Source organism: Balaenoptera ricei, chromosome 6 (assembly GCF_028023285.1).
Source record: "Balaenoptera ricei isolate mBalRic1 chromosome 6, mBalRic1.hap2, whole genome shotgun sequence".
In the NCBI taxonomy this organism is placed as follows: domain Eukaryota; kingdom Metazoa; phylum Chordata; class Mammalia; order Artiodactyla; family Balaenopteridae; genus Balaenoptera; species Balaenoptera ricei.
Window position 1 is genome coordinate 75,248,059 of NC_082644.1, and position 138,459 is coordinate 75,386,517.

A 138,459-nucleotide genomic window follows, 5' to 3' on the forward strand; every position below is an offset into this window, starting at 1 on the left:
AGAATAAAGCTTTCCTTTGCTTCTGAACTGAACTTGGTCTTGTTCTATTGGCTCAAAAGACACCAGGCAGAAGGACCCTTGTTGAGGGCCGACTCAGGAAGGTCGGTAACAAAATTTGGTGACTACAAAGGGGTGGACCTTCTGCCTGCACCCACCCACAGGGCTCCAGGTTCACTCTGGCTCCAGGGGGAGGACACCAGAAGGTTAGGGAGGTTTGAAGGTTAGGTGAGAATGATTGACTCTCCCCTTTGAGTACACTCTGATGGGGTAGAACGGCAGCAGCTTTGAGCCAAATCCAAAGCAATTCTGCCCAGCAACGTGAAATCCCTGTGTGGTGCACACACAGCATAGCCCCAGAGTAATCTGGACTGCGCCCTCTTGAAGGAATTACTGTGACATCGTTGGGGATCGAAGACTGAATCTCACACATGTCTACCCACTGCCTCTGGCTGGCCTTCCTGCAGTACAGGATACCCGAGGATGGTGGCGTACTGTGGACAAGAGAGAGCCAGTACTGTCCTCTTGACCCCTGTACAAGGCAGTAACAGCTGCACCAGGGCTTTTTGCCTTCCTCCCCGACCAACAGTAGCATTCTCCATAGTCACTTTCGGTTTAGTAAAGGAAAGTGGCCAGCCCCGTGGGCCAAGAGGCGAGACCAGGAAAAAGCCCAAGTAATAAGGACCTCCTTGACAAAATGGAATAAGGATACTAATCCAAGTTCAGGAAAAGACACTGGGGAAGCCCAAGTGCAGAAGGATCCCAAGGTAGGTACGCAACTGGTGACTTGACCTCTTCCAGTCAGCGCTAGTTTCTCTGAAGTGTTATGGGGACACGTGAGCCACTCACAAGACCAGGAACCTGATTAGCAGGAAGATGTGTGAGCTGTTGGCAAGACCAGGAGACACCCACTGCCTGATCTTTCCTCCTTCCTCTGCTTGTGCGGTGAAGCTTGGGTGAGTCTTCACTGACGGAGCTTCCACGGGCTCTCCACAGCAAACTGGTGAGTATCGCGTGGGAATCCCTCATGCTTTAGCGCTCACCCACCAAGAAATCCAAACACTTCTCCTTTTTGTCCAAAAGGAGGAAAGAGAAGATCCCCACCTCACACAACTGTGCCTCTCCCTAATGGACCAAGTTGGTCAGGAGCTAACGTGGCTAAGCTGCTCTGGCCTGGAGGTGGTCCTGTCTGACCTCGTGTGGGATGGTCTGACTGAGGAGAGACTGTCTCAAGCATGGCTGTTACAAATTCAAGGGGACCCCCCCCCCCCAGTTATATCAGAGCCCACGCCATTTGGACACCTCCTATTTTGGTCTTTTGAGGAATCCATTAACATTTTAGTGCTGGTTCCAAATTTCCTAAATGGGAAACCTTACTTGGGTCAAATCTTGTGCATTTGCGTGCCAATGAATCACTCCAATCACCCCCCTCAGTAGTTTGAAACAAATCCAAAACAGAACATCTAAGGTATGGGAAATCAAACATTCACCATACTGAAGGAGCCCATTAGGGTACATTCTGCAGAACTGGAAGTTTTTCAGGTATCACCTCCAACCCTAAAACATTTAATCTTCCTATGTAATACAGCCTAGCTCCAATACCAGCTGGGACATTGGGAAAGTTGGCCAGTTAATGGGTCTCTAAGTTAAAACACCATTTTACAATTGGGCCTGCTATGCCAGAGACAAAAGAAATGGGATGAAATTCCCTCTGTTCAGTTTTTTGTGGCGTTATATCAGAACAAAGGCCTTCAAAACGGTTGTGGTAATCCAAGGACCCTCCAGAAAAGTACTCCCTTTGAAGCAGGTCCCTGGATAAAGGAGGGCTCATCCAGGTACATGTTCCATTTGCACTTCTGATCTATATAACTGGAAAAATCATGGTAAGGGTTTGAGGGAAGATCCAAAGGGGTTCCTGAATTAGGGGAATCTTTCAGACCCATGACCCCACCTGGGCTGACATCCAGAGCCTCCTCAATGTACACTTAACAGGGGAGGAAAAGTCAAAAGCCTGGGAGAAAGCAGACAAATAGAACAGAACCAATGCAGGTCATGCTATTTTCGGAACAAGGAATCAAGTGGTCCCAGATTTAAAACCCAACTGGGATCACCAGGACCATGGGTAAGGGGTGGGAAGACAGAGGCTGACCAATTTTAAAAATATCATCCTAAAGGGAATCCAGGCAGCAGGAAAGAAACCTGCCAATTGGCATAAGATAAAGGAAATCTATCAGAAGCCAACAGAAAACTGTTCAGCATTCCTACAGCCTCAGGGAATGCCTCCAAATCTATATTAGCCCTGACCCTGAGTCACTGGAAGGGAATGCCGTCCTGAGTTCATTTTCAATTCCTAAAGTGCTCCCGACATTAGGCATAAACTCAGAAACTGGAAATAAAACCAGATACCCCTACCTATCTCTTGCCTGGTCAAGGTTGTCTACTGGTGTTTTATAACCGAGATATAGAGGAAAAGTCAGAGGATAAAACGGACCAGAGGTAAACCTACCTACTAGCTGTTGCCTTCCAATGTCAAGCAGTTGGCAAAGGGATCTGTACTAACTGCCCACAGAGACTCGCTGCATTCTCACAGAAAGTCAGAGAAACCTACCCCAGGAAAGGGAAGAAGCCATTTGCAGCCTCGCCCCTCCTAAAACTGCAAGACAGTTTAGGGGTTTTCCTGGGGATGGCTGGGTTTTGCCACTTCTGGATGCCTAACTATGGTCTAATAGGTAGGCCTCTATATGAAAAGTTGAAAGGATGATGATCCTTTTGAATGGAATTCAGAATGCGAAGGGGCCTTTCAAGAATTGAAAAAGCAATTACTTCAGGTCCCTGCCCTGGACCCCCCCAGATCTAGCTAAACCCTTTGATCTTTACATTCAGGAGAGAAGGGGAATTGCCCTTGGGATATTAGCTCAAAAGCTGAGACCACTTACTGGGGTGATTGCTTATTTCTCTAAACAATTAGATCAAACTGCTAAGGGGTTGGCTTCTTGCCTGCAGGCAGTAGCAGCTACTGCAGCCCTGCTAAAAGAGGCTGAACAGACAACATTTGGTCAGCCAATCACTCTATGGACTCCACACCAGGTTCAGGCTTTAGTAAGTTCTAACAGATATCAGAATAACTATCCCCTGGAAAGTCGATTCAAGTTTAGGCTATGCTTTTAGACAACCCAGTGGCTGCCATAAAAACCTGCCATATGCTAAATCCTACCACCATGCTACCCACAGAAATGCGGTCCCTAGAGCATGACTGTATAGAAACCAAAGACATGATCTATTCCAGTCGCCCTGACCTAGGAAGTGAGCCTCTCCCAAATGCTGAAGAGGAATGGTTCACAGATGGGAGAGGGGAAAAGGCTAGTGGGATACATAGTGACGTCTCAGACTCAAGTCACTGAAGCAAGAAGCCTACCCCCAGGGACTTCTTCCCCAAAGATGAAACTGATAGCCCTTACCCAAGCCTTGGAGGTCAGGGAAGATCTTAAATGTTTGCACAGATTCCTGGTATGCATATGCCCTCCTACACACACACCCGGCTATTTGGGAGGAGAGAGGTATGCTGACTGCGGAGAATAAACAGGTGAAACATGGCTTAAACATATTGAAGCTCTTCGAAACAGTACAGCTTCCAAAAAAGGTGGCAGTGATTCATTGTAGGGGTCACCAAAAGGGGGATGCAGAGGAAATAAAGGGAAACAACAAGGTGGACACAACTGCCAGAAGGACGCAGCCTTAGAACAAATAACTTGGATACTACTCCTCATAGCCTGAAGGCAGATCCATCTAATTATTCTCCAATATACACAAAGGAAGACTTAGACAAAGCCCCAAAATGTGGCTTCAATAGAGATCTAGGAGGCCATGGGTGGCTAGTTGATGAACAATACTTTCCCCAAACTGCAGCTTGTTAAGCCCATCAGGGAGGCTCATTAAGGAACTCACTACAGGAGAGAAGCCCTATATAATTGATTAGTTGAGGTCATGGTAACTCCTGGCATGAAAAGTGTAATCAGTTGGGTAGTTGAGACATGCCCCATCTGCACAATGAACAACCCCAAAACCAGACCCCTCAGAGGCCCCCAGAGAAGGCCCATTTAGACCAGAGAGATATATCCTGGAGAAGACTGTTAGGTTGATTTCACTGTCCTACCGAAATTACTGGGCAATTTCAGATATCTCTTGGTACTAGTAGACACATTTTCTGGGTGGATAGAAGCATTCCCAGCTAGAACTGAAATAGCAGCTGAAGTAGCTAAGGCATTACTAAAAGAAATAATCCCCAGGTTTGAGCTCCCAGGATCCATACAAAGCGATAATGGTCCAGCATTTGTGTCTCAAGTGATAAAGGGGATAACGAGTACCCTGGGCATAAAATGACCTTGCTCTCAGCCTGGAGACCCCAACCGTCCATTGGGGAAAATGGAGAGATCCAATCAGACCTTGAAACGGGCCTTAGCCAAGCTATGTCAGGAAACTTGGATTAAGTTGTTTCTGATTGCCCTTTTCTGCAAGCGGTTAGCCCTAAGGGACAAGTTAAAGTTAAGTGCATTTGAACTCGTGTAAGGTAGACCCATTCCCCAAGCCTGAGAAAAGGGACACCTTAACCCACTTAAAATGGAACAACTCAAGTATGCCCTCCAGGCAGGAGAAACGTTGAAAGCTCTCACGGAATATGGTGACCAGGTGCTGCCTCCACCCACGACCTGGCTCTATTACCCCTTCTGGCCAGGAGACTGAGTGAACCTAAAAACATGGAAAACTGGCAGCCCGAAAGACCAGCTCATCCCTAAATGGGATGAAGTAACCCAGGAAGTAGTAACAGAAGACGGACCTGAGCCCCTCAGTGCCCTTCAAGAATGAGGAGCAACACAGAGGAGGGATTTGTCTCTGGCAAAGCCCATTAGCACTTCCAGGGGAATAAAAGTAGAATCTGGATAATAAAGTCTAACCTTTTTTTCTTTTCCTTTGTGCTCAGTCTACTTGCACTTGCTCACAGGGTGCTGCATGCAGAGGCCTCACGTTTAGCACTTCCGACCAGAGCTCCTAGCGCAAAACGCCTGCGCCCAACACCTCAGCTCGGCAGACTGTGCGCAGAAGTGCTGCGCACGACACTGCAATTCAAGATGGCGGCGGCAGACCGGGAGTCAAGCCGATGCAGCCTCCGGCAATGCGATCTGGAGCTTGAGCAGCACAGCTGTGCCTGCCCCGGGAGAACTCGGCCCCCTCCCCTCCCGACTGAGGAGATCCCTATAAAGGAGCCCCGCCCACAGCCTGTCCGGAGAGCGTGTGCTCTAGAGTGAGAACTACCTCTCCATTCTTTGATCAGAGAATAACGCTCTCCTTTGCTTCTAGAACTGAATTCGGTCTCGAAGGACACGAGGAAGGAGGACCCTTGCTGGGGACTGACTCAGGAGGGTCGGTAACACCAGCACCCTCTGATTCCAGAAGGACAGCCAAGCCTTTGTGCCATTGATGGGATCCAACTACATGGATCTTTGTTTTTAAAGAATTCATTAAGGAGATTAAAAGTGGGAGAAAATGAAGGAAGTGTACTTCAAAGGTAGAAGAGGAAAATAATCTTATTTTAGACGATGGATATATTCCTAAAAACTGGGAGAAGAATTGCAGGTTTGTAAGGTTCAGAAGACTAAGTTTATGGGTTGTTTATGGGAAGGACTGCTGGGTTGTCCATAGGGACTAGGCTCTAAGAACCTTGGCCTAAGGGCTCCAGCAAAGTTTCTGATAATTGGGCACCAGCAGAGTGAGCCTCTAGAACCACCACTAGCTCTTTTTTTAAATTATTTATTTATTTACTTTTGGCTGTGCCGCGTGGCATGTGGGATCTTAGTTCCCTGATCAGGGATCGAACCTGTGCCCCCTGCAGTGGAAGTGTGGAGTCTTAACCACTGGATCACCAGGGAAGTCCCAAGAACCACCACTAGCTTTGCATGGCCCGAGAAATGACTTCTGAAGCAAGCATAGACAGAAGCTGCTAATTTAGCTTCGGAGAGAGGAGTAAGGTCTGAAGATTGGCTGTTACTTGACTTTGGTGATTGGGCCTTAGACTGGGTTTAATTTGGTTGTCATGGACAAATGAAATCTGTTATGTACAAATACATATAATTCATAATATCCAAATATCATCAGCTGTTGGAGGATGTCATCAAGAAGGTGTGACTGCCAGTTTGACCTGATTGGTCGACTTTGACAATTGGAGGCTCCTTACCCCCTTCCATGTCCTTGGAACGTGTACTCTGACTGCCTTCCCCGTCCTAGAAGCTGCCCAAGGACACAGCCTTACAAAAATGATGTGGTATTGAGACCATCAGGACTGGGTCCATGACTGAATCCAGTTAAAGTCTCTATAGAAATTTTCAAGATTTGGAGGGCAGGTGCAGAGATCTACTCATCTTTCAGTGGCCCAAGACAGGCCTGGTAAATAAGTTCCCTTGCTTATTGAACCTGCCGCCTTCCAATCAAGAGTGGTCGGCCTCTTTCTTCAGTCTCTTCCTGCCCTCTGCATATGGGGGGTGATTTCAGATTTTACCCAGGAAGCTCTGGAGGGGGTTCATGAGCCAACATCAGCAAAGAGATTCCAGGATTATACCTGTGTAGCAGAATGGAGAAAAATGATGATCTTAAATGCTGGTATCATAATTCTTTTTAGGGAGTATCTTAGTTCAGGTCTTCCAAGAAGCAGATGAAATTACATGTGCAATAGATTTACTGGGGAGAAGGACATGAAGTATAAGGGGGAGATGGGCAGAGTAGGCAAGGAGAGCCTTCAGATTGTGATGAAGATCTGATACCTGTGAGAGGAGACCAGAAGGAATAATTTGTAGGATGAACCTCCTACTGCAGCACAGTTCTGAGAAAGTCTTGGCCAGGTCAACGGGGGCATCCCTTAGCAAATTTCATGGGACTCCATGGAGAAGTCCCATGTCAGGCAAGAATGGCTCACTCTAATAGCCTCACTGTGCACTCACTGGCTGGGGGCATCTTAGGGGAAGCATAACCTTAGTGTGTATAGGGTGTCTGTGTGTGTGTGTGTGTGTGTGTAAATCAAGGAAAAAAGCTGACTTCCATCTCTGGATCAACAAGATACGAAACAGAGGTGCTGTGCATGGCAAAGAAAGACAATCTATAACTGAGTCAATTCTGTAGAAAAAGGAGTTCAGAGCCAGGGTGGTCACTAGAGAGTGTAATCTCCCAGAATTCACAGAAACCTTGAGGAGTGCATTGGAAATTCCACAGATTGTGCAGTGAGAGCACTGGATGAATATTGTCTAGCTCTGCCAGGGTCAAGGAACATTGACTGCAAAGGTAAGGTCCTCATGCTTAGCCACTGCCATAAGAAGTATGAGATGTGAAAGACTGGTAAGATTAAAGAAGAGAAGCCAGGACTTCCCTGGTGGCCCAGTGGTTAAGAATCCGCCCGCCAATGCAGGGGACACGGGTTTGAGCCCTGGTCTGGAAAGATCCCACATGCGGCAGAGCAACTAAGCCTGTGCGCCACAACTACTGAGCCTGTGCTCTAGAGCCCGTGAGCCACAACTACTGAGCCCGCGCACCACAACTACTGAAGCCTGTGCACCTAGGGCCTGTGCTCCGCATGCACCTAGAGCCTGTGCTCTGCATGCAACAAGAGAAGCCCACGCACTGCAACAAAGAGTAGCCCCCACAGGCCGCAACTAGAGAAAGCCCGCGCGCAGCAACGAAGACCCAGTGCAGCCAAAAATGAATAAATAAAATAAATTTATAAAAAAAAATAATAAAGTACTATACATTATTTTTCCCATTCTGCCAACAAGTTCTTTGTTTTAAATCTAGCTGGTCTGTTAGCACTATCCCACAACCAAACACCTGACACAGACCTGGATTGCCTTCTTTTCTCACTTATTCCAATTTCAGCTGGTGTTTTGAAGTTTTCCTGAATTAAAAATTACAGCAATAATAATCTTTGTATGAATATCTATCTACCTACCTATCTCTCTCTCTCTCTCCATCTATCTATCCTTTCATGTGTATTATCTTATTGGATTGTTGAGAAGACCCAGTAAAGAAAGCTGGTCAGCTGTTATGTTGCAACCACTTACAGATGAGGACATTGAGGTTTAGAGGATTGCACAAAGTCACACAGCTAGTAAAATCATTTTAATCTGGATATTTCTTGCTCCAAAATCCTCCTCCTTTCCATCGTACAACTTTTCTACGGTTCCTTCCATGCAGGTGATTTCCAAGATTCAGTGACTCTAGGAGCTACAAGTATATTTTGAGAAATGGCAGTATCTTTTTAGGAATACCCCAGAAGTAGACTCTGAGACAAAAAATTGAGTGCAAGTAGTTTATTTTGGGGGATGAAGGAGACCCTGGAGGGGAATGAGGAAGTGAGACAGGGGGGAAAATGTAGCCAATAAAGTCTATGAAATCATGCCAGCTAGGACTGTGGTGACTGGAGTTTAATCCCTTAATCCCTCTGTGGAAATTCTGGGAGCCTGTGTAGGACACACAGCTCAGAGTTATCCCACCTGGGAGGCGAGGCAACTGGAGTGTGCCCAAGCTCTGGTTAGTCTTTGGTTGAGGGCTGCTTCTAGCCAATTGGATAGCAATGTTGGCTCAGGTAACAAGAGAAAGCCCTCGAGGAAATAAATACAAGTGCTGGTAGTTGGCAATTGAGCCTGTGTGCACTGAAGTGGTAGGGTGAGGTCATATGGGTGAGGCATCAACAGCTTCTTATTGGAAGCATCAATGGAGTATTTTATACACAGTCATACTCACTTTTCTCTAATCATCATCATCATTATCATCATCATCAGAATGGAATATAGCACAATAAATTTAAAAGCCCTTTCACATATTATCAAATACTTCTTTGATGTAAGCAGCACTGTGCAGATGGAAAATCTAGGTATAAAAAGTAACTTTGTCAATTGTATTGAACACCTTAGGATGAATACATTTTATCTCCTTCATGAGAATTTCTCATAAATTAAAAATTGCTTCTTTTCTTATACCGAGTTGATTATTCCAAGTTCCAGTTTTCCTTATTTTGTGAATTTGCACAGTGTTTTTTGATGGGACAGGCATGGAAGTAGGAAAATTCAGGAGGTATGGGGGATGGAGAACATTTTTGGACCCCCAGTCTAAAAACCTCTGAGAAATAAGCTAGAACAGCATATTAGAACCTCATTTAAAACAGACAAATAAACCAAAAAAAGATATCAATTGTAGTTGGAAAAGACAAGCCATGTATACATAGAGTTTAAATCAAATAAAATTTGTTCATTTATGCTATGTCACATTATGTAATAGAAGAAATATTTGCTTCATTAAATAGTTTAAATCAAAGTGTTCCTCCTTCCCCCTTCTCCAAGTTCTGGTGAGATGAGCTTATTTCAAAGAAGTCACCACTGAGAAGTATTGGGAGAACTCTAGGACAGCCGAAAGAAGATTTTGTATTTATTAGCTTGTGTTTCAGTGTAGCTAAGTGAACAGTAGCTCTGCCTGGACAACGTTTTTAATGGGATTGTCCCTTCTGTGTTGAACTGCTGTTTCAAAAAATTCTTGCATCCAAATCCACTTGTTCTTGGATAATGCAAAGGAGTGACCCTGCTGCCAACACATTATAATGAGAAAGCAAAGGACACAGATTATAAGAACTTGCAGGGACTTCCCTGGTAGCGCAGTGGTTAAGAACCCGCCTGCCAATGCAGGGGGACACGGGTTCAAGCCCTGGGTCCGGGAAGATCCCACATGCCACGGAGCAACTAAGCCCGTGCGCCACAACTACTGAGCCTGTGCTCTAGAGCCCACGAGCCACAACTACTGAGCCCGCGTTCTGCAACTACTGAAGCCTGTGCACCTAAAGCCCATGCTCCACAACAAGAGAAGCCACCGCAATGAGAAGCCCGCACACCGCAACGAAAAGTAGCCCCCGCTCGCAGCAACTAGAGAAAGCCCCCGTGCAGCAACGAAGACCCAACACAGCCAAAAATAAATAAATAAATAAATTAATTAATTAAAAAAAAAAAAAAGAACTTGCAGAGTTTCTTGTAAGTCATATTTTTGTTTCCTTATAAAGGGAAATATAATATTATGTTTAGAAATTAGAGGGTTTATATTTCAATCCTCCATAAAAGAGATTAAATCTTATTGTTTATTAACGTGCTAGCAATTTATTAAATCTTTAAAGTTAAACATCAAACCACTAACAAATTAAATTTGAATAATTTTTATATCAGTGGAGAAGCACTGTGATTAAAAAGATGTATTCAGGATTTTTTTTTTAAAGTGAGCACTAAGAATTTACCATTACGGAGTAAATCTTTTCCAAAATCGTGAGATTTCTATTTCAGCTGACCCAGTGTTATTTGTCTTGCCTCCAGCCTTTCTAGTTTAACACTCAAAACTAAGAACACAAAGGCAGCATGTTTGGGGACAATAGGACACTTTGGAGCCAAAGTGTCACAAGAGCAGGGAAGGATTGGAGGGGACAAAAGGTGCATTTGCTCTCATTTGCTATGGTTCATCCAGCTGTTGCTGCCTTCCTGGTAGGACCATTATTTTAAGGCGCAACAGACAGTAATTTTGGTTGCTTTAGATTCTGTCAGTCATATAAATATGACCAAAGTAAGACATGAGCCAGCTTTTATCACATAGTTGCACGGACTCAGATTGCTCGCTGCAAATTCATTAGTAAATTGGCATATTATCAAGAATAAAAACTCCCTAAAAATTATCTAAAAGTAGTTCATGGCCTGACCCTCTTCACTTCTAGATAGAGATCCACTTTTAGAACATAACCTCTTATATTTTTATATTCCTTTAGAGCACTAAAAATATTCCCATTTAGGATTATCATTTAATCTTCATAGTAAACCTCCAAGGTCAACAGAGTGAATACTATTAATATCCCCTTTAACTGATGCTGAAACTGTGGCTCCAAGAGATTCATTAGTAATGTCTGAGTTTTCAAAACCTACCTACCCTCTCTTCTCTCCTCATACTGTTAATTTTGCTATTTTCTTCTCTAATATAACAATTTAAAGAAAAGGAAAATATGAAGTCACAGCTCTGAATTATGAGGCTATTCTATAAAACTTTCAAATGAAGAAAAGGAAAAGTCTTACCTCCTCGGAACATTTTCTTCCCTTATATTAATTTAGGTGTCAGGGAGCTTTTAGTTACCAAGGAAAAGGTAAAGATATATAAAGAGGGGAAGATACATTCTCTGCCTTTCAGAGATTTTCAATCTAACAGATAAGAAGGTAGCAGATAGCTTCTTGGAAGGCAGATCTGTCTCTCTGGGAATCTTCTTTTTTTTAAAACAATGCTCTGCATAACACCCCGTTTAGAGAACTACCTAGAACTGGTAGGACCAAAAGGGATAGTACAGTGTCCAATAGCTCTTCTGTCTTACTCTAAGCGTTCTTGGAGGGGGGCTTCGAGTAGATGACTTCTGGGAAACATTGGAAAGGATCTGAAACAATGGTGTAGCCACAACAGCTACTGTTAGCTTTCCTTACGAGTCCTTTTACATTCTTTTAATCATTACTTTTGCTTATTTTTCTTAGGCTCTGAAGCACAAAAATACAGAGACAAAATGTGACCAGAATAAGGGCTTAATGAGTGCTAAAGAGGCAAGACGAATTCCTAATCACACTCCCCCCCATTTTAGCCTGTTTCCAGCATCTCGAAACCAGTTCTACACTATTTACTCATATTCAAATTAACTTTTTTTTTTTTTAATTCAAGACCCATTTATTCTCTAGTTCTGCCCACATGGAGACACCCTCCTTGAAAAGGCGTTGAATCCTTCCATTCACTTTAACACCTTGTGCTGAAGACACGTGTTCCGAGGTTTCAACTATGGGATACACATTCTTAAAGTACTAATTCTTAAACCTCATCTAGATTTCTCCCCTTGGATGGGGGGAGATGACCCAAACACAGACAAGAACGGCTCAGGACTGTGGGCTCTGCTCGCCCAGAAGACTTTGCAGCTCCCCTGACCACCTGGCTGGAGCCAGGATTAGGGCCCTGAGACGAGGGGCACCTGCTGGGCTGCCACCTGCTGGGCTACTGCCACTGCCACCGGCCCCCTAACTCCTGTCCTCTTCACTAGGCTGGCTGTCACCTCTAGTTTCCCTGGAGTTTGGGGATTCCAGACCATCTCTGCTCACACTTCTGCCTGCCGCCTCAGCACTGCTCATCCACACCAAGGGAGAGAAGCACACAGAACTGCTTTCAACACACCAACGTTCCACACACAAGTTATTTCATAAGCCCGCAGCTTCTTTTTCAGCAGAGGAGATTCCCAAGGCCACGACTTCCCCCGGCTCCCCACTGCCCTTGCCAGCAGACAAGGTGTGTGGCCGCCGTGCTGAGTCGGGCACATGCCCCTGGCTCCACTCCGGCGCACTCTCCTGGAGGACTGAGGACGGTGCCCTGGGCTCATCTGTCCTGAAGCCAGTCTTAGAGTGACAAGAGCCACACCTGCAGGTCTATTCTACTGACCAGCCGCACAGGACCGAGCTGGGCCCACAGACCTTGGTCTGGACTGTGTCGGCTGGTCATTCTTGCCGAGGTTCACAGGCCAACAGCCAGTGTCCTTCCTTCCCTGCTCATCGCTGCACCAGCGGCTCACTCCTACCTGCTGCCGTCACACGCCTGGCAACCTCGTGTTCGGGGCCAGCCAAGAACTGAGACCCCAGCAGGCCCCCAGTTCCCAGCAGGCAAACTCCCCATTAAACTACCGCTGCCTAGCGGTGTTCTTGAGGCTTCAGAGCCGGGAAAGTGCGGAGAGCAGAGCAGGCCGCAGCGCCCCAATCCCCGACCCGCGATGCTCCGCAGAGGTGCCGGATCCTTGCCGCACCACCACCACCAACACAAGCGGCCTCTGCCCCCGCCTGTCCCGCGGACCCGGGGGCACCTCCGGCAACCGCGACCCAGGACGGAGGCGCGGGGCGCGGGGCTCGGCCGGCGGCGGGCGCTGGGGCGGGCGGGGACCCGGGCAACAGCCCCGAAGCCGCGCGGACCCGCCAGGCCCTCCTGCGTCCCCGCCGCCCGGAAAAGCTCAAATCAACTATTAACCGAGTCTTTTTCTTTCTTTTTTTCAACGTTGTTCTTTAAGTATCTCATGAATTGCAAAATATTTCTTAATTGGCAAGGTGTTTGGATTCTACTTATACTTACCCTGCCTTGCTCTGATTAACCATTCCTTTGTTTTCTGGCTATAAAAACTGATCTATAGCACATGTTTGGGCTCACTCTCCCAGACTACTAGGAAGTCAGCCCGCAGTTCTGGCAGCGACCTTTCCCTCTAATAAATTCTATCTTCTTTACATTCTGCCTTGTGTCTGGAAATTCTTTTCCAACTCGCGTTAGGACCACGACAGTTCTATTCCATATTCGTTGATGTTTGCCATAGCTCAACCTTTTGTCTTCATGATTCTAAAGAGCACTTTCAAATCCATCATTCCAGTCAATGATGGCTATTAATTAGTGCTAAACTCAGGGCTGGTTGATGCATGCTACCACTTCATAGGTTCTCTTCAGTTTCTCAGATTGGTAATAAGTAATTTAGAAGCTACTGTTTCAACATTGGCAAAAGTTGGAAATGTTATGTTGCTCTGTTTCTTGAAAATTCATGAGTTTAAAAAAAAAGAAACATAGAAGATAACAGCAGTAACATTCACCAGAGAACAAGCTCCTAGCAGCCAGCCCTAGAAATCTAGATCTTCTGGATAGAATCTGATCCTCTGGGTAGCCAGAAACTAATTCTTACCTCAGGGTGGGGGTAGCTTTGGTCTTGGCTGTCTGGCTGTAGCTCATAGCAGAGTCTTTCAGGGCCTTAAGCGGGGCCATGTTGCTCTTAATTTAGACATAATTTAATAAGTTCAGTTTTCTGATATCCTAGATCATCTGAATAGAAACACAGAAACAGCAAGTTAGAGCAGAAAAAACAAGCTCACAGTAGCATGTAGTGACAGTTAAGACTGTGAAAGGACAACAGAGGAAATTGGAAAGCAAACATAAAAATCTAAAAAGTAAAGCAGCCTGGGGCTTGTTAACATAAGAGCAGATGACTAATTCTGTAATCTTGGCAGCCCTTGAACTGAGAGTACCAGGAGAGGAAAGAAAGAAAAGAAATTTTTTGAAAAATGGCAAAAAACTTCCCAAATTTATTGAAGAACAATAACCTACACATCCAGGAAACTCTACAAGCTCCAAGTATAAATGCAAAGAGATCACAAATAGACACATCATAATACAAAACGCTAAAAGGCAAAGACAAGGAGAAAATCTTGAAAAAACCTAGAGAAAAACATTGCATCACTTACAAGGAAACAGCTCACTTCTGGCTTATTAAGAAAATCATAAGGAAGAGAAAATACATGTACAATACTGTAATGTCTTTATTGATACCACAGGTTTATATTGTCAGTTTACAAGATGAATCATCTCTCTGTCAATACCTATATCAGTATTGTCTTATATGACACAAAACACTGTAGATGTTATATGTATTACTAACACTAAATATCAAAAGTGAAAAGATAATGTGAAAAAGAAATTCGTATTTATTTACAGGTATAACGATTCATGCATTGATAACAAAGAAGCAGCAATATGTTTGCTTTATGGTAGCCCAGTGTAATCGCTACAATTGCTTCAAGGTAGACTAGCCTATACACAAATGAATGAACTGTTATAAAAATTGTTATGGTATACAGTATTATGGTCCTATTCATAATACAGTATTGGAAACAGTTACATTAAAAAAAACCCACTTACCTGTGATGATAAGCTGATATGTATTTTCTCCAAATATGAGAGAGAGAAGCATACTGTACAGTAGTGTAATTCTTTGAAAGCAAAGTCATAAAACAGTAAGAAAACTAACACATTATTAATTTTTTGTTAAATATTACTCACCTTATGCCTATGTAAGGATAGGCTATCCACTTCAATACAAGTCTTGCACATGATGTTCTATATGATGGATACTTAGGCAATGATAATGATGACACAAAAATGTCTCATACAGTTCTTGTCATACAATTATTAGACTTTCACATGAAGACACTCATACACATACACAACAGATAAGTTTATTAACTATATGGCATAATGATTATTTACTATTCACTAAGAGGAAGTGAATCACCATAAAGGTCTTCATCTGCATCATCTTCATTTTGGGTAGGCTGAAGAGGGAGGAAGAGGAGAGGTTTGTCTTGTTTTTTCAGGGGTGGCAGAGGCAAAAGAGGTGGAGGAGGTGTGAGGGGAGACAGGAAAGGGAGGCGCACTTGGTGTAACTTTATGCAAATACATTGTAATTTCTTTCTGATTTTTGCTTTTTCATTTCTTTAAAAATGTTTCCATATGGTACCAATCCTTCCTCCACCATTTGCTTTAGTTTCAGTGCCCATAACATAGAAGGTCCATGTCATAAAGAGGTCAAAAGCAGTCATGAATAATCAGAAACCTTCTGCCAGCTGTCTAGTGTCAGTTTATTTTCTGGCACTGCTTCTTCTACATTTTCATCCTCATTGTCTGGTACTGGTTCGGAAGCACTCAGCCCCATCAAATTGTCTTCTGTTAATTCGCCGGGTGTGGTGTCTATTAGCTCTTGAATTTTTCTAATATCCGTATCTTGAAATTCTTCACCCCCACTTTTTTGCCATATTCAGTCTCTTTCATGATTTCCTTGACTGGTTCTGTTGTAAATTCTGTGAAGTTATGCACAACATCCGAACACAGTTTTCTCCAGCAGGAACTTATTGTTTTGGGCTTGATGACTTTCACAGCTTTTTCTATAATGATGGCATCTTTAATGGTGTAATCTTTCCAGACTTTCATGATGCTCTATCAGGGTTCTCTTCCATGTGATGACAGTCCTTTTCCATAGAGTACCATGTGTAATAAGCATTAAAAGTCCTTACGACTCTCTGATCTAAAGGCTGAATAAGACGTTGTGTTTGGGGGCAAGTAGACCACTTTGACACCTTCAAGCGTTGAACTCATTGGGTTCTGGATGGCCAAGGGCATTGTCCAATATCAAAAGAATTTTAAAAGGCAGTTCCTTACTGGCAAGGTACTTCCTGAATTCAGGGACAAAGCATCAATAAAACCAGTCCAGAAAAACAGTTCTCACTGTTCAGGCTTTCTTGTAGTGCAATCAAAGGACTGGCAGCTGGTATCTATATTTTCCCTTCAGGGCTTGGGGGTTAGCAGCTTTATAGACAAGGGCAGTCTGGAACATAAACCCAACTGCATTTGCACAAAACAGAAACCTATCCCTTCTTGTCTTAAATCTGGTGCTCATTTTTCTTCCTTACTAATAAATGTCCTTTGTGGCATTTTTTCTTTCTCCTCAATGATATTGATATTCTTTTTCCTCAATGATTTTCTTAATGGCATCTGGGAACTTATTTGCTGCCTCTTGGTTGGGAGGAGCTGCTTCTCCTGTTATCTTGACATTTTTTTTTTTAAATTTATTTATTAATTGATTGATTTTTGGGTGTGTTGGGTCTTCGTTTCTGTGCGAGGGCTTTCTCCAGTTGTGGCGAGCGGGGGCCACTCTTCATCGCGGTGCGCGGGCCTCTCACTATCGCGGCCTCTCTTGTTGCGGAGCACGGGCTCCAGACGCGCAGGCTCAGTAGTTGTGGCTCACGGGCCTAGTTGCTCCGCGGCATGTGGGATCTTCCCGGACCAGGGCTCGAACCCGTGTCCCCTGCATCAGCAGGCAGATTCTCAACCACTGCACCACCAGGGAAGCCCTATCTTGACATTTTTAAAGCCAAACTTCTTTCTAAAAATTATCAAACTATCCTTTGCTGGCATTAAATTCTTCAGCTTTAGATTCTTCATCTTCCTTTTGCTTTGAGTTGTCATATAATAACTACTTTTTCCTCAAATCATATTAGAGTCTATAGGTATGCCTTTCTTATAATAATCCTGCATCCACATAAAAGCTGCACTTTTCAACACGAGATAAAAAGGTATTTTGCAAAAAGTGGGAGGTTTTCATGCCTGCTGGTATAGCAGCAGCATGTTTCACTAATTTCCTTTTCTGCTTTTACAATGGTCCTTAAGTTGGATTCATTTATCTTGAAATGGCAGTCAACTGTGGCTGCAGACCTCAATCTACGGTCAATGGTACATACCAAGCAACTCAGCTTTTTCTTGTAATGTCATGACTTTTCTCTGCTTCCTGGGAGCACTTCCAGCTTCACTAGTGGCACTTCATATATGTCCCATAGTGCTAGTCAAGGTTTACAGTATTGCACCAAACATAATGAAAACTATGTAAGAACCACAAGAGATCACTTTTTACTGCTCTATGCAATTTACTGGAGGAGAGATGAACTGCTCACATGGCATCTTAAGCAGATACTCAAAACACTTGAGCTCACTACCATAGCAACGGTGGGTGGCTACAAAGTTAATACGGTAGTACAGTGTGTACTACAGTTAATTTTATGAGATTACTGTATCTTTACTTATATTTACATTTCACTCAACAAGAATGGCACCATGTATGATCTGTGTTTGTGTGTGTAAGTTTTGATAAATTTTTTATAATAGATTTGTATTTTATGATAGTAAAAGATAAAAGACTAGTATCTGGGACTTCCCTGGTGGCGCAGTGGTTAAGAATCCGCCAATGCAGGGGACCTGGGTTCAATCCCTGTTCTGGGAAGATCCCACATGCCACGGAGGAACTAAGCCCTGTGCCACAACTACTGAGCCTGCGCTCTAGAGCCCATGAGCCACAACTACTGAGCCCACGCGCTGCGACTACTGAAGCCCGCGCGCCTAGAGCCCTTGTTCCGCAACAAGAGAAGCCACCGCAATGAGAAGCCTGCACACCGCAACGAAGAGTAGCCGCCGCTCGCCGCAACTAGAGAAAGCCCGCGCGCAGCAACGAAGACCCAACTCAGCAATAAATAAATAAAATAAATTTATAAAGACTAGTATCTACATATATTTTATGCATTTATGACATACATCTTTCTTAATTTTTTCATTATTTCTAAGCTATGTGGCTGTGAGTTTTTTCAAATTGTCACAAATCTCCAAAAAATTTTCCAATATATTTATTGAAAAAAATCTGCATATAAGTGGCTCTACATTAACAGAAGTAATGTGTAGACATTACTTAGAAAATACTTTAGTTAGACTTGGTACTCAGAGTAAGTTTCAGATATTATACAATTTATTGCACTCCCTGACCACCCCCCCGCCCTGCCCCCGCAAAATAAAAAAAAAAAAAAACCCTCAACATCACATCACCCATCACCCAAATATAAGGAATCCTCTTCTGCTTTTATTTGCTGCTCTGACAGCCAGGCTAAAAACATATTTGAGAGTTACTTCTTGTTGGTCTATGCTGGGATCCTATGATTTCTTAAATCGAGCCAGTTTCTCTCAGTGAAAATAAAAACCAGTTTTTGTCTTTTTTTTTTAATCATAAAAGTTAACATAGCAAGATAAAAAGTTACCTTTCTAAGAAAAGGAAAAAACTCACCCACAATCCTATTCCCTCAACACAATAATTTTTCATTGTATTTATTCTCTTCTGGTTTTATTCCAGAGGAATTTACATTTTATTTTATGGAGGTATAACCATTTATATATATATTTTTTCAGTTGATATTACACTGGATACTTCAGCAAGTTTAATTATCATTTTTGGTAGCATCACATATATTCAGGGATATATAAGCTATTTTCTCATGTCTTGCTCCCATCTGCCCGTTCTATTTTCTATTGGTGGACTTAGAAGGCTCAAGATTTTCAGATTAAAACCAGCTAGGAAAAAATAGCAAAATGTCAAACTTTGGTGAAGTAATATAGCCTCTTACTTTACCAAAGCTTTAAAACTGAACTTATACAATTTGAAATTAAGTGTTTAAATATAAATACAAGTTTCATCTGAATAAGATTTTTTTCCATCTAATATTTATAATGTAAAATGCTAATTAGAAGTTAAAAGTTTTGATTTAGTCTATGAATCCACCATACTCTGCAGGTAATCTGAAAAAAAGCACTACATTTAAAATTTTTGATTCAGATGCCCCTATATTCATAAACCTACCTGCTACCTTTATTACCTCAACTAATATACTGCATTAAGCAGTAATTTTGGAAAAAGAAAGTTCAACTCTGAATTAAGTAGTGCAATAGTTGAAATTTGCATTTTTATCAGCACGTACAAAATATCACAAATTATTTTAAAACAGCTTTTCTCCCAATTTTTCTAATATAAATGTTATTTCTTAAAGCATACTATTAAAAATTTTTTCTAGGAGTGTTATAGTTGTATTATGCAAGTTTAGTACGTGGCCTACAGGAGGAAATAAAGAGGGAGAAAAATAATTTCAAGTCCATCTGGCTTCTAATGTGATAACCAGTTTAACAGACTTTAGCTTACTGATATTTATAAAGATTCTATGCTTTACTTCCTGTTCTCCCCCCATCCCACCCTGCCCAAACTCTGTCAAGTGGGTCATTTCCAGGATAGAGGTATTTGCTTCCTTCCTTAGCATTACTCAACCAATTCAGTCAGAGGCATAACCATTTATAGATGCAGTAGAGATCTCTCCATTCTGCAAATTATAACTCAATTCCAGCTATCATATGCATAATTCCTTTTTTAGTTATTGGACATTTGGGATATACATTATTGTCAGAATGCAACATGCTGGCATGGTATTTGAACATACTGCCTGTTTTAAACCAAAACAACACACTTAAAGCCCATCCATCACCAATTAGTAACAACCGCTTTGATGCTTTTTTCAATGTAACTGCTTATTCTTGGCATGCTATAATTTGTAGTAAATGTGCTGCTGAAGTAAACATTTGTTTATTCATGTGACTATAGTTATCATCTTCACTAGGTTTTAACACACCAAATAGCTGTTACTGAGCCTTGTAAAATGGATTAGTGTTAAATACTTTAAATATAGAAATAATTAATTTGAGAAATGTTAAAGATACAACCTACCAATTTACTATTCAATGAATAACTAGCTGATATGGAGAAATCTAGGAACCATTTAAAAAATACTTATGATTAATGTTGGAGAGCAAATAAGTTTATGCTGTATTATAGCTCAAAAGGATCATTGGCATATTAGTCCAGATAAATTTGGTTACGAGAAGATAATGAGACATAGTACAACTCTTGACAATTAGATTGTAGACCTTGGCAAAGTAACTTCTCGTTTGGGCTTCCTCACTTGTAAAATGAAGGGATTAGGCTTTATTATGTCTAAAGTTTTTAAGATTTAAGAGTTTATCTGGCTTCCCATAATACCTGTTCTTGAAGTTAAGTTTTTGCCACATAGAATGTCTGCTTGCACCAAGAACATCCTATTTACATGACAATTGATCTCAGTTTACAATTAAAAATTCATTTACATTTATCAAGCCTTCTTAAAGTGAGCAAAACCTATATATTTATAGAAATCACCAAGAAAAAAACTACTGTGGAACATATTCTTAGCTGGAATATAGAACTGGTGATTTTTAGTAAGTTAGAAGTCTGGGCAAAGTGTGAAGATGATAAATCAATTTATTTAAGTTCTTATTCTGCTTTTTGTACTTGTAAGATATTATAGGAGTTATGTATACTGCTGACCCTTATCCCAGGATTAACATTACTATTCAAATTGCACAATGATGGTATGCACAAAAGCCACATATTGAAATATGTTATTGGGGCTACTCTAGTCAAGGAAGGTTAAAAATTGATATGAGTCATTACATGTGAGTGGGGCTGAGAAATTTTCACATTACATTAAAAATGTAAGGGATTAATCAGTTCCATCTTTTCTAGTAGGAAGTTGTGGCCCAAAGAAGTGACTTGCCAAGGTCACAGATCTAATTACTGTCAGTTGAGAAGAGTGCCCAGATCTGATTGCCAATTCTACATCATACTGTCCTTCTCCTAGATGCCACAGAGCAGGCAATCCTTTGATTAGGTAGAACCCTAAATGGAATATAAAATCTTAAAGGCACTTTAAAGACGGTTCATGTAGTTCAATTTCTCATTTAAATCTGAAATTTCTTCTGTAGCACTGTCAGATGTCATTCAGCTTCTGCTCCAGTAGTTAACATACTCACTTATCCTTCAGAGGTGATCCCTTTCCTTGATGGACAAAGAGCCATAAATTCTCTCTTACACTGAGCTCTAATCTGCCATTTTGCAACTTTCACTTAGTTCCACTGAGTCAAAAAGGATAAATTGTACATACCTGTCAAATATGTGAAGACAGCTATCATTCCTCAGTCATATAATCCTTCAGTTATTCTTGGGGTTTCAGTTTATGGGATTCTTCCCAACTTGGTAAAAACACCCCAGGATTTGCTCTAATTTAATATCCTTTCACTGCATCCTGAAATTAGTATTGCAGATGTGGTTTGACCAGCACTTTGTATACGAGATTTATTTCCCCATGATCAATTTTTCATCACCATCATCTTTTCAGGTTGTAAACAATTGGCTCAAATGTTATTTCCAGCAAGTTAAAATCTTTTTTTTCTTAAATTATGTTTTTGCTCCAGTTTTTTTTTAAAAAATTAATTTATTTTTGGCTGTGTTGGGTCTTCATTGCTGCACGCAGGTTTTCTCTAGTTGCAGCAAGCTGGGGCTACTCTTCCTTGTGGTGGGCGGGCTTCTCATTGCGGTGGCTTCTCTTGTTGCAGAGAACGGGCTCTAGGGTGCACGGGCTTCAGTAGTTGTGGCACACAGGCTCAGTAGTTGTGGCTCACAGGCTCAGTAGTTGTGGCTCACGGGCTTAGTTGCTCCACGGCATGTGGGATCTTCCCGGACCAGGGATTGAACCCGTGTCCCCTGCATTGCAGGTGGATTCTTAACCACTGCACCACCAGGGAAGTCCCCAGATATTTTTCGTCTATAAGCTCTTGACAAGTGTAGTTTCCTATTTTTTTCAATGCTTTCCTACTATTTCTAGAATAATGATAAGATACCATGTGTGATTGTGCCCCTAACTAGCTTGCCAGCCGCCAGCCTCATCCCTCTGCCATCATTTCCCCTTGACCTCTGACCGGTGTTCTTAATTTCAAACGCACCATCCTTCCTCTAGGCTTCCACATACTGTTCCCCTTGGGCCACCCAGGCCCAATCTTTTCTTAGTCATCCTTCAAAGCTCAGTTCAAATACCACTTCTTTGTGGGACTCTTCCTTGCCCTTCTTCCCATGTTCCCTCAAGAGTACCTTTTACCTATTATAATACCCTACAAAGCTCCTTCAGCCTTATACAAACAGTAATAATACTTGTGCAATAAGGTGTCTGTCTCCTCAGTTATACTGTGAAGGCTGTGAGGACAAGGTTGATGTCTATCTTTATCCGGCATAGGGTTTTGAATGATTTAAACATTCAATAAGTATCTGTTGAATGAATGAGTGAATACTGAATTAGTGTGATCAATATTTTGATTTTCCCAGGTGATCAAAGAAAACAGTTAAACTCTGGGGTATATGTTGTACAAAGAAGGAAACGTACAGGCTTTAAGACAATCTTGAGAAGGAAAAACCTCTCTAAAAGAAAGAAGGAATAATACAATTTAGAAAACTATAGATCCATGTACTATAAAGATGAATGGTAATTTTTTTTTTTAGTCCTTGTAGTAAGTAGGGAGTGAGGAGCATGGAAGGAAAACAAGCACAGCTGAGTGGCATATTTTTGTTTTACTGTTAATTTGACACATCTGAACCAAAGCATTCACAATACTTGATATACTTTGAAGAGAATCATACACTATAGTCTTAGACATAACCACAGAACAAGCAGAACAATTAAAACTACATAAGGCCTTAAAATATATCCACAGTGTGTATTATTTCAATATTCATTCATTTACAAATTAGACTACATACCATTAATTTTATTTTTATTTTTCTTTCATTGTTTTATTCAAGCAGGATTCATTCAAGGAAAGGCAACTTAGTTTTTGTGTGAGCTTTATTTTTTTCACTACGTTCGTTAATATAAAAGTTATGAATTAAATGTTTTCTTATCTCCTGCGTCCAGGAGTAAATCCATGAAATTCTCAGATAGTAATCCAAAACAACAGGTCCTATTCTTAAAAATAGTCAAAGGGAAGAGGGATCAAATAGCCAGTCTGTTTGTGGTCTTAAAGAACATCTAATGGACTTTCAGGTTTTCTAGTAGTGACAGTATCGCATTTCTACGAGATTAGTCAAAATTTAAAACATTGCGTACAAAATTATTCTTGAAGCTCTAAATGCCTTTTAAATTACTAAAATGAAAAATTTAAGTAGTTGCCTCACAGTACCAAACTTATAAATCAAAACTAGTTAAAATTCAGTGCTATTGTGACTTCTCATTTACAAGGTAACTAGTGGGTAAATTAACAAATGGCATAAAAATTAAGACTTACATCATTTTTTTCAAGGAGAACATGTATGATAACCAGGGAATACAGAAAATTCAATGTATTTTACAATAAAATAACCTTTAAATCTCTATCCCTGTACAACAGGGTTTAGGTCATCTTTAGTGAACTTGCATGTTTTCATACAGTTTATTCTGAGTACTTGAATTGTTTTAGATATACGCTTTTTATTGAAAGAATATTACATTTGTATACCAGGATAAGATTTAGTACATTGATATGTTTTAAAAATATTTATAAATTTGTTTCTGATATGCAAAAGCATTTGGCAATACTTTCATAGCATTTGATCTTACAGAATTAAAATTCATACAGTACTCATCTTGATGTTTAAAAAAAAAAAAATTCACAGAAAAAATATAAATTACACAGCCTGACTGCATGATACTGTTATTTCCAGTTTCTAGTTTGGTAATTAAAACCTTCATTAAGTCTGTTAACAAATCATTACCTGTACATTTATGAAGGCAACTGACATGATTTGCAAACAAAACCTTCAGGTTTTATGTTATTTACCAAAGAGTGCAGTTCAGCAAGAATGAAAACCCAGTATGCAAATTTTCAGAATATTTTACAAATTTACCAGTTCCTGTGACACAAACTGTTTCAATCTTTCAAGATACTGTCCATAAAGTTCCACATCATTGTGACCTGCCCCTTCAACCCACAGAGGCTCCACAGGTCTTTGGCAACGCTCAAACAATGCGAGGCCATGTGAAAAGTCAATGACTTCATCTTCAGTCCCATGAATTATTAATACTGGAGAGGTAATCTTAGAGATTTTGTCAATGCTGTAGGGAAAGAGAAGGAGGAAAGAAGTCAACAAATTAAGTTTGAAAAGGAAACAAAACAAATTTTCTTGTGTTATATTAGATAATTTAAACATCAGAACCATCTTTCAATCAATTCAGAAGGGATGGATACCTCTTGGATTTCAAATAAGATTCAAAAGTCATCTTTACATTACTCCCTACCTTAAGATTATCTGAGGATGTTAACTTCATGCACTTCTGTTTTGAGGGAATCCCTCAATAATTATAGTCATCCTACTTCGCCTTTGTACAATGTTGATATTTTAGCACAGAAACTTAGGTTGCAAGGAGAGGAAGAAACCAAGGACCATTTCAGCTATGTGCTAACTTCATACCTCTCTGCGTTCACATTTTTTTCTCCCTCCCTCCCAATATCCTACTAAAATGACAGCAAAATGTTTTTTTTGTTTTGGGTATTTACTACAAAAATAGGAAGAATATAATAAAACATAACATTTTGGAGCTGGAAAGCAGATGAATATGTGAGATAACAGATTAAAAGTATAGGAGAAAACACAATTTTTAAGAGAATAGAAGGGTAAAGTGAAGAAACAATCCAATTTATATCATGGAATACCCCAGAAGGCTAGGAACTGACATGCAGATAAAGGCGGGTGATTCAAATCTACAGAATTTGTTCAAAGTCTGTTTAAGAAATAGTGTCCTGCACCCCCGCCCCCCCGCCACCCCAGTTCTTTTCTTTCCCCTTCCTTTTGCAGCTGGGTATCTGCCCTCTACCTAAAACTGGAGGGTTTGTGAACTAGGGGATTGCCGGACACAGTTTAAGGCAGAGGTACCAAATAGCAAGTAAACATATACATGTTGGCTGCTACGAACCCATTTTCCCTACTGGGCTCTCAGAATGCTGGCAGCCAAGCCTCCACCTTTTAAGAGATAGCTGTAGGAAGAGTCTTCTTTGGAGACTATATATCTGCCTTAAGAGGAAAGATAAATACTGACATTGGGGGTGGGATCCCCACCTAACTGGCTTGGCCAGATCACTGGATAGTGAAACTCACAGTCAACAAGTCTTAATTCCCCACACTTCAGGTCAGCTCTTTAGTTCCTTACTCTTCCATGTGAGCACACAAGTAAGAATTATCGGACATCAGAGGAGAGCACTTTACATATAAGACAAGGATCAAAATAAACAGTAAAAAAGGGCAACTTGGAAGAGACAAACAATACAAAGAAGAACCCTTACAAAGAACAATTCTTTAAAAATTTTCTGAGAGAGAGAGAGGCACAAGGCATTATAACTATAAAATGAGGACAGAATCTTGAAAAAGAAGAAAATCATCAATGAAATAATTCAAGGCAGCATTTGGTAAGGAAAAAATGCTTGGGTATATTATTTGCTATCAACTCTTCAATAGTAGAGGAATTAAATAAAAAAGGAAACATTTGATCTTTTTCAAACAGTTTACTGTTAGTGCTGCACTCTCTGTTGGTGCAGCTGAAATGAAAGAGGGAGCTAAACAGAGATGTAACTTGGCAATAGTTTACCCCAAATGTCTCCCTATCATTCCTACCATTCAGCTACAAAGTATAATGCACATACCTTCCAATCTACCATTTTCTAAAACAAAAACAAACCCCCAATAAATGTAAAAACCAAAAACCTCCCACAGTCTGCTCTGGTGATAATATCATATGCTCCCATACGCTTCCCTACCAAAGTAACCCCTTACTGGCTAATGAAGAAAAAATTTGTTTTGAAATGACCCTTGCTGTTCTTATAAAGAATCAAGTGGTGACTTGGCCTGTGGCCTATCTATCATTCACAAAGAATCTTTGTATTGCTGCCAATTTGGGAAAGGAAATAAGACTGAAATTTGCCAGCCTGTCACTTCTTGCCTTCTTCCTTTCTTTGAGAAAAATAGGCCATCAATTTTTTTGTTAACAATGAAGAAGAACTAGTGGGAACTACCATCCTGTGTTGAGACGCATGAGGAAAAGTAGCCCTTCTTTTAAATTTGTCTAACACTTATGTTTGCAGACTCTGTGGGGCAATAATTATTCTGGCTCATTTAAGACTCAACATTTTCGCAATTCACTTCTTTTATAAATCAGATATCACTAATTAGACATCGTTCATTCATTTTTTACAGAAGATTTAAAAAAAATTTTTATTTATTTTTGGCTGCGTTGGGTCTTCGTTGCTGAGCGCGGGCTTCTCATTGCGGTGGCTTCTCTTGTGAAGCACAGGCTCTAGGTACATGGGCTTCAGTAGCTGTGGCACGCGGGCTCAGCAGTTGTGGCTCGCAGGCTCTAGAGCACAGGGTCAGTAGTTGTGGCACACAGGCTTAGTTGCTGTGCGGCATGTGGGACCTTCCCAGACCAGGGCTCGAACCCGTGTCCCCTGCACTGGCAGGCGGATTCTTAACCACTGTGCCACCAGGGAAGCCCCCGTTCATTCATATTTATGCACATGTGTCTCATTTTCCCTCTACTTGTTCCTCTCCTCCAGTATTATGCACCTCACTGGATGGTACTATCGTCCATTAGCAGCTCAAGTCAGAAACCTGGCAATTATATTCAAATTCTTTTGTTTAGCATCCTGTATACAGTCTGACATTTAGTTCTATCAATTTTTTCTCAAATTCACTCTTATCTCCAATACTAGTGCCACCATCTGGGGTATAAGGCTTAGCACTTTTCACTTGGGTTACTATTGCTCAAACACTTCAGCCTTCTGACAGATGTCCTGCCACCACCTTCTTCACAAATTAATTTTTCCACAATTTCTATAATATATGTAAAATAGGAGCTCATGGCTGAGTGAACTGTATCATGAATACCTTAAGTGATGGAAAAAAATTCCCTCAAAAGTTTCTTCGAATTAAACTAATTGAATATTAATACTTACTTTGGGAATGCATCAAAACAGTAGGTCTTCTTGGTATCAGGAAAAGCGACTCGCATTCCTGAGGTCAAAGGAGAATGAAGAATAACAGCAGCACTCTCATACCGAGCAGCGAGATCCACAGATGGTACTGTCCCTATACTTTGGCCATATATAATCACATTTTCAGGGCGAATGCCATATCTACAAAGTTCACAAGTTTAAAAAAAAAAAAGAGTTGGAGAATCAGACTGGTATGAAGTGTTCAATCACTAATAAGGACTTAATCTTAAAAAAGAAGGACAGAATGAGACAATGTCAATAAATTTATATTTAAAATTTAAGTTTCTTAGTCATCACTAACATTTAATACCAAAATAAAATCTATATTCAGTTATATCATCTGTTTCAAGTCTACCTTTTGGAAAAATAATGGCTGAGGTCTCTTAATCTTAAGGAATGAATTTATTAAATCATTTATGGAATTCAATGTAGCATATTATTGACTATATTTGGAACATATGTCACTAATATTTTAATGGACTGATGTTTCATGGAGATTTAGTGTTTATTTTCCATTCAATGTAAAAAAGGTTCTTTATTTCTCTAGGCATTAAAAGTGGTTCATTTTATTTTCTGAAGTTGGTCATAGTGATGAAAATGCAACATACGGTTACAGTATGGAATGATGAATAAAATATATGTATTATTTTAGCCAAGAGCAAATTACTTACTTTTCTTGAGATTTGCATTTATTTACCCACAGAAATGGACTAATGATTGGAAAGATCAATAGATGAATGAGAATTCCAAAAGCCACATGGGTCAGTGATTTATGAATACTTCCTTTAAAAATGATTCAGATTTAAATATATGAACTCACTAACTCAATTATATTGGGTATATACTATGTTCCAGGCATTGTTACTTGTCTACAGTATAACTGTCCTAACTACAAACTGCAAGTGTAAGTGAGGTACTACAGGAGCTAATGAGTGTGGGATTAAGGGCTAGAGTGACATCAAATATGCCTTTCCACTTCAGCAGTCTGACAGCAGTCATTTCTGGATGCTAAGGGCCATTTGCACAACAGCTTTCAGTCTTCTGAAAATGTGATAAAGCTTTCCAAGTATCTGAACATTCACCAGGAAAGAGCAAGACAAACCCTATGTGCTCCCTATGGCTCTTCCCAGGGGCACAGGAGTATTTGGACTATCCAGGTGGTGACATACCTCTCCATAGTTTCTTCAAATCAGTCCTACAGAAGAATTTGGACCATGTCCCAAAGATTGGGCTCCATCTACTCCAGACTGACTCTAAATGTAACTAAACTCAGAAAAGCTTTTTTTGGACTTCCTTGGTGATGCACTGTTTAAGAATACGCCTGCCAACGCAGGGGACACAGGTTTGATCCCTGGTCTGGGAAGATCCCACATGCCGCGGAGCAGCTAAGCCCATGTGCCACAACTACTGAGCCTGCACTCTAGACCCCGTGAGCCACAACTACTGAGCCCGAGTGCCACAACTACTGAAGCCCGTGCGCCTAGAACCCATGCTCCGCAACGAGAAGCCACCACAATGAGAAGCCCGCGCACCACAACTAAGAGTAGCCCCCGCTCGCCGCAACTAGAGAAAGCCCGCGCGCAGCAATGAAGACCCAACGCAGCCAAAATAAATAAATAAATAAATAAATAAATAAATTCTCTACACAGAATCTTAAAAAAAAAAAAAGTAAAGCTTTTTTCTTTGCAACAGACCTAGCTTCATAGGAATGAAGAAATTAGGAAAATGAACATTTGCAGCATCGCATCAGCATAATGCTTGGGGCTGCCTGGATGCTGTGTAGCTGAACGGCAGAACTGTTGGTGGCAATGATGGGTTTTAGGCTAAAGCGAGCAATGGCAAGGCTCCAGAGTAGCAGAAGCAGCCCCCAATTTACCATCAGAGGACTCCAAAGCAGTAACGGAGTTTCAGAACAGTTCACGTTAGAAAGGACTTCAGAGGCCATCTAATCTAGGTGGGCTGCTCACTGAGCAGATGTTCAAAGTCAGAGTAAGTTAATGACAGAGCTATAATTAGAACCCAGGTATCCTGACTCCAGGTCCAGTGCCTTTTCTACTACAGCACACAGATAATGAGCTCAAATACTGTGGAGGAAAGGCTGTATAGTGAATATTCATACTTTATTTTCTGTTGATCCATCAGAAGTTCAGAAACATGGTTACTATAGAAAATCAATTATCCTTAAAGGGAGGTTATTCAAATAATAATTATTTAAGTTCATTATTTTTTTCCCTTCCTGGTTACTTAAGCCCTTTTTTACTTTAATTAAGTAAATGAAAGGCATGAATTCTAATTACACACATTTTATTAGGTGATAGAATTCAAGAACTGCAAAGAATCTTGGAGATCATTTAACTCAACCTCTTCATTAAACAGACTAAGAAACAGAGGCTCAGAAAAATTAAATAAATTTCCCAAGACTTCCTAACCTTACGAACTCTTCCAACCATATTTAGAGTTCAACATAAGAGAAATTTTAAGTCTGAAATTCTATGCTAAACTAGTATGTGGGACTAGGTAGCAATTTATCTGTTCTACTCCTATTCTTCATTCATACTGGTCAAGTGTATAAAAAGATTAATTAATCAAGACTAGAAATCACTTTAGAAAGTTTCCTGTAAATTGATATCCGATAAGATTTAAAAAATAATAATAAAGCTGACCACTTACAAGAGGGGATTCTTTTACATAAACATAGAAAGAACACTTAACTGGATACTAACATGTTTTGCTTGAATAAATTTATACTTTTGTGATACTTGGAAGCACTAATAATGAAGGTTATCTGCTTTTAGCACCTTTAAAAACTATACTAATTCACTGAAGTTGAATTATAGTACGTGAAATATATTGCAATAAATCTGTTATTAAAAAATTATCATATTTTCCTGACAGGTATTATATATACTATATTCAACTGGCTGAATCTGAAAGGGGGAACTCAGTTTTGTTTGCAGGCCTGAGGGGACTGACATGAGTATAACCAAAGCATATTTTGACTGTGGTCATTTAAGGTAGTTTTTAAGTTTATAAATTTTTACCACTCTGTGCCTGCCTCCCTCCCACCCCTAAACTCCATAATTACTACTTACCATCTATTTTTTTCTTACTTGTCAGAAATATGTTTTCATACCATTTCAATTGATTTAAGAATCCCTTTTATACAGAACTCTGCTATGAGACCATAGTTTTACTATACATCTTGGAGGGGTAAATGTTTCTAAAGATATTTTCTAAAAAAGGTTATATCTACTAATGAAATTGAGAAAGTTCTTCCCAACTAACTGAAACCATTAATATTTAAACATTAAATTAGGAATGGTAATTTTCTTTATGTACTCTAGCTTCAGTCTAAAATACTCTGGACGGATTTCCCTGGTGGTGCAGTGGTTAAGAATCCGCCTGCCAATGCAGGGGACACGGGTTCGAGCCCTCGTCTGGGAAGATCCCACATGCTGCGGAGCAACTAAGCCCATGCGCCACAACTACCGAGCCTGCGCTCTAGAGCCGGAGAGCCACAACTACTGAAGCCCGCGTGCCTAGAGCCTGTGCTCCACCACAAGAGAAGCCACCGCGGTGAGAAGCCTGCTCATCGTAACTAGAGAAAGCCCGCGCGCAGCAACGAAGACCCAACGCAGCCAAAAAAAAAAAAAACCAAACCAAAAAAAAAAACACCTCTGGAAGTCAGGCAGCTTATTAATGTACAATGAGGAATAATTTGTACTAAGGTATCTTTCTGTTTAGTGTACATTAACTGTCTGATGAGAAAATACACCGAAGTATACAAAACTGCAATAATTTTCAAGAAAAATTTATAAGTATCTTCGTGACTAGAAAAGATTGTTATTTCTATTTACTAATTATTAATTATTAATTATATAAAATGATGCAAACCCTGCCTTAGGATTTTAACAATCTAGCCTCTTACTCTGTTAATGACAGATCAAGTGAATGATTAGCTAAATCACTGTTTTCTTCATTCCCTTGAAATGTTGCAACTTTGAATAAACATTTTTATACCACAATCCAATAAGTTTCTAAAACCAAACATTTTTCACTGGCTTACATTTTTAGGAAAATCACACACACACACACACACACACACACAAGCTGTCAAACTCTTTTATGCTATTATACAAAATTTAAAATTACAATCTAAAAGTGTAACTCTTCATAGGTTTATACTGGTAAATATAATCTTTATTTAGTACTTCAAGATGTGTTACAAGAACAGATTTTATTCTATTCTTATACAAGACAATTTTATCAGCCATCACAAATGTGGAAAACAATTCCCAATCACCATTTACCTTGTCCTAAGAGCAAGCCAAGCAGCTTCTATGTCTGCATAGAGGTTCTTCTCTGTTGGTTTCCCAGAACTTGCACCATATCCAGAATAATCATATGAGAATATATTACAATTAATCCGTGATCCCAGTCCTATGTAAAAGCTGCTCATCTGACCAAGATCAACAGCATTTCCGTGTGAAAAGAGTAAAGTGTATTTGGCATTGGGTGAGCAACGCACAAACATGCAGGCAATTCTGTTGCCTTTACTGGTTCTAGTCATGAAACACTCAATAGCATCTTTTTCTCTAGAAGAATATTGCCAGTCTGCTCGTTCTGAGAGGTGTAACGTCCAGCGGCTTCCACTTTCATCACACATCAGCGTGTAAGTTGGATCAGGTGGCAAAAATGCTAATTTTGAAGCAATTTTCCCTGGACAAGGTGGACAGCAGAAGAGGCAACACAGCTCACTAAATGAAAGATTATTCATCTTCTGAAAAAGAAAAGAATAGTCAATGTTTTAATCACTGAATGTCCATTCTGCATTTGCATACAATAAAAGTTAAAACAAAGACAACAGTAAATTCTACTAGTGGACAGTGTCTACTACTATTATATGAAGTATGCTTTCCCAAATAGATTTTTGGCATCTTTCTAGAAACACTTTAAATCGTGAGGTGAGGCAAATATTCCTGACCAGGAAACAGACTCAAATACTATATGACATGTTGCAAATAGTAGTTTATATTTTATAATACTTAACCAAAATATGAAAAATGATAGTCTTACCAGAGAGGTATAAAATTGTTATTTCTCCACAAATAACAACATAGTAGGTATGAAATATCCTTAGTTAGCTTGTAATTTCTGTGTAACTCAGTGAAAATTCTCAGAATCTCGTGAGAAGCTAGGGATTTAACATAATATAGTAAATATACAATAATAGCACTGATGAAGCACTTACTATTTGTCAGGCATTGTGCTAAGGGTTCTATGCATATTAGCATGTTTAATCCTCTAAGCAACCCTATATGGTAGTCTGAGAAAAGAAACCTGCACAAGGTGAGGCAGTGAGGGAGCCAGGATTTGACACCAGGCTCCGTCATTGTCCTACATCACTGGGCTACACTGCTTCAAGGGCTCAGAACACTATTTGTCTCAGAAGCTTATGATTTTAGTCATATTTGTCTCAGAAGCCTATTATGTTAGCCATAGTGCCAATGGCCTAAATAACCTGTAAAACATTAAAATGTATATATGAATATATGTATGTATGCAATTATTGCCCAAATTAAGAAGGCATTATTATGGAAAAAAGATCTGCTCAAGGAAAATTTCCTAAATTTCCTAAATTTAGATGGAAATGAGCATAAGGTTTGAAGTCAGAGAGAGTTGTGGTAGCACTTACTAGCCGTGTGCCCTTGGGCAAATTATTTACCTCTTTGACCCTCACTGTCTTCATAAGTAAATGAGGCCAATGCCTACAATGGACAGAGTGGTTGTGAAGAACAAATATAATGATATCGTTAAGGCATTTAACATAGTAATGGCCGTAGAGCTGACACACTCAGAAATGGTCTACTTTCTCCTATGCCTTTTTCATCAATATTTTAAAAGTATCCACAGCTCATATTAACTCAGAAACAAAATAAAGTGCTACTTGTTTGCCCTACCAGCATTTCCTAATTATCCTTTCTTAAATTCCTCTCTCTTTTTAGCAGTAGACCATTGCTTAGTTCCAGGAAGAAGGCATTCAAAACAAACACCTTCCAGAGGTTTGGTGGCACCTAATTTTCTCCAAAAAATCTAAATAAAAGGATAGGAAAAAAAAAAAGTACTTCACCATACCAAAAAATGAGAAACTATCGCCTCAGAAGAGTGACTGAAGTGTTAAGTACATATGGAAAGACAGGAATGCCTTTTTCATTAATTACTGATTCAAAACCTAGTTTATACTGCTTAATACAAATGTGTTAATTTCCAGTGTGAACTAATTAGGTAGAAAGAAGAAGCAGAAACAGCACAGAGAGAGAAGAAGAGTAGGAGTGACATGAAAGGCTTCAAAGATGAGTAAGGGAAAGGCAGAAAAATGTCTCTTGGCTAATGGGAAGCACCTTTACTTGTTATTCTATTTTTATTCCCTTTCAGCCTTCAAAGTGAATATAGCCTGAATAAGTTAATGTCTTACTCTGGTTGGAACAAGAGTCATATAGAACAGAAATGACAACTAGGTGTCATCCTTAGTGCTAACTCTAATTGGCTCCATGACATGTTGTACTGAGGAGGATTCTGAGAGCATGCCCAGGGCTTAGCAGGCAAAGAATGTGTGATAAATTAGCAAAGTCTACTACAGAATTTGGCTACAAATCTATTATCCGGGTCAGGAGGATAAAGGATCTGGTGAAGATGGCAGAGAAGGGAGTTCAAAGGGTCAGTTCCAAAGAAGGAGATGATCCCCAAAACAAAAACAAACAAACAAAAAAACCTAAAAACAAAGAAGGAGATAACCTGGAAAAAGAAGATGAGGTAGAAGGTACAATATATCAGTGCTATCCGTTTAATAATCTGCCTATGGTCATTTCTTACCCCCAATTACCTTACATGCCCATCAACTGCTGACCCTCAAGAGCATATTAAAAGCTTGATTAAGTAAACTGTATATAGCTCTACTATGTTCCTATAATTTACCACTTGAACATGAAGACTTTTATATACTATAATAAAGTAATTTTGAAATAAACTGGCTGACCGAACATATATAATGCTGCAGAGACGATTCTGAAGATGAACACCAAAGGAAAAAATTAGACGAGAAAAAGCTGCAATGCCAGAGTCAAGTCAAATGAAAGACAACCTGACCTTCTTAATGGTGGCAGAAGAAATTATTCCTACCTCCACTGCCTCAAACCCAGACAACTGGTATCCACTTAATAACATAAACTTGGAAATTATCGCTTTCCTAATGATAGGTCTGATATAGGGCAGCAACATAGACTTGCTTAAAAAAGTTATTCTCTCCTTTTCTATAAATGTGAAATTTTTCACAATAGAAAATATAAATAAAACAAATAAACCTAAGTTTTAGTATGATCAGAGCTGAGCAAATTACTGAGAGAGAATATCTTATTCTTGATAAATCACTGAAATATCTTGTTAAATTTAGATAATTTAAATCCAATTTTTTTCATATAACTCACCTGAATATAAACATATTATTTACTAGTTATTTCTTGACAACAAAACCTTGAAGACACAAGGCAGTGAGTAATCACAGGTGGAAAACAACAGAGTTATGAGAGTACACAAAAGTCATACAACAAATTGAATAATTTGTAGCTGAATTTTTGGACCAGACAAAACAAGGATTTAAAATAAGTTATAATAAACCTATTTAAAAAGAGAGAGAGAGAGAAGGAAGGAGTGAGAAAGAGAGAAAACTTAAAGATGAAGCAGAAAAAAGTGTCAGAAAGAAAAATTCAACTGGAATCCCTGGTATAAAAAAATCAGTATCTGAAATAAAGTATTAAACTGATGGGTTGGGTACAAGTATTGATAACAGTTGAAGAACACATTAGTGAGCTGGAAAATCAGGTTGAAGAATTCCCAGGTATGGAATCTTTCAGGGGGATGAAGAGATGGAAAATATAAAAGAAAATTTAAGGAGGATTTCAGTAGAAATACCAATATCAATACTATAGAAGTCCCCTCCAAAAAAAGAGAGGAGAAAATAAAGACAATCTAATAATTTTTCAGAATTAAAGAGAGAAAATTCAGATTGAAATAGCTCAGAATGCCAAATAGGTATTTAAGAAAACTTTCACAGCTAGACAAATTACAGTAAATATCAAAACTGCCAGAAACAAAAATCTGAAGGTTTCCAAAAGGGAAGAACAGATTACTTACAAAGGAACAAGAATCAGATGAACATCTAACTTTTGAATAGCAACACTAGAAACCAGAAGACACTGAAGCGATAGGTTTAAAGTAAGGAAAACGCTTTCAAGCTAGAATTTCACACAGATAAAATACCAATTTAATATGAGGATAAAATAAGGATATCTGCAGGCACACAAAAACTCAGAAGGTTTACTAAGTCAAGACCCTCTTTGAAAAACTCCAGCAAGGAGGAAAAGAAATGCAAGAGAAGTCTGAGATATCTGAGATATGACAAATAAAGAATAGTTAATATAATGTCTTTTTTGGTAAGTAAGCAATGGAGAAAAAAAAAAAAAGCAGCAAAGTATATCCCTAATAACCCAGAATCAAAACTTGGGAGAATACCAATGTGGAGGGGATTGGAATAAGAGTTAGGGAGTGTTTAAGAAGTAAAAATGTGCCGGGGCACTGGTCACTTGAATTGTTTGGAATATTAATATTGATAAGCTTAAGACACAGAAGAAAAGCATGAATATGACTCTTATTTATTTATTTTGGCTGCACCATGCGGCACACGAGGTCTTAGTTCCCCAACCAGGGATTGTACCCATGCCCCCTGCAGTGGAAGCATGGAGTCCTAATCATTGGGTCACCAGGGAATTCCCATGACTCTTAATAAGTCAGACATAACCACCATAAAAATGGTACTTTGATACACCTGAAGAGTAGTTATAGTTTTCATTACAAATGTCTAGCCTTGGGTATTTATCAACATGTTAAAACTCAAGAAGGAGTGTAAGCACAAAGAAATAAGAAATAAGAAATTAATGGTAGATATCAACAAAATAGAGAACAAAATGCAACAGAAAAAGAGGTCATTCTGGACCTCTAGTGCCATGCAGAGTATCTGACACATAATGAGGTTTCTAATTATTTTTTAGATGAATGAGTTAGTAAATTAAGATTAACTCAACCCTCTGCACCTCAGAAGCCCCCACAAAAGAAGGAAAAAAGTTTACAAATCACATGTTAAGAAAGAAATCCAATATATTTTGTGACAATTACTTAGGTTTCTTGTATGGGGGCAGAATAGAAGCAATCAAATAAAAATCTATGAACCTGAATGAGGGAGGGTTCAGGCAGGAAAAGCATTGCTACTTACTGAAATCATTCAGTGTGTTATAAAGCACAGAACAGAACACTCTTCCAGGGAGAAGGAAATCTTGCCCCTTTGGAAATCAATTCACAAAATGAAAGGTCAGCTCAATGTTAAACAGATGGCCCATTGTGAAAAATAAGGTTTTCCTTTTGGCGGGGGACTCAAAGTTACTTCACTTATATAGCAGGAGGAAGTTCCTAAAATTGCATGAAATAATAATTTAAGAACTTGCTTCTCCTGGTAACTTTTTCCTGCTCAATGACAAAGGAAAAAAGATGAACACCTGAGTCCTTTCTCAGCAAAACAGGAAGACTACTGTTAAAGAATGTCCTTAAATAAAATGACACACTATAATCTCCTTCCTCTCTTTTTTTAAAAAAAATAAATTTATTTATTTTTGGCTGAGTTGGGTCTTCGTTGCTGCACGTGGGCTTTCTCTAGTTGCGGTGAGCGGGGGGCTACTCTTCGTTGCGGTGCACAGGCTTCTCATTGCGATGGTTTCTCTTTTGCGGAGCACAGGCCCCAGGCGCATGGGCTTCAGTAGTTGCGGCATGCAGGCTCAGTAGCTGTGGCTCACGGGCTCTAGAGCGCAGGCTCAGTAGTTGTGGCACACAGGTTTAGTTGCCCTGCAGCATGTGGGATCTTCCCGGACCAGGGATCGTACCCGTGTCCCCTGTATTGGCAGGTGGATTCTCAACCACTGGACCACCAGGGAAGCCCCTCCTTCCTCTCTTCTGACAGAAGAAATTATTGAAACGACTTCTGTCAATTCCTGATGTAATAACATTCACTGAAAAAAATCTCCCTTTCATCTCTTTTGTAATAGTTTCTTGGTAATGCAGATTGACTCATATTACTACCATCTACAAAGGACAATTGATTCTTTTAGGGTTCAAGATTTTGTCGTAATGAACAGAACTAGTACTCAACAGTCTTTTAAAAAAGGTTTTAGAGAAAACATTTTAAAAGTATCAATACTTATAACTTTTCTTCATTTTGTGTGGTATTTTGACAATTTCACTCTAAATAGTATCTAAGCTGATTTAAAGTCTTATCCAATTTAGAGTGTAGTCAGTAGATGATAAACTGCTTAAATTTTGATATACTAGATTTCATGTTAAGAACTACGTTCTAAAGTCCAAGATGAATTTCTTTGAATTTGGCTTCATGCATGGAAATCTGGGGAATATTACATATTCTGTTTTGTAGAATGTCAGAATTTGTTACCTAGAGAATCTGCGATTACTACTTTCAGTTAGTTATACGTCTATCTATTTAGCAATCAGGCTTCAAGAAGTCCCAGTGATTCAGAATAACAGCAACACTTCCCAGAGATTAATTTTTTAAGATAAACAAATCTCTGAGCATTCAAAGACAAAAAATAACTAAAAAAGGGAAGACTGCACAAAATGTAAAGACTGGTCTGTTTGCTACTGTAAAAACAACCCATTTTTGATGCTTATCTTTGGTTATAAAAATTAAAGCCTGATGTTTTTTAAACTGACAGAAGAAACCAGAAAAAATAAAAATAAAAATAGATTTATAGCAAAGCCTGCCTAACACCAGAAATGGATAAATGAGGTAGATGTTTGATTATTAAGAGCAAGAGGTAGCAAAGATCAGAATGAAGTTCGAAGCGATGGCACAGAAGATACTCAACTATGAAAAAGCAGGAAAAAAAAAAATTCAGATTTTAGGTTAGTTCTGTACAAGGGGGCCATGAGCCCAACACATCCCAGTTGACTAATCCAAAGGAAATCACCATAATACTACTATACAAAGGGGGTCAATCACATACAGCTCAGTAGCCTAGGGGTGTATCTAAATCAAATTAAGCTCACTTCAGTATCCTTGGAGGGCACCAAGGGAGTTAGGTACTGCCACCCTAAGATCCAGCATGTAATCTGTAGTAGCATTTACCAAAGTACAGCAACAAGTGAAACCACGTGTGTTACTGTTTTTAGAGAGCTATATATATTACAGAGTTTAATGTATACAGAGAAGTTGAATAATCACCATTAAAGAAGTTTGGCACCAGCCTTATTTTTCACTCAAGACAGAGTATCCAAAGTACTTATAATGATCAAAATTTCTGCTAAATGTTACTTAGATACTAGGTGTTTAGTACATGTTGTTTTAACACATTTTCTTATTTGTATATGTCTTATGTAGAAATACAGCTTATGTAGCCCTTATCTCTTTGGGGTAGGTTGTATTTATTTCTTTTAGATCATTATAAGAATCAGCAGCAGAAGTACTCCACTGTCTGTGAGATCAAAGGACTTGATTGGGTGATTTTGCTAGGAAAACTTGGAAGACAGAACGCATGGGTTGTGTACATGGGAATGGAAACTTAAAAACTTAGGAAAAGTTTTTTTAAAAAGCACTGTATTTTTTGTATTTCAAATTGGAAGGAGAAATTTGGCAAAACTATTTTCTTTTAAAGAGTTATGTCAGTTACTTTTAAAGACAGAGTTATAATTTTTAAATACTAATAAGATTCTAGAGATACTTAGTAACTGGGCCAATGTATCACTTGAAAACACCTATGAAACGTGGTTTTTGTTGGTAAATTGAACAGATGCCTTAATAATTGCGAGTTTTAAAAAATTTAGAGGAGTTTCTCAAATAGGCAAAACATAATGGGTATGTCAAAATAAGTTTCCTTTCCCGCTGGTGAGAAAAGTTGGGGTTAGACATGTAAAGAAAGTTGAGGTCTACCAGAGGTACCAAAATAGTCCCAATCCTAGTGTTAGTATGAATTTATTTATTTATTTTTTCTTCAGTGAAAGAAAGTTAAACAGTAAGAATCAGAAGTGAGGAAACTGGATTTATGACAAGATTATAGAAGATGGAAATTAAGGCTGAAGAGCCTATAAGCTACGCCAAGCAAACTAATTTGGCTCAGCACTCCTACATAGGTCAATGTAGCCACTTCTACAGTACTTATGTTTTCCCTTAGTTTCTTAATTCTTACTGCACTAATACAGGAGGCACTAACCACATACGGCTACTTAAAGTAATTAAAATTAAATATTCAGTTCCTCAGCCACACTAGCCATATGTTGACTAGTGGCTACCAAATTGCACAGTGCAGAAGGAGCATTTCCATCACTGCAGAAAGTCCTATCGGGCAGTGCTGAACTAAAAGCTTTTAAACCCAGGCAATGCAGAACCAAAACTTACATGCTTCGTATCCATACTAGCTTTAAATGTTGGAGCTCCTTCCTCTCCAGTCTTTCCATCATAGTACATATAAGCTATTTTTATAGGTCCTGTTGAACAATGTAACCACCCAGAACTAAATGAGATTACCTATACAATACTGTTTTAGAAGATTACTATCTTGATAAAAATATTACATCAAACCCAACCTTAATGTAAAAGCCATTTTATTTAAAACGAGGAATGCAAATCAATTAGACTATCCATACATTTTAATGCATGGTTTTAATGTGTCAAAGGAATTCAATATTCTTGAAAGGTTCCTTGTATGCTGGAGTTGCAAGTAAACCATAAGAAACTATACGAACATTTGTGATTATGAGTTAACTAATTTCTGAACACAGCCCATACAGTATTCTAAACACTTAAAATCCTGATAATCCACTTAAGCCATGCCTGAACAAAGTGAATCAAGTTTTCCTGATTAAGTAGGACAGGTTGTCGACTTTTGCATATGCTAATGTCACAGATTCCCATAAAACTCTTGGTGACTGGACAGTGCAATTTCAAAGCCACACCTATACACGTTACTAAGCATAAGCTAAAACATGAACAGGCACACATTTCCCTACCCATAGTCATCAGTTTTGGGCACTTCTAATGAAAAACTTTCCAAAACATGCTTATCCTCAAAGTTCACAGAAAAGCTGTCAACGTACATTGGTGAAGATATTCCACAAATATACATTATTTTCTCCACATTTATAATAAGTAAAATCTGTTTCTGGGACATTTTCCAGGTGAAAACACACTACACACCTTAAAATACCCATCTACAGCACAATATAATTAAAGTAGTCATAAGTTATAGAAAATTTAAGGACTATTGATGATTATAAATGATGAACACAATCTTCTTCAAAAAGAGGGCTTATATTACTGGTATCCCAATTCGAATTCCTAAGAGTTATAAAAGAGATTATAAAACCATTTACCATCAACAATGAACAAGTACCCAATCAGCCATTCCTTATCAAGTAGTAAATAAAATAAGCTGTTCCAATAAAGTAAGAAACCACCTAGCAACGGCGAAGTTTCTGTTCTCAGGCAACTGAATTGCAGTAAAATATCCTGGACCCAGAGTCAAAAGACAGAAATGTAAATGGTGATAACACTAATACTATATTCAAATAATTATTAAACAGGCTGCATAATTAAAATTACTAAAATACTAAAAAGAAACATTGTAATTATAAAAGTATTACAAGACATGGTTTAAAAAAAGTCAAAACACAAGAGGTTAAAAAATAAAAAGTAAGTCTTTCTGCCAGGCTAAAATAAGTATTGGTTAAAAGTCAATTTAAGAATTCAGTTCCCTAGATACTCTTCCCAACTCAGAAGACCAGAGGTTTACATTGGAAGAATCTTCTCTGAGGAATCAGACTAATCTGAAAGAAAGATCGAACGATACTTATATGGCAGAGGTTACATGGGGAAGTTGTGGGAATGAGAAGGATGTGTGTTACACTAGGGGGCCTTCTGTAAGTGGGACGTCAACACGTAAGAAGTAGCAATATAATACTGTTATCTAGCAGACGTTGAGAATGGACTTGAGGACACAGTGGGGAAGGGGAGGCTAGGACTAGTGAGAGAGTAGCACTTATCATAATACATACGCTACCAAATGTAAAATGGATGGCTGATGGGAAGCTGCTGCATAGCACGGGGAGATCAGCTCGGTGCTTTGTGACCACCTAGAGGGGTGGGATAGGGAGGGTGGGAGGGAGACACAAGAGGGAGGAGATATGGGGATATGTGTGTGCATATAGCTGATTAACTTTGTTGTACGGCAGAAACTAACACAACATTGGGAAGCAATTATACTCCAATAAAGATGTATAAAAAAATACTGTTATCTAGAGATATGGAGATAAATATAAAAAGAATCCTTCAAAAGAAAGTTAATACTCCCTGGGAAAGGATATATCAAGGAGACAGACAGGGCCCTGGCTTGCTAATTTTCACAACAAACTTTGTAGAACCATTTGGCTCCTTAACCATATGCTTGTATGAATTTAATAAAAATAAAGATTTAAAACAAAAGTCTCTTCCCTAATCCCACCCCAAACTCAAACCAAACCAGGTTCAATCCCAGAAATTATGACATTCGGTCATTTGCTTTTTTTTTTTTTTTTTAATTATTTTTTATTTTTTAATGCTATTCTTGTCTGCTTACATTCTTTTTATTTATGTATGTATGTATGTATGGTATGGCTGTGTTGGGTCTTCGTTTCTGTGCGAGGGCTTTCTCTAGTTGTGGCAAGCGGGGGCCACTCTTCATCGCGGTGTGCGGGCCTCTCACTATCGCGGCCTCTCGTTGCCGAGCACATCGCGGTGTGCGGGCCTCTCACTATCGCGGCCTCTCGTTGCCGAGCACAGGCTCCAGACGCGCAGGCTCAGTAATTGTGGCTCACGGGCCGAGTTGCTCCGCGGCATATGGGATCTTCCCAGACCAGGGCTCGAACCCGCGTCCCCTGCATTGGCAGGCAGATTCTCAACCACTGCGCCACCAGGGAAGCCCCGGTCATTTGCTTTTAGATCTGATGTTTAATACCACACTCATGTATTTATCCTTCACTATCATAATGTTTCATTATTATGAAAGATTAGAGAATTTACCCTACTTTTTCCCTTCTTTGCTCATTCTGATGTTATTTTTAAGTTTTTATAGGTTATTTTTATAACTTTCAACATTATACTAGAATCTCCATTTCTTGTTCCATCAACTTTAGGAAGTTTCCACTGGCTTCCTATGTAATCAAATACCATTATAATTGGCTATACAATTACCTTCACATTAAGTTTTATATCATTTGCAGTTTGTTTTATAATTATAAAATTTATGTTTTATCTATAGGTTGATTTTTTAAAATTGGGTAACAATAAAAAGTATTTACAATGTTATCCACTGCCATCCAAGTAGTGGGATATTTTATGTCACTAAATTCCAAGTGTGAAGGTGTTTATAACTCTGATAACTGCTCAAAAATAAGGCACATTTCAGTTTGTTTCATATTTGGACTTTCTGAAGAGCCTTTAATTTTCCTAGAGCTGCTGCCTTTTTTTAATTTTCAGAAAATTCATAAGCTTTTATCACATTTAACATATTCCAACTTCTTATTCTTCGAATTTGCGCAACAGAATCTGTGTTGTTTCTGAAGATGTTCTTAGTCCCCAGTGAGTTGTTTTAAACTGAAACAATTAAGTTCTGGAACAGTTCACAGCCCAGCTCTGTCTAGCTAGGATTTCTTTTCATCATCCTTCTGTTGTTTCATAATCTCATGTTTTAATTGTTCTGTGGGATTATTTTTTTGTTTGGTTTTCCTAGAATACATCTCCAAGCATTTGCCCTCCCTCCCTCACAAAGGCCTGGGGGAAATAAAGCACATTTTAATGTACACTTTAAAAAAGTTCTTACTTCGGGACTTCCCCAGTGGCGTAGTGGTTAAGATTCCACATGCCTCAGCGCAACTACTGAGCCTACCCTCTGGAGCCCGTGAGCCACAACTACTGAGGCCCGCGCGCCTAGAGCCCGTGCTCCGCAATGAGGGAAGCCACCGCAGTGAGAAGCCCGCGCACCTCCATGAAGAGTAGCCCCCGCTCGCCTCAACTAGAGAAAGCCCGTGAGCAGCAACCAAGACCCAACGCAGCCAAAAATATTTATTTAAAAGCAAAGTTCTTACTTAGATTTCACAAATGGCAAACTAGGAATGCTTTAGAATTACAAGTTTTAAAAAAAATTTCCACCCCAGTTTAAATCATTGGCCCACATCTTCTAGCATCCAATGTTGATTCCTAATACCAATCTGATTTTTGTTTTTTAAAGTAATTCCCATCTCTCTTCCACAAAAAAAAAACACTATGAAATTTTCCTTTATCCTGAGCTCTGAAATTTTATGAGACTATATCTAAATGTGTGTTTTCATTCATTCTGTTGTGTATTTAACAAGTCATTTTGATCTAAAGCCCCAAGACTTTCTTTAGCTCAAAGAATTTTTCTTGTTTTTTAATTCCCTCTCCACCTCTTTCTCTTTCTACCAGGAATTCCTATTTAGGAATCCTAGGACTATTATACTTACAAACTTTTCTTTCCTTTTCCCTTGTCTTTCAGCTCTATTTCCTAGGTAATTTCTTCTAGTTTATCTCACAGATCGCTACTTTGGTATTCTAGAGTATAAAATCAATTTTAACGTTAAAACTTTTTGGTTGGGCTTCCCTGGTGGCGCAGTGGTTAAGAATCTGCCTGTCAATGCAGGGGACACAGGTTCAAGCTCTGGTCCAGGAAGATCCCACATGCCGCGGAGCAACTAAGCCCGTGTGCCACAACTACTGAGCCTGCACTCTAGAGCCCACGAGCCACAACTACTGAGCCCACGAGCCACATCTACTGAAGCCCGCCCACCTGGAGCCTGTGCTCCACAACAAGAGAAGCCACCGCAATGAGAAGCCTGCGCACCACAGCGAAGAGTAGCTGCCGCTCGCTGCAACTAGAGAAAGCCCGCGCACAGCAACGAAGACCCAACACAGCCAAAAAAACAAACAAAAACAAAAAACCCTAAACTTTTTGGTTTATGGGTGCAATATCCTCTGAAATCTCTCTTAGAATACTAAGTGAGCCAAATTTGTTTTTGTTCTGTCCATCTGTGTTTTTCAGATGTTTGTTCCTTCTGTTTGTTCATCTTTGATTTTCATGCTGTTAGATTGCTTCTTCACTGACTGCTTATATTTATGAACAAAGAATTAAATTGAGTATCCTTTATATTTGTGTAAGCATGCTGACCCAGCAGACTTCTAGTCTGAATAGGACTTACTGGCTGCAGTCTTAGAACTCCTATAACTATGAAAATAAAGAGGATTTCTGGGGATAGGGTACTTTACTTGAGTCAGTCTCAAGTCTATCAATCTCTCCCATATACATCCATCCACCTCTGCCTATGGAAGAAAAAAGTGTGTTCTATTTACCGTTTTCAATGGGAACAGAAGATACCTTACAAATATTCAAGAACATGGTACAGCTTTAACTATTTGGTCCAGTAATGCAATTAGGGATTCTACCCAGTAAATTATTCAAATGAGTACAGTATAGTCCAGAAACTAAAAAGTTGGTGACTTTAGGGAAGTCAATCCCTTTATATCTAATTCTCCTTTTAAATAAAATGAGAAGTTTGAACTAGATATTAAGATTTGTTCTAGTTCTAAAACTTTACGATTAAGCTTCATTTACAGTCAAAAGCTTCAATTCACTCAATCTTCCATAGCATGTAAAAGAGTGAAGAAATACATAATTTGAAAAACTTCAGAGATTTTCAGTTTCCCCCACCACTAAAAAAGTACCTAAACAAGCCTGTTAATTTATATTTTGCAAATTATAGTTAATGAGTTGTAATTTGGGGGAGGGGGATAGGCTAGTGACAATGTGGGGAGGGGGAGTGCAGGTATTCCTGAGGGGGGTGAGAGATTCCTATTTCACACAATTGCTTTTCAAAATGAGTGATTTCTGTATCTCCTGGCCACTCTGGGCGAAACAATGTGCATTTTAAAATTGTGGTAAAATATACATAACATAAAATTGATCATTTTAAGCATTTTAAATTGTACAATTCTGTGGCATTAGGTACATTTATACTGTTAGGCAATCACCACTACCAGTCTTCTTCAAAACTTTTTCATCCTCCCCAACTGGAACTTTGTACTATTAAGCAATGATTCCCTTATTCCCTCCTTCCCCCAGCCCCTCCCAATCACCATCCTACTTTTTGTCTCTATGAATTTGACTACTCTAGTGGAATCATATAGCATTTGTCCTTTTGTGACTGGCTTATTTCACTTAGCACGTCTTCAAGGTTCATCATGTTGCAGTATGTGTCAGACTTTCCTTCCTTTTAAAGGCTGAATAATAGTCCATTTTATGTACATATCACATTTAGTTTATCCATTAATCAATCTGCTGGACACTTTTGGCTACTGTGAATAATGCTGCTATGAACATCGGTGAACAAACATCTGTTCAAGTCCTTGCTTTCATTTCTTTTGGGGGAGAAACAATGTTTCAAAAAGTACAAAAATATTTTTAGTTTCATTCTAATGTAGCTTTATTTTGTTTGAATTATTTCTCACTTCCCATCTATCAGAAACAAAATAAAGAAATGCTGTATCTAGCAAGCTGTATATTTAAAGAAAATAAAACAAAACTAGGTTAACAATTCAAAGTTAATTTTTAAAATATGGGTTAAATATACCTTAAATTTTAATATGTTAAATATGAAAATTATACAGTCAAGTATTCAAAATATTTTATATTCCTAAAATAAAACTTATTTCAACTTTTCAAGAAATTTAAATTTAAGTATATACTCTGCAAACTCCTAAACTTCAAAATTTTTAGACATTTTATATCTGCACTACTCAGTGAATTATCACTAAAAAATTAAATTCCAGTCTGTACAGATTATTAAAAGGTATCTTCTAAAAGCATGGAAATGTATATGAGGGGCCCATGAAGCCCTGTTCCAAAAGGAGCCAGACTTCTTGGGCTTAAAAATGTTTTTTCTTTATTGTACAATTAATCAGCTGAACCACTTTGTAAATTACCAACTATTTACTAACCACAAGGACATTTCTGTCCTTATTGTTTTGAACCGTATCTCACACATACCCTTCATTGCATATACTCAACATTCAAGTATACCTACTTCTAGCAATGGCTGCCACACAGAAGTCACTCAAAAGCCAATGATAGCTGAGCTAGTTTGTAAAACAAATCAAACATTAGTATCACTTTTGACATTCAGAAATCTAAATCTGCAGGTATGATATTTTGCTAGGTTACAAAAGCAAAGGTAGTGTTTATTTATCAAAATACTTAATACAGCTAGATCTTGTAAAAAAAAAAAAAAAACAACTTCGTAAGTAATCCTTATAACAACCCTATGAAAGAGATGCCATTATCCTCCCCACCAGCCCAATTTACAGATGAGAAAATCGAGAAGTTTAGTTTCCCCCAGATCACTGTAGTGAAGCCAGGACTGATACTTAGCAGTTTGACCCAGAGTCCATGTTTTTAATTACTGAGTTAAGATTAGTATTGGGAATGAAATGTTTCACTATGGTGTGGACGTGGAGAGAGTATAACGAGTCCAGTGGAGAAAGAAGAACAAGGATGAAAGACCTTCCCATTTCATACACAAGAACATACCAAAGCCAAACCAAATAAAATTTAAAAATCTAAGACTACATGAAAAAAAAAAAAGTTTGTTTGGGGGTTCAGAATGTGAGACTATGTACCTGGGGCAAGAGGAAGGAAGTTGTCTTTGACACCAGTTGGCAAAAGAGTAAGTAAAACCTGGACTGGCATTTATAAATTCACAGCTTTGATGTTCTTTTCTGAAGATTATGAAGTCACTGTTTAAAACAGGCAAATTTTACTTGTTACATGGAAGAAAGTGATACATTTCAGTGGCCTTCAAGTGTACAAGGATTTTAGGAAGTCTTTGGATATATGCTTTAATATTGTCAAATTTCTATTTCTTAAAATGTATCCAAAATGGACTGCCAAACTGCTCTCAAAGGTGGTATCAGTTTCCAGTAACGAGGATACAACCACCCCCATGGGGTTTCCAAAAGCTGAGGGAAAACCCTCCAGGCTAGGAGAATAATACATGTAAAAGTATGACAGTTGAGAAAGAACTAAGGCAAAGGTACATGGTAGAAAGGAAGAAAAAACATCAGGGGAAGAGGAAGATTAGATAAATGAGAAATTTAAAAATAAATCTGTTTAACAACGTATAGAAAACCATTGTAATTCTTTACACATGGAATAAAGAATGATGCAGTCATTTAGGAAACTGCATGTAAGCCTGCACTGACTTGGAATTACATTAGAATCTGATAGTACTGATGATTTTAGAGCACAGTAACTTAGTAACTTGTATACTACTGAAGAATTTTATTTATTTAAATCTTAAGCTTTCAAAAACAAACCTCAAACAGGCATACTCTTCAACCTGCTACATGGAGGTACATCAAACACACATTATTTAGAAAGCAGAAGATTTAACAAATGGCTATATGGTGCAAAATGTATAAACCACATCCTTTAATTAAGTATCAGTACATGACTACATTTAAAGGTAATTGTTTCTCCAAATTAGTAACACGAAAAACTTTCTCCCACACAAAATAAACTAAAGGTAATCTTGATTTACTGGATATTGTAGTTAATAAAAATTTTGTCTTAAATGTTCCTTTTAATGAGGCAAGTAGCAAACAAAGTAAATCCTGCAGACATTTTTTTGTTTGTTTTCTTTTAGAGACAATTTCTAGAATAGGTCTGAAAAGTATTTTAGTAAAAGCTGATACAGAACAATGATGTTTCTGATGCTGTATGCCCAGTAATGCAACTGGAGAAAAGTGGGATGGTGGGAAAGGGAACAGAAGCTTGCAAAAACAGTTGAGGCAAATCCTTGATACTTGATTTGAGAAGAATCTGAGAGCTAGTTTTAGATACATGTCTTGTGTATCTCTGGTGTAAATACTTGTTTGGGAGGAGGAAGAAAGCAAGCAATAAAGATGGGTAGTCCACTCATCCTTTCAAATGTCATCGACTGGGTTACTAAATATCATCTTAGGCATGAAATATTAAACTCATCTAATGATTTTTGGTATTGCATACAATTTTTACCTTTTGAAGAAGTCTTGTTTCACATTATATGTACCTCATTTTTATAAAGTAAAGGAATGGTAGAAACAGCACCAGCTGAGGAGTTAGGGAACTCATGTTCTAGTTACAACTCTATTTAAATGAGCTCTTATGCTCCCAACTACCTCAATTTTAATGTGAGAAGATTCAACTATTACATCCAGAGCTTTTCCAGCAAGAATATTTTATTATGCTAAATCCTAATTCTCCTTTGTAATCTGCCTGGATTTTGGGGGCATTGTATCTTATGTTCACAATGTTGCTCTTTATACAACTGGATATAATTCCCTTCCTCTCCTTGACCCTATAGAAAGAGAAATTTGATTGTTTATTCTATTAAAAATGCCAAGAACATAAAAACAGCCTCTAAAATATAACATTTTTAAAGAGAACAAAAATTGTGAAACCTGTGGGAACATTATTGAAATTAAGTTAAAACAGTATCAAACAGCAGGTAGTTTTCAATGACCTCGACCTCAATATTGTAAAGTCTAAATAAATACTAAATAGAGTTCAATTTGGAAAAACAATTTCTTTCATCCTTTATTGCAGATGAGAACACATGCAATTCCTTTGATTTACTGAGGTTACCTTTCCCACTCTTTTATAGTAATTCCTAGCTTTTACAAATGAAAGGACTGACCAGGGTTATGTAGAATAACACAGCAGAAGGAACAACTTAGAACGTGTGAGTAAACAAACAAATGGAAAATATTTGAGAGTAAATGTGAATTTCTTCCATTCATATGTTCTCCTAACCTACAATTTCTTTTCTATATAGCCTACAAGGTAATCTGCTCAAGAACTCCTTGATAGCTTCCCGCTGTACCTGTAATAAAATCTAACTTCTCCACAGGTCCTTAAAGGCCTTGTGTGATCTGGCCTTTGCTTACCCCTCCAAACTTATCTTGATACTTTCACCTCTATGATTGCAGACTCCCTCACTCACCCTCTTTCAGTTCCTTGAAAGCTGTTCCCAAGTCAGGATTTGCACACTTGCCTCATTTGCTCCCTCTGACCTCTCAATATTCCAGTCTCAAATGCCACTTTTCCCAGACATCTTATAAGCCTCAAATCTAAATTATTATTCTTCCTCATAGCACCCAGTTCTTTTCCTTTACAGCTGAATATTGTGATCCCTGCCATGTGTGCTTAATTGATTAATGCCTACTGTCTTTACTATGAGGTTAGTGACCATGTGTTTTCTTCAGCAGTATACAGGCAGCACCTGATCAATAATAATTTACTAATGAAATGAAAGAGATAAAGAGTAAAGAAAATAAGAACCTGCAGTTATACCTAAAGACCTGACAGAACATAAACTGAGATAGATAATGCTAAATATAATTAAAATAGGTTTTGTTTTGTTATTTTGAACCAGGCTTCACAATACCAATGTATGTAATTTATGGCTTGAATCTTTTCGGAAACCATAATAATTAACAAATTATGCTCCTATTTACATTGCACTCTATGCATTTAAAAAAACACCTTCTGATATACTTAAAATCCTTAAGAGAGGCAGTTAAATAAGCAGACCAGTAAGTTAAGGATAATTACCACATGGACATTTTACTAATGTGCTAATTGGGGATGTTTTATCTGGCTAATACCCATTAACTGCAATAGCAAATCCATTTTCCTGATTATAAAGCTATAATACTATATTTTTCTATATTAAGTTATATCATGAGTATCTTCTGACAAGGCTAGAAAATCCTTTTTTAAAAGTTATTAGAACGGTGGCAAAAAAAAAAAGTTGAAATGCTTCCAAGTTGATTAATTTGGGAGCCATTTTAGCGAGCCTAGTACTCATGAGTTACTTTGAAGAGTTAATTTAAATTGTGTATTGGCAAAAACTGAACATTCTCTGCTACTGACAGTTTCTTTTGGGATGAAATGTGTGCTAGTGGGAAGAATTTATATTCTTAAAGCATTCACTTTTAAATGATTTGGGCACTTAAAATAACTGAGTGATCTGCTCCTGCAGCCCTCAGGTGGAGCATATTGTCCCTAAGTGATAAGGTATCAGTCAGTGCCCCACTGTAAGCCCCTGAAGAGTGATTTCCCCCCCCCCCCCGTATTACTAGTACTACTTTCCAGTGCCATCACAGGCAGAGGCAGAACTTCAAACTTAAAGAGAAGAACATGGAACTAAGTCAGTTCTTCACTTTGATAGGAACTCTAAAAAAATAAGATACACATGTGTTGATTAAAGATGTACTGTTATAGTTGGTTAGGCAATATTTACACTTCTATAAGCAAATAAGTTTATGCATCCAGGATAATATTCCCAAAGTGGGACAAGGTAGGGTAGTAAGCAATGGTACAAAATATCTGTTAGAGCAATTTGATTTTCTATTTCTGAAAGTATTTAGATTTACAGTGGCTTTCAGCAATTTAAAAAATAAGCCATAATACACAAAACCCAGAAGTATCTAACAAATTTACAAAAGGAAACAGTTTGTGAACTAATGCTTTGAATTTCTAGGAGTTGCTTTCGTTTATCATTTTATTAATTTCTTACAAGTTTGGTAATGAGAACCCTTAGAAATCAATTTGCAGCAAAACAAAATATGAAAGAAGTTTCTAATATGGGGGAAATACAGTATTTAGTTTTTTTGAACACAATAAAATATTCAGCTATAACAACTGAAGTTTGTTATAAAATGGTAACAATGTACTATATTTTTGTATATATAAGTTTCATTTCATGAATCTTTGTTGGCATGGGTGGTTTGAGGGCTAGTACTAGACTATAATCAAGTTTTTACCATTCTTCAGCAAAACGAGAAAAGGAGAAAAGTAGTGAGTTAATAAATTTAAAGGTTTGCCCTCTATTTGGAGATCATATCCGTTCAACAGTTTTCTAACATTAAAATATCTTTTTTTGTGAAAAATGAAACTCTTGTAAGAAACTAAAAAATGGTAATAGGTACTAAGTTTTTATTTTTGAAGTGATTATACTGAGCAAAACTTAAATTGGTAGCCTCTCATTATCCTTCCCCCTTTTTGGAAATGTGATTGGTCCCCTTAAAAATAAAAAATTTTAGAACTACTGGGCTTTGAAGCTAGATATAAATGCGATCAAATCACAGCTCAGTTACCTTCTAAGTTGTGCGGCTTTAGACAAATCACAGTACTTCTCTCAGCCTCAATCTTATTTGTAAACTGTGCAGAGTTACTGGGAACATGAAATGAGACATCTAAATTCCTGCCATACTAGATGCAGAAAAGATGTTCTTTTCTAACTGGAAAATGCAGGCATGTATTTGATAATCCCTTTCCGGACCCTCAAAATCAATCAAATCCTGACTGCGAAGTGTCACTCCCTCAGGACCGACTCCTCCACACATACTCTGGAGGGTTCCAATGCCTCTAGCATCTTCAGAGACCCTGCCTAATCAGTTATCCTCTCTGATGTTTCCTGTATCTTCAGCCTCTCCTGCTCTTCTGATTCATCTCTGCTGTTTATAAACATATTCAAGAGTCTCCTCTTTAAAAAAAAAAAAAAAGTGTATGTATCTAGATTCTACTACCTTCTCTGAGTATCCTTCAGAATCAAACTTTACTTCTCATTTTCCACTGTTCCCCATAAGGGCCAAAATGAATTGTGATCTAACATCTATCATGAAGTTGTTGATCCATTTAGGATTACTAGTAACCTCATAATTTCAAGTGCATTGGGTTATTTCTTAGTCTTCCTTTTACACAATCACTTATGGAATTAAACACCATTGTCCTCTCCTCTCCTTCTTGAAACTAACTTCCAATCTAGGTTTTTCTGGTGATCTTTTCAAAGGTTATATTATTATTATTATTTACAAATTGCCTTCTTTTATCATCCTCTTATCTTTTGTTTAACTCGCCCAAACCTATGCTTTAACTACAACTTTGGTCTTTTATCTTCCTGTCTTTTGTTCTCAGCCATACCCCTGGCTTTAACTACCATTTATACACTAATGGTGTCTAAATCTAAAAAACTAAACCTAAATCTCTAGCACAGACCTCTCCCTTAAGCTATAGACCCTGAATATCTAAATCTGTATTTCCTTCCCTCCTCCCCCCTCTCCCTCTCTTCAGACCTCTCATTCTATCAAGGCCTAACTCCTAGGTACCTCTCCATCCCCTCAGCCACATCTTAGCTCAACCACTTTTCAATTTAGTATTAAAAAGCCACTCAGTAATATCTATCTCATACCCCTCTAATGTACACTCTACACTGTTGCCAAGTGATTTCATTTTTTTGTTTAAAATTTTTCAATAGGTCTTACATCTCTCTTGGATAAATCTAAACTCTTTAGCATGTCATACCTGATTCCCCCACCCTCTTCCCTTCCTGGTATCTATCGTTATTTCCGAGTACTTCCCTTTCCATTCATTCTACTGAACATTTAGATAATCTCTTAGGTGCAACATTTTTTTGTGTGTGCGTACGCATGTATTAGGTCATGAAAGCAAAACTTCTTATGGATTTTAACAAATGAAAAATTGACAGCAACTACCCTAGGGAATTCTATCAGAATGTCTTCCATGCATAATTTTTAAAGGTCTTCCTCACTCCCATTAACTTAACCGCCCTAAATCTTCAATAATAAAAGTGACAGTGAGGTCTGTTAAAAAGCTGTGAATGAAAATGTAAGCTTGCCAAACCAAGTTACCGAATGGCATTATTTTCTTGCCAATAGCTGATGTGTGGAGAATAATTTTTACTTTTTAGGGGTGGAGATGGCAAAGCTAAAGAGTGAAAAATTACCAGTACACCAAGCAGGATACTAATCAGAAACAAAAAATCTAAGCTACAGTCTGCTGATGGAATTTTGGGGGGAAGTTTATTACAGGAATTATTTCAACTTTTTTTTTTTTTTTTAACTTTATAGCTACTTTATTTATTTATTTATTTATTATTTTTGGCTGTGTTGGGTCTTCGGTTCTTGCGAGGGCTTTCTCTAGTTGCGGCAAGCGGGGGCCACTCTTCATCGCGGTGCGGGGACCGCCCTTCATCGCGGTGCGCGGGCCTTTCACTATCGCGGCCCCTCCTGTTGCGGGGCACAGGCTCCAGACGCGCAGGCTCAGTAGTTGTGGCTCACGGGCCCAGCTGCTCCGTGGCATGTGGAATCTTCCCAGACCAGGGCTCGAACCCGTGTCCCCTGCATTAGCAGGCAGATTCTCAACCACTGCGCCACCAGGGAAGCCCTCAACTGCTTTTAATTTTCAAAACACATTTAAGAATAATGTAAATTCAGAAGCCAAACAAATTTGTTGCACTAGATAAACTGATAATGTCTTCTACTTTTGTTCCTGGAGGCATTTTCTTTTATTTCAGGTTTGTTGGGACTGGAATGGAGACTTGCCTACACCAAGTTAATGAGGTTATTTCAACTGCCTCTTTCTTCTTCATCCTGATCTACATCAAGCATATATTCTCTTAATCCTATTCTTTCACTGTGGCTACATTCTAAAAATAAATCTTAGTTAAATATGTCAAGACAGACATAATGAAAAGAATTTCTTTAGCAGTATGTATTTTTAAGGGTAAAGACCCCTAACTCTATTGCTATAAAAATACAGAGTGCTACCTGAAACTACTTGGCGGGGGGCTGGGGCAGGGAGGGAAGGAGGTAGGTGCTTTTACTTGTTATCTCCTTTAATCTTAATAATACTTTTCTCAGGTTATCATTCCTTTACATATGAAGAAATCAAGGCTTCAGGTTAAGTCAATCAACTTGTCCGAGTTCACACAACTTATTAAATGGGAGGGCCAGGAACACAGTTTTAACTTGACTATATTCTGTCCACTCTTCCAAGATTGTCCACATGGTTAATGCCCTCACTGCACACTGTGCTCATTCTCCCCTTCTCAAAGGGGAGACCTATTTAATAGGTCAAAACTTCCTCGTTCGATTTCCTCCCTACCATTCTCTACCTTTTCGTTAGAAGTTATTTATTGCTTTCTTACATATTAGATACTTATTGTGCATATTGTGTATGGTCCTCTGCTAGGTGGTAAGCTCTAGAAAGTTAGGGATCTTTGCTTGTTTTGTTTACAGATGCACCCCTCAAACCTAGAAGAGTGACTGATAGTAGACACCGGCCCATTCTTCCTTTCCCACTTTTCATCTTTAACTGTACAAGGACTTGTTTAACCATTTTCACTTTTAATTCCTGGGAAAACAAAACAGGACCTACATCTGAGCCAAATTAACATTAAAATATTTGAATTTAGTCTGAAATTCTGTTAAAAAATTAGGATAAGTATCATTTAAAAAGTTCTAGCCAGAATAAAAAGTGATTAAAAAAAAAAAAAAGTGATGACAAGACATATAAAACAAACTGTAAAATGCGGAGATGCAAATGATGAAAGATTAGTACCTAAGAGTACCTGCTCACTTTCTGTGATGTTTTAGAGGCCAAATGTGAGACACAGATAAAAAAAAAAATCAGAGTACTCTAAAAGCAGTGGTTCCCAAAACCTTTTATTAAAAAAGTCAAATTGGGACTTCCCTGGCAGGCCAGTGATTAAGACTTCGCCTTTCAATGCAGGGCGTGTGTGTTCGATCCAAATTTTAAAAAAAATTTGGAATGACAAGAGTTACCAAATTTTAATTTTGCCAAAAAGGGATGTTACAAACTAAATATAATATACTATCACTATAATTTCATAAGCACACATTAACATAAAAATAATTTCAGTATAAAGGGTAGTCATTTTTACTGAGTAAATTTAGATTCACAAACACCTCATTTATAAAAAATAGCTCCATGTGTATTTAAGATTTACATGTGAAAAGTAAAACTTTTAAAACAAACTATAACAGAATCTTTATAATCTCAAGATAGAGAAGACTTCCTTTAAAGAGAAAAAGCATAATCATAAAAGAATTTGACATTAAAATTAAGAACGTCTAGTCACTAAAAGATACCATACTTAAAGTGAAAAGGCATGCAAATGACTAGAAAATATGTGTAAAGCCTACCAAGCATTGTTATCCAGAATACATAAAAAGCATTTACAAATCAATAAAATAAACCCATAGAAAAACAGAATAGGCAATTCATAGAAGAAGGAACATGAATAGCCAAAAAATAAATGAAGGTGTTCTCAACAGCATGACTAACTGGGGAAGATACAAAAGAAACCTACAATGAAGTAACATTTCATACTCCTCATAATGTCAAAACTTAAGTCTATAAAGTATTTGGAAGGTGAGAAAACAGACCCTTTAATCCATTACTGATACAAACACTCTGGAGAGAAAACTGGTAGTTATCAAATGAAGTTGAAGAAACAGCTCCTAACCTGTGTTCTAGCAATCTACTACTAGATTTATATCCCAAGGCAATCTTTCTCAATAATGGCTTTTTAGTTGTTGTAACGAATGGGGGGTACTACTGTATAGATGCCAGGGACACGAGGCACACTTGGTGTGTAAAGATAATGCTGTGCCACATCCCATGACTTCTGAACATTCTGTTGGACACTCATTCAAGGCAACAGAAGGAAAAAATAAGGTCAGATATTAATAAATTGGATTTGACACAAAGTATATTTGTATTGTTTTAATATAGGTGAAGATTTTCAAGAATGCAACCCTTGTGTAAAGAGAGAAGACTATACTTTTATTTTTGTTCCAACTTTACTGAAATTAGTTATTTCAGAAACTCCCTTATCAACATCAGGGCCTCTATTGGTATTTGAATGGCCAATTCAACACACCTGTTTAATCTGCTTTAGCAGCTGTCCTATTCATGGTGATCCTATCCATGCAAAGTATCTGACTACTACTATTTCTTCTAGCAGTGCTTCTTAGACTTTAAGGTGCACTCAACTCACCTGGGAATCTTGTTAATATTTAGCACCTGAATCACTACGGTAGGGCCTGAGGTTCTGATTTCTAACAAGCTCCCAGAATTCTAATGTTACTGGTCTACTATCACACTAGGTAGCAAGATTACAGTGTGGTTGAGCCTGAGCATTGACACAGTGCAATACATTACTTTGTTATAAATTACTTCTTTATTTTAGTCAGGGCATTACTTTATTTAAAATATGAATGTAAGTTTATTATTATGAATTTCATTTTAGGACAGTATCGGGGAAGTTGTAAAATATTTCCATAAAAATGGGATATAGGTTCAAGAACCACTACCCTAGAGGAAGCCTTGCAAATGCACCTAAGTAAACATATACCGGAATATTCCCTACACACTGTTTAATAAGCAAACAATTGGAAATAACTAAAATGAGCAATAGAAACCTGATACAGTCACATAATGAAACACACACCATATGACAGTAAAAATAAACTAGAGCTACCTGAATAAACATAGATAAATCCTGGCATGATCAGTGAAGAAAGCAAGCTACAGATACAAAATTCATACTTAAATAGTCTTAAACCAATCAAAGAAAAACCATATAGTGTTCATGGATATAAAGGAATGTAGTAAAGTATAAACGGAAGGATGCATGTTAGCGGTTGGGAGTGGGGAAAAGGGAATAGGATTTAAGAGGGGTACCAAGTACAGAGGAAGCTTTGTTTTGTAGTTTTAACTTTCCAACTGGGTAATGAGTGCATGAATATTCATTATATTGTATATTACCAATACTTATATTGCTATATTATTTCTCATTTCACCTCAGTTGGCGAAAACCGTTGGGCCTAGAGAGATGTTTGGAAAACTGCTCCAAAGCAAAGATTCAGGACGAGAAGTCAGAAGACCCAGATTCAAGTCTCAGTTCTGGTTCTTACAAACTGTGTAGCTTTAGGCAATTCAAATAATTAACTTCTCTAGGCTTTATTTCTTCTGTAATAAAGTCACAAAGCATCACTTTTCTTCTCCAACTCACAAGGCTGGGTTTGAGAGCCATATTGCTATGTGAGAAATCTTTAATAGGGTAGGAAAGATAGGAGTAATTTTTGAGAAGTAAGAGCAAAACCTTGGATATATTAGAAATAAAATCTATCAGTAAACAAACCAACCAAGTCAATCTGTCACTCTATTTTCTTGTCATCACTGATTCTAAAGATATGACACCAAATTATATTTTCTTCTTAACACTGGAGAAATTTTGAGTTTATCACTTCCTAAGTGATGGCATATGGATAGACAGTCTCCCTATTATAACTATGATTCTTTATCGTAATTCTTCACCAAGGAACTGAAATTCATGATACCAAAACAAAATTTCATTAAAAAGTACTCTTATTAACTAAAACAATCAATGTCACATAACCAGAGGAACTGTTGGTTCTCACTGCATAGCGAGCAGATGCACAGTTTATTAGTCCTATATTACAGATGGAGAAACTGACTCAGATGTGGGATAGCTTGCCTGGAGTTGTAGACCAATTCAGTGACAAAACTTGGAACAGACACTAACTGCCTAGTTCTTCTGTGTTCATTAAACTACCAAAAACATTACTTTGCCATAATGCTTTATGGCAATTCTGTTTGTCACAGGAAATAGAAAATTCTTTGTCGATGTCATGCACATTTCAAAATGGGCAAAGATACTCAAGGAAACAAGCCACTCATCAACTACAGTACTGCACAGCAAGTGACAAGATTAAAACTGCCTAGGCCTGCTAAAAATCTAATCCTATCCTTGACAATTAACCTTATTAATTCTACAGCAGGAGAAAAGAGAGGTCAAAATATAGGTGAGGGTGCTATTCATTTCCTCCTGGATCTCAAGTAATATAGCAATTATTGCACAACAGGGACCTTATTTCTTTTATAAGGTGAAACATGGCTATCTCCACTGCTCTTCTTTAAATAAGCCTCCACCCCTACTCCCAACCAAAGAGTTGGGCACCCAAATTAGAACACTGGCAATTATGATAATTATCAAAATACTGGCTCTGACTACATATTAGATAAATCACCCAAATGAGCTTATGCTATAAACATATGAGACAAACTCTTTATAAAGTTCATTTTATTGTAAGTCTTCTTGTTAATGTAAACAGATGAATGCTTTTACAACATGTACCTGACTTTTTACTCAGACTCATTACCTAATGACTAGTAGTTTTAAATGATGCAAGATTTCCAAACTTCTTTTTATTTATTGGAGGCTTAAAAAAAAAACAATGAATTATCTTACGGATCAAGTACTGCATATCACAGAAAAGTTTTAAACATGAATACCTTTTTGTAAGCTAACAGCCAAAATTTAAAGGTCACCCTCCCTGTATTCCGTTATTCATCCTTCTGCTTAACAAATCCACTTCACGCTGACTTAAATCTATGCGTCATTTTAAAAAGTTATATCCTGGCGTTGGCAGAAACCTCCATGGATCAAAGCTCCGAACATTCTTCTTTTTTAAATTTAAACAAGAAGCCAGGGTTAAACTCTCTTCTTTACAAAAGCCCTTCACAACAGTACAATCTAACTTGACAGAACTTTTCGTTTCAGTGTTTAAAAAAATTCCAAAGAAAAACTCTAATTTTTCAACTCAAAAACAATTCCTGATGAGCCTACCCTAGAGTTCGGAAACAAGTAAAGAGTTCAACCATCGAGAGAGAAAACAACCCTACGGCGGCGGACCAGAATACACAAATCACCAAGCACGGTGCAGATTCGAGCTAAAGTCTAGGCTGGCACACACGAGGACATTCAGGAGACAGCCTTCAGGCGTCGCGACTCTCACAATGAGCCAGGGAGCGAAATGTGAACCTGGACCCATCCTTCCGTCCACAGGGAGAATAGCAAAGGAATGAAATGAGGCCCTTCTCTGCAAGGAGGACCCAAGACCTTTCCCAGTCCGTCTGTCCGTCCCTCTCCCGCCCTCAGACTCCCGCAGCCTCACCGACCGCGAAGACTTTCCTATCTCTCCCCTTCACCGAACCAACAGAGAATCTTCTCAAAAACCCAGACGCGATCGGGAGTGGCTTCTCCGCCTTTGCCGGCGCCGAGAGGCATCCCAGTCGCCAACAACAAAGACGCCTCCCGCTCCCCTCCCCCCGCCCGGCCCCGGCTCGTCCCTCCCGCGCTGCTGCTCCGGGCCTAGCGCCCCCTCCCCGAGCCCAGCCGCAGCGCCCCGGCCCCCCGCGGCCCCACGCACCTGCACCTGAGGGCCGCAGCCAAAGCGTCAGGCAGAAAGGGCTGGGAGAGAACCTCTACCGCCGCGCTGTCCTCTACAAGGCGCGATCCGCGCTGCTGCCGCCGCCCGACTCTCCCGGCCTGCGGGCGGGCCCGGCCAAAGAGGGCGGACGAGGGCGGCAGCCCCCGGCGCCGGGACGAGGAAGGACGGCGGCGCCCAAGGGGGCCGGCTCGAGCTCCCGAGTCTCGCCTCGCGCCGGCCCTGCTCCTCCACACGGGTTCGCGTTCTGCTGACTAACGGCCCCGGCGCGAGGCGCTGGAGCGGCCGCCTCCGCCGCCGCCGTCGGCTGCTGTTGGGCCTCACGTCCCGCGCGGCCGTGGTCGCAGCTGCCGCAGCCGCCGCCACCTCCCTTTCTGGCACTGCAGACACCACCCAGACCCAGCCAGGTCTTTCTTCTCTTTAATCCTCCTTTCTTTGCTCCCCTTCGGCCTGCCGGCAGCAGGGTTCACTCTCGTGGCGGGAAGGAGGCTGGAAGGGAACCCAGGGGCTAGCAGAGAGCTCACTAAGCTAGGAGTTGGTCACTAACTGAAGGAAAGTGCTAAGGCTGACCCGGACTCCAGCCTGCAAGCGGGCCGGGGGTTGGATACAGTCCAGTTTAGCCCGACTTGCACCAATCACAAGCCGCCCAGAGGAGTAGGGCGCCGGGAGAGGCCGAGCTGAGTCGGCAGGAGGCGGGGATTGCGGAAAAGAAGAGCCAATAGGAGCAAAGTTTTCCCGCCCCTTCACTTGGGCGGACTGCCACATTCGGACCAATGGGGGAATTCTCGCTTCGAAGAAACTGGGATTTTTCGCCGGGTTTGAGAAAGAGGCTTCGCGGATGGGGAGGGATAGAGACTGGGCTGAGTAAAAGACCTTTGCTGGAGCTGAAGGGCCGAAAGGTGTCCTTTGACCCCCGCGAGGAGTCACGTGGGCTGCCGGGGGCGGGGGCAGAAATGCTGGTTAAGTTCCTTCCGGGTCGGAGGTGGAAACGTGAACTCCGTGGAGATAGTTCCTGGTATACTAGTCTTGGGTGCATCTTCCTTGTCCCAGCGCGAGGTGGTTGTGGTTTCGGCGATGAGCTCCCAGAAAGGGAACGTGGCTCGTTCCAGGCCTCAGAGGCACCAGAATACGTTTAGCTTCAAAAATGACAAGTTTGATAAGAGTGTTCAGACCAAGGTAGGAACCTGCCTATTGCACTAAATCTGACCCCAGGGAGGAATGGTTCAGTGGAGGGGAAAGAAGGAAGTAAGAGGAGTTGGCCAGGGCAAATGTGGACCGCAGCCCAGAGTTAGTTTTGGCTGCAGTGTAGCCCTTTCTTTGACCTGGATGTGTTGTCTCCTCGTAAATATATTTGGCGGTCAACATTTGACTAATTGTACTGAATGAACGGGACCCTCATCAAACCTAAAATGCAAAGGGAAAATTGAATCGTTGAACGCTCCCATCTGGATTACATATTTGCAGTAGGAAAACGAGGATTATGACGCTAGTGTCTTCTTCAAATGTTGCACCAGGTTTATGCAGTCACTTTCTTTTTGGAAAATCCCAGGCCCATAGGTTTGTAGGGAGAATGTGAAAGCTCTTAAGCCCTCTTAGCCCCAGTGTCCACACCAACATAATTTCTCTCTCGTTTGTAAGATTGTTTTGAGAATCAAATTATTTGATGAATGCAAAACTGCTTGTTTTGCTGTTTATATTTCTTTAGCAGATTTCTTTAAGCTGGAAGGAAATTCAGACTGTATAGATAGCCAGAGGTCTTGGGTTGTATACAGCTACTAATTTGCTGTTAGGTATTTCCCCCTCCTCACTTAGCTGTATGGAGGGGAGATAATTGAAGACAAGAGCAGCTTGGGGGCAGCCGCCATCACATCAGATAAACCTGACGTTAACATAAACTGGAGCTCAAATTTGCTAGGTGTGTGGCTTAAGCAAGTTATTAAATATTTAATTTCTCTGAGTCTTACTTTGGTCTTAAATGAGAAACCCGCCTGTATTGTTGAGAGGTTAAAGTAAAGTAAATGATATATATAAATGATCTGGATCGTTAGTGTCCAACAAGTGATAAATTTCCCAACATTGGCTACGCAAGCAAAGTAACTTTTTTTTTTTTTGGCTGCGTTGGGTCTTTGTTGCTAAGTGCCGGGTTTCTCTAGTTGCAGCGAGCGGGGCTACTTTTCGTAGCGGTGTGCGGCTTCTTATTGCGGAGCACGGGCTGTAGGCGCATGGGCTTCAGTAGTTGCAGCCCGTGGGCTCAGTACTTGTGGCTTGCGGGCTCTAGAGCGCAGGCTCAGTAGTTGTGGCGCATGGGCTTAGTTGCTCCGCGACATGTGGGATCTTCCAGGACTGACGATCGAACCCGTGTCCCCTGCATTGGCAGGCAGATTCTGAACCACTGCATCACCAGGGAAGTCCCAAAGTGACAGTTCATGGTAACCAGTGACTTCCTTTTTCTTTCCTCTTTCTGTCTTCACTATACAGATATTTAATGAGCATCTTTCTTGTACAAGGTCCTATGTGCATGTGTATACAGTGTTCAAAAGAGTTGATTCTGCCTTCAAGGAACTTATGGTTTTCTGGGTCATGGGACAATAAGCACAGAGATATATAATTATAAATTATGATGAAGGGAAGCACAGTTGAGTAAAGAAGAATAAGGAGGGATATTTTCAGTTGGGTGCTCAGAGGACCTCTCCTTTCCCTTAGTTAGGTTCAGATTCAGAAGGAAAACCTGGAACGACATTTGGGAAGACTTTCCCAAGTTTGTGCCTGTCATCAATAGGTAAACCAGAGTAAAAAAGCTGTGCTATTCCAAATAGATGTCTTATCTTGCCCTGTATTCTTACTCTAAGTTTTTTCACAAGCATTTACTTCTGATTGTTTTTCATCAGGTGTAAACAGCAGTTTTAATAAGTATTTAGCTACAGTGTCTCTTACTGTGCTTCTTGTCCTTGTAAGTACAGGACTTCTTGAACTTGTACTTCTTGTTCTAGTACTTCGTCCTAGGCTTCTTGTACTTTTCATCGGGCATTTTCTGGTGTTATCTAACAACCATGTCATTATGGTCTTAAATGTTTTCATGAGTCTCAAGTTCAGTCACTAAGTTTCATTTTGTTTATCACTTTTATCATTAATTCCTTTGTCTCTTTAAATCGTGAGGAAGTCTCATTCGTCCATTGGTAGAACCACCAGGTGCTTTGTTATTGGAGGTTCTAACAAAAACAGCAAGAAATATTTTACTGAGGAAGATCATTAGGTTGATTGTTCATCTATCTAATGGAGGACTAATAATTGGCTGCATTCATGGCAGATTCTTGAACCAGCTATGTGTAGCTGTCTAAAGCCAAGATTTTGTCAGAAGCATCTGACCCTGTCTTCGTTCCTGCGCTTTATACCAGAAAGCTGTTTGAGTCAGCAACATCTAATAAAGGAGTGGTAAGATGTGCATGATTCTCTGTAACTCTCCTTGAAGGACTGTAGTAACAATTGACTACTTGTACCTCATTATTTTGTCGTAGTCTTGCATGACAGTTCTCCTTCTCCTCGTCTGCCAAGCAATTTGCCAGTACTGAAATTAGAAGTTGGATAATGACAGCTGTTTTATTGGAAAGTTTATCTAAGTAAAGCACCCGCTCCCAAAAAGACACAGGTGATAACTGTCTTCATATACTTGAATATATTCCAGAAGAGGAGAGAAGCTTCGCATTCCAAATGGCCAAACTTGAACCAACGGGTCAAAGTAAAAGAGATAGGTTTCAGATCAGTATAAGGGAATTGTCTAATGGTGAGGAGCATGCACTAGAATTTTGTAACCTCCCCGTCACTGGGGTTATTAAAAGAAGCCTCTATGGCCATTGGCCTGCAGTGCCCTCTCATGACTTGCAGAGGTGAGGTGGAGATGGGAGTAGGTTTAAATCTCTTCTAGTCATTTGGTACTAAAATATTGATTGTTATCAATATCAGGCTTGTGTCCCTTATTGGAAAGGCAATAATGTGTAGTGGAAGGAACCCTGGACCAAGAAAAAAGAGCCACATTTTAGCCCCAGTTCTGTTGTTTATTTTGCTTTGTGGTGTTAGTTTACATATAGCTTTTAATCTATACGACAGGGTTAATACTATCTTTTGTCTTACCTTCCTCTCACAATTGCTATGGAGATCATTACAAAAATATTTTTAAGAAATAGTGATACGAATAGAACTAAGCATAAAGCATATGATAATTTATGTGGACTTGCAGTTGCTCAAAGCTTAAAAAATTAATTAGAAAAGAAATGCATGTTTGTTGAAGAATATTGAAACAACAGAGAAATGTATAAAGTGTAAAAGTGAAAGTACCTTTTTCCAGGCCTGTTCCTCTTCAGATGTAGTCACTGTTAACAGTTAGCTGTGTATGTTTTTAGACATCTAAGCACAATATAGTACATATGAAATAAAATGCATTTCTCCTTTCTCATTTAGAAAAGTATGTCAGAACGTAGAGATTAAGCTCATTCTTTTTAATGGCTGTATAATATTCTATAATATATATGTAGAGTAGCTTATTTAATTACTTTCCTATTAATAAACATTTGAGTTGTTTTCAATTTTTCACTATGACAAATAAAGTTGCAGTAAATTCTTGTATTTGCATATTTGTTCCACATCAGTTATTTGGTACCAAACATTGTGGTAGATACTAGGGGTATAAGGTTGAGCATAATATACAGCCGTGCCTTTAATTGAAGCTTATAGTTTAGTGGGCAAGGTGACAGGCATTAATCAAATAATCTTTTGAGTATGTTAATACAAATGGCGGTAAGAGCTAGGAGGAAAAGTCTAAGGGAACCTTGAGAGTATCTAGCAGGAAGTCTTGATTAAGTTTGGAGGGTTTAAGAAGGCTTCCCTGAGGTCTGAAGGATGGATAGCATTTAACTAAATGAAATGGGAAGAGCATATATTATCTTCTTAAGGATGCTGTTTGTTTCATATGTGTAGTCAGCATTGTTTTTACTAGCATGTCTGAAAGTGTTAGAGCCCCAGGATCACATGATTTTGTTAGGGCAGAAGTCAATTTCGTGGTCAATACTAGATCTCACTTTTAGGGGGGGTCATAGTGTACATTAGCATGAAACACTTAGATGTTTTGCAGTCTTAAAAAAAAATTATTTAGCCAAAACTTCCCTGGCTGTGGACTTTGGTTTACATAATACCAGTTGAATGTGAATTAATTTTGGGGGGAACGAACACACTCATTTTGGGAAACTCTTGTTACTACCTTGAAATGGAAAAGGAAAAGGAAAATCTGAGGCTATACTCTCTAAATAGTTTTGGAAATAAAGTTTTGTTAATAATAGCTAATGCTATGTACTTAAGTGTGTTAGCATCTGTGAATATTTGGTATGTATTATCTAATTTGATCTTCAAAAATAACCCTAAGACAGGTGCTACAGTTATCCCATTTTGCATCTTGGGAAATTAGGACTCAGAGGTGAATGGTGTGCCCAAAGTTACATTAATAGCATGTGGCTATCCATTGATTAGGTGTAGTCTGTGCTGGGAGACCTTAAAGAACGGGTAAATCAAAAGTCCCTTTTTGTGTCTGTATGTTGGTTGTTGTTTTTGAATACTGTGTTTTTGTCTATAATAGAAGCAATGTGACACCGGATTAGGGTTGGAACAGAGATGAGCTTTATTGCCACTACCCCTAAACACTACCTGTTTGAAATGTTCCATGGAAAGAGTCTCTTCTCATAAAGTGTGGCCCCCTGGAGTGTCACATATCACAGATATGGGCTGGTTGGAGCGGGTCCCATCTAATCAGCCAGGGCTCTGGAGCAGGGGTGGGGCTCCTCTCACTCACTTTGTGTGAAAGCAGATGCTAATTCCTTCAAGACCCTCAGCTCCTGGTTTAGGCAGAAAGCTGTCTTAAGTTTAAGGTGATGTGATTACATTTATACAGCAGAACAGGATTCTGTGTTTACAAGCACCTTTATTCACAATAGCCAAAAAAACAAAACAAAAAACAAACAAAAAACCCCACAAATATACTTCAACAAGAGAATAGATCAACAGATTGTGTCAATCATATAATGAAATACTACTCTGCTATTAAAAAAAAAGCTACTGATACATGGAAGCATGTAGGTAAATCTCAAAAACATTGTGTGGGAGGAAAGAAGTCAGGTGTTTCTCACATCTATAGAAATCTGAACAGTAGTTGCCTTGGGTTGTGGGGGAATTGACTGGAAGGGGTTCAGGACAACTTTCTGGAGTGACGGAAACATGAAGATCACAGGCATTTATTGAAACTCATTGAATTGAGAATTTAAGGTCTGTGCATGACACTGATATAAATTTTACCTCAATTATAAACAGATATGACAGCCATGACTGATTAACTACTCAGATGTCATGATGTTCTGTTTTTGTTGTTTGCTTTTTGTTTGGGGAAGTTGTAGAAATACTACCTATTATCAGTATGTTTTTAAAAGAAAACTATTTTTTTAACTTCTCCAGAAAGAAAACAAATGACAGGTTGACATTCTGTCATATTGAATATGTTAGCTAACCACAAGTCAAATTAATTCTAATAGTTGTCTTCTAATATTTTCCCATTTTGTAAGCTTTTATCTACAAACTCCAGTCATGACCCTTAAGTTAAATATTGTCTCTCTGTAAGAGGAATACAGATGATCGTTACAAAATGGATCTTGGGAACTCCTTGGTGGTCCAGTGGTTAGGACTCTGTGCTTTCACTGCTGAGGGCCTGGGTTCGATCCCTGGTTAGGGAACTAAGATCCCACAAGCCATGTGGCGTGGCAAAAAATAAAAAACAAACAAAAAACAAAAACAAAATGGATCTTGTTCATAAGATTACTGAGCCTGGATCTTATTTTTCTTAGATTGACTCCAGGATAGAGTCATAATAATTTAGTTTGCCACGATGCCTGACACTGTAAGATGAATGAATAAAACCTTGCTATGGAAAAGAGTACTATTGGTAAGGGTCATTTTGTTCAGGTAGCTTGGAATCAAGTCATATGGGATCTTTGTCCTATCTCCTCTAGCCCAAAGATGTTGTTATTTAGGAAATGGTCTCAGATTGGTTTAGGTAATCTCTGAGGTGAGTGATTTTGGTATGAGTGATGAAGTGCCAGTCATGGGAATAAGTGTTATTTCTTAATCAATGGGTTTCAACAATTAAGGTTTAAATGAGTGAGTAGCCATTAAACAAATCTGCAGCTGGGCAGGAATAGATTCCACTGTAGTTTCAAGGTAACCATCTTTGGCACTCTGGAGATCACCTGGGACTCCCTTTGATCTTTTTTTCCAGATTGGGAAGTGCTCTTTGATATATTTCACCAAGGCTGTCTATTACATGGATTGAAATTAAATGTATCCTACCCCCAATTGACTTCTTATTAAATTCAACATACTTTTTCAATTGACAAGGTGATTTAATCTATGGTGTGCTGGGCATTATGATACATAAGAGTATTGTAGTAAATAAAAGTCATTGTGCTAGTGAACATTCACTATTTTGAATGTTTTGAAGTATTGTATTCCCTATCTTTTACACAAAATACTCTCATCCATGTTTTGGGATATTTCATATACCTACAGTCCCAAGGTGCTTCCACTTGAAGCCAATAAATTGATTTTGCATGTTTCTTATTTTTGATGCCTGCTACAATTGTTTTTTTCTACATCAACCATATGTTGTAGACATTTCATTTTATGTACAATGAATGGCAACTGAAATTAACTTGTCTTGATTTGGTCTATGTGTTAAGGAATAGTACCATACTCACTGTTGGATTATAAAATTTTATAATTACATTGTCAACACTTGTTTCTACATAAAGTTAAATACTACCCTGTTAGAAATATTCTCAGAATTCTTCATCTAGGTAAATTAGTTCACCTGAGAGAGAGAAAGTCGGAATGTATATTAACTCTTCCCCAAATGGGTCATTTTCCGTTTGGAGAAACACTGTGTAGTACGGAGTGGCGCAGTTGGACAAAGAACCTCAGGGATGACAGTTACAGGCTGTTGCGGCATTTGTTATTTTAAGCTATAGGACTCTCCACACCTGCACAAGTGTTATTGTGCGGTCACAGGCAGGTGTACAGAGAATCGTGTTTGTCCTCAGAGCAACCCTGCTGCCAGCTCACTCCAGCCTAATTGTTATTGGTCTTTTTCTCACCATGGACTTTTGTGAAAGGAAGAAATGAAATGAGAAAGGGGATAAACGGATAGCTAACATGCCTAAGATTCCTTTCTGAGATTTTCCTTATCACTCCAGGCCAAATAGCACTTAAATATACTGAATGAATTAAATAAACGTTCCTCTTCTGAACTTGTCTATGTATGCAAGGCCCTCGACATGAAGGTAATTATCATTAGGATTCTTTAGTTGCTAACTTAAGCAAAAAGGGAATTTATTGGAAAGATACTGAACTGCTCTTATGAAGCTTAGAAAAGGTGTTTGTTAATTTGTTTTGGTTGCTTTTTTAGTGTCCAAGATTCCCAAGTTGGCCATTTTTGCTGGGAAATTTTATACTCATTTGGCTTTGTGTAGATCCTAGCTTGATACAGTCCTTGAACTTTTCAATGCCCCCTCCCCTAACCCTTCCAATTTGCCTCCTGGAACTGATAGTTTACTATCATCAAACAGAGACATAGTGTTGAAAATAAAATTTCGTTCACTTTCTTGCCCTAACTGACTATTCCTGGGAACTCTGTTTCCCTATAGTCTTTAAGTAATGACGTTTTTTCACCCCACATCTTCAACCCCTCATTTAGAACCCTTTCTCCCATTTGTTGCTTCAGTCTATTTTTTCCTTGCTCAGAACCCCAGCTCTTCTGAAATGCATGCCATCAGACTATTATCCCCGCCAGATCCATCCTTACCTCCTCGTTAGTACCTGGCTCACTGCTTTTCCACAGTTTTCCTGTCATTAGACTTAGTGATTGCTACAGCCACATGGATAATCAAACATATGACCTCACAGCTTTTAGAACCCCCCACCTCAGAAATCTACTCCCATGGTCAAATGTTAAACCTCATTGCTGGTAACTGCTCCTCTTATAAACTTAAAACAAACAAACAAAAAGAACAACAAAAAAACCCACTGTCTACTTACCTGATTTCCTTATTCCTCAAATAATTTTTTTTTAACTCTACTGGGTGCTCATGTGCATTAACTTTTCCACTTTTCACTGCACCTCATTCATGTCCTTTTTTCCCTCATCTAGCTTGGAGACCATGTTCTATCAGTACAACTGCTCTTTTTCATGTACTTCAAATCCCTTATCCTTCTTTCCTTCTGTGGTACTTGCCTGGCAGAATCCTAACCTTGCTTAGATCCAGCTTTCTATCCACCATCATATCTACCAAACTACCTGCATCTGTACCCCTACACTCTCCTTCCTGTTACAATGGATGAACTGCCTGTCTCTGCCTAAGACTGGTCCCTTTCCTTGCACCCTAGAGCTCATTTCTTCTTGCCTACCTTAGGACTTAAAGGCTTAAGACTTCTCAATTGTCCATGTTCTGTTGCATCATCAGTCTTTCCATCTGTAGTGGGTTATTTCAATTAAAAAAAAAAAAATCCTCCTTAGATAGAACCCATGTTCTTTTCTGGCCCCACCCCATTTCTTCCTTCTTCTTTATAGACAAGCTCCTGGATCTCCATTTCTTTACCTCCCATTTTGTTCTATCCCTATTTAAATAATTTTTGTACATAACATTCCACTAAAACCACCCTCGTCAAGGTCATCGATCTCTGTGTTGCCAAATCTTTGTTAATGCTCAGTACTCATCTCACTCAATTGATCAGCAGCATTTGCCTCTCCAGCACTCTTTTTTTTTTTTTAAAGCAGCTTCTTTGCACTGTTTTTTTTTTTAAAGTTAATTTATTTGTTTATTTTTGGCTATGTTGGGTCTTCGTTTCTGTGCGAGTGCTTTCTCTAGTTGCGGCAAGTGGGGGCCACTCTTCATCGCGGTGCGCGGGCCTCTCACTATCGCGGCCTCTCTTGTTGGGAGCATAGGCTCCAGACGCGCAGGCTCAGTAGTTGTGGCTCACGGGCTTAGTCGCTCCGCGGCATGTGGGATCTTCCCAGACCAGGGCTCGAACCCGTGTCCCCTGCATTGGCAGGCAGATTCTCAACCACTGCGCCACCAGGGAAGCCCTCCAGCACTCTTCTTGAAATAATTTTTTTCATTCAGCTCAGTCCATGAGTTTAAATACCATCTTTATGCTGATACCTTCCAGATCTGGAACTCCAGGCCAACCTCTCTCCTAAGCTGCAAAGTTGTATATTTAACTGCCTACTTGACCTCTATTCTTAAATATCAAAAAGGTTTCTTAAGCTTAACATGGCAAAGAAAGAACTCTTAATTTTTCTCTTTCAAACCTTTTCCTCCTCCTGTGCTTCCCAACTCTGTAAACAACTCCACTATTTACCCAGTTCGTCAAACCAAAATGTAAGAATTACCCTTGATTCTTGGCCTTCTCTCACATTCTGTGTTTCTGTTTGTCAGCAAGACTGTCAACTGTTAAATTATCTTAATTTTCATAACTTTCACATTATTTTGGTAATCGGCTTTTGGTTAGAAGACTATGGTTGACTGAGACCTTTTTACCAAGAAGGATAGTCGAATAGATTGATCTCAAACTGTGAATTAGAATTCCAATACTGTCAATTTAGGCCATCATTCCTATACGTAGATGTGGTCTGTTTTGTTTTGGTTTTGATCTGATAACTTTGAAGAATAAAAATATTTTGAAGTGCATGCATTGGGTAGGAAAAATTTTTTTTGTCAATTTTTGTCAGATTTCAGATTTGGATTTTTGGCCACAGATATCAAGCTCTTATTCAAGACAGTAGCAGCATGGTGTGGTAGAAAGACATTGATCTTGGAGTCAAAAGATTTAGGTCAAATTCCCTAGTATGTACTGGCTCTGTGATCTTGGATAAATTTCTTAACTAGTCAAGATCTTAGTGGGTTTAGCTATATTGTGAAAGTTAAGTAAGATTTATGAAAATGCTCACATGGTACTTGGCAGTGTTAAGTATTCTGTAAATGCCAGTCCATTCCTTCATCTTACTAAGATGTTCATCATGCTCACATGCTACACCCTCAGTAATGCCCTTCCTGGTTAATCCCACTGGAATGTCTCACTCCGTCCCTGTGGCATTTATTGCCCTCACCACACATATAGTGCATGTCTTATTAGTTATTAATATATATGTCTTGGCTTCTTTCTCTTTCTCTTACATGTACATACACAAATGCCGTCTACCTCTGATGGGAGGGGCTCAAGCATTTTTTTTTAACTACTCATGGTGTACTCTGTAATATGTCGCAGCAGTTCAGTGCTCTGGAATGAAGGAATGGAAATCAAGTAGTTCTTATTGACATTGTACAGTTGATTGTTGGTCTTTGTTAATTCATCTGTCTTTATTGACATAACATCTGTCATATTGTTATGTAGCAAGCATTTGCAAAAGATGAGTATGATATGAATCCTTCATTCAGGAATCAGACTAGTAACTACTCTAAAAAGTGAAAAAAGGTAAATATGGAGCTTTTCATTTATTAAACTTTTGTTGAAGTATAACATACAACATATAGAAAGTGCAAAAATCATAATAAAGTTCAATGAATTTTCACAAACTGAACCCAGTCAGCTCAGATCAAGAGAATGTCACTGACCTCTCCTATTCACTACCACTCTCTCCTCTAATAACCATTATCTTGATGAATATGAAGTATTTTTAAATAACCTTAAAGTCACGGCTTTTGGAGTCAAAGGAGAGGGAGTTATAGGTGCCTGGATGACCAGCCTTTCTTTACAGAAATAGTATTAGTGGATGTAGACAAGCATCCTGATGGATCATCTTAACTGCTTAAATGTACAACACGACTTGATATAACCCTTGTTTGGGATGAAAGAAATTGGTGTGATTTGATTTTCCAAGTGATTGATTTGGTCCCTGTAGGATTTTTGACTTCTAAAACTATCAAGAGTAAATTTGAACTTTCCTTTAGCTTTGGAGTTGATTATTTCAACCTCAATCCTAAATGTCTTCCAATTTATCTACTTATGAGGTTGAATTACATTTTTAGAACTTTATGGTGCATATTTTCTTAGATATTTTATCAAGTTCATTTCTAATTGGAATAGATTTATATTCTAAAGTTAATGTAATTATTCAAATTGTCCTTACGGAACGGAGTTATATGACACATTTTCTTTTTTCTTTGTTTTTGCTTTGGCAGAGTTATATGTTATTAACAAGGAAGTATTTCTTCTTGTAGATGATAGAACTATATACATGTATAATAATTTTCAGTGATGGCCCATCAGCATTAGAATTCTGTTGTAGCTTTATATTAATTGCACCTGGTTTTGAAGGCCATTTACAACATGAATATGAAACACCAAGCTAAACTAAGGATTATTTTAAATGCTTTGTTGTCCTGTAAAGATTTATATATAATTAAATGCTCAGCCCTGTCTTACCAGGTGGCTGACCTGTTTGTTTTGAAATTACTCATGTCCCTGAAGTCATCAAACTGAGTAATATACTTGACATCATAGTATATACTTGTATTTGTGAATGTTCTAGATACCATCATTAGCCTTTATCACAAGACATTATAGTAATATGATATCATGTTTCCTGTAAATGTGAATGCTTGTAGGACATCATGCTAGATCTAATTTTTAATAAAGTTAGAATAGTCATATGGGATAAGTTGTCATTTATCATCCATATGAAAGAATATTATGGTTACTTTTACACATGTGATGCTGTTGCTCTAATTTAAACTCCTTATTGAACCATGGATGGTTCTTTAACCCTCATATGATGATTTCGTTGGCTGTTCCCTAGTATATTTAAATAAAAAACCTGGTTTATCTTGGTAGTTAACTCTCATCTTAGGGATTCTCTAGAGACGCCTTTATTAATGCCTTCTTTTTGCTACCCAGTAAGAAAAAATCAGTCAAATTTTACTAAGTCTTCTTCTTCTTCTTCTTTTTTTTAAATCATTTCCTACAATTATTATTATTATTATTTAATATAAATTTATTTATTTATTTATTTGTTTATTTATGGCTGTGTTGGGTCTTCATTGCTGCACGCAAGCTTTCTCTGGTTGCAGTGAGCAGGGGCTAATCTTCATTGCAGTGCGCGGGCATCTCATCGCGTTGGCTTCTATTGTTTCGGAGCACGGGCTCTAGGCGCGCGGGCTTCAATAGTTGCGGCACGCCGGCTCAGTAGAGTTTTTGAATCTGCAAGGCTACCAGTCAGCCTTGAATCTCCGGTGACTCCCCCACCCCTCAATCCAAATCCTTCCAAAAGCCCAGTTTGAAGAAGCTAACAGTTAATCTATTGTTTTAAACACTATTTTAACTCTTAACAATACTATTGCTTACTATTCAGATTTCCTTCATGCCCATTCCTTTTGTCTCAACTAGATGTGAAGCCCTGTGAGGAGAGAACTGTGTATTGTAAATCTTCTGAATCCCTGCGATGCCTAGCATAGTACTGAGTACACAGTAGCTTGTACTTTTTTCGAATTGTTCCTGTAGACAGCAGAGAGATGGTCATGGTACATGCTGTACTTACTTCTAACCTGTGATACATTTTATAATTTGACTGTTGGAAGGAGTCCTAAACTTGGAGTCAGGGCGAAGCAGGAGTAGACTCTTCAGATTCCTTCCTATATGGCTACTGAGTCACTCTCTGTAACCATGGGTAAGTTATATCAACTCTCTACAAATTAGAATAACAATAAATAACAATACTACTTTCTTCCTTCCACACAGGGCTGATGTGAGAATAAAATAAGAACTATAGGACAACTTCAGATTTTTAAAAAACTATGGAAATAAATTGTAGTAGTGTTTTGTTATAGGTGATTTGCATCCTTCATTTCAGAACACATCTTAATTTTATCCCTTAGTTTTTTTATATTCTTTTTTTTTTTTTTAGTTTTTTTATATTCTTGTCATCAAAAACATCTTTCTTTTTTAAGAATGAGAAAATGCTCTCAACTGAAGTTAGGTTAAGTCACATGTGAATACTGCGCTCTAGACTAAACGAATCATGGCACAAACCTAATTTTTTGTGACTTGACTCCTCAATCAATTGTCAGCATATACAGGTTATTCTTATGATATATTAATGTGACCAGAACAAGGCAACTATCTTTGAAGAAATTAACTAGCTTCAGTATGGCAGTTGTCCTTGTATACCTGTACCCAAGTAAATGACATACAATGCTGATTTATTTTAAAAGATAAAATCATTTGGTTTGTGGGCATTGCCAATTATTATGCTTGGAAGAGTTAAATCCAGAAATTCCTAAAATATGCTATTAGAAGGAAATGAATGTCATTGTTCTTTTTTGTTTAATACATGCTAAACAATGGTTGGTCAGTAGTTTGCCTCTTTTAAGATCACTAACTTGGGGCATACCATACTGGTTGGACAAGATCTCAAATTGTGACTAACTTTTAATGAGTGCTTATAAAAACACATGTGTTGCCTCATGACACTACACAATTGCTGCTTGAGTAGGGCTTTTTGCATTCCAATTGGATTGTACATAGTTGGCCCATGTAGCTCACTACTTAGTTTACACTTTATTTTTTAGGTCTCAGTGTGTTGAAAATCTGTGAAGAACATGGTAGAAAAGTAAATCATCCTCTTTTAGAACATTGCTTAGCAAAGGTAATATTTTCGTTCTTAAATGAATTTTTCTAACTTTTGAATTTTGTTTTGTGCCTTTTAAGCAAATAACATATAATACTGCAAGGTTACCCTAGGAACAAGCCAGCAGGTCTGGCCCTATTTGCAAAACAATATACCAGTGTTAGAATTTGAGTCAAAACATAGGACAAAAACATAGACAAAATTTTACTCTGCAAAATTTTGTGCTTTTCTTTTTTTCTTTTTTCCTTTACTATTTAGAAAACCTTGAAAGCTGTAGGGGAACACTTTCTACTTGTAACTTTAATAGAATGCCCTAAACTAAAAGGCATCTTTTTATGGGTTCTGCCTCTGCTGTCCTGATTAATTGTGTGACCTCAGGCAAATCTCTTAATTCTCTGAGCCTCAGGTTTCTCATCTGCAAAATGAAGATAATTATGCCTGCCCCTAGCCACAGGAATGTTCTAAGAATAGCAGCAGGGAGAATTTTTATAAAGGATTAGGCATGTGGTTTATAGATTTATGATAGCAGTCTTTTATGTAAAAATTATTTAGTTTGCTATTATTTTTATAGTGAAAACCAAAAAACCTGTTTTATAATAAACCATGTAAATAAATAATCTTTCCCTAAGCATGCTTTTGTCTAGACACCTGATCAAAGTACAGACATGTCCCATAGATATGAAATCACTCAAGGACTTAAATAAGCAAAAGAACATTGGCCAGAACTGTAAACAACCAAGCAGGGAGTTAAATGATAAGTATAGTAGAAGATTTCTTGAGAAGCTAGAAATACATGTATTTAGCTCTATCTCCTCCAGTTTTGATAGACATCCTCTGTTGGAAAAGAATGTATCAGGACCTCTCTTCCCTGTGCTTCCCCCAAATACTCATTAACTCTCCTGTTAATTAAGTTGTACTGTTTTCTGTATTTGATGATGAGAGTAACATGGGGCTGTGAACAGTAGAGGGAGAAACAAAGGTTGAGAATCACTGATCTGGAAATTACCCAGATTTCCTAGCATGTTCCTAATCTTAGATTCCATAGCTAATTGAGATTTGGTCTGACGTTTGACCTTTTAACTAAGGCAGGGTTAAAACATAGGGAAGAGTGAAGAAGAAGTAATTTCCCAGCTTTCAGAGTGTTTAGATTTGGCCTAAATTCCAGGAATAGGAATAAAGGCCATAAACTATTTCCATGAATTCTATTTTTCCTGACCATGAGAAAGTCAGAGTAGAAAACAGATGGTTTCTATACAGTGCAGTACCACTGTGAACCATGTCTGAATTAAGGGACTTTAGACATACAGACTGAGAATCTAGGATAAATTACATTTAGGGGTGATATCTTTTGATATTAAACTTTGGAAAAGCTTCTTAAGTAATAGCTCTTCTGGACTCTTGACTTATATCTCTAACATAGGTTTTCCTGTCAGTTCTGAGGTTATTCTGGACAACACTGTACGTTTCAACAAACACTGTATGTTTCAAAGATTTCTCTAAGTTACTCGATTGGAAATCAAAGTGCATCTTCCCAAGTAATGATGCTTTCAATGGGGAAACTAGAAATCAGACTGAGATTGTTTCTTTTTTCTTTTAAATTTATTGATTTTTATTTATTTATTATTTTTGGCTGTGTTGGGTCTTCGTTGCTGCACGCGGGCTTTCTCTAGTTGCAGCGAGCAGGGGCTACTCTTCGTTGTGGTGCGCGGGCCTCTCATTATGGTGGCTTCTCTTGTTGTGGAGCACGGGCTCTAGAGTGCGGGGGCTTCAGTAGATGCGGCACGTGGGCTCAGTAGTTATGGCTCGTGGGCTCTAGAGCACAGGCTCAGTAGTTGTGGCACACGGGCTTAGTTGCTCCATGGCATGTGGGATCTTCCCGGACCAGGGCTCGAACCCGTGTCCCCCGCATTGGCAGGCGGATTCTTAACCACTGCGCCACCAGGGAAGCCCTGAGATTTAGTTTCTAAAAGAGAGACAGTATGGAATGGTGGGGCAAAATATGGAATTTGGAGTCAGCATGAGTCTTGAGCCCTGGTTGTATGACTGTGTAGTTGTGTGATTGTAGGCAGATTGTTAAACCTGTCTGGATTTGTTCCTTCATCTGTAAAATAGAAATAATACTATTTATCCCCTAAGATAGTCATGAGGAAATGATATGATTAACTGTGAATATTGATTTTTAAGATGATACTATATAAATGTCATTATTATTATTACCATTATTGTTATTATTTCTTCTCACACTAACCAGTGGTGTTTCAATTATAGTAATCAACTTTCTTTCTAAGGAAAAGTGTATCACCTCCTTGGTAGACATCTAAGTTGAAGGAGAGACAGAGACAGAGAGAGAGAGTGGGCAGGTGAGTGAGTGAGTTGATGACTAAATATTGAGGAATGGATAATTTTAAGGGGTAATCAGAGGAAGAAGTATTAGCAAGGGATCTTGAGAAGGAGCAAATGGAGTTTAGGGTACAATCCTACTTTGTAAGGCGGGTCTTTTTTCAGGAACGACACAGATTATCCCTAGATAAAACCATTGACATTTTGACCATTTACAGCAAAATTTTGAGGGAGAAAAAACTTACTTCCCGTAAAATTGCTCTGACAATAATGCTATTTCCTCTTAGAGAAGTTATTCTTGGGTTATTTATTTACTAAAAATGTCCCATAGTTAATAAGGAAGATGGCTCAAAGATAATTGAAAGCACATTATCTTAAAATACTAAGTTCCCAATGTTTTAATTGTTGTAAGGCAAAATTTCTCTTGTCCTCAGGAGATTATACTATGTTCTGCTTATAATTTGTTCTTAGCGTTACATTTTAGGTCCTTCTATAAAAATATTTTTTAACATTCATAACATGCCCTCCTGAACTGTGCCTTTTAGAACAAGATGGAGAGAATTAAAAATCTTCATACCAGAGTGCTCTTTGTTCCAACTGACCACACCTTTTAAAGATGTGATTGGTTTATCAGTGCAGTGATTTGGTTGTTAGAATCCTTCAGAAATATTTGCTTGTTAAAATTTACAGCACCAATTTATTTTAATTTTTCCTTAAAAGTAAATGAATGAAATATACTTTGGAAAAAAAATTGCTTTCTTAATAGGTTTTGCTACTGCCAGAAGATATTGCAACAGCATGTTTCTGCCTGTAGGCAGGTGTGGCTTCTTTTAAGTGTCTGCATTCAGCTTGTCAGTGAAAATCTGAGTAGTTTGCATGGCTGCTGAAATAAATCAGTAGGTAGTTTGTACATAGACCCTCTCTGTATAATTGCAACTGACAATAGCTCTACCCACTTTTTGAGAGAATAGTCCTCTGTTTAGGATGGTCAGAACCCATTTTATATTCAGTCTTTGGATGAAAATGCAATTGTTTATTTTTGCAGATGTCGTTTGTTAAACATTTCAGCAGTAAAAAAAAAAAACAAGTGGGAGAAGGAATCTAATATTATTTCATGACTAGAAAAGCTAGTATTGTAAATATGTTGAAGAAGAGGAGAATTTTGAGTATTTCTAGTATATATTTTCACTTTGCTCTGCTTGGTATTGGTGTTTTAAGGACTTAAGATGAATACAGAGTGAATGAGAGGAAGATGGACTAGACTTTAGGGAGGAAAATTAATTATTTTAACTTACAGTAGAAATATACCTCATTTTATGCCTTAGGTATCTTTTAATTAGAATTTTATATAGTGAAAAATCAAATACTGGTAACTGAAATGTTTATGTATTTGATGTATATATATATATGTATATCAAGTATTTTAGAACACTAAGGTAATATTTTGCTTATAAATGTGGAGAGCTAATCTCTAATTAGCTACATTAAACCAATGTAGTTTCCTAAAAAGAAGTAAGCGTATAGTAACTTTGGTCTTCTATTTATCCTTAAATGACAATAAAACCAATTTTATACGAGAACTCACTTCAAAAGTATTTCTGGTCTATTTATATAACTAGCTCATTTTGTGAAATAATAAAATACATAAAAATAGTAAGACTCAGTAACTTATCCAAATAAGGTATTTCTGAGAGTAACAGACATTTAGACTATTACTTCTTATTACATTAAAAAAGAGTTTGTATGTTTGAAAGTTTTAAGAGACTAGAACTCAGTATTAATATTCTGGATCATGTAATAGTGGTGTTCTATCTATAGTAATTGTGGTATTGTTGATTATAGCAAGAATGCTTTTTTTTTTTTTTTTTTTTTTTTTTTTTGGTGCTGTCCTGAGAGGCTTGCGGGATCTTAGTTCCCTGACCAGGGATTGAACCTGGGCCCTTGGCAGTGAAAGCGCCGAGTCCTAACCACTGGACCGCCAGGGAATTCCCAGCAAGAATGATTTTTAATTCCCTTTTTGAAAAGGAAAGTGGCAGTGTCTTCTATTCTTTTTAACTTTTTAACTGCCAGGATAAAAAAACAAAGAAAATTTTTATAGACAATATTAGGAAACATTTGCTTTAATGTCCAAATAATTATGTACTTGATTTAAGAAAGGGACAGTTATTCTTTACTATGAATTTTTACCTCTGATAAAATTCCTGTTATTTTTACTCTTTTGTTGAAGTGAGATCAGAACTTGTTATGTGTAAATGAGAATTTGCATGTTCATTAGAAGTTTTCTGATATTTATAACATAGTACATTTAAAAATATACGTATTCAGTCAGAAGTTGGAAACAGGCAAACTCTCAGAGAATAGGTTAAGTAAATGAAAGTATTACTCTGAGAGAATATAATACTGCCAATGAAAACATGTTTTAAAAGTATATATACTCTTATGAAAAAAATTGATAAGTTATAAAACAACGCATACATTAAAAAGTGCAAATTTCTATAAATATATATGCTTGAAATGCTGGAAAGTATAGAATCTCTGAGTGATAAGACTTGTCTTTTTCTCTTTATCTGTATTTTTATAAAAATTTCTATAATGTGAATATTATATATAAATGCTCATATTGTTTTAAATCTATAAAATTGATCAGTAAAGTTATTTTTCATTTACAAAAGTAATAAATTCTTGTCATAAGAAAATTATACAATATAGTATACCATTGTTAATACACAGTGGGAAAAAAAAGCATTAAAAAGAAAGAACTAGTTGCAAAACCAAATGAGGTGGTAGGAGATGAACAAAATTTACAGACTACTGGACAGAATACAAAAGAGATTTCTATGTGAAGCTTGAACTCTGTTTTTTCCCCTGCCCCATACATATTTATTGAGTGATAAATTTGATTTCCTAAAGTGTTATATAATATGATAATCCAAAGGCTAGCTATAAGGAATTGAACTCCATCTAGTTAGGATAAACTTTTTCTCGGTTTGTAACCAAAAAAACACTTTTAAACATATAAATGTACTTTTAAACATTTAAAAATAAGGACTTGAGCTTATTCTACAAGACTTTTAATGTTCTTGTGTTCTTCTAAGATATATAAAATCTTTACTTCTATTTTAAGTCCTTTTAACCCTTGTATATGAATCCTCTAGCAGCTGAACTAAACACCAAAACCAGAGACGTTATTAAAACAAATGAACAAACAACTATGGACCAATATCCCTCATTGAACATAAACACAAAAATCTTCAATGAAATATTAGCATATTGTATTCACCAATAAGAAGGATAATATACCTCAGACAAATGAGGTTTATCCCAGGAATGCAATGGTGATGGATTGGAATAGTCAGTATTGTTAAGATGTCAGTTCTCCCTCAAATTTATTTATAGTTTCAATATAATCCTAACTGCAATCATAGCAGGCTTTAAAAAAAATTTTTTTTAACATCTTTATTAGAGTATAATTACTTTACAATGGTGTGTCAGTTTCTGCTTTATAACAAAGTGAATCAGTTATACAAATACATATGTCCCCATATCTCTTCCCTCTTGCATCTCCCTCCCTCCTACCCTCCCTATCCCACCCCTCTAGGTGGTCACAAAGCACTGAGCTGATCTCCCTGTGCTATGCGGCTGCTTCCCACTAGCTATCTATCTTACGTTTGGTAGTGTATATACGTCCATGCCACTCTCTCACTTTGTCCCAGCTTACCCTTCCCCCTCCCCGTATCCTCAAGTCCATTCTCTAGTAGGTCCATAGCAGGCTTTTTTTGTTACAATTAAGAAATTGATCCTAAAATGTATACAGAAAAGCAGAGGAACTAAAATAGCCAAAATAATTTTGAAAAAGAACAAATTTGGAGGAGACACAGTACTGATTTCAAGACCTTAAAGCTCCAGTAATCGAGACAGGGTGGTACTGAAGAAAGAGTAGACACAGATTAATGTGATAGAATATTGAGTCCAAAACAGACTCACACATACTTAACTTTTTTTTTTTGAAATTCACGTTCTTTTATTTATTTATTTATTTATTTATGACTGTGTTGAGTCTTCGTTTCTGTGCGAGGGCTTTCTCTAGTTGCGGCAAGTGGGGACCACTCTTCATCGCGGTGCGCGGGCCTCTCACCATCGCGGCCTCTCTTGTTGCGGAGCACAGGCTCCAGACGCGCAGGCTCAGTAATTGTGGCTCACGGGCCCAGTTGCTCCGTGGCATGTGGGATCTTCCCAGACCAGGGCTCGAACCCGTGTCCCCTGCATTGGCAGGCAGATTCTCAACCACTGCGCCACCAGGGAAGCCCCATACTTAACTTTTGACAGAGATACAAACAATTCAGTGATGCTAGAACTTGGATGCCTATAGATAATTTATAAATTTATTTATTTATTTACTTATTTTTGACTGTGTTGGGTCTTCGTTGCTGCGTTCGGGCTTTCTCTAGTTGCGGTGAGCGGGGGCTACTCTTCTTCGTGATGCGCTGGCTTCTCATTGCGGTGGCTTCTCTTGTTGCGGAGCACAGGCTCTAGGTGCGTGGGCTTCAGCAGTTGTGCCTCGCGGGCTCTAGAGCACAGGCTTAGTAGTTGTGGCACACGGGCTTAGTTGCTCTGCGGCATGTGGGATTTTCCTGGACCAGGAATCGAGCCTGTGGTCCCTGCATTGGCAGGCGTATTCTTAACCACTGCGCCACCAGGAAGTCCCGCCCATAGATAATTTAAAAAGAACCTCCTACCAGTATTTTGCACCATGTACAAAAATTAACTCAAAATAGATCATAGACTAAATGTGAGGCCTAAAATTACTGAACCTCCAGAAGAAAACGTAGGTAAAAATCATGATTCTTCAAAGACTTCTTAGATTTGACACTAAAAGCATGGTCCATAAAAGAAAAAATCGAAACATTATTCTTTGAAATTTAAAAGATTTTATCTTAGAAAAACGCTGTTAAGATAATGAAAATAAAAGCACAGATTGGGAGAATATATTTGCAAAGTATGTATCAGTAAAGGCCAGGTATCTAGAATATATACAGAACATTACATCTCAATAATGAGAAAACAAACAATCCAATTAAAAGAAAAAAAAAACGGCAAAAGATTTGAACAGACACTTCACTAAAGAAAATACACGATAACGTGTAAGTGCATGAAAAGACATTCAACATTATCAGTTATTAAGGAGATGCAAATTAAAAGCATAAATAGATAACTCTATCCACCTATTCAAATGGCTAAAATAAAAAAATATTTGCAATTTCAAGCACTGGAAAGGATGTGGAAAAACTGGATCTTCATACATGGCTAGTGGAAATGCAAAATGGTATAGCCACTTTGAAAAACTGTTAGTTTCTTACAAAGTTAAGCATAAAATTATCATACAACCCAACAATACCATTCTTAGATAGTAAATCAAGAGAAATAAAAACGTTTCCACACAGAAATTTGTATGTAAATATTTATTAGCACCCCAAACTAGAAGCAGCTCAGAATGTCCTTCAAATGGTGAATGAATAAACATTATAGCACATCTATGCAATGGAATACCATTCACCAATAAAAAGGAATGAGCTCCTCAAATAGTTATATACTTGATCATTTCATTTATATGACATTCTGGAAAAGGCAACACTGTAGGAGCAGATTGAAAATTAGTGTTGCCTGGGGGTTGACAACAAAGGGGCATGAGGGAACTTTTTAGAAGGATGGAAATGTTCTATATGTTGATTGTCAGATTCACAGAACTATACACCTAAATTGGGTGAATTTTACTCTATATGTATTATACCTCAAAACTGACTTAAGCTGGCAACCTTTTTAAAAAAAATTTAATTAATGTAGAAAGAATGATAGAGTTAGCATTTAAAATGATTGATTCAGGCAAAGAACCTTGAATGGATGCTAAAACCATGAAGCGAAATGTTATTGTGGAACAGCATATTGACATGACCCCTATGCGTTGTTGCTAATCTTTGTAATTTGAAGAGATCTGGGCAGTCACTACCTTAACCAAGTGATCAGTCAAATTTCTCATCACTGACTAGGTGAGAACTGGACATCTTGTGCCTCCTGACTTGGAGTAATGTGAAGTACATAGCAGTAGCACAAATGAACTGTTTTTGTCAAAAAAATCTTAAACCTGAATCTAATCAAGCCTTTAAACCTAACTTCCACCTTGCAGAACTATAGGACATAAAGCAATGAGTTAAATTACACCAAGAGAAACCAATCTTACAAATACAGAATGTGGAATATTCTCAAAGACAACTTGCCTGGTATTTTCAAAAACATCAGTGTATATGTATAACTGATTCACTTTGCTGTATACCTGAAATTAACACAACATTGTAAATCAACAATACTCCAATAAAAATTTTTTTAAAAATAATTGAAAAAAAAATCAGTGTAAAAGAGGGAAACCCTTCTAGATCAAAAGAGAGATAACAAACTGAACTTGAATACTGATTTGGGGGGGCAAGGGAGCAGTTGAGGACATTTCAGTGGAGACGGGCTACATTCAATGATATTAGAGAATTATTTTTCATTTTTCTGAGGTGTGGTAATGGTATTGTGGTTAAGTAGGAGAAAGTCTATTTCCAGGATATGTATGATTGACAGGTGCAGTGTCTCGATGTTTGCAACTTATTTTAAGTGTACACGCACATAAAACGTTAACAGTTGTCTCTAGATAGTGTTTACGGCTATGCATTAGTATTATTGTTTTAACTTTTTTCTGCATGTTTGAATTTTTCATAATAGAGGTGAATGTTTTTAGAACTCATTTGGGAGAAAGTATTTATTGAAGATGGCCTTATGATTTGCAGTGCATTTCTATAGATCTTATGAATATCAGGCCTCTGTATCTACTTTGCACGCCTGAAAATAACTTTTTTACTGCACTGTGTTTGGCATGCTATAACGCCAGCCTACTCTGAGAACTAAGGTAGAAAACAGCTCTGTGAAATACTTTGAATTGTAAGGCTGTTTTTGAGAACATTGTTTACTGTATTATATGGTGTCCTTTTTGGGAAAATGAAACTTTGGGTTTCAATGACAAGAATAGTTGTGCTGCTTCTGAGAAACTGGATTTTTGGCATGTTACAGACATTGAATCAGGTCGGTGAGCAGAGCTCATGTTTTTTTGACTGCTAGAAAACTCACATCTCACTTGTGGCCGATCTCTAGCAAGTGCACTTCCCAGCTGTACTCCTGACTGCGTTGTAATTTTCCCTACCAACTCTCATTTTTCCCTCAATCTGACTCCCTCATCTATTTTTGGTTGTATTTATTTTATAAGATACTTTATGCCCAACAATGTTCTAGCCATATTAAAAGGATTTAAAATAATACAGTTTATGATTTGAAAGTCACAACCTAAAATACAGATTTTCACATTATTATTATTAGTCATATAATATCTTACTACTCAATTCAGAGATCCTTTATCCTCTAACCAAATTTAGACTAAAGGAGTGTTACTAGAAAATTTTAAAATATATACTTTTAAATATAGTTAAAATACAAAATTCCTATTTTCTGGAATAACACTGTTGTAGCTATATTGGCAGCAAATACCTTATTTTGGTGTAAGGCAGGGGAGAGAACAAGGCCATTCCATTCCACTCCATTCCATGGAAATTCAGCTGCAGTTAGAGTTGGCATTTTTCTTGAGAATTTGATTTTTTGACTTCTTTTTTTTTTTCAGTTAATGAAGGGAAGTAAAATATGCCACTGTTTTACCTTTAGCATTTCTGGAAGAATTATGATGTACAGAAAATCCTAATGAAAGATTATATTAGTTGCTCTTGTATGTTATTCAGATTCTTCCCCTGCAACACAGTAGTGCCTTCCTTCTGTTAAATGATACTTTATATTTTATAAAATATTTTTCAGCATCAGCATATTGATACAGATGTTATATTTACAATTCACTCTTGCTACCTTCTTGGAGTTGTAGTCCTCACCCAGTTTTCTTTTGGGGATTGCTGTATTATTTTATCACTGATGCATTGTGGGATAACAACGTTTAACAGGGATAACAGCACTTACTATAAAATGTGTTGTATGAATTAATAATGGCTTAGACAGTTTTTAAGACTATGTGTATGTGAAGTAGGAGTGTCTTCTGATACATCTTAAGTCTATTCTAATTTTTAAAAGAAGTATTCATTGATAAAGAAGGTTTTCTTTTTTTAGCTAAGATTCTTAAGTCCAGTGGAATCTTCCACTGATGATTTTTTTCCTTTAGAGATCTGGATAGTAGCTTGTTAAACTAAATGATCTTTAAAGGCTTTTGTACTTAGAAAACTATGTTTTGATTTTATATTTGAACATGCTTAAATCTTAACCTTAAATAACCTATTATCTTCTACCATGAGGGACATGCTAAAATTAACTGCCAAGACAGGGTTAGTTGTAAACATAGGTGTAAGGTAAGATTGCCGTCTCCTTTGCTCCAGGCGGAGTGATTCCTAGAACTAGGATTTGGCTTCCTTTGCTCACGTGTCTGGAATTCACTTTTTCTAGTTTGCCAAAAAACGGTAAAGCAAGGTACACAGTTTTCTTTCTGCAATTATTTTTAAGTGAAAGTACTGTTCATTCTCATTCATTCATTTCTTTTCTCATTCATTTCTTAACACATGAAAATCAAGTTTAATTTTGTAGTAGTGCCTGCTGGTCATGTGGGTGCTGTACAATGTCTCCATTTATACTGCTTCACGCATCGCATACAGGACAAGTTCCCACAAAGACCTGTTTTGTTCTACTCTTGATCCACCCTAAAGAAACCAGCTTCCAAACTATGCACAGCTTTGTAAATCAAGATGAAATGGTCAGAAATTGGAACAGAAACAAGCAAGAAACCAAATAATCCTTCCTAGTTAACAAGTAGAGTGTGTTGTATATAATAAAATTGCAGGTAACGAAATGGTGTGCATTCTAAGAACATTCTAATTAGAAAGTTTATATCACATTCATATTATAATCATAGATCAAGTCATTAGTTTGTTTCTATTATTGGTTACAGTTAGGAAAATATAAGCAATGCTTTCGGTAAGATATTCTAGGCAACAGAGGGCAGTGAGAACCAAAGATGAAATGTGGACCTTAGTTCTGGATATTTCTTAGCAAGCCCTGTATGCGATAACTAAGTGCCAAGGTTGATAAGAAGAGGAGTTTGGTGTTAGGCACAGATTTCCTTCTTTCTGGCAACAGTCAGTGGACCACAGAAAAGAGGGAATATAGTGGCATGCAGAATTTCTCTTCCCAGGGACTCTCCTTCTAAGTCAGGAAGAAAAGAATCCCCACACACAATTCATAAGGAATAGAATATGTTTTTCACCACAGGGTTAAATTCACACATAATGTATTCACAGCTTAATTTATGGTTTTTGAAAATATCCTTGAAATTTCTCTTGGAATAAACATTTTGTCATTATTTTACCTTCTTGTTTAGAACCTTAAAGAATATCAAGTGCTGTTCAGAAGTTTTGTTTTCTTTCAGATGATTTCTAAATATTGTGCTTTTAACTCAGTATCAAATAACCCTCCAAAGAATCTGCATCTTTTGGGATGCTTTTTTTTCCTCCTTTTGAGAAATTAAAAAAGGAAACAAAGGAAGCGAACTTAAAATGTCCTTTCTTCATTATTCCAACAATAGGCAAAGACCAGGCTTCTACAACCAAAGTAAGTTAGAGAATTCCCAGAGTATTTAGTGAAAATATATAGTGAAAATATATAGCTTCCACAACCAAAGTAAGTTAGAGAATTCCCAGAGTATTTAGTGAAAATATATAGTATTTAGTGAAAATATATAGTGGAAATATATAGTGAAAACATGACACATTTAAAAATTTCCCTTCCTCATTTCCCAACACATTTTGAGACGAATATTATAATAAAAATGTTTATTTTCTTCATAAAGCCCCTTTTCTACCACAGTCACATGCACATATTTATTTTCTGTTTTGAAGAAACCAGGTTAGCAAGGTAACTTTTCGAAGACATCTTTACATGAGAATACAAAAGGTTTAAATTGAATAATTAAATACCTTCTTGCTTCCAGCTGCTTCTCCCTGGCTCTCCTTTCTCAAGTTTCTTAGTCTCTGCTGTCCCCTGCAGACTGACAATTCAGGACTGTCTAATTTCTCCGTTTAATTTCTCATTTCTCAGTGGTAAGATTTGAATTGTCAAAACAGTAGTCTTAAAATATGAATTAGATTTTCTTTTTTATTACTACCTTTTTTTGAGATATAACGTATGTACAGTAAAATGCATCTATCTTAACTATACAGTTTGAGTTGTAAAATAAATATGCATCAGAATCAATGGGGATGTGCTTAAAATACTTCTTCCAGGAAATTAAAAAGCTCCCTAGATGATTCTGAGCTACAGCCAGTTAAGGATCTTTGCCTTTGTAAAGAGCCAAATTGATAATGTACATAAATATGCATAGTATACCATCAAATGTTACCTAGGTTGAAGTTAGGTTGCTATTTAAAAAAAAACTTAGGCCTTCCCTAGTGGCGCAGGATATAAAAAGATATGTCAATCAAATGCTAAGCAAGGGCTTCCCTGGTGGTGCAGTGGTTAAGAATCCGACTGCCAATGCAGGGGACATGGGTTTGAGCCTTGGTCCGGGAAGATCCCACATGCCATGAAGCAACTAAGCCCGTGCTCCACAACTACTGAGGCTGTGTTCTAGAGCCCGCGAGCCGCAACTACTGAGCCTGCATGCCACAACTACTGAAGCCCACACACCTAGAGCCCATGCTCTGCAACAAGAGTAGCCATTGCAATGAGAAGCCTGCGCACCACAACAAGGAGTAACCCCCACTCACTGCAACTAGAGAAAGCCCGTGCAGCAACGAAGATCCAAAGCGGCCAAAAATAAATAAATAAATTTATAAAAATACATAAATAAAATTAAAATATAAAAACCCTTAAATTTCTCATGTACCTTTTGGGGTTTGTAATACTGGCTCACAAGTGAAATTCTCAATTTGTTTTTCTGTTTCTTTTTAAGAAAATTAATGCAAAACTTCATGATGGAGTATGTCAGCATTGTAAAGAAGTTCTTGAGTGGCGTGTAAAATACAGCAAGTACAAACCCTTATCAAAGCCTAAAAAATGGTAAGTAAGTTTCTTAATTACCTCACCAGTAATATCAGTATCATAGTATATGACTTCATTCCCTGATTTTCGAAATCGTGTCCAGATAAATATTAAGGTGAATAGAGAAAAAATTTCCATTCTTCCCTGTAGAATAGAATTTCATCTTACATGCTGAATCCTAGCTTGTGAAGGCAAATAGATTGAAAGGGTGGATTCACCATTCCCCTCCCCATTCTCCCCTAAATAAATAATGCACCATTTTTATAGCATCTTGTTCATAAAATGAGACTAGGCTTAAGGCAGAGAAGGGAAAGTTTGTTTTGCAAAATTCTATCTCCCACTGATGAGATAATAATATTTACTATTTAATTTACTAAATTAAATAATATTTTTTACCAAAGGGGGTCTTAAAAAGGGTCTGACCTTTTAATTTCACCCATGAAGATTACTGAAATGGCTTAGATTGAGTATCATAAATAAATCACTAGATTGATAATTTATAATTTCATTCCTTTGAAGTTTTGGGTCTACATGAAAAGACACTGGACTTTGTTTCTCATCTCTCTGTCCTTTACCCTTCCTCTGTAATTTTGGCATTCTGTTTTATCAGCTTTATGTACACCCTGGTGCTGCTCCCTTACATCCTTTGGCTCAGCTGACTAAGGGCCATATTGGAGGGTAATTGCTGCCTAAAAGAGAAAACTGATTATTTTACATATAAAAATTAGCATTAATATGTACAGTATTACTTTTACAATTATGAGTTTTAATTTGGTAGTCTATGTAATAGCTATTTAGAATACATTTGTTCATTGTTGCTTTATTTTACTTTTAGCTATTCAGTAGTAGCAACTTCCTTAAATGTATTCCCTCTTCCTCTTTGGGAGGAAATTTTAATTAAAGTTTGGAAGTCAGTCTAAATAATAAATATGATATAACCTTTGCTGTTTATTTCTATTGAAAAATTATGTCAGCTTTTTTGTGGATCTTTAACTCAAGCTATGGGGTAATTTGTTTATTTGAGAATTTTAACAGCTTTGAATGTTTGGGCATTTTAGTTTGCTTAAGATGCTTCTTTTTAATACTGAAAGGTTAAAAACCTCAAGTAAAGATAGACTAACTTCAGCTTTTTAGAATTTTTATTTCTGTATTGCTCTTTCAGAGCAAATTTTTAGTATTTATTATAGGTATAGCTGATCCCCTTTTAAATAGCTATACAAGTTTCTGTCTCCTATCTTCCAGTCTTTCCTTTGTATTCTCTAGCATTTCCTCCCCAAAGAAAACACTTTTAAAGAAAATTTAAAAGTTTTATGCTCATTGGCCCAAATTTGCAGTAGGGAAATTTGGCAACTGTTTGTACTGTTCAATGCTAGATTTCCATGAATGGAGTAACTCTGTTCCCTACCATAGAAATTAGATGCTGATTCACTATAAACTGTGTAGTTTTAGTTAATAGGCCTAATACAAGATTTGTAGTTTTTTGAATATTTTCAACAGGTCTTTCTTTTTATAAAGGTATTCTGAGATTTCATCACCAATCTCCATTTTTCTCTTGGTAGTGCTAGTTCCTAAAAGAATTTTTATATGTAGTAAGTATTTACGTAGCTGTAGAGTTTTAATAGATTCATGATATAACAAAGGAAATAATTTAAAAACATTTGTGCCTTATCCATTATCTGCATTTTAATCTCTTATCTTTAATTTGTGCTGCATCCTTTATGTTTATCTTCATTGAATGTGCCAGTACATAAAAGATCATATCAATTATTATATATTTTCCAGATGCTGTGATTTGCTATAGAATTTCTTTTTTTTTTTAAAAGTTTTTGTTGAATTTGTTACAGTATTGCTTCTGCTTTATGTTTCGGTTTTTTGGCCCCAAAGCATGTGGGATCTTAGCTCCCCAACCAGGGATCAAACCCACACCCCCCGCATTGGAAGGCAAAGTCTTAACCACTGGACCGCCAGGGAAGCCCCATGCTATAGAATTTCTGAACTTATTTTAGACAGCTCTTGAATTTTTATTCTTTTTGTGTATTACTTATGGCCTTAATATTTTTATGGCTCCAGAAGAATTTGTATACTATAAATCCTAGAAGAACAGATATTTTATTCAGATAGAAAGACTCCATTAAAAACAAAAGGAAAAGGAAACAGTTAACAAATCTTATGTTTAGTTCCAGAACACTTATAACACAACAACCTAAGAATGGTTGAATGTGGACACATGGACCCAAAGGTCAGCAACTCTGTCCTGTCTTGGAGTCATTGAAGTCCTTGGAGTCAGGGAAGCTCATGGTGATGTTGCCAATAGCCGGTAGTATGTGACTCAGAGGCCTTCGAAATGAGAGCTAGAAGAGGACCTCAGGAGCTGCTGTTCTGTATCACCCTGAAGCAGATGAGGTTAGCCATAGAATAGCTCCCACTGAATGCAAAATGAAGGAAATATATTGTACAAATACCAAAGTACAGGTAACAAGACGTTAAAGCCTAAAGGAAGATCTCTAGTAATAAAGAAGCCCAAGCTAATACAAAAATGATAGCTTATGAGAGACTAAGAAACTACTAGTTAAAACAAGTCTGAACACATTATTTAGGAGGTCAACTTGCCTGGCCTAGAATATCATGAATTTCAGGTTACGTTAGAATTTTAGATTACATTAGGCATTTTAGAAAGCCTAGCTTTCAAACTCCAAACCAAGATTGAGTGTTATAGAAAGCATAAATCACCTATGTACACTTTGCTGTCTCTGCATATCAAAACTTGACCAACACTATAAGGTTTTTAAATCCATTGATGAACAGTGCTTAAAGTAGCATAACTTGTTTTGAAATTTTAAATGTTTTGTTCAAGCTAATCACTTATAAATTAAATTTGTCCTTTGTTAGGATTTGTATAAGAAGTTTACTTTGACACTAGATGTGTCTTTTGTGTAAAGATTCATTTTCCAGCACCCTGAATATTACTTTTGGTTAAAATGCTGAGCATTGTTTCACTTGTCTAACTGTCTCATGCCACAAATTATGTAACCAAATGATGTACATAAAGAAAAGTTCAGCAGAACATAAAATGGAGGAGGAGGTACTGTTTATAAGTGACATTTCTTTTGGAATGAGGTAATATTCTGAATATTGGGAAAATTAATACCTTTTCTCCCATTTGTTTGGCATGTGAATCACCAAAAACCGCGCACGTCTAGCAAATTTCCATTGCCCATGGGATCTGATACCAAACATTTAGATCCAAGAAACAGAGTTTGACATCTAAACTCTTCAGACTTCTTTGTTTCAACCATGGGAAGCAAAAATTGTACGGTGTTTGTAAGTGGCAGACAATATTTTCATGTTTCTCTTTTTCCTTCAGTAAGGTGACGTGCTACAGAATTTTTATAAGCATGTTCTTTATGACAATTTCTCCCAATTACTGAAAACAACCCTGGACCATTCCCAGAGACTTTTAAGAAAAGAACAGATGTCCTAACTAGAGCTGAAAGAGGGAAGAGTTGAAAACTGTGTTTTTGCTAGAGAGGGATGGGATGATGGCTGTGAGGGGAAGGGGATAAAATGCATGTCACGTATTAGTGATGTGTGAACAATGCGATACTGATATGATACTACCCTTTGATATAAGATAATTTTAAATGTCATTGAGTATGCAAAGCTTTAGGTCTTTATAGAAACAAAGTGAAAGGCTCATAAAGATAATGCTTAGTTTTTTACAGCTTCTCATCTCTGTAAAAGCGCTAAGATGAGCTACCATCCTTGTTTTACACTCTGTCACTTAATCAGAGGTCAGTGTAGTTGTACCAGGATTTCCCCATCATTTTGGCTCATGTTTTTTTATTTGGAGGCGAGAAATCGCTACTCCCTGGTGGAGGGCTGTTGTGGTGCTATGACAGACATCTCCCTTGACCCCTGAATAGTATAATCATTATTAAGATTACTGCTAGATGTAAGAATTGTGGTTCAGGACGAGTCTAAATCTTTTTGTATAAAACCTCATTTTTCAAGGGGAATTACCTGGTGGTCCAGTGGTTGGGACTCCGCGCTTTCAGCGCTTTCACTGTGGAGTGTGGGGTTCGGTCCCTGGTTGGGGAACTAAGATCCCTGCAAGTCACGCAGCGAGGCCAAAACAAAAAACAAAAAAAACCCTCATTTTTCAAGTGCCTTGTTTTTCGTTTTTTGGTTTTTTTTTTTAACATCTTTATTGGAGTATAATTGCTTTACAATGGTGTGTTAGTTTCTGTCAAGTGCCTTGTTTTTGACTTTTGGGGGAAAAGAAAAAAAACCCAAAGATAAATTAAAACCATTCGTTACCATTCCTGGTCAGTCACAAGCCACTCATGAACACTGTAAATAATTTTAGGTGTGGAGCTGAAAATTATTGGAAAAGCAAGGAATCTTAAAAGTATAAAGGGATTTGTATAACTCTTAAAGAAGAAAGGAATCTTGATATTTTTCACTTAAAACTCATTTATAGACATTTATATTATTTTCTGGGTAGTACAAATACAGATGGTTAAAAGACTGTCCCCTTCCTCAAGCAATGTAAGGAAATGAAATGGGCTCTTTTCTTTCTTTCTTTTTTTTTTTTTTATTCTGGGCTCAGAGGGATTAAATATCTTATCAAGATAAGAAAGTAAAGCAGATGGAGTTAAGATTCAGATGCAAATTGTCTTATTTCAAAGCTCTGTTTTTCCACTTTCCCACAGTGATTTCTGTGTTTTATTATTCATTCAAAAAATCCTTTTTCCCTCTTCACCTGAGCCTAATACTATATTAATTTTTATAAGTCACCTATCTTGTTTATGGAAGTTTCCTCCTGCTGAGTAGTATATATAGTCCTGCTTTTTTTTTTTTTTTTTTTGAAATGCATGTATCTAGACAAATAGATTTTACTTTTAGGTCCTGAAATGCCTAAGGCATAGAAACTTCTTATGCCTTGTGTTTCAGGTAACCAAGCAACCTTTTTTCTCCTGTCAATTTTGAAATGTGGTAGGCAAATACCCGAATATGTGTTAGAGTCTCTAGCCTGTTTGTTTTCTCTTCCTACCCATTAAAAAGGAATCACCAATAATATAGTGTTAGCTCATGTTTAACATTACCATTAGAAGAGAAAGGAGAAGCTAGTATAAAATAGCAACAGGCCACAAACAGATTAGAGTCTGGGAGGGGAGGATTTTGCCTCCGAGGGGATATTTGGCAGTGTCTGGAGACTTTTTGATTGTCATGACTAGAGAATTTGGGAGGGATCCTACTGGCATCTAGGAGGTAGAGGCCAGGTGTAGGCTAAACATCCCACAGTGCCCAGGACAGCCCTCACAACGAATCTATAGCCGCCTGACCTGGCAGTAGTTTTGTGGTTGAGGAACCCTGTTGCATACAAAATAGATGGATACCCACAGGGTCAAGCCACTGAAATGTCATACGTATTTGGTTCAGTGGTTTTCAAACTTTGCAGCTATAGAATTTTTGAATAAAACAAAAGGTTAAAAAACAAAACAAAACAAAACAAAACAAAACAAAAGGTTACCCAGGAGTCCACTGAATGCTACAGACCAAAATGGAGCTGCCCTGAATGGAGAGAAGACCTTAAATGCCAAAAGAAGAATGTTGATTGAAAGTAGATTTCATCCGAAACGTATTTCAAGTGAAGAGGAGAAGAACTGGTGTACCATGCCTTGGAACCACATTGCTCTAGGGATGTCTGGCCAGTTTCATGACTTGTGGGTGCTTTATGCCTAAAACAATGTTTGCTTTTCATTAAACAAAGTCACTCCCCCTGGTCCTCACATCCAGGTATTCACTTCTTTTTTAATTAATTTATTTATTTTTGGCTGCATTGGGTCTTCATTGCTGCGCACGGGCTTTATCTAGTTGCGGCGAGCGGGGGCTACTCTTAGTTGCCGTGCGCGGGCTTCTCATTGCAGTGACTTTTCTTGTTGCAGAGAGTGGGCCCTAGGCGCGTGGACTTCAGTAGTTGTGGCCTGCGTGCTCAGTAGTTGTGGCCTGTGGGCTCTAGAGCGCAGGCTCAGTAGTTGTGGAGCACGGGCTTAGTTGCTCCGCAACACGTGGGATCTTCCTGGCCCAGGGATCGGACCCACGTCTCCTGCATTGGCAGGCAGATTCTTAACCACTGCGCCACCAGGGAAGTCCCCAGGTATTGCACTTCTTACTTGACAATTTTAAAACGTATTGCCTCTTAATTTTTATCTCCACTGACTGCCCTGGTGCAATCCTTATCTCTTCATATGTCATTGCATTAAATAAATAAATTCTCCTCTATCTCATCTCTAGTCCCTTGGTTCAGATGAATAAAATAGTGTTTTTAAAAAGGCTTATTTCAGGGGCTTCCCTGGTGGCGCAGTGGTTGAGAATCTGCCTGCCAATGCAGGGGACACGGGTTCGAGCCCTGATCTGGGAAGATCCCACATGCCGCGGAGCAACTGGGCCCGTGAGCCACAATTACTGAGCCTGCGCGTCTGGAGCTTGTGCTCTGCAACAAGAGAGGCCGCGATAGTGAGAGGCCCGCGCACCGCGATGAAGAGTGGCCCCCACTTGCCACAACTAGAGAAAGCCCTCACACAGAAACGAAGACCCAACACAACCAAAAATAAATAAATAAATAAAATTAAAAAAAAAAAAAAGGCTTATTTCACATAAATGTTTCAAGTGCTCTTGTGGGGAAGAGTTGGGTCTCCAGCAGCAGGAAGCTAAGTGGAACTTTGTCCTCCCAGAAGTTTTGCTTTTGTATGTTTACTGTAGTGTGCTGGGGGAATGGATAGAGGTGGTCCTCTAAACTGTGGGAGAAAACAAAAAGTACTACTACTGGGGAGAAAGTGAGGTGTTGCCCAACAGGTCATGCCACCCATTGCTTGCCTCTCTAACCAGATGTTTGCTCCATCTTTACTAAAAGCTTTTTTTTTTTTTAATTAGCCAAACTAAATCCTTAAAGATAATCTTTTATAGACCAACTGTGTTCTTTTTTTAAGTTGTCTATCTATCTATCTATTTTTGTAGTGGTGGTAAAAAACACATAACATAAAATTTGCCATCTCAGCCATTTAAAAGTGTACCGTTCGGTAGTGTTATGTATAATCACATGTGCAGTAGATCTCCAGAGCTTTTTCATCTTGCAAGTTTGAAGCTCTATAACCCATTTAACAACAACTCCCCTTTTCTCCTTTCCTCAGTTCTTGGTAAACACCATTCTGCTTTCTGTTGTTTTGAGTTTGACTACTTTAAATACCTCATATAAATGCAATCATACAATGTATGTCTTTTTTTTGACTTTCATTTCACTTAGCATAATGTCTTCAAGGATCGTTTGTGTTGCAGCATGTGACAGAATTTCCTTCCATTTTAAACCTGAATAATAATTGTGTGTGTGTGTGTATGTATCACATTTTGTTTATCCACTCATCCATTGATGGACCTTTAGGTGGCTCCCATCTCTTGGCTATTTTGAATACTGCTGTGAACATTGTTGGGCAGATATCTCTTCGAGACTCTGTTTTCAGTTCTTTGCATGTATACCCAGAAGAAGGATTGGTGGATCATATGGTAGCTTTGTTTTCATGAGGCTTCTCCATACTTTTTTCTATAGTGATCACACTATTTTATAATCCTATCAACGGTGCACAAGGGTTCAAATTTCTCTACGTACTTGCCAAAATATGTTAACTCCCTTTTTTTTAAAGGGAAGAAGTATTGTACTCTTAAAATTCTGCCTAATAAAGAGTACCACTGCCCTCACTTTTCAAAGAAAGCAAATTAATGCACAGAAAGCACCAGGTATATCCAGCAGCTAATGGTTAAATCATGATAGTACCTTGCACTCATTCCTTGGTGCTGAATTATTGTATTTGTCCATCAGTTGGCATTCATTACTTGTATTTGTTCATTGCGCAAACACTATAACATGAATCTCCTTGAACGAGTTATAATCACATTTTAGATAGATAGATTCTATTAGTAAGTATCCAAGGTGTACTTGCTTTCATTGCTTAGGAACTGAGCATACTACTTAGTTCACTATGAGGTACCTGAAAAATAATGTTTGCAATATGCTGTGACCAGTCCAAATTGAGCCCTTATTCCCCCATATAATCTGAGTTTATAGCGTCTGAGTGAAGATCCGTTGTTTAGGTGGCTAATTCTACAATCCACATGTTTTGAACATTTTGACTTGCCTCCCTTTTGATGTATTGTAAAACTGAGCACATTTATCAGCTCTGCATTCTAGAAGCACAGCTTCTGTTATTAAAATACACCTTTGACAAGTCCCTGAGCCATTATTGGCCTAAAGCTATATTGCATGCATGGGAAAGATAAATAGATTCAAATGAAAAAGAAAAATAAATGGATTTTTAAATAAATTATTAGAGAAAGAATTTTTCCTTTTTTAAATTTGAAGAAAATATGTCAGGACATCTGAAAATTAAATGCTTTGTTTATTGTAGAATCTTCTAATAGAAAAATTGTCTCAGTGCTAATAAACATTGGTGCTTAACGAAATTAATTGGGATGGAAATGCAAAAGCTTTATATTTTATAAATATTATATTTCATAGCCAGAGAAGGCTCTTGACTTGGTGATATTTTATATAGTGAAATGGCTACAGATAAACAAACAAAGTTGAATTTCTTAAAAACTGGTAAAAATTGGGAACTTCCCTGGCAGTCCAGTGGTTAAGACTTGGCCTTCCAATGCAGGGGGCGCAGGTTGGATCCCTGGTCTGGGAGCTAAGATCCCACATGCCTCTTGGCCAAAAAACCAAAACATAAAACAGAAGCAATATTGTAACAAATTCAATAAAGACTTTAAAAACGGTCCACATCAACCCATGATGCTCGCACCATCCGCTACCCTGATCCCCTCATCAAGGTGAATGACACCATTCAAATTGATTTGGAGACTGGCAAGATTACTGATTTCTTCAAATTTGACACTGGTAACCTGTGCATTGTGACTAGAGGTGCTAACCTGGGAAGAATTGGTGTGATCACTAACCGGGAGAGACATCCTGGTTCTTTTGATGTAGTTCATGTGAAAGATGCCAATGGCAATAGCTTTGCCACGCGGCTCTCCAACATTTTTGTTATTGGCAAAGGCAACAAACCGTGGATCTCTTTTCCTCGTGGAAAGGGTATCCGCCTTACCATTGCTGAGGAGAGAGACAAGAGACTGGCAGCCAAACAGAGTAGTGGATAAAATGATCTCTAAGTGACGTGATTGGGGAAGTCTTTGTACTTATAGATAATACTACATAATTAATAGCCTCTTCAGTGTTAAAAAAAAAAATGGTTCACATCAAAAAAATCTTTAAAAAAAAAAAACTGGTAAAAATTGGATGCTTAATTTATGGGTTTATTGCCTGACAACTGGCTTTTATTCCCTTCCTTCCTGTTTTTCTATTTTTCTTTCTTTCTATTTTTCTTTTTTTCTTTCTTTCTTTCGCTGGCACCATGTATTATATATATTGTATATACCTATATATAGCATATATATATTATTGTGGTAAATAAAGACTGGCTTTCTATACATTCTTTTATTTTTACCATTTAAAATAAACATAGCTGGATTGTTTATCTGGTTTATAGATTATTAGGCTCTTTCTAATCTTACCCCCCAAACCCCATCATTTTTATTATTTTTTTAATTTTATGGCTGTGTTGGGTCTTCGTTTCTGTGCGAGGACTTTCTCCAGTTGTGGCAAGCGGGGGCCACTTTTCATCGCGGTGCGCGGGCCTCTCACTATCGCGGCCTCTCTTGTTGCGGAGCACAGGCTCCAGACGCGCAGGCTCAGTAATTGTGGCTCACGGGCCCAGTTGCTCCGCGGCATGTGGGATCTTCCCAGACCAGGGCTCGAACCCGTGTCCCCTGCACTGGCAGGCAGATTCTCAACCACTGCGCCACCAGGGAAGCCCCATCATTTTTATTATTAACTTAGGGTATTAGACTGGGTGGAAATAGAAGGTGAAGTTTATACCAGTTGTGTTCATTACATTTTACAAATTTTATTGGCTTGGCAAAAAGAGTTGGAATTTTTAAGTGGTGAATTAAATTTTGCACCAAGTCTAGGCAACATCCCAAATAATTTCATTGAAATAAATACATTATTAAATATCACATTTCCAGACCAGTGAAAAATTGATTACTTACTGTTACAAAGAATGTAATAAATTAGGAAGGAAAATTGTTCTAAAATAAAATAGGAGAAAAGGATATTTAATGATTAAACCTTCATTGTCAGTCAGGTCCTCTCTCTAGATGTGTGTGTACCTATATGCAGTTTACTTGAAAATTCAAGTAAGTTTGTGATGGCAGAGGTGATTGGGATGAAGATAGTTTAACAGTGTATGCTATCTGCCAGAATCCAAGCAGAATTAAAAGATATAAAGACTCAACTGTAGTTTGACTCTTTCTTTTCCTTCCCCTTCCTGCCTTCATCCCCCATTAACCTGGGAAAGGTGTACTGTAAATAGCTGGGGAAACCCCTGCAGTTGTGTGCCTTTTTCCTTTCAGAAAGCATGACTTCCATGAATAGGAACTGGGAGTGGCATTGCAGAGACTATGTCTTAGATCAGTAAAGTACTTTTAGTACTCTGGGATGCAGAAATAGCTTTGTTATTATAGAACCTTCTCCTTTACTTGTATTTTAGAAATCCAATTTTACTTTTACTGTTTGGGCACTGAAATGATGTATTCTTTCTGATTTGGATCTTAATTGTAAAAGGTAGAAGCCAGAAAGCTAAGAAGTCCCTTAAAAGTAGAAATTATATTCTGTTGGTGAGACTTGGGAGAATTTATTGCTGGAATTCTTCAGAGAATTATCAGGAACTTGATACTGTTTGAGGAATCATGGTAAAAGGAAAGGAAAAGATCTCAAATACTTAGAGCTGGCCTAAGATCACATAAAGCTAGATTTCACTTTAACCCTAGTACTGTACATTTTTCCATTTTTCTGATAGCGTCTTAAGCAAGTAGATAATTAAGATATTAGTATTGAACTTTGCATGTCTTCAAAGCTTTATCATATATATTGGCTTCTAGTAAGAACCCTATGGAGGTAGGAGCAGCAGATGAAAAGGTGGCCTTAGAAAAATTAGGCGACTTACCCTAGGCACAGCTGGTAAACAGCGGATTCAAAATTAGAATGCAGAGTTTTTTTTGTTTGTTTTTTCATAATCTCTCATTCCTGGCTTTCATTTTAATGTCAGATCCCTAAGGTTTGACTCAAAGTCATCCACTATGACTTGAACCATTTCTATACCTTAAATTAACGAACACAAAATTTTCCCTTGTAGAATGAAAACATATCTGTTAAAAAACTTTATTTTGTATAACCAGATTTTCCTTACTTGACCTACAAGAACCAAGAAACCTGCCCTGTATTTGAAAGATAATTTAGTATAATCTACATGTTTTGTTAGGAACAAAATTGTCTCTAGGAAGAGTCCAGGGTAGTGATGGAGGACATTATCCCAAACATAGCTATTTTCTGACAAAGAAATGGTATTGCTAGGGATAACAGACAAAAAATTTGGTTCAGTTTGCAATTATTTTTTTAAAAATAAATTTATTTATTTGTTTTTATTTTTGGCTGTGTTGGGGTCTTTGTTGCTGCATGTGGGCTTTCTCTAGTTTCGGCGAGCAGGGGCTACTCGTCATTTGGGGGCGCGGGCTTCTCATTGCGGCGGCTTCTCTTGTGGAGCACGGGCTCCAGGCACGTGGGCTTCAGTAGTTGCGGCATGCGGGCTCAGTAGTTGTGGTTCATGGGCTCTCTAGAGTGCAGGTTCAGTAGTTGTGGCACACGGGCTTAGTTGCTCCGCGGCACGTGGGATCTTTCCGGACCAGGGCTTGAACCCGTGTCCCCTGCCTTGGCAGGCAGATTTTTAACCACTGTGCCACCAGGGAAGCCCTGCAATTATTTAAAATAGCATCTTCAATGTACAAGACACTGTGCTATGTATTATAGAAGATACCAAAATGACTCTGTGACACCAAGGAATTTACAATCTGTTAGGAGAGGTGGGCCCACAGATAACTCTGTTGGCAGGTCGCAAGAAGTGCTAGGTGTAAGTAAAAGGAGACAGAGACCCAAAAGGCACAAGTTAAGACCGCAGAGGAATAATAAGATGAAAATAGGAAAGACAGATCTAGAAAAGGTAGTAGAGTGCTGTAAACAATGTTTACAGGAAACCCTATAAGGAAGGCACCAAGGAATGGAGGGAAAATGAACAAGAATCCCCTGTTTCTCTTTGATGGACAATGCAGGTACTCTCAAACTGTCTCTATATGTCTTGTCTTTGGGTTCTATGTAAGTTGTCATTTGTTCATTCATTTGCTTTTATTTTTTCTTTCCTCTTGTTACATAATCTTGGTGATTCATAAACATTAATCAGTGTTGCCTGTCAAAAAGATCTGCTTTGAATATACGTTTAACAAAGAGAAAACAAGACAGAATTTTGGTTTAGCGGTTAGATTTCTAGCCTTAAAAAAAGTGTATTGATCACTAATTTTTTTTTGATCTTTTATCAAACAAAAGTAAACATTGTTATATACTACAGTATGATCAGTCCTTCCATGTATACCAGTGTGTGGCAATAAGCTATATATAAGAGAGAAAGACAGTGAGTGTCAGTTTGGCCTCTTTGGTTTAGCTCTTCAACTCCAGCATTTCTTAGAATAGTTTGAGGCTCTGATGGTTAATCAGTGATAGGAGAGTCACGTCACCACATTCCAGGAGTATTAAAATGTCCTAGGGTGGAGTTTCAGTCACAGGCCACTCTGCATCATATTATAGTATACAGTGACTGTAAACCCTGACTTTATTCTTGCCCAGAACTTTGGTCTTTAATACTTAAAGGTAAAAGTGGAGAGTTTTCATTACTATCATCACTTGTGCACCTGTGCATAAAGCCTACTTTTTGACATTAATATTGATTGATACAGCAAGCTTTGATTTTAAATTACCTGCTCCAAGTAATAGTTTTGAGCAGTAGTTTCCATTTTCTCTTTTTTTTTTCTAAACTACTCTTGGTCAAAGGTGAATATTTTGTAATCTTTTAAGAATTATTCTAATCAAATCTACTGCAATAAGAAGAGGTAAAATCTCTCCACTTATTTTCAAATACATCATTTAGGGACACAGGGAAGTGAATTGAACTTCTACTCAAAGTTCTTGGAATTTGGGGACGTTGTTCCCTTAAAAACATTTCCTAAGTAGCATATGATATAATTCCTTAGTGTGGTTTCTGGATCTTTCTGTGTTAGCACAGGTTACTTGGAGCCACTGTAGGAAATGTCACTTTATAGAACTCTGTCAATGTGAGTTTCTATTATTTATACACCAAGGGTGGAGTATCACAGCTCACTGTTTACGAGTATCACAGCTCACTGTTTAGCTGTCACCTGTGAGAATATTACAAGTGGAGCTGAACTGTGATAAAGGTTAATGTGTAATAATATAACCAGGAAATGAAGGCAGTACCAGAAAAGTTGTGGCAGAGTAAAATGAGTCTTTTACTTCTAGAAGTTACTAAAAATACCAGATCAGTTCTTTTCCCATTGGTATTTATTGTCCAGATCAGTACTTCTCAGAGCTTTTGTTCTCAGGACCTCTTTATACTGTTAAAAATTACTAAGGACCTCAGATAGCTTGTTTTTTGTTGTTTTTTTAAAATTAATTGATTTGTTTGTTTATTTTTGGCAGCATTGGGTCTTCGTTGCTGCGCGCAGGCTTTCTCTAGTTGTGGTGAGCAGGGGCTACTCTTCGTTGCGGTGCGCAGGCTTCTCATTGCAGTGGCTTCTCTTGTTGCAGAGCATGGGCTCTAGATGGGCGGGCTTCAGTAGTTGTGGCTCGCGGGCTCTAGAGTGCAGGCTCAGTAGTTGTGGCGCGTGGGCTTAGTTGCTCCGCAACATGTGGGATCTTCCCAGACCAGGGATTGAACCCGTGTCCCCTGCATTGGCAGGCGGATTCTTAACCACTGTGCCACAAGGGAAGCCCCGATAGCTTGGTTTATATTGGCTTTTATGGGTTATATCTAATGGTATTTATTAGATATAATGATATTTATTGTATTAGATATGAAAACTGAGACATTTAAAAAATAATTATTTAATAAATAATATGAATGTAAGCAACATGCCCATTAAGTGTTAATATTAATAACTTTTTATGAAAAAATAACTTTTGAAACAAAAATATTAGTGAGACAAGTGGCATTGTTTTATATTTCTATGAATTTCATTAGTGTCTGACTAGTAGAAGGAAAAGGAAACAGTACATTTCAAAAAGAGTATGAGTAAATTTTAATAACCTTTTCCAGATAATTGTAGAAATTCATCTTTGATACCATACCAGATCTCAGAAGGGTAATTTCCTAGAGGTTTGTTACGGTATAGAATCTGAAACCACATCAGAGAACACTTTGTTATACTAAAATCCATTGGTCTGTCTTGCAATTGAATGGATCTTTCACTCATGCATGCTTTTGTAACATCATGCATTTGCTCATTTGGAAAATATTAGTTCATTGAATTATACAGATCTTCCAAATGTTGCTATGTTTTATTATACAATAGAAAATGTGTTAATACTACAAGAATATCATTAGAAAGTCTGTGGGTTTTTCATTTTTGTTATTTAGCTATGAATTTGTGGAGGTGACAAATACAGTGATTACTAGTACAATTTGGTGCTGCTGTCTTTGTTCATGCTAAGTTGCCAGCACTTTTAGTACCCATTGTAAAGAATGAGACTCAAAGAAGTTAAAGTGACTTTCAATGATTATGTGGCAAGGATATGTCAAAGTTGGGCTAGATCTAGGTCTCTTGCTTCCCAAATCAGTGCTATTTTCAAAATACATAATATTTTCTAGTGTTTACAGTGGTCCTCAAAATCAAATTTTGTCTCTGACTTTTATCCTTAAATAGGTAGTGAACATTTTTTAGCTTTTAATTACTTTTTCTTTCCTTTTGTGTTTTTCATTATAAAAAAAGTAAATATAGTAACATTTTTAAAAAGTGTATTACTGTCTCCTTTGTTAGTAAACATGGTTCATAGGAGTAACCTGTGCTTTTTTTTGAGCACAGTTTCCACTAAAATGATTAGTTGTGGTATATGCATGGTCAAGATTGATTATTTCTGGGAATTGTATTCCATGGAGCAATGAAAAGAAGGCAAAACCACCATTATTTTAACATCTCTGGAGTTTGCTTGGTAATGAACTCACAAAATATTCAAAATGTAGCTATTTTCAGGGGAAATTAGGTAAAATTTATATTTAGGTGAATTTCAAGTTTTTCCTTACTATGCATTTTGCAAGAAAAAAATACTCAGGAGTGATTAAATAATTTACAGCTATTTTTAAAGATGTTTCAAGATACTGCACAAGTTTTATTACAACTTGGAATGTATATCTATCATTAAAATAATGTCTAAACCATTTCATGCTTAAGATCAAGATTCTTTGGCTAGACGAATGTGATGTATTTAGGTGAAAAAAAGAGGCTGAAACTCAATTACTTTCAGATCTTCTCTCACTGTACTCCCCATGAAGACATAAAGCCTAGGTTAAGAGATTTGAAATTGAAGGCGCACAAAGATCTCACTTCTGTGACAGAGAAACTGGAAGGCTGTAAACGTCTAAAAATGTATATAATTTACCTTTTCACAAACATTTCACGTTTATAAAAAGGAAACGTGTCATTTGAAAAATGTGTATGTGTGTGTATCTCCTTATAAGATAGGTATATTTATACTCAGAGCTACTAGCCTAATACAACCTGTTTTTCTGAGTGGATTTCAATTTGAAAAGAGCATAATTGCTTTCAGCAAAAAAATTCCTTCTCTTCTCAACTACATTGAAGGATATTGGAAGACCCCCCTATCTAGGCAGTAGTACTTTGATCTGGTCAAGAGTTCTCAAGTGGTAATGCGCATAAGAATTTCTTGAAGAATTTGTTAACAGACAGATTCTTGGAACCCATCCCCAAGATTCTGATTATGTAAATAATGGGTGGAGGCCAGAGATCTGCATTTTAATAAGCTATGCAGGTGTTTGAGCCAGTGATAAAAGTCGCTGTTTTGAGGATTAGATGTGCTAGAAAATGTAGAATCTGGTATCTTTTAACTCTAGATTCCAAAACAGGATATCCCATTTTTGAGCCTATTTTACATGTAAATTTTAACATTAACAGTTCTACAAATACAGTTTTATCCCCGAATTAGCAATTTGAATACTTAAGGATTAGTTTACCCCAGGAGTCCCTGTTATAAAACAACATATTCATAGAAATGAATTTCTTTGAAGCCTCAGAGGAACCTAACCAAAACAGACTTTCTTTAAAACTATTTAAAAAAAGAAATTGAAGCCAAAAAACACTGAAATTTTTCCTAGTCCATTTGTATTATTAGAATTTTGTGTGTATTCTAATGGCATAAAATTTTAATCTAATTTTTATTGCAAAATAATTAAATAAAGCTTTTTGGAAAGTCAAAACACAAAACATACCAAATTATTTAACAAAAAATTTTCATAATTATTTTCACTTCGATTGTGAAGTTTTAAAAAAAAATTCTGATTCATTTTTCCTAGTCAAGTCTCTTACATGCAGTAAAATGTACCCTTTGTAGTGTACAGTGTTAAAAAAACAAAATTCAACTGAGTGAATTTTAGAGATCTTACTGACTTTATCCAATTTAGCAGATGAAAAGGAGCTCTGAGGAACTGTAGAAAATGAAAGACTTTTGTAGGCAGAAGGGTGTGGGAACAAGAAAGTCACACTAGACAAAAAAGCAGGTTGGTTACTGCAGGGTCACTTTCCTTTAGGGGGTGGCAAGGGCCTATCAGGCAGAGTACTTAGCTTGTGCTGATTAGATGAGCCCTGATTGGTTTAAAATTCCATTTCTGGGAAAGCCAAAACTGAAATTGTCTCAATTCGGTGATTTGGGGCTTAGCTTAAGTGACTCTATTTTGGGGCCTGTTGTTTTGTTTTTAACGACAGTTTTCTAAGTTTTGACAAATGAATACAGTTGTGAGACAAACACCACAATTAAGATATAGGACAGTTCTATTACCCACAAACACTCCTTTATGCCACTTCGTAGTTCCTCCTACCTCACTCCCAGTCCCTGGCAAACACTGATCTGTTTTCTTTCCCCATACTTTTACCTTATTGCAGAATGTCATATTTATGGAGTCATACAATATATGGTCTTTTGAGGCTGACTTCTTTAACTTAACATAGTGGAGTTGAGATTCATCTGCACTGTTGTGTGGATCAGTGGTTAGGTCTCTTTTATTGCTGAGTAGTATTCAATCAGGATGTATCACTGACTGTTCATCCATTCACCAGCTGATAGACATTTAGGTTTGCTAGTTTTTGGTGATTGTGAACTATGCTGCCATAAACATTTCATGTACAGAGTTTTGTGTGAATGTATGGTGAAGATCTGTTTAATTTATCAGGATTTATTGATCATGGTTTTGTTGTAGTTAAGAAATCTTTGCCTAGGGTCACAAATATTTTTTCCTTTGTTTTCCTCTAGAAGTTATATAATTCTTGGTTTTATATTGGGTTTATGATCCATTTCCTGTTAATTTTATGGATATCCAACTGTTCCATGGTTATTTGTTGATAAGTCTGTACTTTCTCCTTTGAATTCCCTTTGTGTACTGTGTTGAAAATCAGTTGATTTATGTGGAAGAGTCTATATTCTGTCCTGTTGATGTATGTATCTATCTTTCACCAGTACCACACTACCTTCCTTGATTACTACAGCTTTAAGATAGGTCTTGAAATCCAGTCTTAAGAAAGTCTTCCAACCTTGTTTTTCTTTTTCAAAATAGTTTTGGCTAATATATTTACTTTGCTTTTTCTTATAACTTTTAGAATCAGCTTGCCAATTTTCTTTCTCTTTTTTTGAATTTTATTTATTTTTTTATAGAGCAGATTCTTATTAGTTATCCATTTTATACATATTAGTGTATATATGTCAATCCTAATCTCCCAATTCATCCCACCACCACCCCCCCGCCACTTTCCCCCCTTGGTGTCCATACGTTTGTTCTCTACATCTGTGTCTCAATTTCTGCCCTGCAAACCAGTTCATCTGTAGCGTGTTTCTAGGTTCCACATATATGCATTAATATACGATATACACTTTTCTTGTTTTTCTCTTTCTGACTTACTTCACTCTGTATGACTAGATCCATCCACGTCTCTAGATCCATCCACGTCTCTACAAATGACCCAATTTCGTTCCTTTTTATGGCTGAGTAATATTCCATTGTATATATATACCACCTCTTCTTTATCCATTCGTCTATCCATGGGCATTTAGGTTGCTTCCATGTCCTGGCTATTGTAAATAGTGCTGCGATGAACATTGGGGTGCATGTGTCTTTTTGAATTACGGTTTTCTCTGGGTATATGCCCAGTAGTGGGATTGTTGGGTCATATGGTAATTCTATTTTTAGTTTTTTAAGGAACCTCCATACTGTTCTCCATAGTGGCTGTATTAATTTACATTCCCACCAACAGTGCAAGAGGGTTCCCTTTTCTCCACACCCTCTCCAGGATTTCTTGTTTGTTGATTTTCTGATGATGCCCATTCTAACTGGTGTGAGGTGATACCTCATTGTAGTGTTGATTTGCATTTCTCTAATAATTAGTGATGTTGAGCAGCTTTTCATGTGCCTCTTGGCCATCTGTATGTCTTCTTTGGAGAAATGTCTATTTAGGTCTTCTGCCCATTTTTTGATTGGGTTGTTTGTTTTTTTAATATTGAGCTGCATGAGCTGTATATATATTTTGGAGATTAATCCTTTGTCCGTTGATTCATTTGTAAATATTTTCTCCCATTCTTTTTGCCTTTTTGTCTTGTTTGTAATTTGCTGTGCAAAAGCTTTGAAGTTTCATTAGGTTCCAGTTGTCTATTTTTGTTTTTATTTCCATTACTCTAGGAGGTGGATGAAAAAAGATCTTGCTGTGACTTATGTCAAAGAGTGTTCTTTCTATGTTTTCCTGTAAGAGTTTTATAGTGTCCAGTCTTACATTTAGGTCTCTAATCCATTTTGAGTCTATTTTTGTGTATAGTGTTAGGGAGTGTTCTAATTTCATTCTTTTACATATAGCTGTCCAGTTTTCCCAGCACCACTTATTGAAGAGACTGTCTTTTCTCCATTGTATATCCTTGCCTCCTTTGTCATAGATTAGTTGACCATAGGTGCGTGGGTTTATCTCTGGGCTTTCTATCCTGTTCCATTGATCTATTTCTGTTTTTGTGCCAGTACCATACTGTCTTGATTACTGTAGCTTTGTAGTATAGTCTGAAGTCTGGGAGCCTGATTCCTCCAGCTCCGTTTTTTTCCCTCAAGACCGCTTTGGCTATTTGGGGTCTTTTGTGTCTCCATACAAATTTTAAGATTTTTTGTTCTAGTTCTGTAAAAAATGCCATTGGTAATTTGATAGAGATTGCACTGAATCTGTAGATTGCTTTGGGTAGTATAGTCATTTTCACAATATTGATTGTTCCAATCCAAGAACATGGTATATCTCTGCATCTGTTGGTATCATCTTTAATTTCTTTCATCAGTGTCTTATAATTTTCTGCATACAGGTCTTTTGTCTCCTTAGGTAGACTTATTCCTAGGTATTTTATTCTTTTTGTTGCAGTGGTAAATGGGAGTGTTTCCTTAATTTCACTTTCAGAATTTTCATCATTAGTGTATAGGAATGCAAGAGATTTCTGTGCATTAATTTTGTATCCTGCTACTTTACCAAATTCATTGATTAGCTCTAGTAGTTTTCTGGTAGCATCTTTAGGATTCTCTATGTATAGTATCATGTCATCTGCAAACAGTGACAGCTTTACTTCTTCTTTTCCAGTTTGGATTCCTTTTATTTCTTTTTCTTCTCTGATTGCTGTGGCTAAAACTTCCAAAACTATGTTGAATAATAGTGGTGAGAGTGGACAACCTTGTCGTGTTCCTGATCTTAAAGGAAATGCTTTCAGTTTTTCACCATTGAGAATGATGTTTGCTGTGGGTTTGTCATTTATGGCCTTTATTATGTTGAGGTAAGTTCCCTCTATGCCTACTTTCTGGAGGGTTTTTATCATAAATGGGTGTTGAATTTTGTCGAAAGCTTTCTCTGCATCTACTCAGATGATCCTATGGTTTTTCTTCTTCAATTTGTTAATATGGTGTGTCACATTGATTGACTTGCGTATATTGAAGAATCCTTGCATCCCTGTGATAAATCCCACTTGATCATTGTGTATGATCCTTTTAATGTGTGGTTGAATTCTGTTTACTAGTATTTTGTTGAGGATTTTTGCATCTATATTCATGGATGATATTGGCCTGTAATTTTCTTTTATTGTAGTATCTTTGTGTGGTTTTGGTATCAGGGTGATGGTGGCCTCATAGAATGAGTTTGGGAGTGTTCCTTTCTCTGCAGTATTTTGGAAGAGTTTGAGAAGGATGGGTGTTAACTCTTCTCTAAATGGTTGATAGAATTCACCTGTGAATTCATCTGGTCCTGGGCTTTTGTTTCTTGGAAGATTTTTAATCACAGTTTCAATTTCATTACTTGTGATTGGTCTGTTCATATTTCCTACTTCTTCCTGGTTCAGTCTTGGAAGGTTATACCTTTCTAAGAATTTGTCCATTTCTTCCAGGTTGTCCATTTTATTGGCATAGAGTTGCTTGTAGTAGTCTCTTAAGATGCTTTGTATTTCTGCGGTGTCTGTTGTAACTTCTCCTTTCATTTCTAATTTTATTGATTTGAGTCCTCTCCCTCTTTTTCTTGATGAGTCTGGCTAATGGTTTATCAATTTTGTTTATCTTCTCAAAGAACCAGCTTTTAGTTTTATTGATCTTTGCTATTGTTTTCTTTGTTTCTGTTTCATGTATTTCTGCTCTGATGTTTATGATTTCTTTCCTCTACTAACTTTGAGTTTTGTTTGTTCTTCTTTCTCTAGTTCCTTTAGGTATAAGGTTAGATTGTTTATTTGAGATGTTTGTTGTTTCTTGAGGAAGGATTGTATTGCTATAAACTTCCCTCTTAGAACTGCTTTTGCTGCATCCCATAGGTTTTGGATCGTCGTGTTTTCATTGTCATTTGTCTCTAAGTATGTTTTGATACCTTCTTTGATTTCTTCAGTGCTCTCTTGGTTATTTAGTAACGTATTGTTTATCCTCCATGTGTTTGTGCTTTTTACTTTTTTTCCCCCTGTAATTGATTTCTAATCTCATAGCATTGTGGTCAGAAAAGATGCCTGATATGATTTCAATTTTCTTATATTTATGGAGGCTTGATTTGTGACCCAAGATGTGATCTATCCTGGAGAATGTTCCGTGTGCACTTGAGAAGAAAGTGTAATCTGCTGTTTTTGGATGGAATGTCCTATAAATATCAATTAAATCTCTCTGGTCTCCTGTGTCATTAAAAGCTTGTGTTTCCTTATTAATTTCCTGTTTGGATGAACTGTCCATTGGTGTAAGTGAGGTGTTAAAATCCCCCACTATTATTGTGTCACTGTCGATTTCCTCTTTTATCGCGGATAGCAGTTGCCTTATGTATTGAGGAGCTCCTATGTTGATATGCATGTATATTTATACTTGTTATATTTTCTTCTTGGATTGATCCCTTGATCATTACGCAGTGTCCTTCCTTGTCTCTTGTAACATTCTTTATTTTAAAGTCTATTTTATCTGATATGAGTATTGCTACTCCAGCTTTCTTTTGATTTCCATTTGCATGGAATATCTTTTTCCATCCCCTCACTTTCAGTCTGTATGTGTCCCTAGGTCTGAAGTGGGTCTCCTGTAGACAGCATATATATGGATCTTGTTTTTGTATCCATTCAGCGAGCCTGTGTCTTTTGGTTGGAGCATTTAATCCATTCACGTTTAAGGTAATTATTGATATGTATGTTCCTATGTAGTTTCTTCCCTTTCATCACTCTAAATATGTCATGCCACTCCCTTCTGGCTTGTAGAATTTCTGCTGAGAAATCAGCTGTTAACCTTATGGGAGTTCCCTTGTATGTTATTTGTCATTTTTCCCTTGCTGCTTTCAATAATTTTTCTTTGTCTTTAATTTTTGCCAATTTGATTACAATGTGTCTCGGCATGTTTCTCCTTGGGTTTATCCTGCCTGGGACTCTCTGTGCTTCCTGGACTTGGGTGTCTATTTCCTTTCCCATGTTAGGGAAGTTTTCGACTATAATCTCTTCATATATTTTCTCGGGTCCTTTCTCTCTCTCTCTTCTCCTTCTGGGACCCCTATAATGCGAATGTTGTTGCGTTTAATGTTGTTCCAGAGGTCTCTTAGGCTGTCTTCATTTTTTTTCATTCTTTTTTCTTTATTCTGTTCCACAGCCGTGAATTCCACCATTCTGTCTTCAAGGTCACTTATCCGTTCTTCTGCCTTGGTTATTCTGCTATTGATTCCTTCTAGTGTATTTTTTATTTCAATTATTGTATTGTTCATCTCTGTTCTTTAATTGTTCTAGGTCTTTGTTAAATATTTCTTGCATCTTCTCAATCTTTGCCTCCATTCTTTTTCCTAGGTCCTGCATCATCTTCACTATCATTATTCTGAATTCCTTTTCTGGAAGGTTGCCTATCTCCACTTCATTTAGTTGTTTTTCTGGGGTTTTATCTTGTTCCTTCATCTGGTACATAGCCCTCTGCCTTTTCATCTTGTCTATCTTTCTGTGAATGTAGTTTTTGTTCCACAGGCTGCAGGACTGTAGTTCTTCTCACTTTTGGTGCACAGTGCCTGCCATGTGGCGTCGATGTCAGTGTAGAGGTTCTTCTTGGAGGACTTGCCCGAGCTGACGCCGTAGCCCGAGTAGTCGTAGGAGAAGATGTTGCAATTGATGCACGAGCCAAGGCCAATGTAGAAGCTGCACATCTGGCCCAGGTCCACGGCGTTGCCATGGAGAAGAGCAGCATGTAGTGGCTGGAGGGTGCACAGCGCACAAACATGCAGCCGAGCCCCAATTTTATTTCTAACACTTTTTTTTGTATATTCTGTGATATTTTCTACATAGACAATGAATTTTTAAAAAAATGAAGACATGGAAATTCCCTGGTGGTCCAGTGGTTAGGACTTGGTGCTTTCATTGCCATGGACTGAGTTCAATCCCTGGTCAAGGAACTAAGATCCCGCAAGCCATGCGGTGTGGGGGAAAAAAAGGATAAAAAATGAAGACAGTTTTATGTCTTGCTTTCCAGTCTGTATGACTTTTATTTCTATTTTGGCTTTATTCTACTGCCTAGGGCCTCCAGTATGTTTTTGAAAAGGAGTGATGAGGGCAGATATTCTTACCCTGTTCCTGATCTTATGGGGAACATACACAGTCTTTTATCGTTAAGTATGATATTAGCTGTAGATTCTTTGTAGATGCATTTTACTGGATTGAGGAAGTTTCTTTCAATTCATAGTTTGCTGAGAGTTTATATCATGAATAGATGTTAAATTTTGTCAAATAACTATTTCTGCATCTATTTAGATGATCATATGGTTTTTCTTCCTTAGAACATTGATTTGATGAGTTACATTTATTGATTTTAATATTGAATCAGCTTTTCATGTCCCTAGATAAACTCCACTTGATCATGATGTGTAACCTTTTTACATATTGCTAGATTTGATTTGCTAACATTTTGTTACATTTTCTTGCATGTGTTCAGTACTCATTTGTAATTTTGTCCTTTTTTTAAAAAATTTATTTATTTATTTTTGGCTGTGTTGGGTCTTTGTTTCTGTGCAAGGGCTTTCTCTAGTTGCGGCAAGCGGGGGCCTCTCTTCATCGCAGTGCGCGGGCCTCTCACTATCGCGGCCTCTCTTGTTGCGGAGCACAGGCTCCAGACGCACAGGCTCAGTAGTTGTGGCTCACGGGCTGAGTTGCTCCGCAGCATGTGGGATCTTCCCAGACCAGGGCTTGAACCCGTGTCCCCTGCATTGGCAGGCAGATTCTCAACCACTGTGCCACCAGGGAAGCCCTAATTTTGTCTTTTTTTTATCTTGATGTTAGGACCTCGTCAAATGAGTTGGGAACTGTTTCTTTCTATTTTATTTTCTGGAAAGATTTGTGTAAAATTAGTATTATCTCTTAAATGTTTGGTAGAATTCAGCAATTCTAAAAGCCATTTGGGCCTGGAGTTTTATTTGTTGGAGAGTTTTTAACCATAACTAAATTTTCCTTTAATGGGTAGAGGAGTTTTTAGATTATCTATTTCATCTTAAGCAAGTTTTTATACTGTATCTTTCCAGAAATTTGTCCATTTCAATGAAGTGGTTGGATTTATAGGCATAGAGTTTTTAGTATATTTTTCTTGTTATTCTTTAATATCTGTTGCATATCTAATATTGTTCCCTCTTTCTTTCCTGAAATTAGTTATTTGTGGTCTCTCTTTTTTTATCTTGATCAGTCTGGCTATATGTTTATGAATTATATTAATCTTTGCAAAGAGCCTGCTTTGGATTTTATTGGTTTTCTCTTTTTCTGTTTTTCAATTTCATCTATTTCTGTTCACATTGGTATTGCTTCCTCCCTTTTGTTTACTTTGAGTTTAATTTACTCGTCTTTTTCTTCTTTCTTAAGATGGACGTTTAGATAGTTCTTTTTGCTTAATATAAGCATTTAATTATATAAATTTCCCAAGAACGTCTTTAGCTCCATTCCATAAATTTTGGTGCTGTGTTTTCATTATCATTCAATCGAAGTATTCTAATTGCCTTTGTGACTTCCTCTTTAACCTGTAGGTTATTTAGAAGTGTTTTGCTTAATTTTTGTATATTTGGGCATTTTCCAGATATTTTTCTGTTACTGATTTCTGGTTAATTTCATTGTGGTAAGAGAACATACTTTATATAAATTTTAGGTTTTTGTTTTTAATTTGTTAAGGTTGGTTTTATAGCTCAGAATATGGTTTATCTTAGATTCTGTTCCATGTGTGCTTGAAGAGAATATATTGCTCTTGTTGGGTGAAGTGTTCTGTAAATGTCAGTTTGATTGATAGGCTTCTATCGATCGGGTGTTCTATATCTTTACTGATTTTTGTCTGCTTGTTGCTTCACTTACAGAGAGAGAAGTGTTGAAGTCCCCAGTTTTAACTGTGGATTTGTCTATTTCTCTTTTTAGTTCAATGCTTTTGCATCATTTATTTCAACACACTGTTTTTTGGTGCATAAACATTTAGGATTATTTCATGCTTTTGGAAAATTGATTCCTTCATTGTCATTTAATATCCTTTCTTAAACCTGACAGTTTTCTTTGCTTTGAAGTCTATTTCAATAATAATGTAGCTTTCTTCTGATTAGTGTTTGCATTTTTTTTTTCCTGCCCTTCTCCTTTTAACTCTCTACAGGCATATCTCAGAGATATTGTGGGTTTGATCCCAGGGCACCTCAGTAAAGCAAATACTGCAGTAAAGTGAGTCACGTGAATTTTTTGGTTTTCCAGTGCATGTAGTACTTATGCTTACACTATATTGAGTCTATTAAGTATGCAATAGCATTATGTTTTAAAAAATCAATGTACATACCTTATTTTTAAAATATTGCTAGAAAATGCTAACCATCATCTGAGCCTTCAGCAAGTTGTAATCTTTTTGCGATAGTAACATCAAAGATTACTCATCACAGATCACCGTAACAAATATAGTAATAATTTAAAAATTTGATATATTGCAAGAATAACCAAAATGTGACACAGAGGCACAAAGTGAGCAAATGTTGTTGGAAAAAATGACAACGATAGACTTGCTTAACACAGGGTTGCCACAAGCCTTCAATTTGTTTAAAAAAGAAAAAACAAGCAATATCTGTAAAGTACAATAAAATGAGGTATGCCTGTTTATGTTTAAAGTGGATTTCTTGTATCTTTCACTCCATGTCTTTCTTATTTCTAATATATTTCCATTTGGCTTTTTAAAAATATCTTTATTAAGATTCACATACTATACTGTTCATCCATTTGAAGTGTACAGTTTAGCAGCTTTTAGTATTATATATCACAGAGTTTTGCAAACACATCAATTTTTGAACATTTTCATCATCTCAGAAAGAAACCTCATACCCATTAGGAGCCAATCTCCATTTCTCCCCCAAACATTCCCCCATCCCTTGCTTTCTCTTTCTATAGATTTACCTATTTTGGACATTTCATATAAACAGAATCATATAACATGTAGTCTTCTATGACTGCCTTCTTTCACTTAGCATATTTTTTTCAAGCATATTGTAACATTTATCAGTGCTTAATTCTTTTTTACTAATAAGTAATACTCCATTGTATGGATATATATTCTTATTTACCCATTCATCAATTGATGGACATTTGGATTATTCCTACTTTTTTGTCTGTTACAAATAATGCTGCTATGAACATTGATGTACAAGTTTTTGTGTGCATATGTGTTTTCAATTCTCTTGGGTATGTATCTAGAAGTAGAGTTTCTGGGTTAGGTGATACTTCTGTATTTATAACCTTTTGAGGAACTGCCAAATTGTTTTCAAAAGTGACCATACCTTTTTACTTCCCACCAGCAATATGAGGATTCCAATTTCTCCACATCCTTACCAACACTTGTTATTGCCCTTCTTTTTGATACTAGTCATTCTAGTTGGTATATGGTGGTTCCTTATTGTGGTTTTGATTTTCATTTCCCTGATGACTAAAGATGTTGAGGATCTTTTCATGTGCTTATTGGCCATTTGTATATCTTTTTGGGAAAATGTCTATTCAGATTCTTTGTTTATTTGTAATTGAGTTATTTGTCTTTTTATTATTGAGTTATAGGAGTTTTTAGTATATTCTAGATGCCAGTTCCTTATCAGATATGATTTCCAAGTATTTTCTCCCATTCAGCAGGGTTTTGTTTTCACTTTCTTGATAATGCCTTTTGATGCACAAAAATTTTTAATTTTTTGAAAATTGAGATATAATTGGCATATAACATTATGTTAGTTTCAAGTATACAACATAATGATTTGATATTTGTATACATTGCAAAATGATCACCACAATAAGTCTAGTTAACATGTGTCACCATACATAGTCACAAAATTTTTTTTCTTGTGATGAGAACTTTTAAGATTTACTTTCTTAGCAACTTTCAAATATGCAATACAGAATTATTAACCAGAGTTACCATGATGTACATTACATCCCGATGACTTATTTATTTTATAACTCAAAGTTTGTACATTTTGACCCCCTTCACCCATTTTGCCCATCCCCTACCCCTTGCCTTTTTTTTTTTTTTTTTAAATTATTTATTTATTTATTTATGGCTGTGTTGGGTCTTCGTTTCTGTGTGAGGGCTCTCTCCAGTTGTGGCAAGCGGGGGCCACTCTTCATCGTGGTGCGCGGGCCTCTCACTATCGCGGCCTCTCTTGTTTTGGAGCACAGTCTCCAGACGTACAGGCTCAGTAATTGTGGCTCACGGGCCTAGCCGCTCTGCGGCATGTGGGATCTTCCCAGACCAGGGCTCGAACCCGTGTCCCCTGCATTAGCAGGCAGACTCTCAACCACTGCGCCACCAGGGAAGCCCCTACCCCTTGCCTTTGACAACCACCAGTCTGTTCTCTGTATCCATGAGCTAGGTATTTTATTTATTTATTCATTCATTCAAGATTTTGCATATAAGTGAGATTATATGGAATTTGCCTTTCTCTCTCTGACTTATTTCCCTTAGCATAATGCCCTCAGGGTCCATCCATGTTGTCACAAATGGCAAGATTTCCTTTTTTTTTTTTAAATTCAAGACCCATTTATTCTCTAGTTCTGCCCACATGGAGACACCCTCCTTGAGAAGGGGTTGAATACTTCCGTTCACTTTAACACCCTGTGCTGAAAACATGTCTTCCGAGGTTTCAACTCCGAGATCCACAGTCTTAAAGCACTGATTCTTAAACCTCATCTAGATTTCTCCCCTTGGATGGGGGGAGATGACCCAAAGACAGAGAAGAACAGCTCAGGACTGTGGGCTCTGCTTGCCCAGAAGACCTTGCAGCTCCCCTGACCAGCCGGCTGGAGCCAGGATTAGGGCCCTGAGATGAGGGGCGCCTGCTGGGCTGCTGCCACCGCAGATGGGCCACGCTGCTGTTGGGCGCCTTCCTGCCCCACCGCCACCGGCCCCCAACTCCTGTCCTCTTCACTAGGCTGGCTGTCACCTTTAGGTTCCCTGGAGTCTGGGGATTCCAGACGGTCTCTGGTCACACTTCTGTATCCCGCCTGCTGCGTCAGCACTGCTGATTCACAGTAGGGGGGAAAAGCACACAGAACTGCTTTTCAACACACCAACGTTCCACACCAAAGTTATTTCATAAGCCCGCAGGTTCTTTTTCATCAGAGGACACTCCCAAGGCCATGACTTGCCCCGGCTCCCCACTGCCCTTGCCAGCAGACTGGACGTGCGTGGCCACCATGCTGAGTCGGGCACACCCCCTGGCTCCCCTCCGGCGCACTCTCCTGGAGGACTGAGGGCGGTGCCCTGGGCGCATCAGCAGGATCTGTCCTGAAGCCAGTCCTAGAGTGACAAGAGCCACACCTGCAGGTCTGTTCCACTGACCAGATGCACAGGACCGAGCTGGGCCCACGGACCTTGGTCTGGACTGTGTCGGCTGGTCATTCTTGCCTAGATTCACAGGCCAATAGCCACTGTCCTTCCTGTACTTTCTTGCTCATCACTGCACCAGCGGGTCACTCCTACCTGCTGCCGTCCCACACCTGGCAACCTCGTGTTCCGGGGCCAGCCAAGAACTGAGACCTCAGCAGGCCCCTAGTTCCCAGCAGGCAAACTCCCCATTAAACTACTGCTGCCTAGCCATGTTCTCGAGGCTTCAGAGCCGGGAAAGTGCAGAGAGGATAGCAATCCGCAGCGCCCACAGCCCCAGACCCACGATGCTCCGCGGAGGCGCCGGAACCTCGCCGCACCCAACCCCGCCAACACAAGGGACCTCTGCGCCCGCCTGTCCCGCGGACCCGGGCGCACATCCAACCACCGCGACCCACGATGGAGATGCGGTGGGCGCTGGGGCGGGCGGGGACCCGGGCTCCAGCCCCGAGGCCGCGCGGACCCAGCAGGCCACCCGCCCTCCCTCCCCGCCCGCCGCCCAGAAAGCTCCTTCTTTTTTTAAGGCTGAATAATATTCCATTGTGTGTGTGTGTGTGTGTAAGTATGTATTACATTTTCTTTATTCATCCATGAGTGGACACTTGGGTTGTTTCCATTTCTTTTCCATTGCAAATAATGCTGCAGTGAACATGGGTATGCATATATCTTTTCAAGTTAGTGTTTTTGTTTTCTTTGGAATAATACCCAGAAGTAGAATTGCTGGATCAAATGGTAGTTCCGTTTTTAATTTTTTGATTAACCTCTATAATGTTTCCCATAGTGGCTGCACTGATTTACATTCCCACTAACAGTGCATAAAGTTTCCTTTTTTCCCACATTCTCGCCAACACTTGTTATTTCTTGTCTTTTTGATAATAGCCATTCTGACAGGTGTGAAGTGATATCTCATTGTGGTTTAGATTTGAATTTCCTTGATTATTAGTGATGTTGAGCATCTTTTTATGTACCTGTTGGCCATCTGTATGTCTTCTTTGGAAAAATGTCTATTCAGATCCTTTGCCCATTTTTTAATCAGTTTTTTTTTTTTTTTTTTTTTTTTTTTAAAGTTCTTTTTTATAATTTTATTTACTTATTTATTTATGGCTGTGTTGGGTCTTCGTTTCTGTGCGAGGGCTTTCTCCAGTTGCGGCAAGCGGGGGCCACTCTTCATCGCGGTGCGCGGGCCTCTCACTATCGCGGCCTCTCTTGTTGCGGAGCACAGGCTCCAGACGCGCAGGCTCAGTAATTGTGGCTCACGGGCCTAGCTGCTCCGCGGCATGTGGGATCTTCCCAGACCAGGGCTCGAACCCGTGTCCCCTGCATTGGCAGGCAGATTCTCAACCGCTGCGCCACCAGGGAAGCCCAGATTTTTTTTTTTTTTTTTGCCTTTGGGTTATATGAGTTCTTTGTATATTTGAGTTATTAACCCCTTAACAGATACATGATTTGCAAATATTTTCTCTTATTCTGTAGGTTGTCTTTTAATTTTGTTGGTGTTTTCCTTTGCTGTGAAGAAGCTTTTTAGTATGTTATAGTCCCACTTGTTTATTTTTTATTTTTTTTGACTTTATTTCCAAAATGATTTCCAAAAAGTTGCCAAGACTGATGTCAAGAGCTTACTGCCAGTTTTCTTCTAGGAGTTTTATGGTTTTAGGTCTTACATTCAAGTCTTTAACCAATTTTGAGTTAATTTTTTTGTATGGTATAAGATAGTGGTCTAGTTCCATTCTTTTGCATGTGGCTGTCCAGTTTTTCCAATACTATTTACTGAAGAGACTGTTCTTTCCTTATTGTATATTCTTGGCTCCTTTTTATAAATTAATTGACCATATATGAATGGGTTTATTTCTGGGCTCTCTATTCTGTTCCATCAATCTATGTGTCTATTTTTATGCCAGTACCACACTGTTTTGATTACTGTGGCTTTGTAATATAGTTTGAAATCAGGAAGTGTGATGCCGCTACCTTTGTTCTTCTTTCTCAAGATTGCTTTGCTATTTGGGACCTTTTGTGGTTCCATACAAATTTAGGATTGTTTGTTTTATTTATGTGAAAAATGCCACTGAAATTTTGATAAGGATTGAATTGAATCTGTAGATTGCTTTTGGTAGTATGGCCTTTTAAACAATATTATATGGATACATGTGGAATATTCCAACCAAAAGCAACAAAATACCCACTCTTCTCAAGTGTCCATGGAACATTCTCCAGGATATATTTTATGTTAACCCACAAAACGGTTCTGAGAGGGAAGTTCCTAGCAATAAATGCTTACATCAAGAAACAAAAAAAATCTTAAACAACCTAACTTTGTTCCTAAAGGAACTAGAAAAATAGATGAAGTCCAAAGTTAGTAGAAGGAAGGAAATAACAAAGATCAGATTAGAAATAATTGAAACAGGAACTGAAAAGACAACAGGCAAGATCAATGAATCTCAGAACTGGTTATTTGTAAAGGTAAACAAAATTGTCAGACCTTTAGCTAGAATCTCCAAGAAAAAAAGAGAGAACTCAAATAAGTCAAATCAGAAATGAAAGAGGAGACATTGCAACAGATACCACAGAAATACGAAGGATTTTAAGAGACTACTATGGACAATTGTATGCCAACACATTTGACAACCTATAAGAAATGGGTAAATTCCTAGAAACATACACCCTACAAAGACTGAATCATGAAGAAGTAAAAATCTGAAAGTTCAATTACTAGTAAGGAGATTGAATTAGCAATCAAAAATCTCCCAACAAACAAAAGTCCAGGACCAGACAGCTTCACTGGTAAATTCTACCAAACATTCAAAGAAGAACTAATACCAATCCTTCTCAAACTCTTCCCCCCGCCAAAAAAAACTAATACCAGTCCTTCTCAGACTCTTCAAGAGGAGAGAATGCTCCCAAACTCATTTTATGAGGCCAGCATTACTCTGCTACCAAACCAGACAGGGATGCCACAAGAAAAGAAAATTACAGGCCATTATCCCTGATGAACATAGATGCAAAAATCCTCAACAAAATATTAGTAAACTGAATTCAACAATACATCAAAAGGACCATTCACCATTATCAAGTGGTGTTTATTCCAGGCATGCAAGGATGGTTCAGTTTCCTCAAATCAATCAATATGATACAGCACATTAATAAAATGAAGGATAAAAATCATATGACCATCTCAATAGATGCAGAAAAAGCATATGACACAATGATATGATAAAAACTCTCAACAAAGCGGGTATAGAGGAAAAGTTTCTCAACATAATAAAGGCCATATATGATAAATCCACAGCTAACATTATGCTCAGTGGTGAAAACTGAAAGCTTTCCATCTAAGATCAGGAACAATACAAGGATGCCCACTGTTGACACTTTTATTCAACATAGTGTTGGAGGTCCTAGCCAGGGCAATCAGATAAGGAAAAGAAATAAAAGGAATCCAAATTGAAAAGGAAGAAGTAAAACTGTTAATATTTGCAGATGACATTTTTTAAAAGCTTTAAGAAAGTAGATAAATGTCTACTATTATTCTGAGCTGTACACTGTTCTCTAGAAATGCTATGTAATTAATCTAAAGTAACATATGAGAGTAATATCTGAGATTGAGGCTTATCAGCTGTACACTTAGCCACACACCCCCTTATTTCATTAAATAAACCTTAATGAGTAAAAATTAAGATTTTATTTTCTTTTCTACTTTTAGTGTTAAATGTTTACAAAAGACAGTGAAGGATTCTTATCACATAATGTGTAGACCATGTGCCTGTGATCTTGAAGTCTGTGCCAAATGTGGAAAGAGAGAAGATGTTGTTATTCCGTGAGTATTTCTTTTTATGTTTGGGATTTACTCTTCTAATTAATATGTGAATTTTCTTTTAAGGAAACATTCAGTAGCTCTGAGAGTCTTAAGATGCAGAATATCACACTAATGTAGACGTTGTTCTACCCAACAGGAAGAACATCTTAATTAATTGTTAAATGTTTCTATCATTATAATAAAAGTGAAGCATCATTTTCAGAAAGTTAAAATATTTATGAGGTTCACATTTATTACACATTACAAAAGAATTACTCATTATATAACTTCTTTTCTTTAATGGACATCATGTGTTAATTTCTTTGATCATACTTTATTGACAACTGTATTATAATTGGTTGGCTCTTGAGTTAAGTTAATCTTCAAGGATCTTTTCCTCTTTATTTACTTCATAAGGCTCCTGTTAATCAAGAAATGTAGTGTAAAAGTCTTTTCAATCTACACAGTTAAACAATGAAATCCTGAGAAAATTTTCTTCCATCTTTAGGTTTAATAAAGAACCAGAAAAGACAGAAAATGTTGAAAATAATCTACGTTCCAGCCACAGAAGAAGCAGAAGAAATGAAGAAAGTGATGATGATTTAGATTTTGATATTGATTTAGAAGACACAGAAGAAGACAATCAAATGGATTGATATAACTATATTAAAAGACAGTTTGAAAGCATGAAATTCTGAACAACTTTGATTTTGAGGGTTTAAAAAAAAAATACTGTGGACTCCTAGTAAGGACATTGGAAAAACCTATAGAAAATACATGGACAATGTGAATTGAATTGTGTATGATATTTGAATAGTGATAAAGCTTTCATCCAGAGTTTTCTTATAATACATTTTTAAGTAGCATATGCTAGTATATCTGCCAAAATGAGTATTGGAGTATCGTATTGCAGTTCATGGGAATTATTTAGAAGAATATACTATCTAGTATCAAGCAAGATTCAGAATTGATGGTTGTATAGAAAATATCTCATGGAAAAATCAGATGACATTATTATGTTGCTAGCCTCAAAAATTGGTCCTCAGGAGGTACCTTTTGAAAGATTGATCTCAGGTTAATGTCCCACATAACAAAAGCCCTCTTGCTTTCGCTTGCTTGTTGTAAAGCAAAATGTTTATTGTTTTTTAATAATAATGTTTAACAAGTATATAGCAGTTTTTCTTTGAAAGTGTTTTTATGTATCTTATCATATTATTTTTACCTTTTTTCACTTACGAAATTTACATACAGAAAAAAATGCATAAAATCTATATGTATAGTTTAACACACAATTATAAAGAAAAATCATACATTTATCACCCACGTGAATAAAATACTCCTAAACAATATAAGTTAGCTTTGTCTGATTTTTGAACTTTTTTTCTATATTTTTGTTTTGAAAAATCTCAGACCTAAAGAAAAGTAGCAGTGTAATACAATGAACCTTTGTATGCTCTTCACTTAGATTCACAATTGTTAACGTTTTGCCACATTTCCTTTATATTTGAATAGATATATGGGTATATTTTTTACTTGCTGAACCATTTGAAAATAATTGGCAGGCATTGGTTTTGAACTTTATATGAACAGACTTATACTATGCATGTTAATTTGTATCTCTTCTTATTTCATTATTATGAAACTTGTGAAATTGATCCGTGGTGTTGCAAGAGCTCTAATTTGTTAATTTTACATTTTTTATTCTACATTTTATTCTGTTTTATTCTATTGTATTTACATACCACAATTTATTTTTCCTCTCTAATACTGAGGGACATTTGAGTTATTTCAGAATTTTCCTATAACAAACAATATTAGGTGTTTCTTGGTATAAATGTCTTATTTCTCGGTACATTTTCTGTTAGGTATGTAATAGAAGAAGATTGAAATGTTTCCTGGTGTACTTGTCTTGTTTCTTGCTACATTTTCTGTTAGGTGTGTCTAGCAGTGGTAGAGGGCATCAGGTATATATGCATCTTCACTATTACTATGTACTATGTAATGCTGTCTTTCCAGAAGGATTGTTATCTCCCTTCCCCGTAGCAATGTATTAGAGTTCCTGTGCTCTGCATCCTTTCCAACACTTGGTATCATACTTTTAAATTTCTGTCAGATATGTGTGCAACATATGTCTTTGTCTTATTAATTTGTATTTCTCTAATTACTAATGAGCTTGAGCCCCCTTTAATGTTTATTGACCATTGGTTTTTGGGTAATAGATGATATTAAGGAATCATTTTGGTAAGGTGTAATAATGTTATTTGAGAAATACATATTGAAATATTAAAGGGTGTATAGTCAATTTACTTTAAAATATTTTAAGCATAAAAAAGTAGAGATACAGGTAACATTTCAGTGGCATCAAAAATATGTTATTTACCTAGGAAAAAATTTTAAAAACACTCAAGAACTCTGTTGACAAAACTATAAAATCTTATCAAGACATTAAAATTAAATGGAGACATAAATGGAAAAAGATAAAAATAAATGGAGAGAGATATCATGTTTATGATATAGAAACCTCTAAGTTTACGGTCTACAGAAAGTTTTTCTACCATAAATTCGTGTGGCTTACCTTTTTGTTTGTAAATTTGTTTTCTGAACTATGTAACTTTTGTGGTTAATGGGCCAACTTAATTATTATTAGACCTAGCATAAATTCTTCCCCATCTGAGTGAGTTATAATTCCTCAGATTACCTTACTAGGAGAGAAATTTAACGAAGAGCATCACCTAGTGACATGTACTAATATCTGCATTTCATTCTTTAGTGCTAAGAGAGATTTTGTTTTGTTTTTTCAACAGACTGAAATTTAATTGTTACATTTAGCTCATTTACATATCTTTAGGTCTTATCCTTTCTAATCTAAAAATTATTTTTATTGGAACTCAGCATGGATCTAAGTCCTGGCTCTGCCAGTTACTAGCTGTGTGACTTGGTACAAATTAATTAATCTTTCTGTGCCAACTATGAGAGCACTAAACAACTGATATTATTATTGCTACTGTGATTTTGTGTGTATATATATATTAGTAATGAGTTAGTAATTATTAACTGGAAGTGAAGTAATTAGTGATTATTAGTAATGAAGATGTCAATTTGGTTGTTTGCCTATGTTCTTCAGAAGAACATATATATATGTTTATATATGGAATGCAGAATGTTAGAAGAAAAGTTCTATGGGAAAAAAAGTAAGGCATGGTAGGCTGATTGGGAGTTTAAGGGTATGGATGGGGTGGGAATAAGGGTGCACAAGGGGATAGGAAGTGGTCTTTTTAAATAAGGTGCCTAGAGAGACTTGTTGGGGAAGAATGTTCCAGGCAGAGGAAACAGCCACTACAAGGCCTCTAAAGCAAGATTGTGCCAGGTGTGTTCAAGGGACAGCAAGGAAGGAAGTGATTAAGTTGGAGAGTTGAAAGAGAGAAGATCAGGAAGGTAATGGAAGGCCGGATGATGTGAAACCTGCTTTTAAGATGTTTTTTATTTATCTTTGGTTTTCAGCCATTTGACTGATTTCTAAGGTGTGAATTTCTTATTTATGCTACTTAAGGTTTTCTGAGTTTCTCATATGTGTTGGTCAATGTCCTTGAACAGACTTGGAAAGTCGTTAGCCATTATTTCTTCAAATATGCTTTTTCCTATTCTTTCCTCTCCTTCTAGCACTCCCATTCTATATACGTAAGAGTGTGTCCCACGTCTTTCTCATGCTCTGCTTTCTTTTTTCTATTTGTTTTTTCCTTTTTGTGTTTGTTTGTTTGTATGTTTTCTGTTGGCCTTTCTTGCATTTGTAATTCTGTCTTCTATATAAACAGGAGTAATGTGTTCAGTATGCTTTTATTTTTTAAATTTTATTGAAGTGTAGTTGATTTACAGTTAATTTATGCTGTACAGCAAAGTGACTCAGTTATATATATATATATATTCTTTTTCATATTCTTTTCCATTATAGTTTATTACAGGATATTGAGTATAATTCCCTGTGAAAAGGGCATGTTGATGGTATGCTTTTATTTATGTATTTATATTTATTTGTTTGTTTATTTTGGCCATGAGGCTTGCGGGATCCCAGTTCCCCAACCAGTGATCAAACCCGTGCCCCCTGCCGTGGGAGCATGGAGTCCCAACCACTGGACTGCCAGCCAGGCAATTCCTACTAGTATGCTTTTAAACCCATCTAATACATTCTTAATTTCAGATACTGAATTTTGCAGTTCTAAAATGTTCATTTGATTCTTTTTTTTAAATAGATTTATCTCTGTTGAAATATTCTGTGCTACCTATCGTGTACATTTTTTCTCTATTTTTTTAATGTATTAATTACAGTTATTTTGAAGTTCTTGTTCACTTTTGTTTGCTTTTACTAATTATTTTATCTCTTGATTGTTGGTCACTCCCCCCGGCTTTGCATATCTAATAACTTTTATTGTATGCTAGAAATTGTGGATGATACATTATAGAGACTTCCTCTGAAAAATAAATTACTGCAGATCACCTTGATCCTGTCAAAACTTGGGTTTAGGCTTGGGGTGGTCTATTTCAGTTTCACACTTATTCCTGGCTCTTACTCCTTGAGTACTGTTTTTATTCCTAAGCATGTATTTTCTGAGGTCTTAATGCCACTGGTGTTCACCAAGGAATCTCCCCTCTGGGTAAGCCCAAGCTGCAACACTGGGTGACCTCTGAAGTCTCTACCTACCTCTCAGCTTCACAGCAGCTGTTCTCTGCTAGGACTCCTGGAGTTGTGCCCTGCATGTGTGCAGCTTAGGAGACTAAGGAGTGACCAGAGAAGTAGAAGGAGAACCAAGAAAGGGTGTCCTGAAAGGCAACAGGCACACATATTGAGTGCTTACTGTATTCTGACAGTGCTCTAAACTAAGCCCTTTACATGATAAACTCCTTGAATGTATATCATGGCCCTGCGTAGTGATAACTATCATTATCCACATTTACAGATGAGAAACTGAGATTAAATAAATTGACATACAGCCGCGAAGTGTTTAGGTCCAGGTTTTGAACCTACACAATCATCTGATCCCAAACCCCATTCTGCCTATTAGGGTTAGTATGCTTAAGAAAAATATGTGAGTTGCTGACGAGATAACTCCACTATTTTTCATACTACTATTCCAGGGCTCTGTTGACGCTCATTTCCACTGCCACACTTTCATATTCCATTATTTGAGAGAATTTAGAGCTTTTACCTCTTTTTTTCTGAAGAACTGTCCCAGGCATCACTGGAGACAGCTTAAGTTTTTAGCCACTGCTGATATACCTGAATTCAAGTCACTTTTTTTGTACTCTCCTCCATGATTGTTGATTTCCATATATGAATCATAATACCTGTGATCTTCCTAATTAGTGAGGTCATGTTATTGTGAGACCTACTTGCCTAATGAAAGGAATATAGGTGTTTGCAAGCAATTCTGGATATATCTAGTAGCTGTATTGGGAAGGTAAGTTGTAGTGATTATCTCCTAATATGGTAATAATTATTAGGAGAGTAAAAAGTTGTTATATGTACTCGGTGCTTATATATATTTTTTCATCATAAAAGATAAACAACAATGTTCTTAGTGTTCTCCATTTTTCAGGTGACTTACCTAAGGCTCGAGGTTAAGTAACTTGCCAAAGTCAAAAAGATAATAAGTAATAAACCTGAGGTTCAAACCAAGTCTATGTGGCTCCAAAGCCTATATTATTTCAACCACATTTGTGCAAAATTACAAATATTCCATGTTCCTAAACGCTTTTCTTCTTAAGTGAAATGTGTAACAACATTAACCTGAACACACCTCTATCCTTTCCTTATGTCCCTCTTTCTAGGTCTTTTCCCTCTCTCGTAACATTAGTCCTGTACTGAATGATTGCCCTGTTTAAAAGCTACATTTTTTTTTAAATAAAAAGATTATAGATATCCTCCATATAACTTGTGGCACAGAATTTTTGTCACTCATTATGTTCAAATTTGTCAGTAATGTTAAATGTTGCAAGATCGTTTTCCACGATTTTTACTGGCAAACTTATGGAGTCAGGGGAGTACGTTGGGATTACTTAGCTCTATGCTAATGAGCTGCACAATTTCATCAACAACTATGGAAAAAATTATGCATCCCCAAATCTCTTAAATAAGACTAATTTTTAAGGAATTAAAGCACCAGGCTTTCAAAAGATATCATTACATAAAACTACACATAAGGTTACATCAGTGACTTCTATATAATCTTAAAAGTAAAAAAAATTTTATAATCTTAAAAAAGTGTTTCCTTTCAAATCAAATAGTTTGCATTATAAAATGTATAGTTGGTACTTGATGCTAATATGGAGGGTATTAAAAAATATATTGGATATAAAATTACAAACAGTACCTAAGTGTTCAAAAGTTGACTAAGTGATACAATATTCCATCAAAATTTGGTTTAGAAGTTTCTGTAACCTCCAGAAATATTAACTTGTAGTATATAAATTAAATAAAAATATTCAATATTTATATATTATTTAAATAATATTTAAAATTAACTTCTTTCTATTTTCTAAGGCAAATCAAATGTCTTTGAATTGAACATAAACATTAATTTTTAATTAACATTTTAAAATTATACATTGTCCATGGATGGACCTCACAGATAATGATGAACAAAAGAATCCAAACACGAGATTATATATCTTATGATTCCATTTGTATGAAATTCAGAAATAGTCAAAACTGGGAATTCCTTGGCGGTCCGGTGGTTAGGACTCAGAGCTTTCACTGCCAGGGTGCGGGTTCAATCCCTGGTCGGCGAATTAAGATCACACAAGCCGTCCGGCGTGGCCAAAAAAAAAACAAACCCCAAAATAGCAAACAAACAAAACCAAACAGAACAAAAATAGTCAAAACTAATGATGATAGACATCAGAATAGTGGTTACCTTTGGGAGTGTGGTACTGACTAGGAAGGGACACAATGGAAACTTCTGGGGTGCTGGAATTGCCCTTATCCTGATCTAAGGATAGTTACAGAAGTATCTAAAAATATAAAATTTAACAGTTAGGGTTTGTTCACTTTATTGTATCTAAATTTTATCTGAATTCAAAAGTAATTATAGTACTTAATTTAAAAAAATTAATAGATACCATTAACAAATCCATTTTATCCTTGAAATCCATTTTATCCTTGAAATAAAGCAATGTGGATTTTGGTGTCAGGAAGAGTAGAAGGCAGAGAGACTTGGAGGCACAAAGATCTGTTTGAACCCTCACCCTGCTCCTTCACTAGCTTTGTGACCCTGGACCAATTTCCTTGCGAAGTTACCTTCTGTGCGCTTTACCTAGTTGTAAAATGAAGACAGTGATTTCTACAGTATAAGATTGCTATTAGTTTAAATACAGTATCTATAAAGCTCCTGGCCCATAGTAGGTGCTCTATTCATAGAGCTTATAAATATTACTTTATAAATTTTGGCTTAGACATTTTCTTTCAAATTATCCCAAGATGCTTTGTGGGGGTGAGACATAGGTAAACTGAAAATTCTTGGGTGGGGGAGAAAAAAGAAACCTTGATACAGAATTCCTATACGCTGAAAGTAAGAGGCAAACCCTTCCATTTGTAATAAGACATGTCAGGCTTGCTATCGGCTATTTTTAGTATTTGTGAGGGATAGGCCCTTCAATAACAACATCCAGGGACTTCCCTGGTGGCACAGTGGTTAAGAGGCCACCTGCCAATGCAGGGGACACGGGTTCGAGCCCTGGTCCAGGAAGATCCTACATGCGGTGGAGCTACTAAGCCTGTGCACCACAACTACTGAGCCTGCTCTCTAGAACCTGAGAGCCACAACTACTGAGCCTGCGCGCCTGGAGCCCGAGCTCCGCAAAAAGGGAAGTCACCGCAATGAGAAGCCCGCACACTGCAACAAAACATGGCCCCCGCTTGCTGCAACTAGAGAAAGCCCGCGCGCAGCTACAAAGACCCAACGCAGCCAAAAATAAATAAATAAATAAATTTATTTAAAAAAAAATAACATCCACAAATTTGTGAGTACAATAGTGAGCTTTAGAAAAAATATTTCTGACAGTAACAACTTTATAAACTGCCCTTCATTTCTTTGTTAAAACTAAGTAATACCATATTGCCAACCGTAACTAATACCACACAGACACAGGAACTGAGAAACTTTAGTAAATCAAATGATCAAAAAATTTATATTTTTAAAATTAGCTAATGAATTAAAAATACAAAATAAATTAGAAAAACAAATTCCGTTACACTGAACTTTTATTTAAATTATAAGCTTGCATATTTAAATTACAAACAACATTATTTGTGTAGTTGTTTGTAATAGTTATTGTTTATTGTTTATTCTACTCTTTATTTTCACTTATTTAATCTACTCACAATTTTTTTGTGGGGTATATTTTCTTTAATCTATAAAAGAGTTATTTTTTTCTCTTAGTGTTATGAAGAAAAATCACGGTAACGTGGAGAACAATGACCTAAGTGGCTGATATAGGAAATGAATTGGCCCTGGGGAAATTGCCAGGACCAGCTGAGGTTAGGAAAGATGATCTTCTACAGGACAAAACTGACGTCCCTTAGAAGAGGATATTACAGCATGTCCACGAAGTTCGGAAACATAAACTGACTTAAATTATGTTATTTACACTTTCAAATAGTATACTCAGTACGTTTCCTGATGAAGTGCTCTAAATTTAAAGCAATAGGTCCAATTGTTATTCTAGAAAAATATATAATCGATACACTACATAGTGTCCAGAACATCTGGAAACACAGGGAGAATAGTGTATTTATTATACTTCATCCAAAAGCATACTGAACATAGTATTTGGAAGTATAACTGAATAGTTACACACTGTTTAAAAAAATAAAATTCTCCGATGTTTCTCGCCTTTGCAACATTTGTGACTACCAGCTGAACAAGGCAGGTGCAGCGAGAGCGGCTGCCAGCTGCCAGCGGACAGTGACAAAAACAAGACTTACTGAAACAAACAAGTGTTTCTTATAAATAATTTGGAAACAATTTTGAAATCCATTTCTTGGCAATGGAAATAGTACATTTCAGATCCTATTACGTGATTGATTTATATGTGGGAAGCCCTCAACTGGTAGTTCTGGAAATATTTAATGACGCTATGCCACTGTCTGTAAAGTTGAGAGGATATCCTACAGAAAATGAAAATCCCAGAGGAAGGAAGACATGTGGGAGTATGCTGTCTCTGCATGGTCACGATCACCTAATACAAGGTTAGTGCTGGAGAACTGTAGTGACACGACCGGTTACAACTGAAATGGGCCCTGGGGATGGATTGGAGACAAAACAGGAATCCACAGAACAGTTCCATTGTATGTTTGAACAAGCATCCAACCAGCCAAACTTTCTGTATTTTTCCAGTCATATGACTTCTCTTTTTCCATGATCCACTTAAGTACATTTTGCCCCCATGTGGGACATACCTATAGTCCAAAAGTCAGTCATATTCTTCCCAGCTGTAAACTGACTACAGAGATGACTAAAATACCATGGAATTGAACTTAAAGTAGTATATTTGCTTTTTTTTTTTTTGGTTCAGTGCTGCATTAGGAGATGAAAAGATTTCGAAGAAGTTTCAACTCAGGGGCTACTGACCCCACCAGTATTCAAGAAGCCTATGAATCCACACGTGCACTCAGCATTGACAGTAGACTGAATAAATAATATGTCTTACATATGTATCTACTATTTTTATGTGTAGATATGATTAGTTAAATGCAAATTCAATTAAAATTATTACTGAGTTCACAGTATTCTTGAAATTATGTTTCCTCAATTTATACCAAATGTTCAATTCATATATATAAATATGCAGAGCTGTCACTATTTTTGCTGTTAAAAAAGGATTCTAGTCCTGGAAATGGTTGAGAATCACTGCTAAAAGTATCAGTCTTCACTGTGCTATAAATTCTGTAAAATTCTATAAAAGCTTTGATAATTCCATGTCTATACTTTTTAAATGCTTTACTGAGGTATAATTTATATGCCATAAAATTTACTTAAGTGTTTAATTTTATGATTTGGTAAGTTGTACAATGTTGTACAGTTATCACCACAATCTAGTTTTAGTCCATTCCCATCACCTCAGAAGGATCCGTCATGCCAGTTTTTAGTCACTCCCCATTCCTATTCCCAGCCCCAGGCAACTAGTCTCCTTTCTGTGTCTATAAAATTGCTTTTTATAAAACTTTCAGATAAATGAAATCACAAAATATGTAGTCAGTAAGTCTGGGTTTTTTTCATTGAACATAACATTTTTGAGATAGATTCATGTTGTAACATGTATCAGTAGTTCATCATTCTCTTTTTCTTTTTTGCTAAATAATATCCCATTGTATGGCCATACTAATTTTGTTTACACATTCCAATCTTTATTGTTTCCACTTTATGGCTATTATGAGTCATGCTGTTGTGAACATCTGCATTGTGTTTGTGTGGACATATGTTTTCATTTTTCTTGAGTGTATGTATATCTAGGAGTGAGATTGATGGAGCCTATGGTAAATTTATATTTAATTTTTAAGAAGCTACCAAATTTTTTCTGTTTTTCAGAGTGGCTGCACCATTTATAATCCTGCCATCGGTGTTGAGGGGTTCTCATTGAGGAGGTTCCACATCCTCACCAATACTTGTAATTGTTGATCCATTTTGATTATCACCATTCTAGTGGGTGTGAAGTTTATTATGATTTTAATTTGTATATTCCTAATGAATAATGATGTTGACTTAGCATCTTTTCAGGTGCTTATCAGCCAATGGTATATCTTTGGTAATATGTCTATTCAGATATTTTGCCTATTTTTAAAATTGGGTTGTTTTCTTACTATTGAATTATAAGATTTCTTTATATACATTCTATATTACAAATCCTTTATCTGATATAACTTGGAAATATTTTTCTGCCAGTCTGTGGCAGGCATATAAATGTAACTCAATTTAAAAATAGTATCCTTGGACTTCCCTGGTGGCGCAGTGGTTGAGAGTCTGCCTGCCAATGCAGGGGACACGGGTTCGAGCCCTGGTCTGGGAAAATCCCACATGCCGCGGAGCAACTAGGCCCGTGAGCCACAACTACTGAGCCTGCGCATCTGGAGCCTGTGCTCCGCAACAAGAGAGGCCGCGATAGTGAGAGGCCCGCGCACCGCGATGAAGAGTGGCCCCCGCTTGCCACAGCTGGAGAAAGCCCTCGCACAGAAATGAAGACCCAACACAGCCATAAGTAAATAAATAAATAAATAAAATTTAAAAAAAAATAGTATCCTTCACATTAAGAAATTACCAGTGTAGAGACATAATAATCCCTCTGGTAGCTATGGATGTTTGCAGTCCTGAAGCCTGACTAACTGTCCGCTGCCCCTCCCAGCTACATGCTGCATCATTTATGAAAATTTTAGAGCAACCATTGTGCACGCAGTCTTGTTTGTTTGGGTAGATTTCTAGAATTGGAAGACATGTAGAGAGCATGTAGTCCAGCACACTGCCCCAGTAAGTTAGTATGAAATTTCATGTTAGGAATTTTTGTTCTCTTCTGTGGTGGGTATACTGTGGGCATGTCCAGTATGACTAGGGAGTGGGGTGGGGGGGAGCGGCATCTCTTGAGAATGTGAAGAAATGGCTTTCGTTATCTTTAAGTCAAAGTAGTATTTCTGTATTTCAGTATGTGTATAAAGGTATGTGTGTGTGTATGTCTGTGTGTGTAAATAAACAAACATGGTTGGAGGAGGTGGTTCAACCAGGCACTTCATGAAGGGTACAAAAGAATAACTGGATCTACCTTCAATAATGAAAACTGTGTATACAGCAAACCATAAAAGCCAAATGTAGATTCTCATATTAGCCTCTGGTTCTTCCTGAGAAAATGGTGTATAACCATTGTAGTAGCAGGAATTGTTTTGGTCCATCTAGAGCCTTTTTTTTGTTTTGTAGTTTTATTTTCAAGTTTGCTCTTGTCCACTGCTGGACTGGCAGCTTTTTGCTCCACATCAGAGAGTCATTAAGTCTTTGCTTATGTTCTCATTCAAAAATGAGTCCGGGGCTTCCCTGGTGGCACAGTGGTTAAGAATCCGCCTGCCAATGCAGGGGACACAGGTTCAAGCCCTGGTCCAGGAAGATCCCAGATGCCGCGGAGCAAGTAAGCCCGTGCGCCACAACTACTGAGCCTGTGCTCTAGAGCCCGCGAGCCACAACTACTGAAGCCCATGCACCTACAGCCCGTGCTCCGCAACAAGAGAAGCCACCTCAATTAGAAGCCCGCACACCGCAACCAAGAGTAGCCCCTGCTCGCCGCAACTAGAGAAAGCCCGTGCAGAGCAATGAAGACCCAATGCGACCCAAAATTAAAAAAAAAAAAAAAAAAAGAGTCTGCATCAGTTTTCTATAGAAAACATTTTAAAATCTCTTATATAAAAGTGCCCTGTGGGACTTCCCTGGCAGTCCGGTGGTTAAGACTCCGAGCTTCCACTGCACGGGGCTTGGGTTTGATCCCTGGTCAGGGAACTAAGATCCTGCATGCCGCGCGGTATGGACAAATTAAAAAAAAAAAAAGCCCCTCACTTGCAGTCTCTGCCTGATGCAGTTTCTTTTCTCTTCTCTCTTCCCATTTGGTGGAACGAATTTGTTCCTGTTTGAAACAAAATATTTTCTCCACTGCCCAAAAGTGTGGACATTAAGATCACTGTATAGTGCCATTAACCCCCTCAAAAAAAGCCCAGCAACTGAGATATGATATTGGGCAGTGGTCCCCAGACCTGGGTGTACATTAGAATCACCTGTGATGTGCATTTAAACTACTGATCCTCCAGCCCCTTAGGCAAAGCTCTTCTGCAAAGTTGATACCAGCTAGTTTGGGGAGCCAGTAGGGAAGGCTAAAATGGCTCAGCAGGCCAAGGTCCAAGCTGTCGGTGCATTGTGTCATTACAGTATGTTTAGCACAGCTAGAAGGAGGGACTCACCCTGCTGGACAGCCTGGTACTGCAGACCCTCAGGCACAGGGCTGTCTAAACCTCAGGTGTGGGCCATAACTGATGGGGACAAGCTGGCCATATTTGGAAAAATTCTATTGTAAGGGGCAAATGTGGGTGAGATTTAGGAGCCATAGGGAAATATAGCAGGACAGATTAAATCTTGTGCTATGCGAGAGATGTGGGAGAAGCTAACTATTGGCAGAGAAGTCTCTGACTCCTGAATGGATGACTTGTGAGCATGTGGCCCATTTGGGTTGCAGCAGCTCAGCCTTTGGGAGATAGTTGAAGGAGGGGAGGAGTGAGAGGTGTACCGAAGGGCAAATGCACCCTTTCCTGGGCAGGGGTCAGCATTCAAGCTGCTGAAGGGAACCCCGTAACCTCTGTTTCCCATCTCTCCTATCCTCCTCAAGTCCTGGTTCTAGAGTATATGATCTGCTCACTTGCTCAGGATTCTTAAGTTCTTGCAAATAGGTTTATAGAAAAAAGTTACCCTCACCCACCTCTTAAATGTCTCCTTATTTTGTTTTTTGGTGAGGGGAAGCAGTCTCTCTTTTAATGTGGCTTTATATGACATAGCATTCTGAGATATCCAATTTTGGTTTTATCAGATGAGAGGAAAACTGATTGTGAGGCTCCATTCTAATTATAACTTTGTCACTAAGTGGCTCTATGACTCCAGTAAATTACTTCGACTGCCTCGCCTGTAATTTCTCCTTATGTAAAATAAGAGAGTTGATCTAGATGAGTGCTTCTCATCATGTGGTCCCAGGAACAGTAACATCAACATCACCTGGGAATTTATTAGACACGCAAATTCTTGGCCACCATCCCACACACACTGAAATACACTTAGGAGGGGGTCCAGCAGTCTGTGTTTGAACAAGCCCTCCAGGGGATTCTGATGTTCGGCAAAAATCTGAGAACCACTGGTCTAGATCAGTGGTTCTCAGTCATAGTTGTACATTAAAATCACCCAGGCAGCTTTTATCACCTACCAATCCTGAGCTTTAACCACCAAAGAATCTGATTTAAATGATTTCTGGTGGGGCCCAGACATTGTTATGTGGTTCTAATGGACATCTAGATGCTCTCTGACATCTGTTACAACTGAAAGTGACTATTTCCAAATGTAAATGTGGGCATCCAGACCTGTAGCCTTCTTAGGCCACTCGGGGTTGCTATAATAGGAAAAAAACCCAAAAAACAAACAAGAAAAGAGGCATTTTCAAAACTCTGCTGCTGGATATGCCCAGAGGAGGAAAATGTATTTCTTAACTTATGATAACAGGTTATTCTGTGATTTATATCTGAGTATAATTTGTTAAATATTCATTTGCAATTTGTTCAATTTTATTCAAAGGAAAAGTCCATCAATGATAGTATGAATTGTAGTATATACATACAATAGAATACTCCTCAGCAATAAAAATAGATAAACTAGTAATGCACACAACCACAGTGCTGAATCTCACAATTTAATGATGAGCAAAAAAACCAAAAAAACACCCCTTCTCTCCCCAAGAACTGGACACAAAATAGAAACACTGTATGATGCCATTTAAATAAAAATCAAAAACAGGCAAAATTAATCTGTGTTGGTAGAGGTCAGAATAGTGGTTACCCTTGGGGGGTAGGGTGGTAATAACTAAAAGTAAGCACAAGAAAACCTTCTAGAGTGCTGGAAATATTCTACTTCTTGATCTGGTGATACTTATATACATACTATACATATGTATGTTGAACTGTACTCTTTAAGATTTGTGCATTTTACTGTACAAATAATAAAGACTTACAAAATAAGTCGATAGTAAAGACTTACAAAAGTTGAAATGTAATCCTTAAGGGGAGTAATTGACACATCAGCCAACTATCACTCAGACTATTTTATTTGTGCCATCTGTGGTCACCAGACATGAACACAGCACTTTGTTTTCATGTTGATATTAAACTACAGTGTACAGTATATCAATCTCTATGACCCCAAGTTAAGAAGGTAATGGCATGATCTCTATATATTTAAAGCCCTTGTTTGTTTTGAATATTTGTATGTGTCCAGGGCTCACATTCTGCAACAATACACTTGTGTAATTGATTTGTTTAGGGCAACCCTCTGCTATCTCTTCCTTACTCTTCAAATCTTGTAATAGAATCTAAGGAATAAAACTGCCTGTTCTTTGTTATCTGCGGAAAAAGACTTCACCACCTCTCCTGTCAGTGATAGGAGGTCAATTGCATCCTAACAAATCAAGGTGAGATAAGAAGAATCGATCTGTAGCAGAGAGAAACAAATCCTGGCAAATTGTACCAAGGCATTCACTGTCAAAACAAGGCATATTTAGAAGGGCATTCAGGGAAGAATAATGTGTTGGGGAAAAGAAAACCAGAGTCACTTAGCAGAATGCACAAAAATCCATTGGAAAGGGAGCCTTATCATAACAGATGGGAAATTACCATCCATTACTCAGCTATCACTTTATTTATTTATTTTTTAAAATTTATTTATTTAATTAATTTATTTTTGGCTGCGTTGGGTCTTCGTTACTGCGTGTGGGCTTTCTCTAGTTGCCGTAAGCGGGGGCTACTCTTCATTGTGGTGCGTGGGTTTCTCACTGCGGTGGCTTCTCTTGTTGTGGAGCACGGGCTCTAGAGTGCAGGCTCAGTAGTTGTGGCGCACAGGCTTAGTTGCTCCGCAGTGTGTAGGATCTTCCTGGACCAGGGCTCGAACCCGTGTCCCCTGCATTGGCAGGCGGATTCTTAACCACTGCGCCGCCAGGGAAGCCCAGCTATCACTTTAAAGTCCCATGCTGGGTGATATGATTTCATCTTAAGCCCTGCTAATCAAAAGCAGGAGCTGGACTGGCTGACGCCTGCCTATGAAATCACTCAAGGAGAGCTGAAATCTATGTTCAGCTGGGACTATATTAAATGCCATCAGAGTTTTCCCTGATTCAGTCATTTTGAAATGCTGTGCTCTGTCTCATTATGTTCCAGTCACTTTGATGTCCTTCTATTGGAATTGGGCAGAATATATAGGGCAGATATTTTTCTTCAGATAATTTGTTTTTATCACGCTTTATGAGTTACTATCATGTAACTCAGTCTGTGGACGTGTTATGGCCTAGCTCTGAACATTGAAGTACTTTCATTCATTCACTCATGCCAAACTGTCCCAGGTGCTATGGGAGAATCCATGGAAGGGTAAGACAGTTTCTGCCCCAAGGAGTTTATAATCTACTTGTGGGGACTGAACATAAACACACAACAGTTAATTTTTAAAAACTACAAGATATTTTCCATTTGTCTCTCTAGATTAACTATCCTGCTGCCCCTGCCCTGTGACCTGGGAGCCTGACCTTATGGGTTGCATCCATGATGTCCTTGCCCTTTGGCTTCCAATTGAATTTGTTCAATGGGAATCCCTGAAAGAAGAGTCCAGATTATTCCCCTGATTCCCTTTCACTGGCGTCACCATGGGCAGGCTGAGTAAAAGCAGAGAGAAGTTCTGATGGCTCTCTGCATATAGACCTCTCTGTCTTCCAGTTCTGGAAGGACAATCTCATATCTCCTTCAGGTCTAGGGGTGGTAATGATGCCATGCTGTTCCTAGCCTCAGGGTACAGTACCATGCTTTGTGGGTTCCCTATACCCTACTCATATCCTTGTAAATAGTCTCTTTTAAAAACTCTCTTTAAACAATCCAATTTTAGTGTGTCATCTTTTTTTTTTTTCTGGGATCTTGACTGACATAAAAATTGCCGTCACAAGTGGCCCCGGGAAATAGATGCTCAGAATGGGATTCTGGGTTTGGGTTGCACACCTATTTGAAGAGCACAGAGATACCTTATTTGCCAATGAGAAATAGGAACTATAATCCCTGGTATAAGGCAGCATTGTGATTATTCAGATTATCACTGTGTGGGCATGAGATGAAGTACAGGAAGAGGACAAGGCATTGGGAAATCAAGTAGCTGTGGCATTCAGTCATTATGCTGATAATAAATTATTATATAGATCATGGAGCCACCTGGCTTCTTTTGACAGCCTTAGAGAGTGTATGAAAGATAAAGGAGAAATGAAACAGTGAGTTTCCAACTGTAAGTGGATAATCTGAAAGCCTTTTGAAGCTTCTGAAGGTTGTCAGATTTTGAAAGATGAGAGCATCTCCTGTAGTTATGGAGCAGATGTCATTGTGGTTACCGTTATAGAAAGGGTAAAGTGAAAACGCTGGAGCTACACAACTCTCCCCATCAAGATAGTAAGCCAAAAGCGATTTTCTGTTTCTAGAGAAATTGCAGAGGTTGGTGCCACCATCAAACACTTGAAAGTTGCAGTGGTGTGATTCTATCATATCCCCTTTTGAGTTGCTTGTTTGGCTAGTATAAAAGTCAGATGGGTTATGGAGATGTTACTGCAAACTTAAACAGATGGTAATGACAATCATAACCATGGCCTGACTGGAGTATCATTACTAGAACAAATCAATATAGTCCTACATATCTGTTTACAGCTGTTGACCTGGCAAATGCTTTTTTTCCATTCTCATCATTAATAAAAATCAGAAGCATCTTGAAGTAGTTTGCCTTTTCAAGGCAGGGCAACATATACCTTTCCTGATTTGTCTCTAGGCCATGTGAACCCTCTTGCTCTGTTATAAAACAGTCCAAAGGGAATTTGATCATCTTGATAGTCTACATAGCATCAGTATAATCCACTACAATAATGATACAATGCTAATAGGAACTGGGGAACAGGAAGTAGCAAGTATCCTAGATGCCTTAGTAAGTCACATTCATCCTAGAAGGTGGGACAAAAGTCTATGAAAGTTCAAGGGCCTTCCACATGTGTGATGTTTTGATGTGTGTAACAGGCTGAGGCATGTCTCTCTAAAGTGAGAGGCAAGTTGCTGCACCTTGCATTGACTACCACAAAGAAGCACAAGGTATGTTGGGTTTCTTTGGATTTTGGAGGCAGCATATGCCACATTTGAGTATGATGTTCCAACCCACTTACCTAATAAGCTGTGAAGCTGACAGTTTTGAGTGGGCTCCAGAGCAAGAAAGCATTCTGAAACAGGTGCAGGCTGAGGTGCAAGTTGCCCTGCCCCTTGAGCCTTATGACCCAGTAGACCCAGTCATACCCCAAATATCTGTGACCGATAGAATGTCTTATGAAACCTCTGGCAATCCCCAGTAGGAGATTGTTCATGGCAACTTTAGAGCCCAAAGCTGGGGGAAAAAACCTAAATGTTCATCAACTGGTGAATGGATAAATAAATTGTGATATTTCAATAGAATACTACTCAGCCAAAAAAGGAATGAATTATTATTATTATTATTTTTTGGAATGAATTATTGATATGTGC

At 37.8% G+C, this 138,459-nt stretch overlaps 2 protein-coding genes across 3 annotated transcripts; one reads left to right on the forward strand and one right to left on the reverse strand.

Annotated features, from left to right (window-relative positions):
- Positions 1-22,718: 22,718 nt before the first annotated feature.
- On the reverse strand, positions 22,719-60,085 carry ABHD17B (abhydrolase domain containing 17B, depalmitoylase). 2 transcript variants are annotated; one of them, XM_059926460.1, is made up of 4 exons: positions 59,492-60,085; positions 31,485-31,954; positions 27,136-27,315; positions 22,719-24,245 (listed from the first exon to the last, which is right to left on the reverse strand). In XM_059926460.1, exons 2-4 carry the CDS (start codon positions 31,949-31,951, stop codon positions 24,026-24,028), a joined length of 867 nt encoding a protein of 288 aa, XP_059782443.1. In that variant the 5' UTR covers positions 31,952-31,954; positions 59,492-60,085; the 3' UTR covers positions 22,719-24,025. The 2 variants fall into 2 exon arrangements, with proteins under 2 accessions (XP_059782443.1, XP_059782444.1); XM_059926461.1 differs by lacking the exon at positions 59,492-60,085 and adding an exon at positions 32,251-32,325.
- A 227-nt stretch (positions 60,086-60,312) lies between these two features.
- Positions 60,313-121,352, forward strand: C6H9orf85 (chromosome 6 C9orf85 homolog). Its single transcript, XM_059926462.1, has 4 exons — positions 60,313-60,685; positions 87,583-87,689; positions 120,015-120,128; positions 120,616-121,352. The coding sequence occupies exons 1-4, from the start codon at positions 60,584-60,586 to the stop codon at positions 120,761-120,763; spliced, it is 471 nt and encodes a 156-aa protein (XP_059782445.1). The 5' UTR covers positions 60,313-60,583; the 3' UTR covers positions 120,764-121,352.
- Positions 121,353-138,459: the final 17,107 nt, after the last annotated feature.

Coding starts and splice junctions, on each gene's coding strand:
- ABHD17B (XM_059926460.1), bottom strand. CDS start 31,951: ATGAATAATCTTTCATTTAGTGAGCTGTGTTGCCTCTTCTGCTGTCCA. Junction 27,316..31,484: donor TGGCTTGCTCTTAGGACAAG/GTAAATGGTGAT, acceptor TGAACTTTGTAG/ATATGGCATTCGCCCTGAAA. Junction 24,246..27,135: donor TGTTTTGATGCATTCCCAAA/GTAAGTATTAAT, acceptor CTTTCCCTACAG/CATTGACAAAATCTCTAAGA.
- C6H9orf85 (XM_059926462.1), top strand. CDS start 60,584: ATGAGCTCCCAGAAAGGGAACGTGGCTCGTTCCAGGCCTCAGAGGCAC. Junction 60,686..87,582: donor ATAAGAGTGTTCAGACCAAG/GTAGGAACCTGC, acceptor TTTCTTTTTAAG/AAAATTAATGCAAAACTTCA. Junction 87,690..120,014: donor TTATCAAAGCCTAAAAAATG/GTAAGTAAGTTT, acceptor TTCTACTTTTAG/TGTTAAATGTTTACAAAAGA.